This window comes from Cyanistes caeruleus, chromosome 2 (genome assembly GCF_971803275.1).
Source record: "Cyanistes caeruleus chromosome 2, bCyaCae1.hap1.1, whole genome shotgun sequence".
Lineage (NCBI taxonomy): Eukaryota > Metazoa > Chordata > Aves > Passeriformes > Paridae > Cyanistes > Cyanistes caeruleus.
The window spans coordinates 84,000,992-84,145,170 of record NC_141702.1 but is presented as its reverse complement, the minus strand read 5'-3'; the positions used below and the strand labels follow the sequence as shown (position 1 = coordinate 84,145,170).

General features: G+C 42.1%; 2 protein-coding genes across 3 annotated transcripts; one reads left to right on the top strand and one right to left on the bottom strand.

The window, feature by feature from the left end:
- The first annotated feature begins 32,915 nt into the window (after positions 1-32,915).
- SAYSD1 (SAYSVFN motif domain containing 1) lies at positions 32,916-37,314 on the top strand. Of its 2 annotated transcripts, XM_086878369.1 has the most exons (3): positions 32,916-34,278; positions 34,887-35,212; positions 35,292-37,314. In XM_086878369.1, the coding sequence occupies exons 1-3, from the start codon at positions 34,269-34,271 to the stop codon at positions 35,583-35,585; spliced, it is 630 nt and encodes a 209-aa protein (XP_086734495.1). In that variant the 5' UTR covers positions 32,916-34,268; the 3' UTR covers positions 35,586-37,314. The 2 variants fall into 2 exon arrangements, with proteins under 2 accessions (XP_086734495.1, XP_086734494.1); XM_086878368.1 differs by having other exon boundaries at positions 34,229-34,278; positions 34,887-37,314.
- On the bottom strand, positions 36,965-139,277 carry GLP1R (glucagon like peptide 1 receptor). Its single transcript, XM_023924401.2, has 13 exons — positions 138,950-139,277; positions 95,964-96,060; positions 94,629-94,739; positions 69,873-69,982; positions 67,287-67,393; positions 63,806-63,959; positions 62,177-62,336; positions 53,361-53,421; positions 48,809-48,878; positions 48,006-48,094; positions 45,330-45,468; positions 44,450-44,491; positions 36,965-40,342 (listed from the first exon to the last, which is right to left on the bottom strand). Exons 1-13 carry the CDS (start codon positions 139,262-139,264, stop codon positions 40,175-40,177), a joined length of 1,623 nt encoding a protein of 540 aa, XP_023780169.2. The 5' UTR covers positions 139,265-139,277; the 3' UTR covers positions 36,965-40,174.
- Between the last annotated feature and the right edge of the window lie 4,902 nt (positions 139,278-144,179).

The following is a 144,179-nucleotide window of genomic DNA, read 5'->3' as shown; positions in this document are numbered from 1 at the left end:
CACATGCAGTCTGAAAGTTTCGCGCGCCAGATGCCTGCTAAACACTTTCCTTATTCGCCTGCCCGCAGCGCTCCCGCATTCCATCGCCCGCGCGCTGACCAGCACTCTCCCTCAGACACACATGGTAAGTTGGCCAGTTGCCAAGAGCTCCGGAAAGCAGCTTCTGCCGAAGGAGGCTCGCCTCTGGCCGTTGTCGTCTCCATTCGGGGGTCGGCTGCACCTCACATCGCGGTCACAGGACCTCGGGGGTTGGTTCAACATCACGTCGGGGTCACCAGATGTCCTTCCGAGTGGGAACCGATAGAAAGAACGACATAAACTCTCAAGGGAGTTTCAACACGAGAATTCTCTGATTTATTACTTCAGGCATGCTTTTTATAGCCTGCTACATGGAAGGTACAGAAAGGAAACTCCTATTGGTTAACAAAGTGCTGCATCATCATCATTATTGGTCAGGGGGGCCCATCACCCCCCTGGCCTTGTCCTGCAAGAGAAAAGAAGACTGCAAAACAACACCTGCAAGGCTGTTCAGTGTCCCTGAGAATTGTTTTAATTCTATCTCATATTTTTCCCAGGCTACTTTCTCAGGCAGCTTGAGGAGCCATGCGGCCTGTAATTTGTAGAGGCACTGTGGTTTAGATTTCGCATCCATAGTCTCCAAGCTCCGCAGTCCCGGCTTCTGCCTTTCTTGCTCTTAATGCAAGCGGAAAACATTTGCACTGCGCCGGGCGAGGAGAACGTGTGACTGGACAGCACATGTTTGTGCAGCTTACACTTGCCACTGATGCAAGCACGGATTTGCAGCACCCTATTTAACCCATGGTGTGACAGCTTTCTGTGCTGCGCAGGGCATTTGTCTGCATCTGGGAGTCCAAGGGCAAGCGCAATTGTTGCCACAGAGAGCAGCAACAACGGTAGGGAGCAGCAGAAGGAATTTGTGGCCGTACTTCTTCCTCTCGACATCTAGCTACGTACTGAGCAAGCAGGCGAGCGGCAGCTACATTCCACTTGCAGTCTGAAAGTTTCACGCTCCAGATGCCTGCTAAACACTTTCCTTATTCGCCTGCCCGCAGCGCTCCCGCATTCCACCGCCTGCGCGCTGACCGGCATTCTCCCTCAGACACACATGGTAAGTTGGCTAGTTGCCAAGAGCTCCGGAAAGCAGCTTCTGCCGAAGGAGGCTCGTCTCTTGCCGTTACCTTCTCCAAGCTCCGAAGTCCCGGCTTCTGCCTTTCTTGGTCTTAATGTAAGCGGAAAGCTTTTGCACTACGTGTGGAGAGGAGAACGTGTGACAGGACAGCATGTTTGTGCAGCTTACACTTGACACTGATGCAAGCACGGATTTGCAGCACCCTATTTAACCCATGGTGTGACAGGTTTCTGTGCTGCGCAGGGCATTTGTCTGCATCTGGGAGTCCAAGGGAAAGCGCAATTGTTGCTGCAGAGAGCAGCAACAGTGGTAGGGAGCAGCAGAAGTATGACGTGGCTGTACTTCTTCCACACGACATCTAGCAACTACATAGCAAGCGGGTGAGCGGCAGCTACGTTCCACTTGCAGTCTGAATGTTTCGCGCTCCAGATGCCTGCTGAACACTTTCCTTATTCGCCTGCCCGCAGCGCGCCCGCATTCCACCGCCCGCGCACTGACCGGCACTCTCCCTCAGACACACATGGTAAGTTGGCCGGTTGCCAAGAGCTCCGGAAAGCAGCTTCTGCCGAAGGAGGCTCGCCTCTTCCGTTACCGTCTCCGAGCTCCGAAATCCCGGCTTCTGCCTTTCTTGCTCATAATGCAACCGGAAAGCATTTGCACTGCGTCAGGCGAGAACAACGTGTGACTGGACAGCAAATGTTTGTGCAGCCTACACCTGACACTGATGCAAGCACGGATTTGCCTCACCCTCTTCGTCCCATGGCGTGACTATCTACTGCGCTGCACAGGGCATTTCTCTGCATCTGGGAGTCCAAGGGAAAGCGCAATTCTTGCCGCAGAAAGCACCAACACGGGAGGTAGCAGTACAAGGAAGTCGTGGCCGTACTTCTTCAACACATCTAACAACTACTGAGCAGACGGGCGAGCGGCAGCTGCATTCCTCTTGCAGTCTGAAAGTTTCACGCTCCAGATGCCTGCTAAACACTTTCCTTATTCGCCTGCCCGTAGCGCTCGCGCTTTCCACCGCCCACGCACTGACCGGCACTCTCCCTCAGACACACGTGGTAAGCTGGCCGGCTGCCAAGAGCTCCGGAAAGCAGCTTCTGCCGGAGGAGGCTCGCTTCTTGCTGTTACCTTCTCCGAGCTCCGAAGTCCCGGCTTCTGCCTTTCTTGCTCATAATGCAAGCGGAGAGCATTTGCACTGCGTCTGCCGAGAAGAACGTGCGACAGGGCAGCGCATATTTGTGCAGCTTACACTTGACACTGATGCAAGCACGGATTTGCAGCACCCTATTTAACCCATGGTGTGACAGGTTTCTGTGCTGCGCAGGGCATTTCTCTGCATCTGGGAGTCCAAGGGATAGCGCAATTGTTGCCGCAGAGAGCAGCAACAACGGTAGGGAGCAGCAGAAGGATGTCGTGGCCGTACTTCTTCCACACATCTAGCAACTACTTAGCAAGCGGGCAAGCGGCAGCTACATTCCACTTGCAGTCTGAAAGTTTCACGCTCCAGATGCCTGCTAAACACTTTCCTTAATCACCTGCCCGCAGCGCTCGGGCTTTCCACCGCCCGCGCGCTGACCGGCACTCTCCCTCAGACACACATGGTAAGCTGGCCGGCTGCCAAGAGCTCCGGAAAGCAGCTTCTGCCGAAGGAGGCTCGCCTCTGGCCGTTATCGTCTCCATTCGGGGGTCGGCTACACCTCACGTCGGCGGTCACTGGACCTCGGGGTTCGGTTCAACATCACGTCGGGGTCACCAGATGTCGTTCCGATTGGGAACGGCTAGAAAGAACGACATAAACTCTCAAGGGAGTTTCAACACGAGAATTCGCTGATTTATTACTTCAGGCATGCTTTTTATAGCCTGCTACATGGAAGGTACAGAAAGGAAACTCCTATTGGTTAACAAAGTGCTACATCGCCATCATTGGTCAGGGAGGCCCATCACCTCCCTGGCCTTGTCCTGCAAGAGAAAAGAAGACTGCAAAACAACACCTGCAAGGCTGTTTAGTGTCCCTGAGAATTGTTTTAATTCCTTCTCATATTTTTCCCACGATACTTTCTCAGGCAGCTTGAGGAGCCATGCGGCCTGTAATTTGTACAGGCACTGTGGTTTAGATTTAGCGTCGATAGTCTCCGCGCTCCGAAGTCCCGGCTTCTGCATTTCTTGCTCTCAATGCAAGCAGAAAGCTTTTGCACTGCGTCTGCCGAGGAGAACGTGTGACAGGACAGCACATGTTTGTGCAGCTTACACTTGCCACTGATGCAAGCACGGATTTGCAGCACCCTATTTAACCCATGGTGTGACAGCTTTCTGTGCTGCGCAGGGCATTTCTCTGCATCTGGGAGTCCATGGGAAAACGCAATTGTTGCCGCAGAGAGCAGCAACAGCGGTAGGGAGCAGCAGAAGGAAGTCGTGGCCATACTTCTTCCACACGACATCTAGCAACTACTTAGCAAGCGGCAGCTACATTCCACTTGCAGTCTGAAAGTTTCACGCTCCAGATGCCTGCTAAACACTTTCTTTATTCGCCTGCCTGCAGCGCTCCCGCTTTCCACCGCCCGCGTGCTGACCGGCATTCTCCCTCAGACACACATGGTAAGTTGGCTAGTTGCCAAGAGCTCCGGAAAGCAGCTTCTGCCGAAGGAGGCTCGTCTCTTACCGTTACCTTCTCCAAGCTCCGAAGTCCCGGCTTCTGCCTTTCTTGGTCTTAATGTAAGCGGAAAGCTTTTGCACTACGTGTGGAGAGGAGAACGTGTGACAGGACAGCATGTTTGTGCAGCTTACACTTGACACTGATGCAAGCACGGATTTGCAGCACCCTATTTAACCCATGGTGTGACAGGTTTCTGTGCTGCGCAGGGCATTTGTCTGCATCTGGGAGTCCAAGGGAAAGCGCAATTGTTGCTGCAGAGAGCAGCAACAGCGGTAGGGAGCAGCAGAAGTATGACGTGGCTGTACTTCTTCCACACGACATCTAGCAACTACATAGCAAGCGGGTGAGCGGCAGCTACGTTCCACTTGCAGTCTGAATGTTTCGCGCTCCAGATGCCTGCTGAACACTTTCCTTATTCGCCTGCCCGCAGCGCGCCCGCATTCCACCGCCCGCGCACTGACCGGCACTCTCCCTCAGACACACATGGTAAGTTGGCCGGTTGCCAAGAGCTCCGGAAAGCAGCTTCTGCCGAAGGAGGCTCGCCTCTTCCGTTACCGTCTCGGAGCTCCGAAATCCCGGCTTCTGCCTTTCTTGCTCATAATGCAACCGGAAAGCATTTGCACTGCGTCAGGCGAGAACAACGTGTGACTGGACAGCAAATGTTTGTGCAGCCTACACCTGACACTGATGCAAGCACAGATTTGCCTCACCCTCTTCGTCCCATGGCGTGACTATCTACTGCGCTGCACAGGGCATTTCTCTGCATGTGGGAGTCCAAGGGATAGCGCAATTCTTGCCGCAGAAAGCACCAACATGGGAGGTAGCAGTAGAAGGAAGTCGTGGCCGTACTTCTTCAACACATCTAGCAACTACTTAGCAAGCGGGCGAGCGGCGGCTGCATTCTTCTTGCAGTCTGAAAGTTTCACGCTCCAGATGCCTGCTAAACACTTTCCTTATTCGCCTGCCCGCAGCGCTCGCGCATTCCACCGCCTGCGCGCTGACCGGCACTCTCCCTCAGACACACATAGTAAGTTGGCCGGTTGCCAAGAGTTCTGGGAAGCAGCTTCTGCCGAAGGAGGCTCGGTTCTTGCCGTTACCGTCTCCGAGCTCCGAAGTCCCGGCTTCTGCCTTTCTTGCTCTCAATGCAAGCGGAAAGCTTTTGCACTGCGTCTGGTCAGGAGAATGTGTGACACGAGAAAACACGACGGTGCGGGTCAGCGTCAGAGCACTAGAAAGCGCAAGCGCTGCGGGCAGGCGAATAAGCATGATGCATAGCAGGCAGCTGGCGCTCCAAACTTTCAGACTGCAAGAGGAAGGTAGCTGCCGCTCTCCCGCTTGCTGCGTAGTGTGGAAGAAGCTCTGCCACGACTTCCTTCTGCTGCTCCCTACCGCTGTTGATGCTCTCTGCGGCAACAACTGCGTTTTCCCTTCGTTTCAAGATGCAAAGAAATGCCCTGTGTAGCGCCGAAGGATGTCACACCATGGGTGGAAGAGGGTGCTGCAAATCCGTGCTTGCGTCAGTGGTAAGAGTAAGCTGCACAATCATGTGTTGTGGTGTCACACGTTCAACTCGCCAGACGCAGTGCAAAAGCTTTCCGCTTGCATTAAGAGCGAGAAAGGCAGAAGCTGGGATTTCGGAGCTCGGAGAAGGTAACGGCAAGAGGCGAGCCTCTTTCGGCAGAAGCTGCTTTTCGGAGCTCTTGGCAAGAAGCCAACGAACCATGTGTGTCTGTTGGACGGTGCCGGTTAGATTCGGAGCGCAGGAAAGCGCAAGCGCTGCGGGCCGGCGAATAAGGATGATGCATAGCATGCAGCTGGTGCTCCAAACATTCAGACTGCAAGAGGAACGTAGCTTCCGCTCGCGCGCTTGCTGCGTAGTGTGGAAGAAGTTCGGCCACGACTTCCTTATGCTGCTCCCTACCGCTGTTGCTGCTCTTTGCGGCAACAACTGCGCTTTCCCTTCGTTCCGAGATGCCGAGTAATGCCCTGCGTAGCGCAGAAGCCTGTCACCCCATGGGTGGAAGAGGGTGCTGCAAATCCGTGCTTGCGTCAGTGGCTGGAGACAGCTGCACAAACATGTGCTCTCCTGTCACACGTTCTCCTCGCCAGACGCAGTGCAAAAGCTTTCTGCTTGCATTAAGAGCGAGAAAGGCAGAAGCCGGTTCCGGAGCTCAGAGAAGGTAATGGCAGGAAGCGAGCCTCCTTCGGCAGAAGCTGCTTTTCAAAGCTCTTGGCAACCGGCCAACAAACCATGTATGTCTGTGGGATGGTGCCGGTTAGATTCGGAGTGCAGGAAAGCGCAAGCGCTGCGGGCAGGCGAATAAGGATGATGCATAGCAGGCAGCTGGTGCTCCAAACTTTCAGACTGCAAGAGGAACGTAGCTGCCGCTCGCCCGCTTGCTGCGTAGTGTGGAAGAAGTTCGGCCACGACTTCCTTCTGCTGTTCCCTACCGCTGTTGCTGCTCTCTGCGGCAACAAGTGCGCTTTCCCTTCATCCCGAGATGCAGAGAAATTCCCTGCGTAGCGTAGAAGCCTGTCACCCCATGGGTGGAAGAGGGTGTTGCAAATCCGTGCTTGCGTCAGTGGCTGGAGACAGCTGCACAAACATGTGTTGTGGTGTCACACGTTCTCCTTGCCACATGCACTGCAAAAGCTTTCCGCTTGCATTAAGAGCGAGAAAGGCAGAAGCCGGGACTTCGGAGCACGGAGAAGGTAATGGCAGGAGGCGAGCCTCCTTCGGCAGAAGCTGCTTTCCGGAGCTCTTGGCAACCGGCCAACGAACCATGTGTGTCTGGGGGATGGTGCCGGTCAGCGTCGGAGCGCTGGAAAGCGTGAGCGCTGCGGGCAGGCGAATAAGGATGATGCATAGCAGGCAGCTGGCGCTCCAAACTTTCAGACTGCAAGAGGAACGTAGCTGCCGTGTGCTCGCTTGCTACGTAGTGTGGAAGAAGTTCGGCCACGACTTCCTTCTGCTGTTCCCTACCGCTGTTGCTGCTCTCTGCGGCAACAACTGCGCTTTCCCTTCATCCCGAGATGCAGAGAAATGCCCTTCATAGCGAAGAAGCTTGTCACACCATGGGTGGAAGAGGGTGCTGCAAATCCGTGCTTGCGTCAGTGGCAGGAGTAAGCTGCCCAAACATGTGTTGTCGTGTCACACGTTGTTCTCGCCTGATGCAGTGCAAAATTTTTCCGCTTGCATTAAGAGCGAGAAAGGCAGAAGCCGGTTCCGAAGCTCGGAGAAGGTAACGTGAACAGGCGAGCCTCCTTCGGCAGAAGCGGCTTTTCAGAGCTCTTGGCAATAAGCCAACGAACCATGTGTGTCTGTGGGACGGTGCCGGTCCGCATCGGAGCGCTAGAAAGCGTGAGCGCTGCGGGCAGGCGAATAAGGATGATGCATAGCAGGCAGCTGGTGCTCCAAACTTTCAGACTGCAAGAGGAACGTAGCTGCCGCTCGCCCGCTTGCTGCGTAGTGTGGAAGAAGTTCGGCCACGACTTCCTTCTGCTGCTCCCTACCGCTGTTGCTGCTCTTTGCGGCAATAACTGCGCTTTCCCTTCGTTCCGAGATGCAGAGAAATGCCCTGAGTAGCGCAGAAGCCTGTCACACCATGGGTGGAAGAGGGTTCTGCAAATCCGTGCTTGCGTCAGTGGCAGGAGTAAGCTGCCCAAACATGTGTTGTCGTGTCACACATTGTTCTCGCCTGATGCAGTGCAAAATTTTTCCGCTTGCATTAAGAGCGAGAAAGGCAGAAGCCGGTTCCGGAGCTCGGAGAAGGTAACGTGAACAGGCGAGCCTCCTTCGGCAGAAGCGGCTTTTCGGAGCTCTTGGCAACCGGCCAACGGACCACGTGTGTCTGTGGGGCTGTGCCGGTCAGCGTCGGGGTGCTGGAAAGCGAGTGCGCTGCGGGCAGGCGAATAAGGATGACGCATAGCAGGCAGCTGGTGCTCCAAACTTTCAGACTGCAAGAGGAACGTAACTGCTGCTCGGCCGCTTGCTGCGTAGTGTGGAAGAAATTCAGTCACGACTTCCTTCTGCTGCTCCCTACCACGGTTGCTGCTCTCTGCGGCAACAATTGCGCTTTGCCTTCTTTCCAAGATGCAGAGAAATGCCCTGCGCAGCGCAGAAGCCTGTCACACCATGGGTGGAAGAGGGTGCTGCAAATCCGTGCTTGCATCAGTGGCAGGAGTAAGCTGCACAAACATGTGTTGTCGTGTCACACATTCTCCTCGCCAGATGCAGTGCAAAATTTTTCCGCTTGCATTCGGACGAGGAGACACAGATGGCGAGGCTCCAGAGCTTGGAAAAGATAACCGCAAGAGGCGAGCTTCTTTTGTAATAAAGAGTGCTCTTGAGCACTTGGCAACAGGCACAGCAATCCACGTGTGCAAGAAGACGCCGGTTTGTGTCCGGATGCGGGAATGACCGAGCGCTGTGATCGTGGCGAATAAGGAAAATGCTTAGCATCCGGCTTGTGAGGCAAGCTTTTGAAATGTAAGAGGAAGGTAGCTGCCACTCACCCATAGACCGAATTGACGTTAGCAGTGGTCTGGAAGAAGTTTGGCCGTGGCTTCCTTGTGCTGCTTGCCTGTTGCTGCTCTCTGCAGAAACTCTACGCTACCCCTTAGGCTCCAAGATACAAAGGAATGCCGTGTGGAGCGCAGAAGCCTGCCACAGGATGTGTGGAAGATAGTGCTTCAAATCCGTGTTTGTGCAATTTGCAGGGGTAAGCTGCAGAATTATGTGTCATCCTGGTACACACTTTCCTCTCCAGATGAAGTGGAAAATCCTTCCCCTTGCTTTAAGACCAAGAAATGCAGAAGCAAGGACTCCAGCGCTCGCATATGGTTACTGCAAGAGGCGAGCCTCTTTCGGCAGAAGCAGTGCTCCGCAGCGCTTGGCAGCAGGCACAACAATCCACGTGTGTGATAAGACCCCAGTTTTAGTCCGCATGCGGCAAAGCGCAAACGCTGCGAGCGCGGCGAATAAGGAAGGCATTTAGCAGCTGGCTTGTGAGCAAAGATTTCGGACTGCAAGAGGAACATAGCCACAGCTAGCCGGCTTGGCGAATTGACATTAGCTGTAATCTGGAAGAAGTTCAGCCAAGGCTTTTTTTGTGCTGCTGCCTATTTTTGGGGACAACAAGGGCACATGAAGCAAATGCTTTTTTCTGGCCCATTGTCGTGGTGTTAAATCAGTAAATAAAAAAATTACTACAAAACTTACTTATTTCTTGCTGTGAGATATGGATTAGAACAACAGCAAAACAGGCTTAAAACTTAAAAAATAATAAAGAAATATTATTAACAAAAACTATAAGAATAAGAAAACCAGAATAAAACTTCCAGAAAACTCTTTTCTCCCCCACTACCCAAGCATTCTCTTGTTCACATGACAATATAGAGGCAACAAAACTTTGGTGTTTAAAACAGTCCTAATACTTGCTAGAGTCCTCTCATCAATCTTTGTAGAGAAACAAAAGTCTTCTTCTGCTAATTTATGGAGTTTCTCACAAGAAAATTAATTTTCTTCATAGCTTTTTATTTCTCTGACGCCAGCTTCCCGGAAACCTGTCATCAGTTGTCTCCTCCCATTTCACATCACTCTGAGGTGTGTTATGGGTAAAATGAGTCTAAGGATGTCATTTTTAAGAATGAGTTAACCAGAGGCAAAAGTTCCCTTCATGTCTCTCTGTGAGCCTCTCTGGAAACAGAAGTTTTCTCTTTGCCTCTACAAAATCTTCAACTATAACTTCTCCCCCATCTGTTCCAGCACCTCACTGTATTACAATTACTCCACCTTTTGCGCAAAATCCACACTTTGAACTACTCTATTCCTCCCAATATACTCTGTCATGAATTAAAGGAGTTTTTTCAGAACACTATTGTCCATCTCCATAGCTTTAACAGAAAAATATTTCAGCTTATAAAGCATCTCCTTATTCTCTACCTCTTCTGAAGCTTAATTCCTTTCTTTACTGTCTCTGTTACTTTATAAAGTCTCTTTACATGTTGATTGATCTCTCTCTATCTCTCTCTGGAAAAAAGGATTAATCTGCAAGTCTCATCTGGGTAATGAAAAGGTAAAAATCTTGCCCAGGCTTTGTAGATGGTTCTGTGATCTCTGCCGGAGCAACGGCTGGAGTTGTCTGCGATTCAAGATTCTTCCTGGCTGTTCTGGATAGTGTGGTCACTGTCTCAGCCCGCTGCAGGTCAAGAGCTTTTTTCTTTCTTTGCTCGGCCGTCTCTGGTGAATTCAGACACGGCAAAAACTGGAGCCAAGCCAGGGACCGGCCTGGCCCAGCAAGAGCACGGGAGGAAGGCCCGCAGGCCCCATCGCCTGTCCGGGAGCCGTGGCAGCCCCAGCCCAGCCCCTGCCCGGACACATGGCCTGGACAGGGGAATGGGAGGCCCGCTGGAGCTCTGTTACTTTTAACAGCCAGGAAACAAAGAGACAAAGAAATTCCCAGGCTTAGGTCTTAAGGTAAAGTTCACAGGTTGATCACATTTTCAATGGTCAAACCTGCTGTCAATTACTAGAAATGGCCAGCTGTTGACTGGGACAAAAGCTCCAACCAGCCTGCAGCAGCTTTAACATGTTTAGGTGCTTCTCTTGGTTTTTTTAAATTCCAAACTATCACACCCATTTCGGCGTTTGGAAAGCATGAGCACTGCGGACAAGTGAATAAGGAAGGTGCTTAGCAGGCAGCTGGCGCTCCAAACTTTCAGACTGCAAGAGGAACATAGCTGCCGCTCGCCCGCTTGCTGCGTAGTGTGGAAGAAGTTCGGCCACGACTTCCTTCTGCTGCTCCCTACCGCTGTTGCTGCTCTCTGAGGCAACAATTGCGTTTTCCCTTCGTTCCAAGATGCAGAGAAATGCCCTGCGTAGCACAGAAGCCTGTCACACCATGGGTGGAAGAGGGTGCTGCAAATCCGTGCTTGCGTCAGTGCCAGAGGTAAGCTGCACAAACGTGTTGTGGTGTCACACGTTCTCCTGACCAGACGCAGTGCAAAAGCTTTCCGCTTGCATTAAGAGCGAGAAAGGCAGAAGCCGGGATTCCGGTGCTCAGAGAAGTTAACTGCAAGAGGCAAGCCTCCTTCGGCAGAAGCTCCTTTCCGGAGCTCTTGGCAACCGGCCAACTTACCATGTGTGTATGTGCGTCAGTGCCAGTCAGTGTCCGGGCGCTGGAAAGCGCAATTGCTGCTGGCAGGTGAATAAGGAAGGTGTTTAGCAACTTGCTTTTGAGCTAAGATTTCGAAATGGAAGAGGAACATCGCCACGGCTAGCCCGCTTGTTGGATTGACGTTAGCTGTGTGCTGCTACCTATTCCTGGGCACATCAAGGGCACATGAAGCATGTGCTTTTTCCTGGCCCATTTTGCTGTATCACGCTCTTGTGGGCTCTTTGGTGCTTGCCAAACTTGAATGTGCCTGTTGGTGCTTCATGCTGACAAGGAGCACAACCATCTGACAGTAGATTTGAGCTTTCACAAGAAAGAGCAGTGCCATTGAATGTGATGTTCTTTCGTTTTTGCGCAAGTTGCGGGGGCAAGCTCCTGACCAATGTGTTTTCCTCGCACAGTTTCTCTTTTCCGGTTGCAGTGGAAAGGCTTTTTGCATGGATTTGGTCGAAGAGACGTTGTGGCTTGGAGCTCTAGGAAGATAATTTCATGAGGCTTTGTTCTCAATCCCTGTGGTAAGCAGTTTCGTTTTTCACTTTGTGGCAGCCCTCAACTTTTCTAGCACCTTGACACAAACCTGCATCATCCTGCAAAAATGGTTCATTACACCAGCTGCCAAGCACTCTGTAGCACTGCTTCTCCCAAAAGAGTGTCACTCTTGCAGTTACATTTTCAGAGCTCTGGAGCCCTGGATTCTGAGTCTCTTTGTCTGTATCCAAGTGGAAATATTTTCCTCTGCATGTGGCTAGGAGAAACTGTGCCGTGACACTGGATTTGTCAGGGGCTTGCCCCTGCAACTTGCGCAATCACGGATTTGCAACACATTCAAAGGGTCTTCCTTGCACAAGTCGAAATCTGCTGTCAGTTGGCTCTGTTCCTTGTGAACTCCAAGCACCAGCAAGCACATTCGAGTTTGGCAAGCACTAAAGACCCACAGAAGAGTGTGTACTACAAAATGTGAAATAGCATTTGCTTCATATAGTCATAGTCCAGCTTATGGTTCTGTGTTGAAAGTCTTGGCTACAGAATGTCTAATGCAGTTAAAGGGCTGCTCCTTTGCGTTCTTTTGTTACTCAAGAGCTGCGTGAATGAGTTGTATGGGAAATGGAAAAATGCAAAAAATCTACAGATGTTGATGGGTTCAATCTGCTGCCTTATAAACATCTTGGATTAATCTAATGATTATGGTCCACAAACCTGAATTGGAAAAATTATATATTCATCTTCCTACAGTTTTAAATAAGAATATGCCTCAAGTAAGAAAGTGTTTTAGGTAACATAATGATGTGCTTGAGGTATCTAATAATGTTATTTATAGATTGAACTAGAGATCTGGACTCTATAATCAAGGTGGGTGTATGAGTACGTGACATTTCAACTTAGTGGCTAAAAGACAGTTGCAGTGCAGCAAAAATAGGCAAAGGTGATAGGTCAATAATAGAAATAAGTTTTGTGCCAACTGTGTATTGGACCAGGATGCTATATATTGTTGTGTGAAGAAGAAACCCATGACTACTTTGAGCTATGGCTGACTTGTTGCTCTTCTCTAAATTTCACACCTTTAGATTGATATCTTCTCTGGCTTACTTGAGCAATAAATCATCTCAAAGCATGGTGGTCCTGTTCCTCGTTTTTGGTCTCAACAATGTGGTGCCTTTGTGAGGTCGATTGCTGGGATTCAGGAGTTGAGAAAACCCCAGTGAACGTTATCTGGGGAATTAAGCTCTAGTCTGAAAGGAAGACTTGAATGACCACCAAGAAGAAGTTGAAAAGAAGCCTATGCCGTCTCTCTCGCTCTCAGCAAGGATGGCAGAGGTGCTCATTTGCATTATCTGACCTGGATGAGTCAGGTGAGGACTAGGGAACTTTGGATGGGTGATAAAATTTCAAAGCAATAGAGGTATGTTTATTATAATTTTTTTTTTAAAAAAGGTAATTATCCTTCTGTTGCAGTCTGTTTACTTTGTTCTGATTATTAAGTGAATGGTTTGTTCCTGTTGTTATCCCCCTATGATTCTGTAATGGTTTTGCCCTCCTGTCAGTTTTTTGTAAACCCCTCCCCTTTTTCCTGAACCTTCCTTGTCCATCACCTTTAGCCTGCCCCTGGTCCCTGTCATTCAATGTAAACCCAACCCTTTGTTCCAGCAAGTTCCCTGCCTTTCACCCCCTACTCGAAACCCCATTGGCTTTGTGACTGCCGCCCCTCCCAAATGTTACCCCTATTGGCTCCTAGTATTGTGAACCCTCCTCCTGACTCCTCCCATACTGTATTCCCATTGGTCCTTGGTTTGTACCCTCCCCTCTTTAAATTGGAGAGCACAGAAGTGCTTGGGGCTCAGAGTCCTTGGGTCCTCGTGTGCCTTTCCAGCCCTCGTCCTGTCACCGCTCCTTTCCCTCAATAAATCCTGTTCCTGGAAAGCTGCTTGGACTCTGGGTCTCCTCCATGTCCTCACTGAAGCCCACGACGCCAAGATCCGCAGAGCCTTGAGTGACGGAGAGGCTCTGAAGGTTCGGTCTGGGGAAAACAGCCCCCAGACCGTTCCCCACTCCTGGCGCTGCCAGCGGCCAGTGAGCAGAGCTAGCCCAGGTGTGAAGGGCCGCGGCGGGCAGCGTCATCCTCCTATGCAAAGGATTAAGAAGCTTTCTCATTTGGATGCAGTGGAATTTGCTTGATATGGACCTCGAGACTTCTTTCAAAAAGTTTCTCTGGAATGCTGTAGGAGATCAGCTATCTTTGTTACTTTTTCCATGCTTTTTGTTCATTAAGATCATTAACGAGCAATCTACACAGGCTGTGAACCCTGTAATTCTACTTGTGTCACAGCAGCAGCCATCTTTACCTCCCACTGCTGAGCATTCCTGGCTATTTCACCTTACAGGCAGGGGGAGAGTCAGAGAGAATAAATATCCAATGTTTTTAAATCAAATTGTGGACATACAGGAGCAAGATATTAATTCTACCTTTGAAGAGAAGACAGATTTAGATGGGTTTCTACCCAACCCAGGGGGGCATGGGGAAGCATTGGAGTGTGCACAAAGAGCAGAGGAAGCTCCAAGGACACACTGGACGAAAATCAACAATTACAGAAACAGTGGGGCATAGCCATGGTGACTCAGGCAGCTTCAAAGGGAGACAAAATAGCCAAAAAATCTCTAACTACATGGCATCTAGTTTGAAATTCATTACTGTAATTAAAGATTGATAAGTTGCAAAGGCTGCTGCTGCTACCACCTGACCCATAGAGGCTCTTTGCCTAACATTGCCTGTTTTTGTAAAATTGTTCCTTTTCCCTCTGTCTGTAAATGAGAGAAAAGAGTATATTGAGAGAAAGAACAGCATTTATTAAAGTTAACTTTGTGGGATTTTTTACTCTCTGTCTTTCCCCTCTGCAAGTGTATGTGGGGGATGGTGAAGACGATGCTTGAACCTTCTAGAGATAACAGCAGCAGATTGCGGTATTCAGCCCCCACTACTCCCTTTCCAAGAGGAAGGGCCGGAATAGTATCCAGTTTGTTAAAAATTCATGATTCACTGTTTTGCTAGAATGTCTTTATATACCCCTTTAGAGTTAATTTTGTGTCTTTAATTATGAGTTCCTGCAGTTCTACAGTTTTACTGGAGAAAATACTGTGACCCCTTAGAAAATTCAAAAAAACCCCTCTTTAGAAATGTTTAGAGTAAATGCTAACAGAATTAAAAAGTTACCTTGCAATAATTAGTTTTAAAATCTAATGTCAAAATATTGAGCGATTTACAGCTACTGATAAAATGACCTTCCAATTAATGTTATCTACAGAAGATCTTCATGGTTGAAAAAATAATAAGCTAGGAAAATTTTACTGGACAAGAAGACAAAGTTAAGTTAACCATATATTTCCCTTTTGCTTGTTTTTCCCACAGTTTTAATAAGGTAATTTCATTGTGAATCTTCTTGGTATAAAAAAATACATGTGACAGCATATAAACTTATTTGGACTTTGGATTTGAATGAAAAATTTGACTTGATGTTTCTGCAGTGCTACAAAACCCAAATGGCAATTTGCCAAACCCTGCATTGTTGTGGTTTTTCTCTAGTAAAACTGTATTTTAGAAGTCCTAACAAACTTAAGCCAGTACCAGGCAAATTCCTGCTACAAACGAGTATTTTCAGTAACATCTGTAGTTATTATGAGTTATTCACAAGTCCAAATCACATAAAATCATAATGTATTTGTCACAGGTTTATAATATCTAGAGTAAATCCATGTTCTATTGTGTTTAAAAGTAATTGTATAATAACATATATAACATGATATAGAGAACATTATACACTATATATTACATATATAACATATAATGTAACACAATGTATATTTATATTATATGAAAATTAATAGAAACATTATATAATAATATGTTTAAAAGGTATATACCAAACTTTCAGTTACCTTTTTCATAATAATAGAGTAAGAATGCAGATTAAATGTTAGAATTAAGCAAAGTTAAGTTTGACTAGGTTTAGGTCTGAGTATTCTTAGGTTAGGTTTTATCACTTTGGTATTCCTTTGAGGTTGTTTTATTATTTTCTTCTGTCAAAATTAATTTCTACCGGGTTTGAATATTGTTTAATTTAAATTGTCTCATATTTTGTTAAAAGACACTTGTCTGAACTGCAAAGTTTAGTTATTTTTCTAGAGAGATGAGGATGACAACGACTGAAACAGCTGTGATGGAACCCTGATAAACACTTGCTTGTGGCTAGAAGATACAGTCTGTTGCACCCTTCATTTCAGATAAGGTTTTATTATTTGTTACAATCTTTACTGGTCTTGTTTTCTATAGGTAAGATGGAAAAGTAGTGTCTGTTCTTAATACGAAGAAGTTTAAAAGTTTTTACCTTATTTCACTTTTTGCCATTGAGGCATGAATGTTCTGAAAATATTAACTTCCTCAGACACTTAATGCTGATAAATTCATTGTATAATGTGAATTTACAGATTTTTATGATAAGCATTGTTCATAAGGTATTATTACTATATATATAGCCAGCTTTTCATATGCTTTACAATTTTTGTGTAATTACCTTTAAGACATGTCATTAGAGAGATTTTTGTTTTCTAACTGCAGATGCATCTCCTTAAACAAGTTATACAGCTCTTCCTGTACAGGGTTTTCTTACTCATTAACTCCTTCCCTTGTTTAAGAAGGCTTGCTTTTGCCTCCTTTAGTGTAGTTTTATTGTTTTTCAGTACTTCCAGAATTCCAGAAAAATGTATCGTTGCTGAAAGTCAGCTGTGGATGTGATTTCTGAACGTGAGAGAATTTCAAGCTCTCAAGAACCAACTGTTCCCAAGGGAAAGTCTTGGGAACCTTTTCTTGCTCAAAGATTATTTGTGTAAATAAGGAATTACTTTCCCAAAATAAGACACAGATGTTCTGAGAGTGTTTTCTCTCTTGTCCCACCAATGGGATGAGGGAAGTGTTGTTCCTTCTACCAATCAGAATGACCTGACCCGAACAGCTTATAAATAGGGTTCTAAAACCCCACAATAAAGGGTTTTTTTTGCCTCAAAACAAGTGACTGTGTGTATGACTATCTCAGAACCCTCGAAATATTTTTTGTCCTCTAACAACAGTCAGCTACCATGAGAGAAACTTCAGGTTAATCCAACAATAGATAGTTCTATTGGTCTGTTGCCCAAGACTTCTAATAATTTGCTTTCCACAAATGCACTTCAACAGTTTGCTGTGCTTTAAGCATCTCATAGCTACTATTATTAAGAACCTTGTTTTGAAAATGAGTTAAGAGACATCTTTCCAGTTTAAAGTCCTGGCCAAGCCTTGACTTTACCTGGATAGAATGTTTGCCAACAGATCCAGATGTTTTCTGTAGCAAATCAATATTTGGGTCACTCTTGACTTGGCAATTTGTCCCTATTAATATGACAGCTGGATAAATTTTGGCATGGGCTTGGAGAATCATTTCTGGGAGTGGTTATGCAATCCGTCACTGATTTGAGGTTTATTAGCTGTTTACAGAGTCTGAGGTGCTGGTATACAGGGTTTTAGTGATTAATATAATTCTTTATCAGGTATCTTATTAATAATGTTTATTATTTGACTGATTTCTGACTGCTGTAGGTTCTTCATTCATTATGTGTATAGTTTTGTGTGATATTCATATTAATGATAAAAGAACATCTCCCTTGTAAAAGCAAAAGAAATTGATGCCCTAAGAACATTCAATTAATGTAGTATGTGCATTAGAAATTTAGGCCACAATTCATTTTGAATAATGAAATATCTACATCAAAAGTTTAGAAAAGATCGTAAAATCTGAATTCACAATTAAGTGTACCACAGCTAAGCCTAAATGATTCATTAACTTCAAGGGGAGAAGTGCCTATATTCTGTTGACAGGTTCAAAAGAGTTACCTCTTCATCTGACCAAACACCATCTGCCTCCAAAAACATGAGACCCGCTAAACAGAGAAGTCACCATACAATCTTTGTAGTCAAAACAAGACCAGAAGTGGAACTGCCAGGACACAGTTATGTCTGAAAACTACCAGACAGAAGTTTCATGTTACCATCATAATGTTGTGTCTCTACTATTTTTCTTCAGTTCACTTGTTTCAGGATTTGAAAGAACTTTCAGTGATGTTAAGGATCAACATTTTCAGCTGATAGACTTTTGCCTGATAAAACAGCACATCTGTAGTCTCAACTATTTGGACCTTAAAACAATAGTAATGTTTTTAATTTCCCTGGAGGACATTGGACATTCTTTTTGTTCCTTTTGCAAATGAAGCTGTGAACCTTGGGTTTTATATCAATGTAAAGGGTGTAAAAAAACCAGGAGTTTTTTCTCTTTTGGCAAAAGTGTGGTATGAGCTCTTGTCTTCCTATTGTCTTCTTATTCTTGAAGAAGAATATAAGAAGGAATTTTCTAAAGAATCCGAGGATTTCCAAATTAAAAAAAAAATTTAAAAAAATTTGAATGTGCACAGAATGACTTTCCCTCTTATCTTTGGATAATCCATGAACAAAATAATATGCTGAAAAATTTGAAAGAAAAAAACCCAAAACCTTTTGCCAAAAGATAATCTTAGAGAAATATGGAGTTCAATCAAATGTTAAGTTTGAATTTTGCTTTGTTTGCCCTGAGTAGAGTAGCTTTGCCAGTTAGTTAGCCTAGAAGCAATGTTTGGGTGACTTTAGCTAATGCTTCAGGTAAATATAGATACCATATGCTTATCCACTACCACTCCAGAAAATCCATTTTCAACTTGTTTAGTGTACCAGTAGAAATTTGGCCAATTCCAGAAGAAACTGATAGGGCTATATGAGGTGCCTTTGATGGGACAAATGTGTGGAAATTTTGGACTCCAGTAAATACACGGGAATGATGGACTTCCTATCTTCCTGAAGCATCCATTGAACCCCAAGAATTAAAACTCCTTGGGTCTATAAAGGTAAAGTTTTGTGTTAAGTTCAATTATACAGGGAAAAATCAATCATGTGGTGAAATTCAATGTGGTGAAAAATGTTTCTCCACATCACCCTGTCTGTATATAAGTGCTGCAGTCCGCAACCTCAGGATCTCGTCCAGGGAAGCAGCAGGATTCTGGGGACCAGCATGAAACACCAATGAGACAGGCTCCTGTTCATGAAACCATTTATTCAGCATGGGAACAAAGTCAGGTCCAGAACAGAGAGCCCTGAACAGAGGCACAGCAGGGGTTTTTGAGGGACAGAACCCCCGAGGGTCTCCACCTTTGAGGGTGGAGTTCAGGGTCAGGGACCAGTAGAAACACACCAAGGGAGAACCACCCCCAGGGACTCAAACCCAATCAGAACAATCGGGCGGCCCTTCACAAGGGTTTTGGGGTGGGACAATGTAACTCTTTGTCTCCCCTGAGGCCTCTGCCACATATAAGAATCAGACTTTTTGGTGTAAAGACACTTCAGTAGTTCCATCTGCAGTCAGCTCTGTTCCTCTTCAATTGCTGAGTGGAGACAGACCTTTTTGTTTTATTCCATCTAACAGCAAGGGTGGTCCTTGTAGTTTAAGAAAGCTTACATTGTTAACTCAAAGTATGAAAACAATTGAGACACAGAGGAAAAAGGTCATTAGTTCATCAGTCTAGACCAGCATGTAAGGATGATTTTGATCCTTAGGTTTTGGGAAAAGGCTCATAACATCTCTACTTTTGCCACCACTTGCATCAACAAAAGTACTGAAGCAATTAGACAGATTGGAGTGTTGCCTGAGTAAACAATATAATGCTATGTCCCTTGCATAAAGAGGCTTCTTAGCAGGTGTCAAAGATGTTAGGCATGCAACAGAGGCTGCCCTTGGAATGCCAAACACCTCTGACAAATTGACATCAGGAACTTGGGGGTGTGAGTTTCATTTCCCATGGAAAAGAGCCACGGTGTGTGTCCAGGGGCCATGGCCTAAAGCAGACTTCTGCCTCTGAAAATTATGAACCAAACAAGATTCCTCCGAGACTTGAGCTGTCCCCAGCTAGAACTTGGGCTGCCCTTGGAGTGAAAATGCCTCTGATAAGGTGACATCAGGCACCTGTGGGGTGAGGTTTTTTCCCCTTGAAAAGGGTTGCCATTCGTGTCCAGGGGCTAGTGGTTGCGGGTGTGCTTCTGCCTCTGGACATTAAGAATGGAGAAGGATTCCTTCCAGACCTAAGTCGTCCCCTGTTGTAGTATATGGAGAATTATGGTATATTCCTGAGATATACCTACCCTTGAATTTGTAACATGTTAGTCCCTTCCAAACCTCCCCTTCCCCTTCATTCGATCCTACTGGCTGTAAATTCTTCCCCCCTTATCTTCTTCCCTCCGGTTTAAGAGAGAGCACGAAAGACCTTTCTATCTCTTTCTTGCCCCGAGTGTCTGTGAACAATAAACCCGAGACCACATCCTGACAAGACCGAGCCTCCTTGTCTAAATATCCTAGTTCGTGCTATATATTATAAACCCTGCCCTGGGAACAGGCGGACGCTCTTCACGGGGGAAAAGCAAGTAAGGGTTTTTTAATAATTATAGTAGTTGCCATCAAGAACTCGGGATGACCTTGGAGTGACAAACGCCTCTGAAAAACTGACACCAGGAACCTGGGGTGGTGATTTTTTTTAACATGAAAAAGGGTTGCCTGTGTGTCCAGAGGCCTGAGGCCGCAATCGTGTTTTGGCTTCTGAAAATTACGAACTGAGCAGGATTCCTCCTTGACCCAAACTGTCCCCACCTAGAATTCGGGCTGCCCTTGGAGTGCAAAATGCCTCAAACAAAGTGACATCAGGAACCTGGGGGTATGAATTTTCTTTCCAATGGAAAAAGTTTGCCTTTCATGTCCAGGGGCCCGTGGTTGTGAGCATGCTTTGACCTCCAAAAATTATGGATGTGGCAGTATTCTTCCCCCTACCCAAGCCATCCCCACCTTGAATTTGGGCTGTCCCTGGAGTGCCAAATGCCTCTGAGAACTGGACATCAGGAACCTGGGGGGCTGATATTTGTTTCAGATGGAAAACGGCTGCCATTTGTGTCCAGGGGCACAGAGGAGGTTACTGACTCCGGAAATTATGCACGGAGAAGGATTCTTCCCTGACCCAAGCCATCCCCACCTAGAGCTCAAGTTGCCCATAACTAGCCTTGTCGTCCCATCAGACATTACTGCTTCTCTTAGAGGTGCTTGTATGACCTCTCTGGCTTGTTTAGGACTTACAGGACTTGGTAAGGGAAGCTTGGGAGGTTTGGGACCTAATGAGGAAGGTCTAGGTTCATCCCACTAACTGTCACTGCTAGGTTGTGGTGAGTGTAGCCTTGTTGGCCCTCCTAGTTCTGGAGTTGGTGGGGAAAATCCTACCGTAATTGCTGTCCTTTTGAAGAAGGATGAGGGCCTAGATGAAGTGGGGGAAGTTGGTGTGGAGGAGGTCAGAGTTGATGATGGTTCTGATCTTCTTCTTCTTCTTCTTCTTCCACCCTCCCTCTTTCTTGCCTTCTAGGGGATGGTCTAAGTAAGTCTGCTGTTTATTGTTCCAAAATTTCCATTTGGTATACCTTGTCAATGTGTGTGCATCTGTGATTTAATGAGCATGCACTACAACACCTCTTAGCTTTATTCTCTTTCTCAAGGGCCAATAGCAAGGAATCAGATGGTGGTCTAATCCCACAGTCTCTCTGCCACTCAGGGTGACCCCAAAGAGAAAAAAAAAACATATCAGCACAAGTCACTTCCAACCACTTCTTTTCATGCTGGAGAAAAAGCATTAACTACAGTAATGTTTCATAGCCCAGTGTACCATTTGCTTGCCACCTCACACCTCTGTCAAGCCTATAAAGTGGCCACCATTATGTACTAAACTTAACAAGCTCCCTCATGGTTTCTGTACAAACCAACCAACTCTTTCCAATGTGTTAAAATGCATCCTAAGGGGCTACTCTTCAGACTCTCTTTACTCTCACTTGCTTTCATGCTGGAAGTTCTTTTTCTTCCAATGTCTCTTTACTTTGTCCCAACTTTGAAGCTTCACTTTGTTATATTCTGGTACCAGAGTGTACTGGGCACACTCAACCCTAAGGATTTCAATTGGTTTTTGTAGGGTCCCTGAGACTCTGTTCTCAAATATTGTACCGCTGCCGTGTGCACCACAGCACACAGTTATCAACAAGACCTTTATTGCTATCTGTGTGGCTTTATTTTCCTCTGAACAACAAAGAAAACAGAGTCCTCTCTTACGGGTTCTCCACTTTAACAGCCTGTGTTGGACCCAAGGTTCCTGACAAACAACACAATGAAACACAACCCACGGGCTACAATCACAGCCTTTCCTTAAACAGAAAAATTCTTTCACACCGGCTTCCCAGCCCCCCTTATTCCTAGGCATAGAACCTGAGTTAAGAAAAGGTTAGCAGTATGCAGTTATAGCTTTTGTCACTAGATGGCAGCGTTCCCTCGAAAATGTTTACCACACCACAAGAAAACCCTGTGGTGAGGGGGGGCGAACTTTTTTATTCAAGGGGTTCATGCAACCAAACATATTCCCCAAAACACTTCATCCTTCTCTAGCCACTCATGGTTGCCCATAGTGGAAGCGTAGATTTGGACTACCACAATCACCCTGTGCTAATAGCATATCTCAAACACACACTTTTGCTCAAACACAGAAGTGTTTGTCTCAAACTCACATTTTCGCTCACCTTTCAGGACGGACACACAATAACAAAATAATTTATTTCTTAACCTATGCCAATTGCCGCCACCGGGCTGAAATTGCGTGGAGTACTGTGTGGACTACATTTCTCACGCTTCCCAGAGCCACGGGTTAGATCCTTCCGCCGGTGCTGGACTTAGGTCTCAGAAACGCTGGCTCCCTCTGTGTGGGAAGGGGCGACCTCCCTTTTTCACCAAAAGCACGCCTCAAAATTCTCTTCCACAACACAAACACACACAGACCAAAACACACTCGGTCAATCACCAGCACGCTCCAAAAGCACGCAGTCCAAAATACACACAAAACGACACGAATCCACACAGCCTAAGCACACGTACCCAGCCCGAGTGCACACAGACAGCACAGCCACCGCCGCTGCTGTTGGCCACTCATCCTCCACCACTCCGGATGCAGCCTAAACCCTGAACAAAGTCCACAGCTGCCGCACAGCCAAAAAACACACAAAGCCCTCAGATGCCGGCTGTGCCGCTCGAACCCGTTTCGGCTCAGTGTGGACAGACCACTGGCTGCTACGAATCACCCTGCTGAGCCTCTCTCGGCTCGTTACACAGATCATTCCACTCGAACCTTTCTCGGCTTGTAACAGAAACCACCGGCGGCTAACACCTCTTTCTGCCACCTCTGCTGCTCCCCGCTTAGAGTGTAAATTCCTGTGGCCCAAAGATCAGCCTCATTTACAATTCTCAAAGGGGTCTCTCTTGTCCCAAAACCTGTGGCTGATACCCAAACTGTGACCCACCCAGTCGCTTCTCTGCCACAAACCAAACAAAATGGGAGCCACCACTGCTCCCAAAACACAATAAACTGTCCATCCTGCTGTCACCACCACCCCACCTGAAAACACAAGCTGCCAACAGTCGGTGCCGCTACTGGCACCACTTAGAACACGGACCACTGATAGCTTACGCTGCTCCTGTCACTCTCAACTTAGAGCACAGACTTCTGGAACCAATTTTCCTTGGAAACTCACAAACAAAACCACACAGGCATCTGCTGCACGTAAGACGTCTCTTACAACTTATCAAACGCCTTCTGATCCTGCATACACTTAACACTACTTCAGAGGTACCTGTTTCAATTTAAATATACATTTTGTTCATAGTCCTGGCAGTTCCTGGTCTTTCTCTGGGGTGTCAGTGGGGACCACAGGAGTCCCTCTCTCCCAGAAAATTCTGAGTGGGCGCCCGAGAGGGTCCCGGACTCCTGATGGCCACTTGGCTAGAGAGAGCAGAGTCCTGCAGTAGTCACAAAATGATTTATTAAAATATAGATATGATCGAATATCAGTATCTAACTATGACGGACAAAGACTCTCTAACCATTTAAAGTTACTGAGTTACATCAGTATGTTTATTAGCAGCGGTGGGCCAGTGCTGGGTCACCCCTTCATATGCACGGCCCTGAAATCAGATAATTACAGGCTTTTTATTTACAGAAGTATTGAACACAAATACATATTCATAACCCAGTTACCACCCACTCTCTGCTTCATATGCTAACCAATAAAAAAGTAATTAAGCATGTGTAGTTTGTTCTTTGAAATGGGTCGGTGGTCTTTATATGAGCAGGGGTCATGGAAGGGAGGAAAGAATACATCTCTTCCTCGTTCTGACCTTTTTACCTTTTCAATGCAAAGTGACAAATGAACCCCTGGCTGGGCTCCTAGTTTCTGATTTGCAATTGTCTTATGTTCTCGAAGTTCCTTATCAGATACACTGTTTCTCATCCCAAGCCCAGGTGGGCAAACGTAAGGTTGACAATTAGTTATTCAGATCTGGGATAGCTAACAATTAACTTCTAATTTTAATAAGGCCTCTCTATCTGCCTTTAATTTTATCAAGGCCCATCTATTTATTTTAATTAGTTTCAGCAAAGCTTATTCTTATTAAAATCTAAACCACTCTAAAATCCTAAATTCTTGAATGTTTCTGTCTCAGTCCCCACTTAGAAATCGGGCTGCCCTTGGAGGGCCAAATGCCTCTGACAAACTGCCATCCGGAACCTGGGCAGGTGAGTTTTGTTTAAGACTGAAAAGGGCCATGGTTCATGTCCAGGGCCACGTGGCCTAGAGCAGGCTTCTGCCTCTGGAAATTATGTATGGAGTCAGATTCCTCCTGGACCTAAGCCATCCCCACCTAGAACTTGGGCTGCCCTTGGAGAATCAAATGCCTCTGACAAATTGACATCAGGAACCTGGGGGGGGAAGTTTTGTTTCCCCTGGAAAAGAACCAGCATGCGTGTCCAGGGGAACATGAATGTGAAGGCTCTCCTACATGTATTTTTATTGTACAAAACTGTGGACATTTTTTGCTGCTGTCTGTTAATATTTAATTTAGAAACATAAATATTAGACCTTTTAATATGTAAATATTTCTCTCTCATTAATTTATGCTTTATCTGCTGCATAATGTTGTCATTACTGGACTGCTCAAAAAGAAATTATAGGATAATGTTAAATATTTGCAATGTCCTGCCTATGCAAGCCACTTAGTCATCCTTTGGAAGAGCTGACAAAAGAATGTACTACATCCTTTCCTGCTCTCTGAGATAAATTAACTAGAAATGGTCCTCAGTATTTTCTGCCATCTGAAATTTCCACTTAGCTACTACAGACAAAGCATGGTTTTCTTGGGCTTTTTTCCCCTTCTTTTCTTGGAAGCTATCTCGGTTGCTCCAATCATGGCTGATGAGGTCACAGTCAAGAGAAATACTGAAACTCTGGTCAAGTTTGACTACAGAGAAAACCCAGGCAGGAGGTTACATGCTGAACTTGCTGCAATGCTGAGTGTCCCTCAGGGTCCGCACAAAAATGCCAAAACACAGTTTATGGTTTCTAAACCTACCAGAGGCAAGAAAACACTCCACATTTCTTACTGTGCTAGAACAACCAGACCCCGTTCTGAGCTGTACTTGCCATAAATTCAGAGACAGAGTCATTCCAGGTTGTCATTACAATCTAATATATAAGAAGCTAATTTTGCTTAGGTATTAATTTTCCTCATGCAATTTATGTTATTTTAGAGTGCACTAGGTACAAAATTTATGAGGCATGCTTACAGTATAATAAATAGTGTAAGCATGAATTGGCTAGGCTTGTCATGGTTAAAAAAAAAATCTTGCAAACTTTTCATTGTTGTGTCAGTTTATTTTTAAGGGAAGTAAAAGTAAAGATCTTTTGTATGACGCCCATAGGTATCATCAAGCAGATAGCAAGGTATGAGCTCAGTTTGGTCCATCAGGAATGCAGTCTCAACCCCAGTATGGTCTTGGCAAAGTCCTCACTGACTTCAGTTCTGTCAGGTTTTAACCCCACAGGGTCATATCATTTCAGGAAAACTGAGAATCTGGTTTGGTTTCTCTGTTTCCTTCAGACCCACCGGACTGTCTCCAGCATCATCTCTGCTACTCTCACATGAGTTCCCTTGTTCTTATCTCCTCCCTGTATTTCTCTAGCCCCTCACACTGGGCTTTACACACACAATATTGTATTTTGGTCTCTAAGAGCAAGGAGGCTGTTGCTGAGTCTCTGCTTGATGTGGTGCTTGATACCAGTTTTTTCAGACCTCACACTCAGACCCAAGCCAGGAAAGTAAGTTCAAGACAAAGTGGCAACTAGTGGAAGACTAAGGATTTTCCACTTTCTGAGGATGAAGGCATTATGTATTGCATTCTGGACTACTGACCTGTGGGAAACAGTGACAGAAAGAAGAGTTTCAGAAGTTGTGAAAATAAACCTTAGAGAAGAAAAAACAGATAACTTAGAGCTACCTGCAGCCACAAGGCCTGAAAGTAAAGAAGATACAATAATACAATGTAAGGACATGAAACAATAGTTGAGTTTTTAGGCTTGGCCAAGATTGACCTTAAGACTGCAGAAAAATATGCTTACCAAGATTGTAGAAATTTTAAAGCTTAATAACAGAGTATTGTGCATTGTTAATAGAAAGCAAACAAGCAAACATTGTTTAAAGGTGTACATGTGTTTCTAGTGATTGGATAGAACAATTGTCTGTAAGCTTTAGGAATATGATATTGGCTGAAAAACTTATAAAATATTCTGTAACAAAGAGATTTTGAGCTGCTCATGGTAGAGATGAGCTTCTGCCATTTCCTCTATCTGTACCTGAGACTGGTGCCTGAAATAAAAGCTCATGACATGTCACCTGGCTGCCTTGTCCTGTCTGTGAAAAATTAACCTCCAACATCGAATTTGTAATTTTTTTACTTCAGAGCTGGCAGTGTCTTTAAATCAAAGATTTATTAATCTGTTCTAATATGTCAAGTTACCTTTTAATAGCTTTCAGCAGGTAGCAAAGGCTGTATTTCTGCAAGTCCTTTGCGGATTCAAGACTTCCTTACATCTTTCTTCTCTTTGCATTTTGTTTTATGTAAGTTTTTCTTCCAGATCTTTATTCATTTTATTAGAACAAATACTGGCACGAAAAATACTCTCTCTGTGAATTATAACCTACTTAATTTAACTTAAAAAGCAAGGAATTCTGATTACAAAAAAGTTCTGAGCTACTATTGCCCTTTTTACACTGGTTGTATCCATTTGGGTTCCTTTCTGGTTTTGTTTTCTTTACAATCATGAAGATTGTTGGTATTTTCTTAATAAATTAAAAGTCATCATTTGGGGATAAGATCTAAAATAGCATGTAATCATATAGGGCAGAGATGAAATTTAATTAGACCCTTACACACAGATCTAGATTGCAGTCTAGATTCTGACCTCATTCAAAATTACAGTTATTAGATGCAACATAAATATAGCAGGTACAGTCATCTAAACAGGGGTGAGGGACTGGGACAGAATTTAGATTTCATGACTGCAATCCAAGACAGGCACACACAAAATCTTTGCTCTAGGAATTAGACACTTTTTTTTGTGGGTGCTTCTGTGTGTCTGCAGAAGTGCTGTCATACTAACTGAGCAGAACATTCTCATGTCCTATTTTCTACGAAATGAATTAGGAATTCTCAAACCGTTAATCCCTTGGGGTGGTAAATTGCTCTGGTATATGGTCAAGATATCTGATAGCTTTGGATTCAGCACAAAGCATTAAAAAATAATCACCAGTTCCATTAGAAAATGAATGGGAGCTTGGGGAACTTTGTACATAGGACCATTTCCTTCATGAGCACCAGGTTTTTCACAGGTGATTGTGATGATGCCCCAGACTTGACCTATTACAAGGTCAGGGTATAAAGCGTAGTGCTCCTACCTTTCTCTCAGGATACTCAAACCCATAAAATTTTTTTTCATTACTGGAAGATGAATTTAGGGATTGTTATAAATGCAACGGCAGATTAAAGATAAAAAAGATAAATTTATTATAAATGAACAAAACAGCAAAACAGCGAGGAAAAACCACAATAAATGGACAGCGCAGCGCTGGGTGGACAGGGTCTATACGCAAGGTATAGGTGTTCCCAAATCCACGTCTGAGGGTTCTTTGGCCTGGGTTTTTATAGGGATTTTATGTCCCCAGGCTAGAATTCCAACCAGTTTCCATTCACCAAGTGTCCCTGATTGTCGGGTGAATGGATTTCCTGGCCTAGAACATTGAGTCAGTAAGTGTCCGGGCAGAGTCTCCTCAAATGCAAAGTGAGTCTGTATGTATTTTAACATATTTCATCACAGCAGAGTCGAGGGATCCGGGCTAGTGCCGATGGATATCTCGGAGGAGTAGTCTCTTCTTTGTCCTTCTTGATTGAGTTTCTTTAGCATAGGTTTGGCGGGTGTGGTGTTCAATTCTGGCAACGACCATTTTCCTGAGGCTCGTCCCTTTTGTCTTGCTTGATGGTCTCCGGCCGAAATCGGCCGGGCGTTGCCTTGGTCCGGAGGTAGACTTTCAGGCTGGTTCTTTTGTTTCTATGATGGTCTTTGTCCTGTCCTTTCCTCCGAGTTGATGAGCCTGCTGAGGTTTGTTATCTGGGGGGGTTCTTTTGCAATCCGTGACTTTGGAAAAGGAATTCTACCTCGACCTGGAGGAGAATTCCTTTTCCATATTTTCATTAGTTATAATTACACATACTTTATTTAAACCTTTTCTTCCGAATTTTTATTCACCCAATTCTTTATTACAGGGATTAAGTTCATTACCTTTTATTTTTGTGTGCCATCCACTAATTTTCACAGATGAGTCCCACAACAACCTTTGTGTGTTACTGAAGCGAGCTTGGAGCTTGAAACTTCTGTTACACATGACAATCAGTTATTTTAAATATTCTGTTTATATTATATACTGTATATATTATATTCTGTTTATATATTATATATCAGTTAGGAAAGAAGCACTTGGTATATCATATCTTCAAATATCAATTTGGAAAAACATTTTCCCCAGTCATGCTGAAAGGCTCATTCTCTTGGTGGACAGTCCAGTTTATTGCTGTTGTTGAAAGCATTAAGGAAGGCCTTATCCCTAAAGTTTGTCATCTAGCAAACAAATCCTGGTGGCAAACATCATAAAAATTCCAAAATCCAGTGTAGGTGTTGGGAAGAAAAGGAGATAATGAAGAGGAGAAATTGCCAAAAAGAGTAAACTGATAATATTTCCATACAATCTAACAGCTTGCCAGAAGTAATAGTTTGGACTTTTGTTCTGTAGATTATGTGGAGAGATACATAAGCTCATTTCTTCCATTTAGAGCTCCGGAGGAAGAGGAATGCCATGATATCTCCCTCCTTCTTCTTGTAAGTCTGATGAATAATCAGTGATAATTCAAAAATAGCTCCAATCCCTTTACACCTTGTATACCTATTGCAGGGGCGCACTTGAAATCTCACCTCTACTTGAAGAATTTATAGGGAAATTATATTTATCAGCAAGAGTCTGAGGTTCCAACCAGCTGGCTGGAATGCATTCTGACAACTGCAATGATAGAGCAGCTCTTCTGCATGACGATTTGTCCTATACAGGGCAGAGGCTTTGAAGGCATGAGAAAAGGTTGCTGCAACACCATTCTGGGCATTTGGCTTTCAGAGGAAAATGAAACCTGTCAGTGTTCTTCTGCCCCCTGTTTTTTTGCAGATGTGGATGTGTAAAACTGGCAGCCAATGTGAGCATTAAAGTCTACAGTGCTCTCTCAGTAAAAGGCTTCTGAAGACTTGAGTGTCTTCACTCAGTGTAAGGGGGAGTGTGTAAGGGGGTAATGTAGCCCACAGTTGTCTTCTCACTCTTTTTTCACCTTCTAGCATCCAGAATTTTCTGTATTTCAAATGGCAATGGATTAAAGGAAATAGACGTGGAACCAGAACTCAGATCTTAGTTTTAAGATCTTGTCTGACATTCTTTTCACTTCATTTTTCCTGTCAGGGGAAATGCTATTACAACATCTAGGTACATTTAAGTGCTGTTGTGTTGAAGTGCTCTACAAACCTAGTATAAAAATATTCACGCAAAGTCCAAAGAGAGGTATTTCCAACTTCACAAAAGTACTTTGATAATAAAGTTGCAATTTTTCTTTCTTTTTTTTTTTTCAAAAAAGGTTTGAGAAGAGGAGACTGATTAAACCCATCATTATGTTGGCAGACAGGAGAGACAAAACTGCTTTCTTTTCACTTATGAAGAACATCAAATGGAAAATGTCTTTTTTCCCACCCTAGATATATGAAAAAAAACCCCAAATAGACAGTATTCTGAATTTTTTAAGTTTTAAAACAGTTTTCAAAATTTTCACTTTAGAATCAGATCAAAGTTATGAACATGGCAAAACAATCCCACCTATAGTGCTGTTGGGGGCTAGGTGTCTTTCCTTTTGTTCCTTCTCATCTATAGAATTTTCCCCATTAGTTGCAGGCAAAACCTGACTGCTGGTACTTGTTGGGTCTTTGAGAAGACAAAGAGTTTTGCTGGGCCCAGGGGAAGAGGGAGGCAGGTAAAAGGGAGGGTGGGAGGCAGCTACTGGCTGGCTCCCTTCTTCAGCTGTAGTTTCTTGGGGAAAGGAATTCACCATAACCCAGACTCCTCTTCCTCATTCCGGCCGGGACGTCCTGCAGTGCCAGCCACTGCCACGAAGCTGCTGATACAGCTCATCCACCAGCCTGGGATCTCTGCTCATTCTTGCTGTTCCAGCTGGCTGTTTGTTCCTCAGAGCCCTGCAGAGCACCGGGACTGACAGCCCGAGGGGGTTTGTGAAGCAAAGCCTCTCCACCATCCTTTCCTGTCCAGACCAAGAAGGTTGTCACGGGGTCCCTGGTTCTGTTTGGTTATTAATCCCATAGTTATTGTTGTTTGTTTGGGTCGTTATACATACTAGTAAAGAACTGTTATTCGTATTCCCAGATCTCAGCCTGAGAGCTCCTTAATTCCAAACTTACAGTTATTCAGAGGGAGGGGGTTTACATTTTTCATTCCAAGAGAGGCTCCTGCCTTCCATAGCAGACACCTGTCTTTCAAACCAAGACCAGTGCTCACTGGGTGTTATCTTCCAAAAGCAGTAAAATAGCTCATTTCCCTTTTCTGTTACAGTGACTTCACTAGATATCTGACACTGCTGACATTGAATAAGTAAGGGATTTTCTTCTCAGTTTTCCCTCAACTGGAAGTTTCTTGTTAAATGATGAGGAACATTTCAGAGATGTGAGAGAAATATTAATAACTCTGCTTTGTCCAATTTTAAATGTGTTTGAATATAGAGCACTTCAGCATATAAAGCAGGAACATCAGTGCTAGTGTCTCAGAACTCTTTAGCATGCACTGTTGAATATAGAAATATACACATTTTGAAACCACACAGACATGAAAAGTTGCAATTGTGAAGCTAAATGAATTAAAGAAAAAGACAGAAAAAATCTTTATGTCTAATGGCAAAATATTCTGATGCTGCTATTTTAAGAAGGAAAATTAAGGACCATTTTTTACAAAGGAAGCAGTTCTTCTCTGTAGCTTAGAACTGATTAGTAAATGGATATGCAGAAAGCTCCCTATGAATTAGACAAATATGAATCTGTGCACTTCAATCTGTTTTATACATGTTCTGCAAGATTTCAACAACTAAAGTTAATGTTCCCTCAGCTCCATCGAACTAATTAAGCTAGGTCATTATATTAATAATGGGTTGCCCTTTGGTCTGCATTTATGGCACTTAGCAAGTCAGTGTGAGTGTGAACTCTTATCTCATGAAAGAGAGAGCACCTGACTGACTCGATCTTCTCGAGTGTGGCCCGGCTAGCTCAGTGATGAGGTTTCTCCTCACTCGAGTTTCGAGCCAGTATATGTTTGCGAGGTTCACTGATTTTCTTCAAGAATTCAAGTCTATAGAGTGAGTAAAGAAATCAGGGGGGGACTCTCTCTCTCTGGTTTGCATTCCACAGTTTATTTCTGTGAAGGGGAATCCAAAGGATGAGAGAACAAGGATTTTGGGTCTGGGTGGTCTCTTTTAACAGGGTTTCTCGGAGGGAGGGAACATCAGAGAAAGAACCAATTATTTTTCTCAGTTAGTACATCTTACAGACTTTCTACAAATCAAGGTTACACACACCAAGATAAGAAATAACAGACACCAACTTCTTCAAATGCCCACAAAGGTGTAGGAGTATTCTCCACAGAGGGGCAGAGGGGGAGAGAGGGGGGGCTTGGTTTCCTGGCAACACAGGGGGGAAACAAAGGGAAGGTAAGCATGCCCTCTCAGCTTCCATAGCTCAGAGGCATTCTGGGACAGGAAAAACAGTTACAAACTTCCGTGTTGGAAAGAAGGGTCTCCTGGGCTAAAGAAACTTCAAGCAGCTGGAAATGCCAGCAGGGTCCTCTCTTTACTCTATCCAGCCTCTCACCGTGGAGCTGAGGAGAGAAACTTCAGTAACCATGGTAACTTGACGCCAGGTAAACAATTAGGGGAAAGAGAAGCTGGGGGGGAAATCACAACTAAAAGATGGGAAAAGATACATTTCAAGCTATCACCTACAACACCTGACAACGAATTAGATTAATTCATCAAGAGAATTAATGTGACTTGATTACTGTTGATATCAGAAGAAACTGGCATACATGAACAGGCAGCTGTAGGAAGCAAGCAACAACATTTCAAACAACTGGGTAAGATCCCAAGCCTATACTATTGAGCAAGGAGGTGGCTGACACCAAGACCTGGAGACAGGCTGCTAATGTGCAAAGGGTGCCACAGGATCTGAATGTTGTTATCAATGCTTAGGATAACTCAGCTGGGTTGGTATTTTGTCTCAAATAGTTCCAATACTGTCTGTCATGAAAAAATTCTTAATCTAATTAGTTTTCACTTCCTTTCTTAAGGGGCATGAAAGAGTGAACACATTTGAAAATCAATTAGGAAAAACTTTGCAGTCACCACCCCAAAAGTATAAAATCAACTGCACTTTGGGCATGGCTTTGACAGCTTTTTTGTTCTGTCAATTCTTTTACCTCCTTCAGTCCACTTGCTGATAGAGTGTCACAGACAAAGTTCCTAATAGCTTGGAACCTTATTTCCTTAAGCTGATGATACATGGCTGAGAAAAGAACGCAATGATTCTTCTCTATCATAAATGTTAAAATACAACAAAAAGTTGACTGCTGGGATAGAGGTTTCAAAATGGCTAAAATGGAAATTTATACCGAACAAAGGTTTTCTTCTTGGCAGAGAGAAATATGCATGTGAACTCCTTTGTATTATGATTTAGTATGAAACAGATTTAAAAAAGTTAAATTTTTAAAGTGATCTTAATGTTGCCTCCTAGAAGTTGATGGGCAGTTCCAGAACTTCCTTTATAAAGAATGAGCTTTAGAGAGCTATCAATACCCAAGAGAACATTTTTGATTCATCATTGGCTGTGGCACAAGGTGAGAAATACTTGATTCATAGTCTCACACTTACAAACTCACTATATTCAGTTTATTTTTCTCATATAGAGGAAGGCATGAAGTGATTCAAGTCCTACGGAAGTATTCTTCAGCCTCTCCATGTCCCCTCTGCCCTCCTAGCCGCAGGCTGAGGATCCAAAGATTAAGCTTGGTGAACTGCCAAGAACTTCTGTAGGCACTGGAGTAGGGAACAAATTGTTCATATGGTTTGTTAAACAAACAAACAAAATTAAATGTCTATACAATTAAGCTTTTGTTTAAAACAGTATATATTTAAGTAATTCAAGACTTTATGGATACAAATTTGTTTATTTATCCACAGTGTAACACTCATTTAGAGATGAAGTTACTGGAGTGTTCTTAAGCTTCAAAGGCATGATTCATGGCACTCTTTTTTATTCCCTAACACATGACAATATAGGTAGCCCTATAAAATGGGCATAAATAGCTATTTGGATGCATAATAGCAAATACATAGTAAACCCGGTGAATCGAGTAAAATCTGACGACATAGGAATCACTGGGTGCAGCTTGCAAAGGTGATATTTTATATACTATTCACATAAAACTATTAGCTTGACTAATGAAATCTACAGAACAAGGAGGTGTTTCCATGAACAGCAGAACAAGTGGAAGAAAAAAACCACAAGATATTGTCATGTGCAGGCAATCTTAAAACATTTTTAACTGTTATTTCAAAATCAAATTCCCACAAATAAGGAGAAAAATTTTATTCATTGTGGCACGAAGTTGGAAGGTTAAAATAAACTAATTTTGTAACCAAGCATAAAATAGTCACTTGAAAAATTATTTAGCTGGGAATAAACACTATTATTTTCCACATTAAGATAACTTAAGAACACCCAAATTGATTTTTACTAGACTTCTCGTATTCACTTCTGAGCTGACACATGCATGAGATTCAGCCCCAAAGGTCACTTCTGAGAAGGCTATGAGTAACTGGAAAGAAGCACTGCAGGATGTAATGACGGCTCATTGCTGACTATTACTGCTGGAGAGTGATAGATACTTTATTCCTGAGGCTAAGAGACAGATTCTGTAAATAAATTTTTATATCTTCACAGTGTCGATAGCTGAAACATGATATGATGGACTTCCCAATAGTATTGTTACTTGATTTAAAGAGAGTGTGGGATGGATGCTGACAAGACCTGTGGACCTGTGTTGGAGGGAGCCCACCGCAGACTTTTCTCCAGGGCCAGCAGAGGATGGCACAGGGTGAGCCCTGGCTCCTGGCACTGCATGGAAATGGCCAAACCCAGTGTGGTGTTCTCCTCCTCCTGCTCACTGCCCTGCCCTAGCCGCTCAGCACTCTGCTAAAACCTCTGCTTGAATGCCCAACGCAAATGGTGCTGGTCAGCCTAGCTGTGAACACCTCATTCCCCCTGCCCATGCTTTACTCTCTCCGTCCCCTCTTCTTTTTGGTGCCAGCACTAGTTACAACACTAGAGGTTGTATAAACCCAGAGAAGAGGTGGCTTGGGGGAAGTTGTAACCAGGTATGGGGCAGCCTCTTCTCCCAGGCAGCCAGGACAGGACAAGAGGACACAGCCTCAGGCTGCGCCACAGGAGGTTTAGGTTGGACGATAGGAGGAATTTCTTCATAAAAGATCTGATTAGACACTGGAATTGCCTGCCCAGAGAAATGGTGGAGTCACCATCTCTAGGGATGCTCAAGAAATGACTGGACATGGACATTTAATGTCACAATTTATTTGATTTGGTGTTGGGTCAGTGGTGGACTACAATTCAGACGCCTATTCCAATACAGTAATTGTGTGAAAACAAAACACGACAGGCCTCCGGTGAATTACAGTTTTTCTCCAGAGCGAATCGCCGGCTCTGCTGTCCATCCCGGCCAGCGAGGAGGGGCTAACCAGCTGCCTGCGGCTGCCTACGCTGAGACAGCGCCCTCCCTCCCAGCCCCTTTCACAGCTCCCCGTGCCACAGCCCCACCTCCTCCCTGCGCCTTCACGCGCAGGCGCGGCTCGGCTATGGCGGCGGCTGTGGAAGGGCGTCTCGCTCAGTTCCGCGCTGCCCGCAGCGGCGTTGTCGCCATTCCGCGCCCCGCCGACCCACCGGGAAAGGCCGCGGCTCCGGAGGCCGTCGAGGAACCGCAGGCAGCCGCAGGGTGCCCGGGCAGCGGCGTTCAGGTGACCCCCGAGGCGGGTGGAGCGGGGGCTGCGGCAGCCGGCCGGTGCCTGACGCCGTGTCTCCCCACCGCCTCTGCAGGTCCGTCCCGGCGCGACGGCGGCTGCTCCGGTGTGGGCGCGCCCGCTGTTGCTGAAGGTGTTGCTGTGGACCGTGTTGCTGGCGCTATTCGCGGAGCTGGAACTCGGGCTGCCCTACTTCGTCCTCTCCCTGCTCTACTGGATATACGCTGGCACCCGCGGCCCCGCCGAGCGGCGTCCCGGCGAGCTCAGCGCCTACTCCGTCTTCAACCCCGGCTGCGCCGCCATCGCCGGGACGCTGACGGCCGAGCAGCTGGAGCGGGAGCTGCACTACCGCCCCGCCGCGGGCAGGTAGCACCCGGCCCGGCGGGGACTGCGCTGTGCTGCGCCGGCCTCGCAGCCGCCGCCCCGGAGAAGGGCCGGGCCTTTGGGGAATGAAATGGGGTTTGTTCCTGTGCAAAAATCCGCCTGAGCCATACTGCTGGACCCGGGTCTTCAGGCGCCGGACCGTCCCGAATAAAGCCGTAGCAAAGCCTGCGCTCTGGTCTCGTTTCCTGGGGCCGGGCAGCTGTTTCGGCCGCTATGGAGCGGCCCCGAAAGGCACGGCCTTGTCATAGCTGCGTCTGCCAGCGTGTCAGCTGGAGGGCTTCAGGTCCCAGGAGCTTTGCCACGAGTAACAGAAAGGCTGGCGTTTGACGACGCCTGCAGTAGAAGGGCCCGCTGCTGCTCTCCCCTGCACCGGATGGAAACCACATTCTGAAGAAACGACATGACGCAATAACCATACACATAAAATAGGCTGCTGCTTTGGTTTGCAGTGGTGTCTTTCATCTAACACAAACATCAGATAATAATTTCCTTTTTGCTTCATATTCCAGGTTTCATAATTGTAAGCCACAAAATACTTTTTTCTGGCCAGGTGTATTTGCATGATCCACTGCTGGTTTATATGTATTGAATTGAGGCAGACCTTCTTAGCAAAGTGGTACTCACCACTGCTCAAAGCATGTAAAAAACACATGGATGTGACATTTGAGAACATGTTTCAGTGTTGAACATGGTGGTGATGCTAAGTTGGACTTGATTATCTTAAAGGTCTTTTCCAACCATAACCATTTAATGATTCATTGAGTCATCATTTTGAAGAGCAGCTGCTAGAACTTGTGTCTCTGAGAACAGAGTTGAGAGGAAGAGTCACAAATTGGTCTTCCAAACCCTATTCCATTATGTCTTTTCTGATTTAACAGTTAAACTCATTGTTAAGGCAACACAAGTTCTATCACTGATTGTAGAAACAGAAGTGGAGCTTTGAATTTAATGGGACTAGTAAGAGAGTAATAGATTAAAGCATATATAATATGGTAACACAGCTAAGCATCTTTCAGTAGCTCTCCACAGCACTCTCACGGTTTCTGTCTTGGGCTGTTGTATAAATTCCAAGTCCGGCTACTTAAAGGCAAAAAATTTTGTCATTTGCACATATTCTGTCATCCTCCAGTAAACCCCCCAGAGTTTTCGTTATTCTTACTGATTCCTTTTGACTCTGTAACATGCTGCATTTTGGATTTGATTAACGTAGGCTCAGCAGGGCCTCGTGGTAGTGGACACATGGTTGCACATATAAAGCGTTGTTTCCTTGGAAGAACCACAGATTGTGAATCTTTCTTAAAAAGTATTCTAATTGCAGGGTAAGAAATAGCTGAATGATACTCAAAACACTTGTAAGCAATGGAATTTTGTGAATTGAAACTTTATTCACAACAATAAATATCAGCAAAGTGTTTATGGGGAGTTGATAATCTGATATCTCGTCACAGTTCAGTTCTGTGGGTATTTTTAAAACAAGGAAATACATGCAAATAAATATTAAATATAAGGTAAGATCCACGAAATTATAAAAATTCTTAGCAGCAATGCTGGAAATAAAGTTTTCACTTGCTATAAACTCTAGCTGCATTATGTCCAGGTGGATTTATAGACTCTTGCATTTAATGCTTTATGAAACAAGTATGAAACAACCACAATAAGTGAGCATGAAGTCAAAAGGCACAAAAAATAAAAATTGACACAGTTCATCTGTTCCAGTGGTTTGTATCGGTTTACTTATTTCATGCTACTCAAATAAATGTACATTACACATTGTAAAATAGAGATGGCATGAATAACAAGGGCTTGCAAAAAGGTTTTATTGAAGTAGATAAAGTATGATGGAGAAATTGGCATTGAGGCCTTTCTAAATCTCTAAATACACAAATACTGTGATTCTGCTTGGTGGTAATTACTTCCACTGAGTTGTTTTGAGAGGGCATTTAAAAAGGTCTGAACAAGTGAGAGCTTAATTAGAGGGGGGGGAAAAAAATTTCTCTGCAGCCTTCTGCTTGGCTAAGACCTCACTTTGTTGCCTTACTTTTCTCTTGCATTCTAACAAAGCAGAAGTCACCAGGATAAGTTAACTGGAGTTACTCCTGTGGGACCAAAACCCTCAGTTCACAAATGAGCAGGAGGGACAAGAACTTACTAATTCAAAAGCACGTCAAGCTGTTGAATCTTACGACAGTAACTAAGTACAATGGAAATGCTCTCTATTCCCATGTCTGTTCTCCTTCATTTGTTACACACACTTGTTTGTCCAGCACAGCAGTGAGTTAAAACAATTCTGTAACTTCTATTGTAAAAGCAAAACTATTATCTTGCCAACAGCTGCACAAGCAGCTGAAACGTTTTTTCCCAGGTTTGCACAAACTAAGCAGGACCAGCATCCACTCTTGAATATTAATTGAGTGAAATTATTCCCACGAGTGTGCATTAAGCCACAGCTGTAAATTGCATCTGTCACCATGCTGCCCTTTCACCTGCCAGTAACAATCTTTAGTACTTTTTTCCTATTCTTAGCACTTCAGGGTGGACATTAGATAGAAACATCAAGCATATTCTGTATGTACAGGAAGATAATTAACTTGTAGGACAGCAGTTAACACCTGCATTTATTAGACAAGTATTGTATTGATGGCCACACAACACAGAAGCTAGTTTTTAAATACAGGGAAGAACCTGAAGTGCTTCATTCCAAAGTCAGCTTTGCAACTGATGTTGGGGAGGGAAGGCGTGGAAGCAGCCTGCAGAGAAGCTAGCGTGCTGCACATAAGCCAGCCTGAGAACTGGGGTGGACTTCTGCAAACACGCCTTTCTCCTTGGAGATCAATTACAAGCATTAGAGCAGAAGAAGGTAACACATCCTCTTTAATTCAATTCTAACCGTATGATTGCAAAACTAATCCATACTGTTGGCAATTAGAATTCTAATACAATAAATGCAATAAATAATCCCATGCAAAGCAATCTAGCTTCAGGCAGGAAAGATGCTGAGTTACATCCCAGAATATCCAGTTCACTTTCTTGGCAATAGGGGCTGTGAATGCCAGTGCAAAAAGACTTTAAAATAGGGAGGGTTATTTCTGCTGAACAGTTTTAACTGTTTTGCCATGGAAGTTACTTATTTATTACAATAAATCTGTGAGCAGGGAGATTCTCAGAGCTAGTCTTTGGCACTTTGCCTCTTTGTTGCAAAGGGAACCCAAGTAAGAGCAGAATAAAGATGTGCAAAGGTTGTTATTAAGTGATGCAACACATCACACCTGCTTCTAAAGGTACTTTGGCTTGTCCTCAGCAACTCTTGTCAACATCAGGCAGGGAACACACACTACACAGTGCAGATGTAGTCACTGCACGAGCCCTTGTGATTTTAAGCAGATGGAAAAAGCTCATGGATTTCAGGAATTTTTGTTTGGAGTTGTTGGTTTTGTTTGGGTTTTTTTGGAACGCTGCTGATGGGAAGCTGGGAGGCTCTGGAGAATGGCAGCCCGCCCCGGGCAGGGGGGCAGAAGCTGTCCTTGGTCCTGAACCCGTGCCCTGCACAAGGGCCACCTTCCCATCCGCGAGTGTGGGTACCTTGTGTCACAGGAGAAAAGGACCAAGGCCGGGGGGGGGGGGCAAAACCGAATCTTTGCAAAAAGCAAAGGTCTGCTGAGACCAGCAGCGGCTGTAAGCTGACTGCTTTCTGTGTTTGCACCCACAAGAAGCAGAATAAAGCTCAGACAGGAAACATTCTCTTGAAAAACAAGCCATCACCCCATCCCTGTGAATGCCTGTGTGCCCACAAGGTGGGCATACTAGCACTGACAATGGAAGGGCTGTTCATGCAGGGGACATTTCCATCCATGTCAACAGAGATAATGTGCACCTATTCCTTGCAGAGGAGGTTACTAACAGACACTGCATTTTTGTTTTATTTGGGTTTTTATATTTTTTTTAAGTGAAGCTTAAAGGTAGCATTTAGAAGTGCTCACTAACATTACCTGCTGTATATTGATACACCTTCAGGGTGCTGTTTTTCACCTACCCAGAAAATAGATTAGTGTATTTTCAATTGTAACTTTGGGAAACCCCTGCTACAAAACTGATTCTTCCCTGAAATGTAAGTTGTGTCCCACTAAATTATTTTTTTCTAGAAATGGTGATGGCACCTTACCCTATCCCCAGGAAAGTCTAAATTTATTTTTCAGCAATAATCATATACTATATCCCTGTAATTTAATCAGTCAATCATTCAGCTCACCCACTCAACAGTAATAAGCCATTGACCCTGTGGTTTCAGACTGGATCAATGCTACGCTTAAGTTCTGGACCCCCGGAGGCCTTGCGTGCAAATAGGAAGAAACTCTTTTAACTTACTTTAGATGTGACCAATTTTTCCTCTGATCTGTTGATTACATTAGCAGATTGCTTTCCCTAGGAACTCTGGTCAACAGCCTGCAGGTGATGAGCAGCATATGCTTAAGTTTCTTTCTGGAGATAGCAAACTTAAGCCACAAGCTTAAGGTATTTAAGGGTTTTCAGGTATATTAAACAGTTCATTGTTCTTAGTCTGATTCATTTGCAGAAATCTCAGCTGAACGTGGCCTGACAAGTGGCAGCATAGACACTGCTGCCTACTGTGCCCCCACTACTGATGCTGTTGGCTGGACATTTCAGAGGTTTCATACTGCTGTTTCTCTGGACATAAAAGTGTTCCAATCTCCAGCGCTCCCAGCTTTTCCGAAACTCCATCTGAACCTAACAGAAGCAAAGATGGAAACAAAAGGAATGAATGTAGAACTAATCAGCTCTTTAAATTACTCCATCAGAAAAAAGCAAGGATACCACACTACTGAAAAAAGCTGGAAGTGCTTTAAACCTGCAATATTATCACTTCCAATTATCTAATTATCTCATTAATCCATTGTAGGCCATTCCACATTTACAATAATGATGACATTCATTTTTACTTGTAGAAAAAAAGCTCTTTTATGCACCAGAAAATCTTACCTTCATTATTTTGCTCTAAATTGTATTCACCTGCAATACTGATTGCACTCTATGCCCTACCAGTACTAACAATTAAGCTGACTTTGCTTATCAGCCATGAAGCAGATGAGAAGACTAGCTTTCTGCTCAATATTGCACCACAAGTATTCTTAAGAGTTCTGACTTCTGGTTTGATTTAAACATTATTTTTGTTCTCTGAATATTTATGTGGGTTCTTTATATTTCCTACAAAACCAAATGTTTATTCAGAACTGAAAACAACAATTAAGCAAGTTAGAGACTGTGCTTGTCCCACCTTAAACAGCAATTACAGTATCTCATTCCAGATACCAGCTTTTCTTAAAGCTACAAAGTATGCTCATCTAGTCACAGGTTCTGAGTTAAGACTCTGTAATCTCTACACTGGTTTGGAACTTTATCCAGGATTTCGTAACTGCTAAACAAGAACAGAATTAGATCTTCCTGCTCCATAAGCAAAGTTCTTTCCACTTGATTGAATTAAGAACCTCCATTAGCTTTTAACACATAAGGCAGAGGGCATAAAATTCAACACTTGTTACTCTACATAAAGGCAGAAGTGCAACCACAGTAATAAATTCATTATGGTGTGTACTTCAGCCTGGAAATAAGTTCACTGTAGATGGGTCACTTAAGGGAGCCTTCTCTGGAGAGATGCTTTTTCTTTTATTTTAAGTTCTCATACTGGCTACCAAAAGACTAAGTAGGTTGATGGCACAGTTTCAGCACAGGTTTGTCATCGTGTCCAGGCTGTTGAAACCTTCATATTCTGAGGGAAACTTCCTAGGGAACCAGCTGCTGTATGTCTGCTTTCTTCGCTTGTTCACTGTGAAATACTGAATTTGAGAGGCTGTCCTAAAAAAGGTGCAAAACCTTACAAAACTAATTGTCTTCCCCTGGTGCTTGTCAGTCCTTGTCAGCTCTGGGCTACAGCCCTTGTACTGAATATCCTGGTGGAACCAGCTGCATCTCTGTGTTTCTGACAATCTGTCAGAATCCAGAGTCTGACCTCCACTGTCACAACCAAATCAGTCAGAAGATGCTGAAACAGATGCTTGTATTTTACCATGGTAGGGGGATTGGTTGTGTCAAAAGGTGCACAAAGACACTGGAGAAAGACAGTGTGTCTGGGATAGCTTGGCATAGAAGAATGAGGGAGAATGGTCAGATAACGGCAGAAATCCAGGAACCATAGTGTCTGCAGGAAAAGAATTTACCGTATGAGCACTCCAGTACTTGGCACCTTTTGTGGGCATGGAAAACAATAAGGCAGCACTGGGAAAAAGCTGTTGTAGGCATTTACTGGCAAATCATGAATGAAAGTATGACCGTAGTGACTGAGAGTAAGTCAATGAGTGATAGAAATAGGTACTTTAGGTCAGCCAAGGGGAGAAAATAAATCTTTACTCCAGCTGGACATGACAGGCTTGAGCTACGATACAAATAGCCTGCAAAACTGAGATAAAGTGAATGGAAGACCTGAACAAAAGACTGTGGGAATGCATCTATCTTAGGAATGGATATGACTGGCATAATATCAGTTTTTCTCTCCAGGAGTTAGGAAGAGGGTAGGAAGCAGCTCTGCTGCCTGTGTTGAATTGACCTTTCACCCAGACAGCTTTGAATGTATAAGCAAGGGAATTGGTTAAGATTTATTTTGCAGAGGCAAATGTTCCTGAGCACAGAAGTAGATCTACAGATCCTTCAGCAAAGTAATTATCCTAGTAGCTTCCCTGGGTTGATAAGATTCCTCAGAAATTAGCTATACAGGAAAAAGGAACAAAGCTTCCATTTTTTGCTAATTTTGAATGGGGTGGAGTTAATTTTCTTCATAGCAGCTAGTATGGTGTTGTGTTTTTTACTATTTGTGCTGGAATTGTGTTGGTAATACAGAGATGCTTTTGTTATTGCTGAACACGGCTGGCACAGTGCCAAGGCCTTTTCAGCTTCTCATACCACCCTGACAGCAGGCAGGTTGGAGGTGTGCAAGAAGTTGGGAGACACCTGCCTGCCAGTGGGAAGTAGTAAATTAATTCCCTATTTTGCTTTGCTTTGCTTTACCTATTTAACCCAATTTACTTATTTAATTGTCTTTATCTCAACCCAAGAGTTTTCTCACTTTTATTCCTTCAATTCTCTTCTCCAGCCCACCAAAGCGGAGTGACCAAATGGCTGTGCAGTGTGTAGTTGCTGTCTGAGGTTAAACCATGACATGTGAGAAAGGGGAAGGAAAAATTTTTATGCAGAGTATTTTAAAAGAGAAAAAAAAGAAAGAAATGGGAGAACTTGAAAAAGATGGTCATGGAGGTTAAAGAAGAGAGAAGATCTCTCACAGAGAGCTCTTGATTGAGCTTTATGCAGCTGATGGGGAAGGAAGTTTACAGTGTGGCAATGAATCTGGAATCTAATTATGAAAAGTGCTAAATTTTGGCAAAAAAAACCTCAGCAAGTGATAGTGAAAGGAAAGTAAGTCTAAAGTGAGATGGAATTAAGGTGATGGAAGAGTTTAATCAATGGTCTGTATAGAGAATGAAAAGAAATTAAAAGCAAAAGGGAGGATTGGGTAGTATTTCAAGAACTCAGGAGTCCTGGCATCAGGACAGATTCTTTGAAGCAGAAGAGACTGAATCATATTTCCATTGTGACAACAGTGCAAAAAGGAAAACCAAGGCTACAGACAATGAAATCTGAACCATCTTCAGCTAAGTGGTGGAAAAAAGCAGCATCTCTGTGGTTTAAAATATTTCTTATAGAAAGCAGCACTAACAGAAGAAAAACTGGTCATATTAAGCCTAGCTCATTTTGCAAAGAACATTGGTGGTAACAGGGAATCTCATGAGATCCTACTGTTGGCTTCAGAGCAAGTTCGGAGAAAATCCAGAATCTTTCAGGCAAAATAAGACTGAAATATGAACAAATTCTATTTTTTTTTTCAGAAGTAGATATTAAAAAATTAATTAAAAAATTAATATAATTTCTATCTTAACTTCGACTATTGATCTGGGCACCAGGACTTGCAAAGAACTTTCATTCTGTATGGTTAAGGAAAAAGAAAAAGAAGTCAATGAGTCACAGACAAAAATAAAATGTAGACCACATTGCAAACAAGGATAGTCTTTGGATATATACAGTGTGTCAGAAGACACACTGTATGTATCCATTTAGCTTAGAAAAAGAATTCTTGTATAGTTTAGAACAGACTTCACTTAAATTCTTTGCAAAGATTTTTTTTATGGAACCCCAACAGGTTTGGGATTCAGCTGAAGTCACAGAAGATGGTGCTTGCAATCAATTAACTCAAAGCCAAAGGTACATTTCTTCTGGGTGTGTGAGTTTTACCACTCTGTGAAGTTCAGTTTTAATGAGAGAGTGATTATGCTTTTAAGCAGCTGAGCCACAGGGAAACCAGATGAAACCAAACTGTACAGCAATAGCCATGAGGACTCTCCAGCTTCACCAGCAAGCTGAGCTGAGTTCATAGACTAAAATGGGCTTCACTCCCACATTCACAAAAAAAGGCAAATAATTTGAAGCACTATAAAACAGATTAAGAAGAGCAGCTGTAATTCTTAAAAGAATCCACCAGTGCAAACTACACAATTGTAAGCAAGACTATTTGTGAGATTCCACATCTACAAATAGTGACTGTAAATTATACTACCTGAATTCCTTCCAGCCACATTTGTCTGATGAGTTATCCCACAGACCTGTGCAGAGGTCTGTAAAAAAAAAAAAGTCCTGAACGAGGACAATTTAGCAGTTCAAGACCATTTTCAATTTCCTTTTCCTATAGTGTATGCTGATAAGGCAAATTGGAACAAATAGTTTCTCTCTTACCTCATTATTAATGAAACAGTAAAGAATCGCAACCATCAGCCCCTGAAATCAAAAACCAGAACAGTGAGCAGAACAGTTTCCTCACTTTGCCAAACTCAGTTGCAAAGGGCTAGAGGATCCACACTGACATGTCTGATAAGACTGACAGGTGGAAAATCCTTGCTGCCTGTCAATTCTGACGGCAGAGCAGAGGTTTGACCAAACTATGTCTCAAAGCATGTGATCTTAGGAAAAAGGAGTTGTTGTTTTCCTCAATCTGTTATTTTTGTCTAGTGATTTCTTTCCCCTTCTTCCTTACAAAGAAAAGGTCTTAAGTCCTAAATACTTCGTAAGTGAGTAATTCACAGTGGTCTTAAATATAGCTCTGTGACTGATAAACAGGGAACGATTGAGTGTGCAGGGAAACAATAATGATTTCCTTACAAGGAGACTCATTTGAAATGCCTTTACCTAAGGCAACAGTTAGACAAAAATCACAGTAAGTCTACACCCTCTTCACACGCAGTTACAGCTAGAGACAGCTACCTCTCCCAGCCCAGATCTTCCAAGGAGTCTAAGAAACACTGGAGAAAGTACAAAATGTGCTTTCAGCAATGCCATTGTACAATTACAGGAAATCACAATGTTGTTATTGCCCTGAGGTGAACCATGGGAAATAAATATTAATATGTGGACAGGAATATCAGTTTATTGTAGTAAAGTTGGCTGTTAAATATTAATCCTTACACTTTTTTCCCTTTCACTGTCATGATCCTGTAACATCCAGAGCTAAACTAAGAAATATAAGGAACAAGGAGCATGCAATGAATGAAAGAGAAAGCAGGACCCCAAATAGCATTTAAAAAATATCTTATGCCCATGGGCACACTGTGAGTGCTACCTGGAATGAAGCAAAGGAGAGCTCAGTAAAAAGCTTCACAAAGCGCAGCATCCCTCTGGCATGCTCATCAGTAATAAAGGCAAAGATGACCTCATGAGTCCCCAACAGTGGGATCAGAGTCAGCGTAGACTTGGCCAACCTAAGATCACAAGGAATTTTTAAAACACAATGCACTGAATAGACCATTTTTGATCCAAATGATCACTGGGAGTCACCATTTCTGCATTCTGTTTCTGACACAGGTTCAACTTTGGTAAGTTGCTGCATCACTTTGTGATACAGGGTCTTCCTCCGGAGGCTGCAGGTTAAAAACTTCCTCAAAATAACCTGAGTAAGTTCCTACAAGTTTTAACCTCCCCTATCACTTCACTTGGAGACCATTTACTGGTGAGAGCAAAGCTCTGTATCTGGCTACTGGCTGTATTTCATCTGGAAAATCTTTCAAACTCATTAAGAAGCCATGTGCTTTCTTGTACCTGTGATGTCATTCCTCTGTGTTCTTTTCTCCACCTGTAATTGGGAAAGAGAACCAAAACCTACCTTCTTGATATCCTGAAAGACATAATCTATCAATAACTGGAATCTTTTAAAAATATCTTGGCAAAGGGAGGAGCACTTGGTATTCCTTCCCACCTCTGTGCTGTGTTAAATCTTCTAAAAATTTTAACTGTCTAACCGCAGAACACTTTGTCAAAGCAATCAAACTTTCTTGAAATGAGGATGGCAAGTTCAAAGACACAGCTAGCAAAGGATGAAAAACAAACCAATCTGAAATAAATTATTATTCACCTGTGAGAGAGCTGAAGGTACACTACTACAGGAAAAAAAAATCACAAGAACGATCCTTAATTCCCTTTTGATAGACATACATACCAGCCACCCAACAGATTAGTGAAAGATGACTGGGGATCACGTGAGAGCTTCCTGGGCCACAGAACTTACCAACATCTCACAACAATCTGTCTTGAGAAAAGTCACAAGTCACTTTGATGCAAAATCACGCAATTAGAAGGGCTGTCACACCTTTGTAGATCTTGTGTGCCTGAGAGCGATCAGCTGCTATTCTGAGTCATGTAACCATTCAGGTTGGAAGGCACCTCTGGAAGTCTCTAACTCAGGTCCAGCTCACAGCAAGTTATTCAAGGCTGTCTCCAGCCAAGTTTTGAGTATCTCCAAATTCATCCAAAGCTCCTCTGGGCCTCTCTTCCAGCATCAGACCACTATGACTGTGAACTAATTCTCACCTTACATGCAAGGGGAATTTCTCTTGCTATAAGCTGTGACTTCTACCCTTGTCCTTTCACTGTGATGCTTTGAAAATACTACGTTTTCTGTACACGTGGGCTTGGAATCGAAGCCTCCAGCTCAGACAAGTCCTCATCTTTGCTTTGAACTTTCAAAAAACATTAGTATTTCCAAAATTTCATGTGAGGTAAAGAAGGTAGGTAACATACATGGCAACTCTACAGTGATAAGAATGCACCAAAATACATGCTGTGTCTAGTTTAGAAGGCTGCAGCATTGAAATACCCAATGGCAAAGTAGTTAAATCCAGTGCCAGCAGCAGTACCACAGCATGTAGCTCCACACTTCAAGAGCTAACTTGTTATTCTTACATTGTTTTTCAGACTGTGATACAAAAGTGAAGATTCAGAAATGAAGGATGCAACCATGAATCTTAGCATGGTGATTAAATAACAGAAATAATATAAACATGGATAGACAGAAGCCTGCAAACCAAAAATTGCACATTTCTGTAACAGCCCTGACACCTCTCTGGAAATACCTCGTGCATTCAAGACTGAAAGTTTGTCCCAATAACAGCTATTAAGAAGAACAAGGAGCAAAACTCAAAATTATCCTATCTTGTCTTCCTTGAAGTAAAAGCTTTTATTTCTATCAACTCGAATTATTTTGTTCAAATTAAAATGAGATAGGTTACTTCAGCTGGGAGGAACCTACAACAACCACCTGTTCAAAACTTAAAGCACATTCTTAATGGCACCATGCAAATGCCTCTTAAACACTGAGAGTCTTGGGGCATTGATCACCTCTCTAGGAAGGCCTGTTACAGGGTTTTCCCATCCTCCCAGTAAAGAAATGCTTCCTAACATCCAATCCAAACCTCCCCTAGTGCAGCTTTGAACTATTCTCACATATCCTATCCCTGGATACCAGGGAGAAGAGCTCATCACCTCCCTCTCCACTTCTGCTCCTCAGGGGACTGTAGAAGGCAATGAGGTCATCTCTCAGAGCCCTTTACTCTAAACTAAACTAGTCAGAAGCCCTCACAGGATGCTCCTTCCAGCCCTTACACCAGCTTTGCTGCCTTTCTTTGGGTGATTTCAAGGACTCTAACATTCAGTACTTACATATGCTGCAAGTATTTTTAAAAAATCTGCTTAATTAATATTCATCCAGTCTAATGGAAGACTGTAAAGTGACAGACATCAAGCCTTCTCTTCATAACACAAGTGAAATGCCTGCCCTGTCTGCACTAGACTTTTCCAGGGACTGACTGTCTATGCAGTTACACCAATGTGTGACACCACACTTGTGCATTACTATGGGGCTTGTGCTCTTTAAACACCTCTGTCAACCCACTCCTTTCATATATGTCATTGTCTACTTTTATTCTGATGAGCATGAAAAGTGTCAGACCACCTTAAAATATACCTGCACTTTATGTCAGTTTTGCACATCAAATTAGCCTGCAGTTTGGAGATGATGATGCATATAACTCTGACGAAGATGAGGAAATTCACCTGGAGAAATGAAAGAAGAATTTATATCACTAACAATAAACACATGTGCATAAGTAATCAAAAACACTGATTCATGTATGCACATGGTGTGCATCCAGATATGCAGCAGCTGCAGAATTTACCATGGAACTCAACTCCTTGCTAAGGAATTGTGGACTAAATGTGAAGGAAATGTGGACTAAATTCAAGCCAGCCTTGAAAACACAGGCACTTCATTACACAAAACAGGGGACCCTACTTACTCTCTGGGGAGTGATACACAGCGAAGGTGTGGGTTGGCCCATTTGCCTTGTAAGGAAGTCTGAGCCTGACACAGTATTGTGTCTGCAGAACATTTCTACACAATGCGACACATGTTGCAGTTTTTTTGTAGCCCAGTACCTGAAATAGTATCTGTGGTCTCCTTGAACTACCTTCCATACCTCCTGCTTGGAGGGGAGTTAATGCAACTGTTGCAGAATGCTGTTCAGTTACCACCTTCTGCCACTACAACATGACAGCTTGTGGCCAAGTTAAAGAAACAAAATGCTAGTCTGGAATTTCAGTGACAGAAACTAACTTGTCTTCATAAAATCACATTTCTGAATGAAAATATAAATAGCCTCAAGGGTTATTAGCCTTCGGACATGCGTAATAGCCATGTGTGCATATTTGTACCATATTGTGCTGTTCTCAGGAAAATCTGCCATCTCACAGCATATGTCTCAGACTCACCCCGATGGCAATAAGAATGGGCAGTCTGATGATCAGCCAGTAGTTCATATTATAGTTTCTGGTCCAGCAACTAATAAGAGGACAAAAAGGAGATGAAGGAAAAGTTTCAGTTCATTACTAACATTTCTTACTTTTTCTGTTCCAGGAATGCAGATGGAAAACAGTATTAAGGGCTAGATACTAGGAAAGCACATCATGCTGACATGGAAACAGATGCAGCTGCTTCTTAGAAATCCTGAATGCTTTGTACTATTGCAGCTATCATAATCCAACTGGATACTACTCACTGGCCTTTCTTGCCCACTAATGGCTAGCTCTACTCCACAATTTGCTGTGAATTATCATCCATTAATTGTGAAGATTTACTCCATTAAAACCAAGGTAAAATTTGTCATTTGGTTGAAAGGAGAAGGGGAGGAACCTGTTTGAGTCTGATCTTTCTGTTGTCATTCCTAGCCTCCTCATCCTGCACTATTTTTTATTTTTCTTTAGTCTCCAATGTCAGATCATCTCATTTAATTGCTTATTAGTTCTTTATCCCATCACTTACTATCATTATTCTCATATCAATATTGAGATCAGTCATCTATTTTATCTCTCCTTCTTTTGAAAAAGGAGTTACTAATTTCAACCAAGGGAAAGCAATTGCAGCTGCAAACTCCAGCTCCTTCAGTTCATATGCTCAAGGTTTCAGGCCTGCTGGAAGTTTTAAAAATTATAAACAAATAAAATCAAGAATGGGAGCAACACTTCCTAACTTTTGCTGACCTGAGCCCTCTGCCAAGTAAGTAGCATGCTGCAGCAATATAATACTTCATTCACCACCAGTCTCATTTTACCTTTTAAAATTCCTGTCTCTTTGAGCAATACGGGAGAAAAATTACAAGTCATGGCAGCCACAGTTTGGGATCACTGGGCTGAAGTGAACCTTAAACTGAGGGTTTGTACATTTAGTTCCTTTCCTCTGGCCACAACCATCCACCACCACTATCTGATGGGCCGTATCTGTGTAGGATGGCCCAGGTGTTAGGGCAGTGCTCATGTGCCACTTCCCTTGTTGCTGTAGTGACAGCATTCTTAATATTTCAATGAAATGACATTTTTAGCCTCTTGCTCAGCATTACTCAAAAGCAACAGTCACCAGTAAAGCCAGCAGCTCCTTGAGCAACACAGGCTAGAAAACAAACTAGGAAACAGCACTACATAAAACATAGGTTCCTTCCCAAAAAAAAGGTTTTTCTTCATCTCCAAATCTGCCAAATCTGTTTTGCCAAAACATACATATACACAATTTTCCCTAAGACTTCTTAACAGACCTATGAAAATCAGCTTGGGTGACACTGGTGAAGCTGAAACCCGCTCCAGCCTTGTAGTGGGACAGTCTGAGGGAAAAGAGCAAGCCATGCAGCACCTGGGAGGGATCCATGCTACAAGCACGCACCCACAAGTGTCACACTATATTAGTAATGGTGAAGCAGTACAACATGACTCTCTTAGCTGCACTGTCCAAGAGAGCAAAGTTTGTTATTCTTAATCTCCTTTTACACACGTTTGAGAAGGTCTGAAAGGTAAAACTCTGGTCATTAAAGGTACACATCACCATAAGTGGAACAACACCCCTTGACTAAACAACACCAGCAGATTGTTGTCCTTTACCAAGGACTGTTTGAATTCTTTCTCATGCTTTCCCAGGCCAGAGTGAGAAGCCTGTGTGACTTACACAGGCTCTCTTCCCTGCTTGCTTTTTGCATTTAATATCTACACACACGCTCATTTACAAGAGAGGAAAGTGTAGCAGCTTGGCTGTAAAAATTCCACATTTCCTTGCATTGACTGCAAGTCTGAGAAGGTCTCAGGATATAGTTTTTCCTTCAATTTCACGTGCACAAAAAGCATATTACTGCCACCAGCAGCTCTACAGCCTCAAATTGCATTTTAGGTGTTGAACCAAAAAGGTGTGCAGACTGTGTGCAGTGTACCTGAGCCAGAATCTGAGCTACAGAACTTCTTAACTGGCACATGTGACTGGGAACCAGCTTTGTGGAGACTTTGAATAATTTTATTTGAACACCTCAAGACTGATGGGGTAATAGGCATAGATGGAAGTGGAGTTCTACTTTTCTCATTAGATACAGTAGGAGCAGATGCAATTTAAAAAATTATAATAACAGAGGCTGAGAAACAATTTTTTACATTAACTCTGCTACATTTCTGTGTTAATTTTCTTCCTGCGACACACATCAATTTTAGCTACCTTTATATTTATACAAATATGTGCTCTAACAAAAAAAATTGCAGGTCAATTAAGGTGTCATGGCTATTAAACTATCCAGAAAATAAAACTGGTATATCTCTGCATGATTTCTTGCCCATCTGTGCTTTCTGTGATTACGACACTGATAAGTCTATACAATATCTATTGTGCTTCGGATCTATCCCTACAGTTTGCTCAGAACCTCTCAGAAGATGCTTGTCAACTAATAGCCTCAGAGCCATGAATGGAGATTTTGTCCAGCGTAAAAAAAATGCTAGTGGGATGTTTCTGTCTTTGTTTATCAATCCAGTATTCTCCTTCTAAAAGAGAAAACAGTGAATTTTTACCTTGAATTGCTACAGGTGGATGGAGAAAAAGGATTGAAGGCTGACTATTTTGTTCCCACACTTAACTGCAGACAGAAGCAAAAATGTGTAAGCATTAGCTTTTTAGGCACAGTCTAATAACTAAGAACAACAGCTTGCCTTTAATTGTATTTGTAATCTAGACAAAATATTTTTGAATAGCTCATTTTTTAAAACACTAATTGCATTCTAAAGGAGTTTATACTTGCGTATGTAAGGAAAGAAGAAGCTGGTGTGCAACCAACCAAGTCTGGCAGGCTTCAGTCCATTACTCAAATGGCGACATTCAGATGTATGCCTCAGATTCCTAGCCCTGACCGCATTTATTTCCAGTTATTCTTCATAGCCAGGGAAGTAGTTAAATCACAAATGAAATTTACAGCCCGCTGCATGGTGACAGAGCTATGGCAAACAGCATGAGAGATATCCCTGGCTGCTCCAGCAAATGCCTGCCCAAGGCACAGAAATCTTGCCTTTCAGACCAGCTGCTGCATGTGGTTATTTATTGCTGTATTTTACAAATATTTAAACAAGATTTAGAAAATTTAATAATGTGCAAAATTGCCCCTTTTAAGGTCTGCTGAAGGTAGTGAATGACAGTTTTCCTTAACAGAAAATATAAATCAGCCCTGAGCACCACATAATGTGGGAGGTACAGCATGAGCACTTTGAATACAATTTCTACATAAATGGGAAGACATGCCCATGGAATGTTGCCTATTCAGAGGCTGCATGGTCTCTACACCTATTCTGATAATTTCAACAAAACCTGCTCTACATCAATACAGACAATCTTGCTACAGAATATCATCAAGTTAACCTTGAAAAGGAAAGTCAAAAAATCCTAGCATTACTTAAGCTAGAAAAGGAAGCTTTGACTGAACTTGTTCAGTACTAGGAACACACATACACACACAAAAAAAAAAAAAAGAAAAAAAAAAAGCAAAGAAAAAAAGCAAAACCGAAAAAGCAAGCTAGTGCTTAATACTCAGAAACACCAGAAAACTATTTGGAGGTGGCTCTGACTAAACTGAATTTTTATATTGCAACATCTCTCCAGCAATTATTGTGTTTGGGGGGACAAAAAAAAAGAAAAAAAAAAGAAAAGGATCCTTTACAAAAGTATTGGTTGGGTAGTTTGGAAACCAAGTAAGAGGAAAACCCATTGAATAATAAATTTAAAATAAAAATTAAAGAGCATAGATTTATTTCTTCTCAAAAAGAAAGCTACCTAAATATTTCTAGTCAGCCACTATATCTATAAAGAAGAAGCCATTTTCTTCCCTTTAAAAAAAAAACAAAACGTAACTAAAACCAAAACCAACAAGCTACAGGGCTATTTGTAAAATAGCTATTTATAAAGCATATACAAATGTAATTTTTTTCAGAACAGCCACCATGGAAAAATGGACAAAAAGTATTTTGTATTTTACAGCAGTCTTGTGCTTCAGCACAAACTAACGTAAGCAAACAGAGAATGTGCCTTTATTTTAGGAAAATCTAAATAATGAGAGCTTAAACAAGAAAAGGCAATCACTTCTCTGCTGCTAGGCATAGGCTAATCACTACAAATTGCAGGCAGAATCCTGTGGGAGGTTGCTGTCTTCTTCTGAAACAATTGTAAACACTACCGCCAAAAGCACAGTATCATGAGTGATCTTGTTTGGGTAGGATGACTGCTATTGTTGGTACTATAAGTACAGAAATACAAAATATACCTTTCCTTGACCTGCAAAAGAACAGATCCATTCAGACATGCAGAAAATTATGCTCCTTTCTGAAATGTTATGCAAGACCTTCAGACAAAACAGAAGCATGTGAGGTTTCAGCACATGGCCAAAGCAAACCACATTAAACAGAAAGCAAACAGGGACCTGCTGGTGCACACATACAGCACAAATGAGATAGCTATAAAAATCAGAACTAAACCAACCCCTCATCTTCATAAAGGTACTTGACAGTTCCCCAGAGTATAACAAACAGCATTGGCACACCTGAAAAGAGAGGAGACAAAGCTGACATTGACATTGAGACTGAGAAAAGCAGAGAGAAGAACAACTTTCTCTGCCCCCACCATAAAGATGAGCAACATAATTAACTGGTGTCAGGGTTGCAGCTCCTATCCAACACAGATTTCCATGAACAGTGGACTCCCACCTAGTTCTCAACAGGCATGAAAAATGAACAACACCAGTACCCCTTAACAGGCATTCACCACTTCTTCTGTGGATATTTTCACAGAGAGGCCAAGGGAGTTAAATTTTTGGAAGCTCTACTAGCCTCTGTATTCATGATAGAGAGGGATGCAATGTGTTCCGACCAAAACCTTTGTGCCTAAATTTCTGCTTGTGGGTCACCTAAACTGTACTAAAGCAGGTCCAAGTTCAGACTGTCCATTGGTGTTGAGGCTGGAGCACGCCCAACCCTACATGCCTTCCATGGCAGAGTGAGTGTAGGCACACTCAGCAAGTGTCCTCCCTCACAGAGAAGTCCCAGTTCAGGCTGTGGAACTGGTGTGGACTTGAGTAGCTGCAGAAAACACAGAAGATGAAACTGGCAGTGAAGAGAGGCTTGGCCCTACCCTCACCTGACAGCACATATGCTATAGCTGGTCAGTTCATCTGGTGTGTAAAGGGCAGTGAGACAAGCCAAGTAAGTTGCCACACACTACCTGCTTTACAGTGAAGTCTCTCTAATTAACTTCTTTCATTTATGAAGAGCCTAGGTTATTAAAAACAATTTAAAGTGCATCTACCAACCAATACTCAGTTACAGAGAATGATAAAAATGCACACAAGGAAGGAAACCAGATTGTGAGTCAAAATGCAAGGTGAGGAATTTCTGCTGAAGGATAGATCAAGACCGTCTAATTCCTCCTTGGATGGTGTCTGATGCTTCATTTGCATTGTACAGAAAGAGCAACATTTAGCTTATTTTGTTACTTCATTCTTAAGAACCAGTAAAATAAGGGACCATAAGAACATCAGGCTGCAGCAGTTAGTTCTGTGCAGGGCAAATCCACAGTTAATGGCAGCAGAAGCCACAAATGGGTGATCTCCCACAGTCTGAATACCTCAAGCAGTATCTTTATTGGGTACTATCAGTCAAAAACCTTCACTGTTGTTGCACTATAGAATTTCTCTGCTATCAGAACAGCTAAATACTACAGACACTGAATAACAATAATATTCTCCTTAATCAGTTAATTAAAATAAAATAAAAGGAGATAAAAAAGAGCAGCAAGGAAATACCAATAATTAGAATAATAGCAAAGATAACGAATTGAATAGAGATTATTTTGGGCAAATAGATACCATGTTCCATGGATTTACTTACTGAGAATACATAGTATTTTGGGAGCAAAGTTACCAAAACCTCTATGCTGCCTTGATAGTTGTATAAGTAGATTAAGAGCAGCCTCACTGTACATTGCTTCCAAACCAAATGAGACTTTGATTCACAGAAACAAATTACAGTTTGAATTATTCCTTTCTTGACTTTGCTGAGCATTAAGACATCTTAGTATGAAACTTACAGGATAAGACACAAACACTGAGAGCACAAAGGCTGTATCTCACTGGATATATCATTTGATACAACAAGTGATAACAATAATAATTTGTGGATATCTCAGTCTTCTGGATTCATGAGAAATCTCTCCATGTTTAATCAAATCACTTGACATTTGAATTGAGAACCTATTATTAATACTGCTATTATTTCTATATCCTCTGCTTCTCTGTAGCCACTGTCCGCCCAGCTGCAGGCAGGGAAACAGGGGAGATCTTATATAGCATCGACCACAGGGCTAAAAATGAGGCTCTTCCCCTTGCTGAGATGGAAGTTCAGCTTTATTCTTGCTCTTGGGACCCATGGAGAAAGAGAGCAGGAGGAAAAGAGGAAGAATATTGATAACGTGTCTTTTTGAAGGTAGCAAAAGAGGGTGGATTACATTCACACAGCCAATAAGGAGAACTGGGGAGAAAGAAATAAGGGGGAAGAAGCTTACATTCTATACTTCGGGGTTACAGCTTGGGTTATACCATTTTTCTAAATGCATTACAACATAATACTATATTTAAAAAGAGCCTAGGGATAATAGAATTGTATCAGCTATGCAAGTATTATACAAATTAATAGGCAGCATATATATTTGTTCAACATTCACTGCCCACTCCCACTTGTGATACATGCAGCTGGTGTCTCGGTATTGCAGCACCATCAGTCACACTGTTTTCCATGCTGGCAATGCACATTTTAGTCTGAGACACCAAGACTTAACAGTGCAATACACACATGAATATGCATTCATGTTCAAACCTTACTGCATGGATACCTGACCAAATTCACAAAGCTTTGTCCTGAGAAATGGTTTGCTTTGGAAACTAACTGGTATACAGTCTCAGCAGATGGGAATACATGCAGTTTTCCAAAGCCCTGGTAAAGATCTAAAGAGGAGACTGCCTCAAGAACATTCCCTAATTCACTTTAAGCCTGTAGAAGTCATTCTTTCACAGCAGAAGAGCAAATCTGAAGCATCTCTGCAATAGCCGTTAGCTTGCAAAGATCTCCAAAGACTAATTAACAATCTTGATATCAAATTTACCTGTATTAACCAGCAAAAAACCATACATTATTATGGTTACCTTACTCACTCAAGAGAATTCTCTGGTTTGAGCAGGGAGTGGAAGTAGACTGAATACAACTCACTAACACCACAGATGACCATGTTTCATTAACAGAATCAGTGGTGTATTCCATTCCCAGGCTACCAGCATAATACTTTTGATGCATTTGAGTTTCAGTCTCACTTCTTTCTTCTGCTGCTGCTAATCAAAGTATATCAGATAGCCAAGAAAAAAAAACTGCATTCATTTATAGGAGGCATTTATTTAAGGTGTTGGCTGAACTCTTTCTGGTTTTGCTTTTTTGTCATACTTTTTTGTCATGCTCTGAGATGGATCCTTTCTGTAATTAACTGACCAGAGGAAAGTCTCTGAATTCTGGAAATGGTAAAAGTGTACTTTTCCTTCTGTACTGCATCACTTCTGAAGATGTCAGAAACCGCAACAGCCTGATCATGATTAACTCTGTAATCCTAATTCTTGCAGGCTGACAGCTGACCCAAGATCTTTGAACACTACATGGTGATTATGAAATCTGTCAAGTGTATTAAAAAATAAGCCTGCTGACAGTTCCACTAATAAAGTTCAACTTCAAATGACTGGGTATCTGAATTATAGGTTGCAATAATAATATATATTATGGATGATGAGAAAGTAATGGAACTGCCAAATCAACATCTCAACACCCCACTGCATAAGTAAGCAGTACAACATACTTAGTTTTACTCTAGCTCACATATTCTACACCTGATCAGGTGTTTGCATAGTAAGGGAAAAAAAAAAAAAGTTGGAAAACCAGTCATTTTTCAGAATGACAGAAGGATGGGGTAGATAAAAGAACAAAATGTTGAGAAAATCTTCACAGGGTGACATTTTCAGAATGCTCCACTATCCCTAACAAGAGAAGCAAGAATTCCTGCAGCTGCTAATGGAAGTTACCATGTCCTGATAGGAGCATGCAAAAATCAGTCTTTTCATTTAATATGTCTGAGATATTTTGGTAACAGAACAGAAAAGCTTGGGTTTGTTCTGGAACCCACAGTGTCCCCACTACCAAGAGAGATGTCACCGGATGGTGATATTCTATGCCATCATCTTTCCCTTACCTCCACATGCAAGCAGGTTTCCATTCTTACAAACACACCACTGTAGCTTTGACACTACTACAGACACTATGATTTGTAGCTTTGTAATGTACCTCACTTTACGTGGAGGCAATTTCAGGAAAGACTGAATGAAGAGCAAGAGAAGCTCCCCTCATCCTCATGTGTGATTAGAGATTCTTTCTGAAGATTTCTCTCTGAAGGACCAGAGCACTGCCATCCTGCTGAAACCCTTAAAGAAGGGTTTATGTGTGATAAGTTCAACCCCCAAGAAAATTAGGCACATAAACCAGAAGGACACTACTGCTGTCAGACCAAGTTCATTCTTCTTTCTCTCAGAAAGCATCCAAGATGGTCTGAATTGGTCAACTGATTGATGAAGGAATGCAAGAATGATGTCCTGACAAACTGAAAGAAATTATAAATAAATAAGAATACATATAAAAAGAGTAAAAGTACTGTAAAAGATGAAACATTTTTGTTCTTCCTGAAAAAACGAAAATCATGGAAGTTTCATTTAGTGAGCAAAGAGGATTAAGAGGAACTCCTGACATGCATTTCTTACTAAGATCAGTCTGGACACAAAATCTATTTTTACATCCTTGTCTGAAGCAGAGCTTTCATTTGAGAATAGAAAAGAAGTGGTCAGTGCAATGAATGCATCCTGTTGCTACAGTGAATTCATATAGGATTTCTGAAGGAAGGTTTCTTACTGGCTCTGCTCCAGTCAGATCCTCCTTGCAATCAGGATGTAGATTTTGATGCCCTAGCCAGGCTTCTTGCTTTAAATAGCTTCATTCTTCAAAGTATTCTTCCTCAGAGCAAGTTTGGATTGCCAAGGCTTGGAAGGAAGCAGATTATTTATTTTTTTATGGTGATTTTTCTGCGGCAGGTGCAACTGGGTGTAAAATTACCACAGAAGCTCAGAGAATATTTAGCTGTTTATTAACATTTTCTTCTTAGCCTTTAGTGCTGAAAATGGTCTCCTGGTCTGGACGCTCAGAGTCACTGTGGGATCTTTCTGTTGTTTCCCCATTCTTCCCTCCTCTCTACTCCTATATGTGAATAGGTCCCTTTTCCACTAAAATCTGCTGATACTGCAGCTTTACAGTATAAACTGCTCTTCTCCAGAGACTACTCAGTACAGTACTGATAACTGAAAGTCAATGTCAGGCTCAGTAGCTCCTGCCTTGGGTTCAGACATGATTGGTTGGCATCCTGGACATTGCTTCAGACCAGTCTGGACATAATGAGAAACAAAAAAACCAAAGAAGTAATGACCTTGATCATTAAGTTAACTACTTAAGTTGGAGGGTTTTTTCACCCCTTTCTTATAAATGTTTTTTCTTCTCTCTAGAAAGTGAGATCCATGGGCAAGGATTTCTCAAGGAAGCACCAGGTACCAGCAATGTATAACAACAGATTTTCTTTTCTGCAAGTGCAAATGGCTATGTGAATCAACAGCTGTTGCAGCTGCTGTTCTGCTGACACACATGTTGAAGAAAACCTCTCATATACCTGCCCTTCCATTAACCTATTAAAAATTTTGCAGTTTTGATGCTGCTAAGTGTTTTTGCCTTGTTTTTCTCCATCAGCATTGAAAATGGAATATACCATTGTTTTTGCAGTAAGATACGTAGAACTTAAAGCTGATACAAATGTTTGAAAGTCTGCTTTGACAAAGAAATAGAAGACATAAGCATGACATATTGCACATTAAATGAAATAGGAAAAAATTAACACTGCCATCTCAAAGCCTAGTATGGCATGAAATCTCAGCAAGGAATTGGCCATTAGGAATACAGTTACCTCACAAGTAATAGAGAAGGTTCATAGAATCCTATCAATATACATAATGTTAATATAAATGATTCACAATTTATGAAACTATGTTAGTTTTCATAGGTCTATCAAGATTTTATGACTTTTCTAGGTTTTGTAAAGTACAATAATGCAAGACAAACAAACTTTTCCCTTTATAAACACTTCAACAGAAAAGAATAATTAATCATTTGAACTGATAATAAATGGACTACTGTCTAATAACTGACTTTAGAACTGTCCTGATATTATCATATAACAAAAAATACATTTGGAACATCTTGGAACAACTGGTCTATTGTGGGCTGAATCTGAGAGAGAAGGGAAAGGGCATCTTTAGTCATAGGCTTGCCAAGCCTGGGAAGAGGGTTTTAAACTAAAATTACTGGGGAATGGGATCGTTAATCCATCCCACTCCTCCCAGCAGGCTGCCAGTGCCAGTATCTACAAGGCTATGATCTCACTGGCATCACAGAGTCATGGTGGGATGGCTCCTCACTGGAGTGCTGGAACAGAATGCCACAGGCTCTTCAGGAAGGCCAGGCAGAGGAGGAGGGCGTGTCACCACATCAATGGCAGTTGGAGTGCATGGAGTTCCACCTGGGGATGGATGACGAGCTAACTAGGTGCTTATGGGTCAGGATTAAAGGGAAGACAGGGACAAGTGACATTATAGGGGAGTCTGCTGTAGGCTGCCTGACAAGAAAGCCCTTCTGTAGACAGAACAGAGCATCCCTGTAGTCACAACCCCTGGTCTTCCTGGGGGACTTCAACCACTCAGATATCTGCTGGAGGGATACCACAACAGAACATAAGCAATCCAGGAGTTTCCTGGATCACACTAATGATAGATACCTTCTCCAAGTGACAGAGGAGCCAATGAGGAGAGATGCCATGCAGGACGTTGTTCTCACAAGGAGGACCTGGTGGGAACATGAAGCTCAAGGGCAGCCTTGGCTGCAGTGACCATGAAATGGTGGAATTCAAGGACCTTAGGGCAGTGAGGAGGGTGTACATCAAGCTCAGTATCCTAGGCTTCAGGGGAGCAGACTCTAGCATGTTTGAGAGTGATCACAATCTTCAGTTATAATTGTGAAAAATAACAATATGAAGTGACTGTTTTTAAGCAATATGAACATGAAATTTTTAGACATAATTATTCATCAAATGATGATAAATGAACAAGTTAAAAAATTATCCTGTAAGAAGAAAATTCATTAATGGAGCAAAGGGTCAGAGTATCAAATTAGCTCTGGCAATCAAATAAGTATTTATTTTTTGTTCCAGCTTTATTTTTACAGTTGATTAACTATTTCAAAGAGCAGGACAACAGTTCAAACAGGAATATACTGGCTTTCTCTGAAGCCTCAGCATTGAACTGAGGCTATCATGCAGCTCAAAAATCAAATTAAATGGAATTCCTCTGAGCATTACATACAGCAGAAAGTCACCTGGTGAGGGACTTGAGCACCCAAAAGATGGAATCACAAACAAAGAAGCAGAAAGAAAGGGAAAAATCTTTGAATCTTCCCACTGGTTAGAGATGAAACTGTTATCTGGTATAACTAATCTGGGAGCACTGAAATAGCAGATGCTTCTGCATTTGAAGGTGGAGAATCATTGGCAAGGTCTGCATGTGCAGACACAAATGGAAGAGCAAGAAACTGTACAGGTAACAATTGAATGGCACGGACAGAGCTTTTTTAGGAAGTTTGGATGAAACCTATGTATCTAGTGCCAAGTTCTTGCATTGCTGCTTATTTCCACAAACTCATCTAGAAATTCAATATACAATAGCAAAACCATTTTTGTAAATAACATAATCTGTTTCTGCTTTCTGCATTTTCAGGAGACAAACTCAAAATAGAAGTGATTCAGACCAAAAGCAGCCTAACCCTTTCTTATAAAACAACACAATCCCCTCAGGATTTGACTGGATATAATTTTATTCTAATTTCTTTTCCATTTACTTTCATGACCTCAGTCACTGCTTCAGGATAGCTCCCACTCCCCCTTTTTTTAAATTAAATTGAGGGTCCAATTAAAACATATAGTTCAAATGTTAAACAAAGTGCCGTTTTTGCTGCATGCCTTATATGAAAGAATATGGAAGACAGAGAACTTTAATTAAAAATCTCCAGCAGGAAACTGCTATTATTTGCATTTATTTATTTATTACTATCAATTAGCCAGAAAACCTTTTCCCTTTATATATCATGTTTTTGTAGAAATGGGTAATTCACACTAATATGCCATTTATATGAATTTTCCCAGTGAACTAATTTGCTAAAATATTCACAGTTGAAATCCATAGAGAGAGGAGGAGTGTTAAAGCAATTTAAATGTTCAAACTAGCATCTGTGAAAGCACTTGCAGTATTTACTTGGATTTACTTTCATTTTTCCAAAAGTAGCCTGATTTCACCAAAAGGGGAGGGTAGAGAAGAAGAAGGGAGAAAATGCAATAAAAGTGCATGAAAGACCACTCCAAAAATAGAATTAATCCCAACCTGTAATGTATTTTCAGGTGAACTATACAGTGGAAGAATCAAAGCTTTAGCCTTTCTACAGAAGGTGACCCTTGTTCAACCAGCTGATTTCAAGGCATCACAATCCTTGATTTCAAGCACTCATGTGCCCATGGCACATGCAGCCTGACCCTTTTTTCCCAGACAATCCCTATTTGACCTGCTCTGCCACTTAGCCAACTTGACACCTCCCTGCTAGCAGCCCCTTGTTCATCAGCCCCTTGGCATCACTCCCACCTCATGCTGCCACCATTTCTTTACTGTTGTCCTCACCCAGATGCAAAGCATCGTTGCTCTTTTGCACCACAAGTAGTTAACACAACTACTTAATGCAATTTGAAACTTTCAGGAGATGAAATCCACAAAGTCCAGAAAGTCCACACCCAGCTGGAACCACCCACGCATAATTTGTTCTGGGAATCTAATGTTCTGCAGGGAAAGTCCCATGTGCCTGCCACTGGTTTGGTGAGTTTCTGCTGTGTCCCACAGCCTCTGTGCCATGAGCGTCCAGGAGCTGTGACCACATTCTCCAGTCCAAGCAAGGTAAGGGATTTGGAACAAAAAAGGAATGCAGAGTGCAGGACTTCAACTGGACAGCACTAGGACAGACACGCAAGTTTTCCTCTTACACATCTGCCAGTGCAGCCACAGGCAAACAGAAAAATCAACTCACCCCAGCCAATACAGAGATAAAGGCGGAAAATCCTTTGCTCAGAGAAGACCGAAAGTACCAGCAGTGTGTACAGATACATGCCTTCCACCAGCAGCCAGTAGTAGTTTGCAGCCACGCAATATTGCATCATCACGAAGACCAAACGGCAGCTGAGTGATTCCTGTTACAGAAAAACCACAGCCCAAAGTAATGCAACAGAGACTGAGAATAAAAGGATACTAACTCAAAAGATCGGTTCTCTTTCCTTCTTTTGCTCCTCAACAAAAAGAGCTTGCTAAACAAATCACATGTTTTATTGCATAATGGACAGAAGCCAGTAATAGGTGCTATGCACCACAGACAGATGCCTTCAACAACATTACTCCTTAAAAAAAGAAAGGTACGTGTTCTGTATTTTCCCCTCAATAAGCAACGGATTTTATTTTGAAAAGGATGAATAAAGATGAACAGTCAGTGAATCTTTCACTTTCCTGTATGCTTTATTTTGCAGTTGAGGATTTCTCTATTAAAAAGAAAAGAGTGGGTGCTGTAAGGTTGACTATTTGCTAAAGCAAAAGATATTTTCATAGAATAGCAATGTTGGCCAGTGCACCCTATTTAAGTGCAAATTCTCTCACAGATGATAAATTACAGAGATGAGCAGTAGGGCTTTAGATAAGTTTGAAACCTGATTACCTAATTAATATATCCATCAGACCTGATGAAACCACTATTGAGTAAACCATGTGTAAAACCATAAAGTGTATGTTTTTTGGAAAGAGGAATTGACTGACTATTCAATATGAACATTTCCAAACCATTAAGATGTTTAAATTTTACAATGTTATTTTCTGGCAACTGATAAATTGGAAAAAAACCCAACCAAACAAACAAAAAAACCCCAAAAAACACCAACCATCATATGAGATTCACTAAGTTGTTTCAGCACTTCTGCCTTAGGCAGTGTCAGAAAGGGATGGGCACTAAGGATACATCAGGAGAGTTTCCCTTTACCACTCCAACCCTGTACTGCAAATGCTGTACCCATGTTTTAGAGTCACAAGAGCTCTATAAAGATAATAAAGCTACCTTTCTTTGATGTTTCAAGTACATTTTGCATTCCAAATCCAAATGAAGAAGGGCACTCTTCCATCATTATTTACAGAAGAGCTGTATATCCTCTCTCATCAATTAGAAGTATTTAATTAGCCTATTCCTCCAATTTTCTACATGCTTTCAAATTTGCATTTTAATCTGATACTTCCTTTTTTTACTGTCATCAAGAGATTATATAGAAATGACTAAAAACAACCAACTTAGCTGGTGGACAACCAGCTGACCAGATGGACAGTTCTATCACAAAAAGTGCTGGCTTAGGAAAATAAATGCCCTCATATCACTGCTAGAAAGAAACAAAACTGCAGCATAGAAAGAAGATATGGGCATTGGTATATGTATACACATATGTATGCAAAAAGATCAGCCTCTTGTTCCTCTGTCTAGTGGGGGCAAACTTCCCACAGGTACACGTCACTTTCCCACAGAAACACATCATGCCATCAGCTAAAGAATTAAATTACCTGCTGTCATGCAGACACACAACAGTGATGACTCCGATATCCTGAGAACAACCACAGTGTCTGCCCTTACCTGGAAAGCTATAAGTACTTCCCACTGGTACTCCTGTGTGGCTGTGCTGTACATCCACTTCACCACTGAGTCTTTAATGAAAACAGATATAGCTCTCAGGATAAAAGAGGTGAAGAGGTTCAGGTGAATGTAATTCCTCGTGCAATGAAGATGTCTGTAAAAAGAAAAATCTAGTCATGGTCAACTAGCTATAAAAGATGAAACATCACACACAGGACTGAGAAATTGAACAATGAGCCCTGTAAGAAATCATGAGGCACCAGAGGCAATCCCATAACTTGAGAATGGCTGTAGGGATTTCAAACTGTCTTGTCTTTGGGAAGAAAATATTATCAAGAAAAACACATTCAAAACTTAGCCCCTAGAGCCAATGTTTGGGGAAAGGAAGAAGATAGGTGTGTTAAAAAAAAATAAAAAATTCAAAAGCTCATAAAGTGTAAAAATAAAGTCATTTTCAGAAGCCTTATCTGAAAGGACTAAAAAAGTCAAGTTCCAAATAATCCTGAAGCTAATTGCTTTGAATTAACCCCAATGTCACTGCACAAGTTCTGGCGCTTAGCAAAGCTCAGGACTGGTGTGCAGTGCACCTTCTGGCTGTGCTTAAACTCGCAATGAAAAAACATACATCTGTAAATCACCCTTTGACAACAAGAGAAAAATCTGTATTCAAATTGCCTTCTGGGAGAATTGTAAATACTTTCTGTAGAAGTAAAAGGAACAGATTTTTCATCTCTGCATTCAGAACTGGAAGCAAAAAACAAAGGAAAAATCCTCTTGAGTTTCAGCAGCCAGCTGCAAAGACAATAAAATTGCTACTTGTCAAAAAAAACCAAACAACGCACATTAAGGGATAGCAAAAGAAACTGCAGTCATGTAAATGGCATCCAGTTGCAGAGTACTGACAATATTTTACTAGATTTATTCGCAAACATTTTTCTCCCAGCTCTGCAAGAGTACACACTTTACCTCAATGAAAGTTACATTGGGTATGATTTTTAAGATGCTAAAAGACAGACATAACATATGATAATCAGCAATTATTCCAGCAAAATGTTCAATGAACTTATACTTTAAATGCCTGGTTTTTACAGCTTTATAAATTTTGGTAGAAAAATTGTCTCAGTCTGAAAGTTAGAGGTTTGCGCTGAAGAGCAATTTGTCTGTCATAGGTCAGATAGAATTTTTTATATCGCTTTTAAGCCACAATTTATTTCAAGACTTATCTATGTTGGTACCCTTCAGAACTGCTACACATTTTAATCTGATTTAAAAAGTTATGTAAATTAGGCAATTGAAGAAAATAGGTCGCAAGTAGTTACTGAGTATTTTTTTACAGGCAATGCAAGTTATTCAAATTGCTTCAGTCATGAAGCTATGGGCCTAATTCAGCTTCCACCATGGAAATTATAGACTACCTTCCATTTTCTTCGGAGGGTGCAAAATAGGACTCTAGAGCTCTACTGTATCACCCTTAAAGACAAATATAAAGGTTATTCTGTAGTCTAAGAACTCTCTAAGAGGCCCATCAGTATTTGCATGTCATTGAATTAGATTTTGATCCCCATTTGTTGAGGCTGAGCAACTCTGGGGAGACGACCAAAGATTCCAGTCAGAATCCAGAAACTGCAATTCACATTGGGGTAGGTCTCATATTTCATGAGATCAAGGACCAAGTTGTGTCCTGGTAAACAGCTTAGACAGGAGAACACAAAATAGACTGACATAGTTTTAACAAGACTCTTGGTACCTCTGATGTCCCTGGAACCTCACCTTCAAAATGAGATGCACACACTTGTGTACAATTCTTCAGTCTCTGCTTCATAGTTGAATGAAAAAAATGCTAAAGCATTACCCCACAAAAGTCAGGGCATCAAAATTCCCTCTCTCCTGCCAGTCCTTGGTGACAAACTTGCTCTTTGTCCCCTGCCAGAAAACATCCTTTCTTCCTTCAAAAGTATATGGTTGTGCTCTGTAACCTTTACAATTGGGCTGCTAAGATCATTCAAGAATTAATTAAATAAATAATTAATAGGTGAAATGAGGAGAAAACAGTTATCCTGGGGGACATTTGGAGACTTCAAGACCATCTGGTGCTTTTTCAGAAAGGTCCCAAAGTTGCACATGTACAACACATACAAATGATAATTATGATATTATGGCATTCACAGAGGGTGAGCCTGTCTGTGGATTTCTGCAGTAATTTTAAAACTTTCTTGATATTGCCCACCTATGGTACTTCACTGGAAGTAGAAGGGATAATACAGTGCTAAAATGTATGCTTCAATGTAAGAAGGCTTACATCATTTCAATTTTGGAAATTAGAAGCTAAAAGACATGACTGATCTTTTTAAATACATAAGGGAAGAAAGGAAAGGGACTGCCTTGCTAAAAGTGTAGTGCAGACACCAGAGCAAATGACTAATAACTGGCAATGATAATTCTTCAGTCAGGGAAGGAAGTTTATTAAGGATCAGCATACTGAAGGTCCCTGACTGGATTTCAAATAAGGGTACCAGGGAGGCAGTCTCATCAGGACACAAGAGCAATGGGATCCTGCCTGTAGAGATCATCTTCATTGCAGAGAGACTTCCCACAACAGAACAGGATCTCATCTTTGTGTTTTCTAAGTATCATTCTCCTGTGCTCAGCACCCCCGAACTGAAGGAAATTCTGGCTGGAATCAAAACATCTCTTGCATTTACAGAGAGGAAAATAAAAGATCCCTATTAGAATCCAAAGTTATGTTTTGGTCTGGTGGGGGGTTTTGTCTTTTATTTCTTTTTTTGACCAAACACAAAGAGTGTATTTTTCACATACGCAACCAAGAGTTTCTAAATTTTTACATGCTCTGTTGAATTTGTAGGCGCAAACCTGGATGAACTCAGTATGTCACTATGGCCGGCTGTCAGCGATTTATTTCACAAACTTTTCAAGTTTCAAATTCGACTCTCTTCTACATTGCAAAAAAAATAAAAAAATACAAAAATCTGAAAGCTCTCCAAAAATCAAAACTTGGTCAAAAATACATTTCTGCACATCTTGCATGTGAGGGCTGAGATACAGGCCAGACTGAGATTCATGCTCTGGGTAACTCCAAGCAAAGCAAGAAGAAAATTTTTCTCCTAAATGTTATTGCTCATCTCAGATTTGTGCCTCATCTGCAAGGTGAGACCATGAAGGAACACTTGCATCTCTCTCTTTTACCACCTCTTCCAGAAGAACTTCCATTGAAATAAAAACCTGCCTAACAAAATATTCCAATTGATAAAAAGTACCTGTTCCACATGTTCATATGGGTAACTGCATACATTTTGAGAAGGAATAATTTTAGGAAGGAACACAGAAGTGACAAAAGATAGAGAAATAATGATGTGACGGAAGGAGAGCAAACAATAATCAAATGTTTCTGTCAAAGTCTGATACTGTCATATAGAAAAACATAAAACCTTTAGTCCATTCTCTTCAAAGCTTCGCCAGTTACCTGAATCCAAGAAGAATGGCAGTTGCTATTACAAGGGCAGAGAAGGAAAGAGCATATCCAATGGTGTATATGATGGACAAATTCAGGAGCTGTTCTTCTGGTGCATCCTGAGAGCATATAAAGAAGAAAAAAAAAAAAAAAAAGTGGAGGGGAAAAGAGAGAGCTCATGGCCTTCAGTTCTTTTCTCCCAGCTACTTTCTTACTTTCTTAATGATAACCAGAAGTCATTCTCCTACTTTCAAGTTTAAATGCACATGTCAAATCAGTCTTCCATTTTCCATATGCTCTAAAGAAATAAAAAATTAATCTTAATTCCTCAGCTGCTCCCAGGTGTTTGCTCAAATAATTGGGTTGCCTGGCTAGAAAAAATAGATAATGTGACATTATTTCATAATAAAGAGAGACATGAATTACCACACAAGCAAACTGATGGCAGGAAGCACAGGCACAACTCAGACCTGCAGTAAAAATGGAAGACCTAATCTTTTCAGACTTGAGCGCTGCAAGCAAGTCTCCTTACTGTGATAATGAGGGGGATCCTCATCTATACTTCAAAGTGCTACATCTGCACTTTTAAGTGCAACAAGCCAGGTCATAGTTGATGATTTGGAGACAAAGCATGCCTTGTGTTCACATAGATAAACCTCATCTGCCCCCAGATAATCTGTCTTGTGCCTCAGCTATGCAACCTCCTGGTAACAAACCACAGCCCAACAGCATCTCATGTGCTGGGTGTTACTGCACTATTTGAGAGTAAGCAACCTTCTGCAGACCAGAACAGTGGGGACTCCCTTCAGATTCACTGAAAATATGATAATTGAGACCCTTGCTTGAAAACTCTGGCAAAAATCCTTAGAGAAGAGAATTACTTGAAAAGGTATAGGCAGCTCTGAATTTTAACACAGTCTTATTGCTCAGCCTCCAAGACACATTCATATTCACTGTTCTAGTTCATCTCTAAGCACACATCTTTGTCAAAATAGACTCAAAGATTTTCCCTTCTTCAAGCTGCTAACTCTGCAATTGACTCCTGAGACCTGTGCTGTATAAAGGAATACATTCTTTGTACTTCATAGATAGGTGCAGTTATTCAAATGTACTTTGCACAGCCAGGAGGATTTAAGGTAAACATACATGCTGTACCTCAGATTTGCTAGCTTAATGCTTTGAAGGGAATGCTATGAAAGCTGCCTTATGAACAGGAAAAATCTCTTCAGTATCAAAGCTTAAGCAAACAACTGAAACCTGACAATTTAAACCATGTACACAGATGAAAATGATATTGTACACCTAAATTTATAAAGATTCTCCAACACTTTGGAATTTGTTTTAGTTACATTTTTAATATAACACATGACAAACTTATAAAAACAACTTCTTGTTCCTGCATGCCAGATGCATAAACCAGATGCATAAAGTTACTATGGGGCTCTATATACCTTAGCTGGAAAACCAAACATGGTTGTTCACATTTCAGGGAGTGACACCATGTACAAAGGGTTTCAGAATCCGAATCAGTTCATGAAAAATTCAAGTCGGGTGCCAAATGAACAAATGTTACCATTAGGTATCTCAATCATTGGCATGTCCCAACACAGCTCTCAAAGAAATCATAATGGCCAACAAGGAAAAGTCAAATAACACAGCGTTAAGACAATGTGATATGCAGGTATAGCGCAAAACACAAAAGGGATAAGGAATTAAGGTTGCAAGTCAAAAAAAAAGGTTAAAATTCATATATTTGGAGAACAGAAACTCTCTTTTTTCCCATCTTCTCCTAGGCTGTAGCCATTTATTCTTTCTGAAGAATGAGGCACTGAGCAATGGAAACTACAGAGGGCATAGATCCTGCAGCTCTTGGGACTTTCATAAACTTGAACTGTTTTGACTAGGTAATGCACTAGTTCCCAGTACCCCGGGATAGAGAGAGTGCACTCAATTTCTGTGAGGGAAAGCATCACCCTTGGAGGTTCACAGTAGTAGTGGTATCACGTGTCATGGGAATGCACACAGTGTGCTGGCTGACGCCAACACTGTTAAAAATCCTTTGAAAATCCCTGTGCTCTCCATTTAGTGCCAGGCATCTCAGCTCCCTGCAGAGTAAAAAGCATGAGGGCAAGAAAATAACACTGACAAGCCTAATTCCACTGCCCACAGAAAATGAAGTATAAAGACAAAAAAAACATTAAACAAAAAAAAAAGGCAGGGATTGCCCCATGCCCAAAGGTGAAAAGCAAATATTCTTCAGTTCAGTTCATCTTAATCACCTTAATAGCTGCTAACAAGAAAAAGCAAATGGTCACAGTTCAGTTCCTTGCACTGCACCACAGCTGGGATGACCTGAGTCACTTCTCTTGGTTCTTACGTACATTTAAAAGTGCTCTCATCTGCTTTTCATGTTCCTTTTGTTGAAGGGAAGAGATCTGATGTCCCTTACCATTAGGCTCACTGAGTCCAGATTACTTTGACAAAAAGTAATGACAAAAAGGACAAAAAAGGTGTGGGCATCAACAACTATTTTTTTACCTCTCTTCTGCTTTGTCCTAAACAGCAGCAAAAGAGGGGGGAAATGGGAAAAACTCTTACCTGGTCAGAGGGTTCACACTCAGACAGGTTCCTCCAGGGCAGAGTGGAATTCTCCTTCAGCAGCCAGGTCCCATCCAAGGTGCAGAAGCGATACACCTGTCCATGCAGAACTGCCAGGAGCAAAATGGGCCACAGGGTCAGTAGGAAGAGAGCCTGCTTGACCAAGGTACAAGGCTCACAGAGCATCTCCATGCAACCCTCCTTTCTCACCCACCACTCTCCTGTATGGAGGGGGAAGCTGCAGCATGGCAGGGGAAGTGCTCACCCACTCCCTGCCTGCCACCAACACTCTGCTGCTTGTGCTCAGGGCCCCAGAGGAGCTGCCAAGATATCAGATGGCACCAGGACATGTTCCAGGACAGCTGCTGACCATTCCACAGTAACAAGAGACTGAAATAATTGCTGACATCTTTGTGAGGATTTTACAACCTGCATAAATTCCAGCTCACTAAAATATTAGATTTTGAAACATACACATTCTAGGTGTGTTAAAGTTCAGCTACAGATTTTACATGGAAAAGAAGGTGCGCAAAGACTAAATGCACCTTTTATTTTCTGAAAGCATGCACACCCAGAGAAACCTCAGAACAGGTATGCTAACACAAGCTTCCCAAAATGCAAATGCTTATACAAACATCTGTGCTACAAAATGAAACCATTAATCTTTTCCTAAACTACCCACATATTCTTTCTACTCCTTTTGTCTCCATGTTTGAATAACAAAATTAGCAATTAATTAAACCCCTTTCCGGAGCAGTTATCTCCTTGATCTTGTAAAAGCAAGTACATTGAAATAGCTCCTAATAAAATTATGTCAGACCGAAGCACCAAAAGAAAAAGTGCAAAGGGAAAGCAGCACTCAGTCATAGTGTATGAAAATAAACCCCCTCTCTAGTGTCTGGAGTACTGGGGAAATCTAATAACTTAGACAGCTGTACACATAAGCAACCTGGAAGTGTCCTTGTATGAGCTGCTTTGCAAAGAAAGTTTCTTACTAATCACATTTTTGACCCAGTAAATTGACCTATTCTATATAACGAAACTACCCCTCAAAAAGCAATGCTGGGAGATCCTCCACCTCAACCCCCTACCCAGATGATGTCTGGAAAAAAACTCTTACAATATTCTGGGATATAAGAAGTTCAGTTAGGAGATTTAGTTCTCAAGGGCATCAAAATACATCCCAATTACAGCTTTTGCTCAAACCCAGCCTTACCTGCTGCAACCACATCCTGTTGTCAGCTCCCTCATTACTGCAAAATAGAATCATTAGAATTTGGCATTTCTGTTCAAGGGCAAAATTTAAAAAATTACTTGAAATTCTGACAAGCCATGGGACAGGAGGTTATTTGCATGTTAGCTGACAACTGGTAATCTCTTTGATAATTGTCAGCAGCAGACAACTAGTAGGTACTCTAATAAATGTTTTTAAAAAAACAATATAGACATTAAAATTCTAATAAGCCATTTTTAGTGAGTATGCTAAATGATAGCTGATAATGGTTCTGGTAGGCACAACTTCTTTGGTTTTGTAATTACTATACTGAATACACCAGTAAGAGATAATATAAAGATGATATAAAAATGAAGTTGTACTTGTGGAGGTTTTTTCTTACTATTAAGGGTATCTGTTCACATGAAAACAGAAGGAAAGCTTAGGTTGATTATGTTGCAGCATCTGCAACACACACATTCACAGCCATTAACTGCACCTGCTTTCATTATCTACTGCCAGTGACAACCACTTCCTTAAGTCAGGGTATTGCTATGATGTTGCTCAAGGGTACTAAAAATTTTATTTAGGAACATCAGGAGTAAAAGAATAACCAAGAAAAATATGGGTCCCCTCAGGAAGGATAGGGGAGACCTGGCTGCAAAGGACATGGAGAAGGCTGTGAGGTACTCAATGGCTTTTTTGCTTCAGCCTGGAGAAGAAAAGGCTACAGGGAAACCTACAGCAGCCTTCCAGTTCCTGAAAGGAGCTACAAGAAAACTGGAGAGTAGACTTAGATGAGGTATTAGAAAGAAATTCTTTACTGTAAATGTGGTGAGTCACTGCAACAGGTTATGCTGAGAGGCTGAGGATGCCACATCCCAGGAAGAGTTCAAGACCAGGCTGGATGGGACTTTGAGCAACCTGGCCTGTGGAGTGCCCCCACCCAAAGAGGTGGGGATTTGATTTTAGACAGGCAGTGTTAAAGTGAGAGGCATGGCTTTAAAGCCCAGGAAGAGTTGCTCCACCCCCAAAACCCTTGTCGGGTGCCAGCCCGAGGTGTTCTGCCCTTCCTGTGTTGCTATTCGTTGTATTCTGCTGCATTAAGCCCTCCTATTGTACCCCTATTGGTTTATGCTCCTGGGGTTCTCCCTTGCTGTGTCCCTGTTGGACCCAGACCCTAAACTCCACTCTGGCTCGACCCCATAAAACCCACCACCCTGCCTCTGTTCAGGATTCTCTGTCTCATGCTGGGTTAATTCCTGAGTTGGAATCCAATAAATGGATTCTCGAGTTTAACGAAATTGAGACCCATCTTGTTGATTTCCCATGCTGGGCACTGGTGGCTGCACCTCCCTGGACATGATAGTGTTGCAACACGTGATACAACATTGGCCTAGTGGAAGACATCCCAGTCCAGGGCATGGTGGTTGGAACTAGATGATCTTTCAGGTCCCTCCCAACCCAACCATTCTATTGATTTTGTCCATTTATTAAGGATTTCACACATCATTCCCACTCCCACTTAGGATTAGTGGTCAGCAATTTGAAGTAAGCCATTCAAAAGCAGCCCTAGGAATCTGTAAATGTTGTGTATTTGGAGCCAATGAATGTGAATTCCAGGAGGTTTAAGTCCAGAGGGTCATAGGACTAGGAAATTTTGTCTGACTACCATTAGATGAGCTATAACCAAGTACTATAAGAAAAAAATTATTATGAGGAATAATCTCAGAAAACAAGAAATTTAATTATATTCTTGAAAAAAAAGAAAAGAAGAAAACAAATAAAACCACAAGACCCACACTTCAAAAGGAGAATTAATTAAAAAACAGGCAAGCAAAAAAAAAACCCCAAACCCCAACATTATTTCACATTTCCTGAAACACTTTGTGAATTACCTCTCCCCACCAGTACTTCTTAATGGTGAGGTTTAATTGGGATGAATGCCTAGCTTCAATATATTTATTTTTTCTCCCAATCATCATGACACACATTAATTTTCTTTTTATTAATAACACTTCTTTTTAAATAATGACAAGGAAAACCTGAAGCCTAGCATACATTACAGAATAGAAAGATTTACTGTAAATGAAACATGGAATTTGCTATCAGACAGAAAGACAAGGCAATTAATTTAGCTGTGAAGAAAAAATTATGTAATGCTATTACACTGGACAGGAACATTCCTGCCACATCTAGGAGTCACAAACACTCAAAGTGGATGGCTCTTACAGACTTCTAGGTAGACACATACCAGCTGTGTCAGGTTGTCATAGACTCACTGATTGCCGAAACAGTGGTGATCAGTGCAAGACTCAGAGGCAGCTGAAGAACAGCTGGGCTATCTGTAACCAGGAAAAGCCTTAAAATGTGAAAGAATAAATCAAACAAATTCCAAATAGATAAAACTGCACATCACAATGTGAGAGCCTAAACACCTGGTCTATGGAATAATTTATTAACCAAGATGTTTATGAGACAGGAAATGTTAAAAAAGAGAAAACTTCCACTTTGAGGCACCACTGAGATTCTAATTGATACATGGGACAATGCTCATGAAAGACCTGACAGAGTGCAGCTCTTGAAATAACAAGCCTGATGCACTTCAGGCAGCCAGTTGCTCACAGAAATGTGAAAACAAATCTCACTGTTGTGGAAATGGAATACTTTCAGTAATGTGTCAGACTCCCCATTACCCACACAGCACCATTATGTGGAGCTGTAAAGGGCTCAGAAATGGATAAACACCACACATGAGACCCTTCACACCCTGCAGCTTGGCCCATCCAACACTAGCACCATGCAGGGTCTCCCAGGTAAACCCAGCCTAGGGGTGCAGACACCTTCAAGCACTGTGTGATCTGTTTAAGAAGCTGCTTAGAGGAGATTCCCGGAGCAACGGTGCCAAGAGCCTGGACTTCACACAGTATAGCCACAGAAAGGTCTGCCTTTGAAACAGACCCCTCCCAAACTGCATCAGCCCATAGTCATTCCTACTTGCTCCATTTCCCAGAAGCAGAAGGCGAACAGTCTCCATCTACTCCTCCAGGCAACAACCTCAGTCACAGGCAGCTTCCTGCTACTGCCCTAACACAAAAAAGGCTGTAAATGACTGATAGAAGAGATTCACCTGATCTGAATGCTCTTCCCCAGTCTTGCCTCAGTGAAGTGAGGGACAGAGTAAAGCTTCTACACCAGAAACTCTGCTCTGTTGTTCTCCAAAATAACTGATAAAACCCTGGAGACTTTACATCTTCTCATATACAAAATTTCTATCTTTGCTTACTGAAAGCAGTTCCAACTAAGTTCAAGGAATCCACTAGCTTTTAGACAGCAATGTTTTGACTCAAAAATTTTAAGTGTCTTACCACTCTTACTGCTCAGAGGAAAGCATGTGATTTGCAATAAAGCTACCTAAAAATGTTTTAAATACAATTTTTTCACATGTACTTTTTATGACTCTCTCTCTGCACAGGTGGTCATGGCTTAAGATGGCAGAAAGCTTCAACCTTCTAAAACAGATAAAGAGATAGTATATGTACACATTCTGTCTTTGCTGAGGGCCTGGTCCAAAGCTCACTTGGAACTTCATTTCCTGCAACTTTCATGTGATGCCATTGCTGAAAAGAAGATCAGTTATTAAAAGACACTGAGGCAAACTAACAGTGACATGCCCAGAGGTGGCCTGTATGCCATGAAAGAAAGAAGGCACCCACACAGCTTCCCTGACAACTGCTGAGCAATTTCAGCTGTTTGCTTGCTTGTCTTACTCAGAGGCAATTCACATTTGTCCATGGCTGAATTCTGCAGAGCAGGCCCTCTTACCTATAATGCAGTCAAAACACCAAGCATAAAATGATCAGTTATAACAGACCAGAATGACAAACAACATTTTTTTAAAGGTTTGAGGTGGTTGCTTCTTTGATATCCTGCAATACCTTTTCCCTGTCCTGTTATGTTTTCTGTTACCATATAGTCAATGTTTTAAATCATTCCACTATATTCTAGAATTGGCTATCATCTTCTGCAAATAAACAAACATACTCACAGCCAGTGCAAAGGGAATCTGATTTTATTTAAAGAGCAAAAAGCTGCAAAACCTTTGGAACAGCAGCTTAATGGTACAGGTCTATTTGAACAGTGTCAATCACACCTCATTAGAATTACATATTAAAACATGGACTTATGCCCAAAACTCAGTCTCTGTAAGCTGATAAAAGGTAGATCACTGAAGGTAATAACATCTATCTAGTGAACCTGTATATGTTTAAACAGCCAACCTCATCTGCATTTTACAACATCAGGGTGTCAAGGTCAGTGTGACATTAGTCACCCAACTGTCCCTGAGGATAATCTGGAACATTATTGATTGTAATAATAAATTATATCATGTCCTAGCTAATCTATTCTATTCAGGCGTGAGAAGAACAAGAGACTGCAGTTTTGTCTGTCTGCTCTGTGTCAAGTATTATAGACCTGTCCTCTATTAACATCCATTCTCTGCTTCCAGCTGGGGAATTGTTTTGGAAAAAGTTAAATTTTCTCCATAAAGCAGGGACTCAGCAGTATGAGAGCATCACCCCAGTCTTCAAGACAGACTGGCTTGTTCCTGAAATGAGCAACCTGTCCCTTGATGGGGACAACAACTTATCAGAATTTAGGATGTTGTGCCCCCATCAGCAGCTCTGTTCAGCTATCACTTGCTGTGACTTGGGCAATGCTCTCCAGGAATCATTCCTGGCCATAAAAGCTGCTGCTAAGTGTCACTCAGCCCCAACCTTGGTGCTGCTTTCTGCAAAGGCATCCTAAACCCAGGACTCATGCCTAGGAGCATGCAGCTAAAAACATGACATAAGGGAACAGCCTGATCCTGAAACCTCCAGGGAGCTGGAAGAGCCCTAGCCTGCACCACTGTCCGAGAATCACATTTATTAAAGTGCTCCTTTGGGCTGGGCTTACCACCCTGTCATCTGAAATTATATTACCTCAACAGACAGTTTAACTACAGGTACTTCCTACTATTCTTCTTCCCTCATAACGTATTAGTCATCTCAACTCCTTTGCTTTTGTAATAAAACCAAGCCTGTGCTTGTTTACTTGGATCTTCCCTAGCACCATGTAAAGGTGGTGGTTAGGTGGGTGCAAGCTCATGTCTGTCTCTTGGTAGGAGTGTGAATGCATCTACTTTTCTTTTTCCTCTTGTTACTCTTCCTCCTTGCAGTGTTTTGGGTTTGTTTTTTTTTTGATTGGAAAAGGCTGGAGAACATCTTGGATCTTTCAAACTAAGAGCTAGTGGTAAGAAACATTTACAATAGGGATGTTTGAGTCTGTTTCCCCGCCTCTCACCCAAAAACCATACGCACTACTGAAAATTATTCTCTTGCAGCAAGAATTTGAAGTGATCACCTGACACAACCTTATACAGACCTAACAGACACCTTTACCTGATGAAAGGGAAGATCCAACCAAGCACAGGTCATGCCACAGGCTACACAGACACCCCTGTATGTCCTGGAAATTCTCAGTGCCAGAATCCTCTGCTGTGCTATCAAAAGCACAAAGTCACAGACACTGCAGATGGAGATGATGCTCTTTGGCATCACCCGAGGAATACTGCCTGCATATAAATTCTTATTTAAAAGCATTTCCTTTGAAATTACATTAACAGAACAGCACTAAAGATTCAAGAATTAGGAAGTGTTAAGCTAAGGCTGCTTATATGAGTTCTAGTTCCATCCAGTAACATTGTTCTACATACACAATCATACATTTTTTTCTCCCCATCAGAATCCACGGTTTTATTCAGGATATGAAACAGAGGGAGATAATTTGATGTGAAATTATTCATTCTTACTACTGTGAGATACAAGCCATATTTAAGCAATCAAATCTATACCAAATACAGCATTTTCTTATTTGAATGATCCATTCAAAGACCACCAACAATTCAGCTCCCCAATGAACACTAAAGGCTATTAGCTCATATGCATAAAGACATGACCTAAAAATAAGGACCATATTTTGGTAACATAATAAAGTCACATTTATACAAAAAGAAAATTATGCAGGCACAAAATTTGTTCTGCATGGGCATATTCAGTTCTCCTAGTGCAGAGGTCTTCCTTGCCAGCTCTGCAATATCTTGCCTCAACACAAAATTCCTCAGTTAATGAGGCAATGATCCTGCAGAGAAGAGCCCTCTTTACTACATCTCACATGCAAATCTATTCTTCATACTGAAAGAATAAGACCTGTGAAAAAGAAAATAATCATAAAATATAGCTTCATAATTAAAAACTACTTGAATAATGGTGACCAATAAAGGTTATGGAAGCCAAGAAGCCCATATTAAATCACAAAGTATTCCTTAAGTCACAAATTTATACAATACTGGGAATGAGTATCTCAACGATTGAAATATCTTTCTGGAAAAGACCATTTTTTTTAACAGAGCTTTACCCTAAAAGGAGCTATACCCTCCAAGCATTTAATTTGAGGAACTTGTATTAAGAAAAGGCTGCACATGTAGTGGTTTAGATTCACCAATTTGAGTTTCCCGGCCAATGCACCAAATAAGGTGGATCTCAGCGCTGGCTAAAATCAGCAGTGCACTTACTCATTTCTTGTTGTGAGATATGGATCGTGAGAAGGGTAAAACAGGATCAAAACTTAAAAGGTATAAATAAACTTTATTAACAGGACTGCAAGAATAAGAAGTGTCAGAATAAAACCTCCAGAACACCTTTCCTCCCCCTGCCCAGCTACTTTCCTTTCCCAACTGACAACATCAAGACAAAACCTGGGATGTTAAATCAGTTACCAACCATACCATAGTCTTTCATCAGTTCTTGTAGGGAGCAGAGTTTTCTCTTGCCATGCCATGGAGACTTCTCCACAAGAAAGTTACCTCGTGGCTTTTCATTTCCACGAATAGCAGCTGCCCGGGAAAAGTTCTCCCACTGTGAAATTCCTCCCATTTTCACAGCCCTACTATGGGTGTGTCCATGGGCCATGAACTCATAGGGTATTATTTTAAGGATGAGTTATTCAAAGGAAAAGGTTCTCTTCATCTGTCTCTGTGATCACCTCTGGGAACAGAGGTTTTCTCTTCTCCATGGCCTTATTAAAAGAATATTTCAGCCCCATTAGGCATCTCTTCTTTCTTCTTCCATCTGAGGCTTGACTCCTTTACTCATCTTGGTGTTTTCATGTTGTCTTTCTACACGTCATCACTCTTTTTTTCTTTTTTTTCTTTTTTTTTTGGCTCAGCCTGGAGCAGGCCAAAAAGGGGGGCTTAGTGTCAGCAAGATGTCAGCAGCTGTGGCCCAGCCCAGCCTGGGGCCGGAGCCCTGCAACCTCCATCCCCTGCCCAGAAGCTGCTGGGGTCCGGCCCAGCCACCCCCAGGCCACACAGGCTGCAGGGGAGCAGGGCCAGTCTCATCAGAGCTCCATTACCTTCTGAGGCTGGAAGCCAAGAGAGAGATTTGTGGGTTTGTGGTTTTTAAAATGTGGAATTCACAGAGGTGGATCTAATTTCCAAATGGTTCAAAATGTTGTCAGCTGTCAGAACTAGCCAGCTACTGGCCTTTTCTAGACATAGAGGAAGACCTAGCAGCTTCTCTCAGAGACATCAGTTCAGTGGGTGGTTTCTTCTTCCCCAAATGTCAGTCAATACAAAACCAGCACACTAGCTAGAGAACACCAACACCTAACAACTTTTTAAAATAAACTTTAAAAAAATCATAAAAGTGCACCCATGTATGTGGGCATCAGGTTTAATAAGAGTGTTTATGAACTATAAAAGGTAAGCAAATTAATGCAATTAAAGAAGGCAGCTTATGAAAAACAAGTATGTATGACACTTTGTCAACATTTGGTAAGATACCAAGAAGCACCACTAAAGGTTTTGTTCAGAATAAATAAAAGTGGGTTGGAATACATTTATTGCAACAACAAACATGATTGGAAGTTTAATGCAAAATAGACTTGTAAAAATGCTGTTAAGAGGTTTTGTATTTTTAAGTTATTGGATCTGTTATTGCAATTAATAGAAGCCATCCTATTAGAGGATATTAAAATAATGCAAAAAAATTCAAAAATTCTGCAGTAAAAAGTTCTCTTAAAAGGCTGCAAACCATACAACTAAAGTCTTCTCAGGGCAGAGGAAGGGATCTATTTTACTATGCTCGTATTCTGAGGCCTTATAAAAATAAGCAAAAAACCCTCAAAACAAGCTAAAAGGAAAGGAAAAAACTAGAATAATCACTAGCATAATGCCTGCTGAGATAAAGCAGGCAAAAAAAGAACTTTGAGAAAACACAAAAGATAACTAGTATGTTAAATATGAACAGTCAGGAGGAGAGGGATATACACATGCAAATAAACACTGGTTGGTTGCATGCAGCTTCTGTGCAAAACAAAAAGCTCCAGAACATGGAGGCTAAAACAAATGCCAGGTGATGTAAGCAAACTGCCAGTCTCTGGCAACATGGAAATTAGTGGTATTTGGTTATCTGCAAAAACAATGGCATAAAGAACCACTGATTAAATAATCCTAAATTTATCATCTCTCGCAAGACAGTTATAAAGATCATCCAAAAAATCTTAAACAATAGGAAGCTTTCAGCAGACACCTGCAAAATAGATCATAAAATTTATCTCAAACTATCAAACTCCATTTAGAGCTAGCTGTAATTCCACAAGAATTAGCAACTATCTACACAAAATAAAGAATGTGGATACTTCTAAGCAGAACAATTAAAATAAAGCATGTCATCCATTTTAAAGACTGTAGACATGCCATTCTTCTCTCCCCTAACTGCATTCCTCTCCTTGGTTTTTCTCTTCAGGTTCATCCTTTCAATACTTCCTGTTGCTGCAATACTTAGTTCTATGCTGCCGCTCTACCTTTGCACTGTTGCTCCCTTTCCCCCCACACTTTCATATTTCTGTCTCAGCTCCTACTTGTGGTTGCCATTTTCCAAAACCATTGTAATTAAAATTGCAACTTAACTCCAGCCTCTCACATCTCCTTTCTCTATTCCTCAGCCTTCCTCATCATACTCCAAGCTCCTCTTGCTCCAGCCAAGCAGAGAAGAAGGCAGAATTAATGAACAACATCTGCTCTCAGATCTGGACCTACTGCAGCCAACAAGGCCACAAGTAGCTCTGATCAGCCTGTGCACCAAAAGCACATCTGGCCTCGACAGTCACACATTTCAGGAGAAAGGAATACTACTTCACACAGATATGGCCTCTGGAGACTGTAGGTGCAAACAAGCACACATAAGGAAGTCATTCCCACAAGCAGCAAGAGACATATCACCAGTATCACAGAAGCCATGCTCTTTCTTATCCACATGCTGAAATATAGAATAAGATTTTGACAAAAAGTTATTGGAAAACATCAGCTTTAAAACAGAGTTCTAATTTGTTGAATCTCATCATGCCAAGGCCTACAAATCTGTAAGACACTAAATACAAGCTCTTCCAAATAATGGAAAAAAACAAAAAAAGGACCAATCAATTTCATTATGAAAATCACCATCTTTTCTGTCAAGAGGCCACTAAAGCTACAGTTATGTCTGGATTTACCTTTCCATCACAAAGTCAATCTTTACACCAGTCTCAATGATTCTTACCCTCCAACACAAAGCTGGGACCCATCCCTAATCTAAGAACCAAGATAATTACCCTTATATGGGTAATTTTCCCCAAGTTCTTGATTCCATTTTCATTTCTATTCCATTTTCATTGCTTGAGAGGTAGTTGGATGGACATAAAATCCCTTTGACTTAAGCTTTTCTTTTCCTGCCAAGGAGCAATCCCTTCCCTTGAATATTCACTGCCAATGATATCTCACATTTAAAAAAACTTAGAGAGGCCCACTGTCATTCATCAGTCACACCAACACAATGTTTTCCACATTTTAAGCATCCTTTCATTCTGTTTAAAGGAATTGTCAGTGCCCTGCTTCATTAAGCTCCAGGACCATTATCTGGCAGTTTTTGCACGTGCAAGTCAGTTTTTTGTTTTCAGGGGAAATATGCCAGTGAGCACTTGATTCTTTTCTTGCCTAATTCATTTCTGCTCATTCCAATTGTCAGAAAGCAAATTAGAACCAGAAAGTCATATGAGTCTGGATCAGGCATCAACCAGCATTATTTTTGTCATCAAACAAGTCATGTACCCAAGTTCTCTCATAAACATTGCCCAGAAAAACTTCATTCTTATCTAAAGAATAATTAAAATTATGTATGAGAATCCTAACAGCTAACATTTGGAGCATGTTTGAAGAGGATTAAACACTTTCAAAATTCATAGCAGGAGCCTGGGTCTCTCAGGGAAAAGCTAGTCTATTACAGAAAATTCTCAAGGGGAAAGTCACCAATAAAACATGTAAGTAGAAAAGAATAATACTGTTAAACAAAACCATGTGTATAATTGAGAAGTGTAAACTTCACAAAGATTAGCATATTTTCAAGTTAAAGTTGCATATATGAAATGGCATGAAAGGGAGAATATTCTATAATTAGACTCACATTCAAACACCTTTCAAGTCAGTCCACATTTTTTTGCCGGACTACTCTGTCAAATGAAAATATTATTAAAAAATCCAACCACAGAGCTACTCACTTCAAGAAGCAAAGACTCAGCTGCCTTTACATAAAGCATTTACATACTTATATATATACGCATGGATTGAATTGTATCTTCACCAAAATTAACTGAGAATATTGGAAAAATAAATAATCTTTAAGATCACTATTATAACAGAAGCATATCTATTATATGAGAGGACACATGTAGGTTGGATGTGAGAGGAGTCTTTCCCATCACCCAAGAAGAAGTGGAAGGAATTCCTGAAAAGGGGAGGAAGAAGTGAGCCATATGGGCAAGTTGCTCTCCACCTACACTGCTTAAGATCAGGCATTCATGTCTTATCACATCTTCAGGGACTTGGCAGGGGAAAACCCCAAAACAATCAATATTTAACTAATTAGCAACATTTAAGTAAGCTGAAAGTTAATAATGCATTTTCAGCAAGGCATTTAATTACGTAGCACATACAAACATTATTGTTCATTCAGACCATTAACTAGTTCAGTTTACTCCTTGTCCACAGCAATTACAAACTGCAAGTTCGTGAGTGTAAGTAACCTGTAGAAAAGTTTGAGGTCCCCCTCTGTTTAAGAGTGCAGTGGTACAGAAAACAAATAAAAGCAAGTAGATAATAACTTCAGTTATGCAATTATGTAATAAGAGCACAGATGAAGTTAAGATAATTGTTAAGCTCAAACATATCTAGCTACCTGCTAGACTAGCATGGACAAGGCACAGAGGCAGTCCAGCTCTTCCTTGCAGCTGGGTCTAATGGTGTTCATTTCTCACTGAAAGGCATTATTCATGGCCAGATCAGCTGTAGGAAATGTCTCAAGCACTCACAAATGAAGCTCAGCTGTCTTTTCTGAGGTGTGCCTTGACATCCTTGACAGTGGATTTCAAGGAATTACTTTAAACAAAAACATGATACAGTTATAACAAAAAAAGTTCTGGAAAACATACCGTCCTGCCAACTGCTCCAACTCCCACAGACATAGCAAGCTGATATCCTACAGCAGGCTTGTCCAGTAGTGCAAAAACAGTAATTCTTCCTAGAAGGTCTCAGGTAACCAGATCTATACCTGACATATGAACATCATGCTTTCATCACACATATGTGCATTTTGTCATCTGGCCATATGCAAGGTTTCCTGTTCTATAACACATTCAACATATTTTGGTAGCAGCAGGAGAAGAATCAAAGCAGAGAGCTTTTCATTGTCCCTACAGAAAGTCACACCTCAGCCCAGCTAGAAGGTCATAAACTACTGCATTATTATATGTACCTCAATCTGAAGCAGCAGTTTATTTATAAAGCTGTTTCTTTTGCTTAACAAAATGGATAAAACAGAGAATGGCATTGCCATGTGGCCTAAAAAAACTGTATGTTAGTAACATCTATCTGTTATTGATTTTAATAATTATTCCTACCATCCACCCTTGAGATGGGTAACATATGTTTGAGAATTCTCTGGTATACTACTGTTATAAATCTGTATTGTGATATTGGCTTTCACAAGTATTAGGATGAATATTATATGTTAAATACTTTTTGGCTATGTATGTATTTTTTTTCTTGCTAACAAGTTGTAAGCTTAAAGGAATCTCCCAGTACAAAGCAAGGAAACTCCAGAGGGCAAAGACAGTGGGGCCCAAGCTGTTATCAGCGGAAGAATAATAGAGGCCAAGCTGTTATCAGCTGCCAGGACCAGGCCAGTGGCAGCAGTGGAAGGATGTGCTGTGAAGCCCAGCTGTCACCACGGCAGGACGAGGGGCCCAGACTGCTATCAACACTGACCATTTGCAGAAGAAAAGAAACCAAACTCAAAATAATGCTCATCAGCAAGAATAATGGTGACCAGCAAAAATAGTGCTGAACAGCAGAAATAAAAACCATACAAAGCATGTTCTAAATAGGCGGAACCAGAGAGGGGACATGCTAAATACTTCTTGAAAAAGTTTGAATATGCATTAAACCCTCACAGCAGGAGGGGATAAAAAGAGTTTGGGTGTTCCTGGCAATCCGCCAGGGCACCCAGCCGTTTTAACCCTTTGCTTTATTTCCTTTGTCTCCTAATTGTCTTTTTGTTTATATTAAACTTTTTAAAATTTATTAAGTGAATCTCGTTTTTCACACTACCAGATGGAGACTGACAGAGGCAGAGGTGAACTTGAAAGATTTTTTTTATTATTACTTTAAGCAACTGAAATTTCCAATTAGCTTGAGATAGCTTCTGGTGCAAGGAAATATAAATTCTGAATTGCTTACAGGTTAGCAGATGCAAAGAAACATTTTTCACTGAAGAAAGGTCACACCCCTTTTCAACATTACGGAGAACTTTCTGCAAGCTCAGTTTTATTAAAGCAAAGAAGGGAAGAAATTGAATAAATGTCTAATCATCTTCAGAGTATCCAATATTTGAAGTGAAAGTTGTTTTCTTTCACACAAAAAGACAAGCAGGCACTTTAACCATGCGCTCACAAAGACATCTGCTGTCTTGCTTTTAAAAGACCATCTCAAACTGCAATGCTAGATGATTAAACAAAAAATGAGAAAGATGAAACCAGACAAGGTTTAACTTGGTCCCTTGAACCAAATGTTCCTGCCATGCATATAACTTCTAAAAATTGTCCAAAGGAAAACTCTCACACAAATGCCTGCTTCCTCAGCTGTAGGGTTTTCCTCAGAGCCCTCTAGAAAGCAACGTAATTTCTTTTGCTCTGCTTTGCGCAGACAACATTAGAGCTTCACTCTGGCAGTGCTGCTATCCATAGGAGGTTTCACAAACAAAATCAAACATATTTTTTTATGTTTTTGCCTCTTGCTGGCACTATGGCACTCTGTCCCCAAACTCCCTCACCCTCTGAGTTTGAATAGTGTGCAAACACAGGCAAGTCAGGGAAAGGGAATAGGACCAGGACATTGGATTTAATTCTGCAGCACAGCAGATGCCTCAGGAGCGCAGATGCTTGAACACCAGCCCTGAATGACCACGTTTGATGGCAAGGGACTGTGGGGGTTACTAAATCACATTTAAGAAAATATTATCTGCAGAAGCTTTTCCAATGGTCCAGGCACCCAAGAAGCAATGACACAAAATCCTGCTAAGGCAGAAGTCTACATGTGATTCTCACCTGGGTCACAGTACGGCATGCCACAGATCCAAAGCACTCATGGCAGCACCTTGACATACATAACAAGGTTCTGTTTCCTTTCTCAGCCCTTCTCCTTGGTGGGCACAACAATCAGTGATGGATTTATTTTGGGATCGAATGGATTAATTTTAACACTTTTGGTTTTCCTGGTGGGTATCAGGGAATAAAATCTGCAATATTGCTGTACATGATATCATTAAAATTGTGTAACTGTGTAAATACAGTTACAGCTCTTGGGAAAAGAAAAGCACCACACAAGAAGGAAGGTATTAATTCATGACTCAAGCAATAGGACTAACTTAGACACTAATGCTGGGTGGGAACTGTGCAAACCATTTCCATGATCTCTGCTGCACCACAGTAAGGTTTGTCTATATCTCATAACCCTAGGGAAATTTCGTTAAACAAGCATAAAATCCTCGTGGTAAAACTGCTAACCTCTGATATTTGGGAGTTCCAAGGTAATACCTTACTTCCACCCAAAGCCTCATGCAGAGCCCTTACCTAAAGACACATCAGGAAAAGAAGTTCTGCCACCAGAGAGAAAATGGGTAATGCTGGAAGAGGGTCTCAAACATAGGTTACAGCAGGGGGAAATGAGAAAGATCTGACCTCAATGTATCCCTGCAACTGATGGTACTCTGGAGGAGCAACCCAGTCTGATCTCTGCATTTCCACACCCACACATGAAGCTCAGCACATACAATCTCTGTGACTGGGCAAAATTATTGTGTGAAGTACAGCTGTGGTGCCAGATATCTCCAAGATTTAATCAGGCTGATTCCATCTCTAGTAGCTAGAGGCAGTCACAAGGTTACTGCCTGAGGTCATCTGGTATTACTGTTGGTTTAGTCTGCCACCAGAGAGATTTTCAGGTCTCTCACATCACAGGCTGGAAAACAATATTGTTTCTAGGGGTCCCCAGGATATACTTTACCTGATGATCTGGGAGAACAAAGAAGCAGGTGTCACCATTGCAACACCTAATGTAGTAAAGAGAGGATAATACAGATAATAAAGTGAATTCTAGGAGACAAGTGATTCAAACAAAGGCGAATGACAATAGAAGTTATTAGGTAAACAAAGAAAATAATTTCAAACCAGGAGAAAGGTAGATTGAGAGAGCATAGGGAACTACAAAACCCTGAGGCCTCATGGACAGTATCAATTACGGCATACAAGCCATCTGGCCCTTTACCTGGCACAAGAAACATTAGAATTTAATGTGATCTTGGTAGTGCAAAAATCCTCCAAAGGCCCGTGTATGGTTGTTCTGGAAGACTTCATAGTAATACAGCCTAATTTATAGGTCTTATGCCTCCCTCCAGGACTGAACAGAATCCAATGCACTCCTGGAGCACAGCTTCTGACTTAAGTTTCCTTCAAAGAAACAGACACCAAAGCTGCTCAAACTAAGTAAGTCTCGGCAAGCAGCACAATCAGGGATTGCTTCACATATGGCACATTACTGTGCCATATGATGTGCCATATGATGCCAACACAGATAGAGACTGGCTTAAAACTAATTCAGGTGTCAGACTCCCCAAAACTAGAGACTGGTTCTAAGCTGAAATAAAAACTTTTAAAGATTTCAGATTTTGAGTGGAGATCTGAGCAACAGTCACATCCATGTTGATGCAAGATGCTGCAGCCAGCCTTGATGCAGTCCAGTGCATATAGGAGCAAATGGTGCGGCTACTGTTCACATAACTCTTGTCAGAAACTAGTACCTCTGGAAGGTTTTTTTAATTAAAAAGGATTTAGTGCTATTAAACAATAAAATATCAGAACCCCCAGAGGAGGTGTAAGCACAAGATGAATTGTGCAGCTCCACAGTTTCCAAATCCACATGGTGTTACTGGCAGCCAGCCCTCAATTACGAGACAGTAACAAGAAAAAAAGCACACAGCCAGTGACAGAGAGGCAAGGTGCCCATTGTCCCTCAAAGGAGCCCCTACTGCTCCCCTCTGAGCTTCTGTACTGATTGTGCTTTGAGACAGTTATGGCCCCAGAACCTGTCATAATCTCTCCAACTACAATGTGGATAGCAAGGTGTGCAAAATTTACCTGGTGTAACTTCAGTGCTATCATAACCCGAGTGGGCTTCACATACAGAGGCAAAAGCTTCAACTCTGCCAGCCAGAAGTATAGAAAACTTGCCATCAACAAGCTCTGGCTGTGGGCCAAGATCCGTACTGGCAATTTGCAGAACAAATTCATTTAACAATAAGCTCCCTCCTGCTACTTCAGTATCTCCCTACAAAGACCTGCCCTCAGTGGGAATTGCATAAGAACAAATAAAAGCCAAGCACAGCTAGAGTGAAATAGCTTGCACAGATTTGAGAAACTTCTGTAGTTTGCTCTTTCAAAGATGTATAAGCAGGCCAAAAAACACCTTTACCTTGGTTTGGGTTTTTTTTGGGGCGGTAGGGAAGTAAGGCAAGCAAAAGTTAAGCATGTGCTTGTTTTGATAGTCTATACATTTCACTTCATATTTTCAAAGCATTTCAAAATAACACTTGAGAGCCAAGAAATCTTCCCAAAGAGAAAATTTAAGAATTTCCCTACAGATCCCTTAACAGAATACTTTGACCAAAATTAGATTCCCTTCCACATTACATTTGCCTCAATGATCCTGCTTCCTTCTGTCAAGAAGCAAGAAAGTGCTCCCTCACTACATGCACAAAGCTATTTTATACGGCTCTCAAGGGATACAGATGACTTTATGAACTCCTGCCATGTAGTTGTAGCCCAGCAGCTTCTGGGCTCCTCATTTGCTAGGATACCAACCCCTGTACTGTGAGACACATCAGCTGCCTATTTCTCATTCCAGTGAAATAATTTAACCTGTGTTGAAGCAGAGGCTACCCTAAACCTCAGCTACTTTGGTTTTGGTGGGATATTGGTTACCCAGATACCCATAATATTCTTATTTCACAATTTTCTTATAAGAAAATAACAATAACCAATATACTTGAAGCAGATGAATGCTAATACAGCTGCAATCACATCAAGCAGGAAACTGATCTTCATGAGAGAATAAAAAAAAACCAAATGAAATCCAACCAAACAACAACAACAAAACCCCAAAAACCCTCAACACCAAAAAACCAACCAACCAGAAAAAAAACCCCACATCTCAGTTGGGTGAAATTTCCAATCCAAGTTTTCTGCATAACTACAGATGGAAAAATTACAGCAGTGCAGTGAATACTCACTATCTCAGTGCAACCTATAATAAAAAAATTCCTTTAAAAAATCAGGTTTAATTTACTTGCTTAACACAAAAAAAGTCTGTAGCAGTGCAGACATACATGGTTTCAAGCATAAAATCTTGGTCTAATGTTGTGATCTTTCTTCTGTTCAATTATCGTGAACATATTCCCAACCCTCAGGGTCCATCCTTGTACACAACATACCAATACTGACTCTTTCAGGAATGCCGACACACCGGCTAGGTAACACAACAAAAAGAAGTCTCAGCCTCAGCATTTCTAAAGAGATATGACAGGAGTGGGACAGTATTGATTGTCTCTGCTTTATTTTATAGGCTGCCTTTGCAGGCAGCATTTTCAAAAAGGGCTGAAGATCAACGTTGCAATCGCAAGGGAAGTGATCTTGTAAGGAAAAATCTTGCAAATGCACATATTCCTTAGCACAAAAGATCTGTAAGCCCATTCTGCATGGATTTGTCTGGCAAAAGGCTGGTCTTGAGTCTCTGCATGCACACAAGTCTGAATAGGCACACTAGCACTGAACACCAGATTAACTCTCAAGTTCCTCAGTGAACAGATCCCCATCTCTCTAAAGTTGCTCTTGTACCCTGAGATAAATGAGCAATCCAAAGAACTGGAGAAGCACTACTGCTGAGCCATGTCCAAAATGCAGACAGGCATTCAGAAGCCACCACATTAATTGAGCAAGAAGAATGTCACACCTCAGTGAGCAACTCTGTGGCATCACGCAGGGACAAGAACTGACTGACATCATCTGCAGTTGGACTAGTGACACAGCACATAACTGCTGAGCACATAAAAAGTTCTTCATACCATTTCCAGCTTGCCACTCTTCTAGGCAACCTGCTGGGCCACATATGCTGTTCAGGTTTGCAGAAGAGAAGGCTTAAGACTGACAGACACTAGGATAAGAGTGGTACACAAACAGCAAAAGCTATTAAAGCATAGTTTGCAAAACCTGTAATTCCCCAAGGAATGCTCCTGCATTCTAAACATTTACCATACAAATTCGTCTCCCAAACTCATAATCTGGCTGACACCAACAGAAATTTGTAACACCTGACAATAATTGGTTATCAAGATTTATCTTATAAAAAAGAAATAAACAGAAGAGAATCACAAAACAGTCAACATTGCATTGAGATTCTGGGTATTTCCTAATACAGCAAGTAACTAGGGCAACTTGCTCAGGCTCATGTCTAGTCAGGCTATGATCATCTTCAGTGACAGAGACACCACAACCTTTCTGTGTTACCCATGCTAAGTATTTGACCAACCTCACTGTGAAATAATTACATTTAAAGGAAATTTTCTGTATTTCAATATGTGAGCATACACATCGATAAGATTTCCCCTGAGGTCTTCTCTTCTCCAGGCTGAAGAATACCAGTTTTCTCAGTCTCACCTCATAAGAGAGACACTCCCACTCCTCAGTAAACTTCACAGTCATTTGCTAGACCTGCTGAACCAAGTCCATGTCTCTCATACTGGGGAGCCCAGAACTGGACAAAGCACACCAGGTATGTCACCCCCCAGAGCAGAGAGGAAGGATCATCCTTCTTGAGCTGCCACTAATGCTTTCCTAATACAACCCAGGAAGCCTTTGGTGTCCTTTGCCTCATGGGCACATTGCTGTTCATGCTGAGTTTGGTGTCCACCAGTACCTCCAAGACCTTTTCTGCAAAGTTGCTTTCCAGCCAGTCAGCACTGATACACACAACTATTCCTTCCCAGGGGTAGAATTCACAGAATTCCTGTCAGTCCATTTTTTCAGCCTTCTGTCTAATCCACACTTCATCAATTTGCTATCAGTGTTATAGGAGCCTGTGTCAAAAGCCTTACAAAAGTCAAGATAAACACCTCCATTGCTCTTCCATTAGCCACCAGGCTAGTCCTCTTACCAGGTTCATCATGCATAATTTTACCTTCATAAATCCATGCTGACTACTCCTAATCACCTTGTCCTTTAAGTGCTTGGAAACCATTCCCAGGATTATTTGTTTTGTTACTTGCCTGGAGACTGACAGGCCAATCATCTGTAATTCCCCAGATTTGCGTCCTTGCTCTTCTTGAAGATAAGTGGTGGCAATTGCAGGAATCTCCCTCAAGTACCATGACCTATCAAAGATACTCAAAAGTGACCTCACATTGGTATTAACCAGTTCAATCAGCATTTGTCAGTACATCCTACCAATTGCTGTGGACTTGGGTATACTACATGAAAATGTTCCCTATTCTGATCCTCATCCAGTTAGAGTAAGTCTTCATTGATCCCAACTTTACCACTGATCATAGTGGTCTCAGATTGCTTAAGGTGAGTTTTACCAGTAAAGGCCATGGTGAAGGCAGTGAGTGCTTCAGTCATTTGCCCATCCTTCACCAAAGATTCTCCCGCTGCACTCTGCAGTGGATCCAAATTTTTTTCTCATATCTGTTTAGAAGCCTTTTTTGTTGCTCTTCATCTCGCTTAATTCTGGGTGGGCTATGGCTTTCCTTTAATGACCAGTATATGCTTCCTGCTTCCAGCTCTACATTTTTATATAGAAGTGGTTAAGTCATGAAGAGACACAGACTCAATGCTTTCTCCATTTGAGCACCTCATCGTAAGCAACACTTGGTTTCAAGTGACTCAATTCAGTTCCCAGGGATTTCTCGGGGTATACCCCAGGAAGATTTCTACAAACTTGAAAACCTGACTCCTAGTCAAGGGAGCAGCAGTCTTAAATATTTGAGTACGCTTGGCTGAAGTACTTCATACTTGATGATGACCTGTTGGGATTATTGAGACACACATGACTGAGAGACATTGTAAAAGGTGTTTTATTTCATAATCAGTCTCATGGAAGGGTGAGACATTAAAGATGTTTCATTTAACACCATCACATCAGAAGCTGTATTAATTCTAGTTACAATGCCTTTTATAAATTTCTTAGCCAATTCCACAAAGCTCACTAATAACTTTTTACACCAGTCATTGACTATTTTGCATTACATGACTCTGTCGCAATGCATCTCTTCTTATCCAATCATATAATGCAACACAAACCTACATTGATACATCTTAAGCTTCCTACTAACTCAATAGCAGGTTCTATTGTTAAACTTTAAAATTTTTCACTATCTTGCTCAACATATTTTTTTGTTTACATAAAGCATATTTCTACTTGCATAAAACATATTTCTGTTTAAACCATAAACCCACATTCTTGCTTCATGTCTGTGTAACTTTATTGTTCCAAATCTTCAAGCCTTTTCCAAGGTCTTAGGTCAAACTTTGTATCCATATCTATCTCTATCTCTGTACACACAAGGCTCTGGGAGCTTTCTGCGACTCCTTTTCCCACAATGACCTTCCCTGAATATGTTTTGAAGGTACTTCCCAAACAGTGTCTCATCTTTTCCTCCTCTCCATTTCCAGTGGGTGATGAGATGGAAGCCCTGCAGTGCTAGAACCTATTTCAAGTTCCAAGTAGGGGGCTAAGCATGAACAAGTAATAAACATGCTTTAGTGACCACTCTAAATCACAGGGTGTTCAATTTCTACAGCTCTAGATCTTCTATTATAAAGACATTACCTCTTCATCACAGCAGCTCATTAACATTCACTTTGAACATGACTCCAGAAGATGTCATGGAATTCTATCAGGTCACAGTAATTTAGGCTCCTAAAGTGCATACCTGGCACTGATACAAACTTCTTATTTTATACTGGACAGTGAAAGGCCTCCTTGTTCCATTTTTATTCCTCACTGATAAAACAGAGTTTGAGGTATATGCACAATTTACTCAACAAGGGTTACAAAGGTTTAAAGATTTTCTGAAGTGTTTTGCAATTCTCCCTAGCAAGGCGTTTACAGAATGCGGCACTTCTCTCTGAAAAAAAGACCATTTTCAGGATAATTAATTTTTAAAAAAACTTATTTCCAAAAGTATGAAAGATATTGCACATTCAAGTAATTTAGTTATCTGCAGTATTGCATTAAACCATGGCTTTTTCCAGCAGTGGTTTCAAGAGCAGTTGGAAGTCCATGGTCCTAAAGACTGAAAGCAAACAGGTTTAGAGGAAAGAAGTTGAAGTCTGTGAAGAGTTTCAGGTATCCAGCTGGAAAAGCATCATTGGAAAAAAATCTGCAGTATCCAATAATTTTTTGTCAAATATGAGGTAAATATTAATTTCATACATTTGAAAAAGCTTGTTTATCCATTCCAAAAGCATAACATCTTTAATAACTTGAGAAAGATTAGCAAACAGCATTTTAACTTCTGAAGTCACTTAGGAAAGCAGGCAAAGTTGAAGAGGTAGCCAAAGGTGTCCTCTGCAAGGAGAGCCTGGAGCTGTCCCATGCTGGGCATGACTGGTTCCAAAGATCCACCAGAGCACAGCTGAGCCCCTCAGCCAAGATCACAGAATCAACTAGGTTGGTAAAGACCTTTGAGATCATTGAGTCCAACCTGTGACCTAACACCACCTTACCAACTAGGCCATTGCACCTCAGGGAAAACATATGCAAGAAAGAACCAAAAACTGCCTGGCAGTGAGGGGTGAGAAAAGGAGTGTGAGAAACAGCCCTGTGCAGAGCACTAAGGTCAGAGAAGATGGAGATGGGGAGATGCTGCAGGCACTAGGGCAGAGACTTCTTCACAGCCCCTGGGCTTCTATGGTGGATGAGTAAACTGACTGATGGGCTGCCAAACACACCCTGGCTGCTTTCGCTCCTCAACAGGATGGGGGAAAAACAAAGATGTAATATCTTGTTGGTCAAGATAAACAAGTAACCAGGAAAAGTAATGGGAAAAACTGTGACTGGATGTTGCCACAGAGGGGAACGACTCCAAGGAATCCTTTGTGGTTGTAAAGTGGTGAAGGGCCAAGGGGTGTAGTAGTGTTGTGTGTGTAAATTTTTAACCTCTGTCAGTGTTGTGGTGACATTTTGATTTAAGTGTTTGAATTTACACATACACACACCACCAGCCCTTCAAGATAATGACAGTTTAATAACTAAAGCAAAATAAGGAATTTATTCACTGCCTCCCATTAGCAGGCAGACATCCAGCCACTTCTTGGAAAGCAGGGCCTCAGCATGTATAACTTACATGGGAAGACAAGCACCATCATGAATGCCTTTACTGATTTCTCCCACTTCTTCCCCCTTTCCCTGAGCTTTACTGCCAACCACATCATAGAGCAGGAATACCCATCTAGTCAGATCAGATCAGCTGTCCCAATTACGTCACCTCCCAAACTTATGCAGACCCCCAGGCTTGCTGGCCTCAGGCACGGCTTTGAGTGAATGCTTTCATGCTGAGAAAGGGCTGTTGTGAAGAAAGTCACCTCCAGGCCAGCCAGACCCGATATCATCTCCACCCCTTATTTCATGCTACTTGTATTATGCCCAGGTCCCACACTACGCAATACATTTAAGTAATCTGACTATCCCATCCCTTCTCCTTGTCATTCCTGATATCTCTTCATACCAACATAACATGTTCTCCATGTTACACCATACATGTTGCACCCATCAATCATAATTATATATCCTCATTAAACAATATCCTCGATCCTTTAACAGAGGCCAAAGCCAATTCTCCGCATCTGTGAGAACTGAATTAGCTGGGATATATCACCTTACACCAGGCTCCTGTCATGGAGGAAATAAATCTGAGGCCATGGGAGGCGGGCTGCTGGGGGGATGCTAAGGTGATGCTATACATTGTGAAGTTAACCACACCCCCAGGTCTTTAGAAGCAGCCCCTCAGACAATGCGGTCACTGTGAACATTAAAAGGTATCTTTGGGCACTCCATCGTACCCATTCTGATTTATTCCACCACGCTCGAGCTAACCAAACTGGGGAGAGGGGTCCCAGAACCCCACCGTGACACACACCACCAGAGCTGGCTAATAAACTGTTTCATTTAGACTTCAAAGCATAGAAAGGGCTTCACAAAGAACAAACTGTACAAATCCTTGGTTTGAAAGACAGAATGCTAGACAAAGTGATCTAGTATACCTTGCCTTCAAGCATACATGCACATAAATGTGTAAAATCTAGAGGTGGCATCCAGTCCTTCATAGAAGAAGTCTTTGCAACCACTGAAAATGCCTTCATCTCATACCATTCTGAGAAATAAGTTTATTTCAGGAAGCAGCACAAAACATTTTCACTTTAGACTTTTCAGTCTGTATCTTCTACAGGATGATGTACCAGTTACCTTTGTTTATGTCAGTTTTCCAACTAAGCCATTATCATTGTTAGATAGCCTTCAGCAAGCACACAGAGCTAAGCTATAGTCACCACTATCCAAGCAGTAAAACCAGATGAGAGCAAAAAATACCCAAACTAAATGCAGCCTTTAATAAGTCTGTTCTCTCATTTTCATCTTCTGCTAAACAGAGATAAAGAATGCATCATACTAATATCCTCCCCTACTTTTGTGTTACAGATAACTGACCACACCCACAGATATTTAAGCCAATCTTGTCCTTGCTAAGACTGGGCAAGGAAAAAAGGATTGGTTTAAAGCTGTGCCTATAAGGAAAGGCTCTTACCTGCATTAGCCCAGGGAAGATACCAGGGGCAGCTGACATTCACATAGGTGCCAGGCAGTCCATCTGGCCAGCAGGCATAATCGTCAAATGTTCTGTTGCAGAATTTGCCTTCTGCACAGAGAGAGAGAGAAGGGAGGGTCATGCCACTGCCTTGTACTAATTCAGCAAGAAGGAAAAAAGAACAGAATATAAAAGGAAATACAGACACATGCATTTAAGATCTGATGTGGAATTATATGGCATTTATTGTCATAAAGAATGAGTTTATCTTCGCACAAGAAACTGTTGTTTCAGGAAGGAACTAAAAAACAGATTAGGGTCTTACACTGAATCAATAGACAAGAAAGTAATGGATTTGTATTAATTTATCTATTTTTTTACACCCTTACTTGTCACAGTTTAAAATAATTTTTGCTATGAATACTAAAGATAATAATTCCTCAGAATGGTTCAAATTCATGCAGTTGGAAAGTCTACCCTAATATATTGGGTCGCAAATGAAATACCCACACACAACCATAACTTTGCATTACAGCTTAATCAACATGAGAATACTTCAGATTCATTAAACTGTCATTCTTAGAGGGCAGCATTCAATTGCTCAACAGAATAATGTAGTAGAGGGAGATGAATGTGTCCCTGCCATTGTCATGACCTACTGCTCTCACTCTGATATAATAATGTAGTTAAGACAAGGAATATTAACAGTTTTGAAATAATTCTTCAAAGGCACAACTTTCGACATCTTCATTGTGTCCCAAAAGCACTTGAAGCAGAGGAAAGGCAGCACGGTGTCCAATGGGAAGCATTATTGACAAGTCACCACTTGTCCTCTAAACACAACAACACTGGCATGTCACAGATGCTCTCAGCATATTACAGCAGCTCAAACACTAAAACAAGCTACATTCTCCTTAAGTCACTATTTTTTCCAAAGCCATCTCAGCATTTTACAAGGCTCATAATAATTTATATCAGCTTTACAGCCTACAGACTCCTAGTTCAATGTGAACAGCATGGTCCCAGACTTCCTAACACTTTGACCCCTAAAGAAGTTCCAGGTCTATTACATTAGTGGCTGTTTGATATGGTTACAGCTACCACTTGCCACTGCATAACACTCTGGACCTAAGGACAAACATCTCTACAATTAGATTGTCCCATAAAATGCTTCCCCCAGCAGAGGGAAGAGTCCCACAGACAGCAGATAGGAGCAAATGGGATGAAGAAGCAATGGACCAGAAAGAAGTATTTTCAAGTTCATAATCACTCCCTTGCTACTGTTATCATGCATTTTAAAAATGAATACAGCCAATCCTTACCAAATTAGCTTACCTGGAACAATGGGGGGTGTCTCATATAAGTATTTCTGGCACTGGAGCTGATATTCCTTCCATTTCTGCACAACCTCAGAGAGGGATCCATCTGAACTCTGAAAGAGAAATCATGACTCTCAGACATTGCAAGGATTTAAACCACACGGTTTTTCATCCAGAATGAGTAGGTGAGTGTGAAAATTACTACCAAAAGCTAGAACAGCACTGCTTATCACAAAGGGTACAAGATGATGCTATGTATTTGCCTAATTTCCAAAAATAACCAAAATAACAACAACAACAAAATCCCTTCTATTTGCACCACAAGGAAGCAAAAACCCCACAAACTCTACTGTTTCCTCACTGAAACCCACACTGAGATACCCTTGCTGTCTTGAACACTCTTCAGCTGTGTGATTTATTATCTCATGAAAAGACAGGGACAGCAGTAAGTCCTTTATTAGTAGTTTTCTTTCCAACAGCAGCATTTCTGCTTTCCCATAAAAGAAAACAAGTTAATCACTGTATTCAGCAGATATTCTCCAAGCATTCTTCTAAAATGTGGATGAAAGCTCTTCCAGCCATTTTTTTTTCTCTGATGAACAGCTTTTTCCTGCATCCTCCATATTTTTCCTGCAACTGCAGAAAGATCTGGAGCCTTCTTTTTGCAGATTTTGATAGCCTGCAGGCCCCACCATCAGCTATCCCAAGTAGTGAGGAGGCAGGGGAAAAATATGTACAAACGTGATCTGAGGACAAAGGAAATTAGCTGTTATTAGAGTGAGCAGCTAACTCAGGGCTGGCTGCTCATTCAGCCAGCAGACCTCCTACGTGGCTCACAGAAATCCAGCTTTACTCACTGCATTTGAGACACTACTCCTTATCCCCCCTCTTTGTATTTGTATAAACAAAATTTAAATATCAGATCAGGAGGCTGTAAGTGATCAACAATGCAGGTAAGACAGCCTTTTTCCAGAGAAAGCCCCATGGATGTCTCAGACACACAATCAACAACACAAACATGGTATAACACACTAATGCTGCTGAGGGAAAGGAAGTTCATTTAATCCCAGATGTCAGTCGGTTTATTTAGTGAAGCATGAAGGTAAATAATCCTTGCAGTTGTACCCTCCCAGCTTTAACTGCTGATTTTTATTTTCCACTTTTGATTCTGAATCTTTTCCAGGTGGTTAGAATAAAACCAGAGTATGGGAAGAATTATTTTAAAACTAAGGAATAATTGTTGTGAGGTGCCTCAGGGAGGAAAAGATTTAGTTTCAGATAAGCACTGTTAACGTGAGAGGCATGACTGTAAGCCAAGCTAGTGTGAATTTTGACCTCCTGCTTTGGAGGATGGGCAATGTGAGCCCTGGATGAAGTCCCATCCCAGACCTCTTGGGAGGAGTGGCCCAGGAGTTCTGATTGGGTTTGAGTCCCTGGGGTTTCTGCCTTGTTGTGTTTCTAGTGGTCCCTAACCCTAAACTCCACCCTGAAAGATGGAGACCCTCAAGGGTTCTGTCCCTCAAAACCCCTCACCCTGCCTTTGTTTGGGGCTCTGTGTCTCTGAATGACAGTTTGTTCCCACGCTGAATAAATGGTTTCATGAACAGAGGCCTGTCTCGTTGGTATTACATGCTGGTTCCCAGAAACTGTAGCTTCCCTGGACATGATCCTGCAGTTATGGACTGCAACAATAATTTTAAAACTCTACTGCATTTCAGGAAAGTCAAACTGAATCTTGTCCACTACAACCAATATGACTAAAATTTAGACACCAATGCAATCACCTTGGTATAAAAGAACAGAAAAGACCTCTCAAATCCTCTTCTTTTATATATTTCCAATTAAAAACCCCTTTGAAAAGAAATAAACCAAGCACCATATGCATAATGATTCTGCCTGGATTAACCCACTACATTTAATTACAAATATGGTCTTGCACATATGATGAAAAGTACAACATCTAGTAAATACCTATGTTGCATTTCAAGATTAAGTACCTATAACTTGTAGCAAGAGCCTCACAGCCATAATTCTAGAAGAATGTAGTCGGCTCCCCCTGAAATAAAAAAAATCACAAGGTTGTGGATCTTGGAAATTCTGACCCTGTTAGCCTGATTTAAATATTATCTATGCCAATAAATGCTGCAAAGTCTGTATATTGTAAAACAAATGGATTCTACTGAATGGAAAAACAAACCTGTAGCATATATTCAACATAACTCAAGAGGAAAGAAAACATGACCTAAATTATATCTCCAGGTGTGTGTAGAGAAACAGATCAGTAACTAAAATGCCATTTACATATCCATGTAGGCTGAATAAAGAGAGATGACCTGAATACAGGGAAAGAATCAGTTTTCAAACTTAAGTTCCTCTCAGGCTGTCTTTATGAAGTGACTTTTAGGTCATATATCTTTTAGATTATAATGTCTTGGGTTGCAATGCAAGATGTAATGAATAGTATGTATTCTATTACCATTCGTTAAAACCAGGTGGGACAGTTTTCTTTATCTCTTCCATGACTTATCCCTCATAACTGGGGGATATCTTCTGTTAATGGGCCAGCTGTTAAAACCAAGTGTGGCAGTTTTCTTTATCTCTTCCAGGACCCATGCTCTCTCCAGGGAGGTATCTTCTGTTATTGGGCCATTGAGTCAGTCACTGCATGACTGATAAAATTGAATCATCCTATTGTGAGATGCTTCACCCAGGGGGAGGAGCCATTCCTACCTGAATATAATCAGAGACTTGGAACACCACAGTCAGCCTTTCTCCACTGGATTCCCAGAGAAAGACTGGACCCATCTACACCACCACTGGACCTTCAGAGGAAAACTACACCCTTCTGCAAGTTCATTGCTTCAACAGAACCTATCTGTTCTGTTGAACCTGTATCTGTTGAACCTATCTATCACTCCAGGAAGACTGCAGCCATGATTTAATCGGAGTGCTACCAACACCCTGACTAACAGGGTGTCAGGTTGTACTCTGACTCTGCTAGTAGGTTTTTTTGTACTGCATTTTTATTTAAATTTTCCTAGTAAAGAACTGTTATTTCTATTCCCATATCTTTGCCTGAGAGCCCCTTGATTTCAAGATTATAATAATTTGGAGGGGGGTGGTTTACATTTTTCCATTTCAAGGGAGGTTTCTGCCTTCCTTAGAAGACACCCATCTTTTCAAACCAGGTGAAATCATAGAATTATTTAAAGGTCTTCGTTTTACAACAGTGGTTAATTGAAGTTAAACAAGACTGTTTCACTATCCTCGTATCACCAGGTTAACACTCTAATAAAGGAATTAAAAGGAACATTTTCAGGATGTGTTCTTAAATTATAATTCAGTATAATTTCAGAAGTTACTAAGCATTACACATCTGCCCAAAAAGTAACTGTTGATCAAGCATGTTGATGACTACATCAAGTTAATCCAAATTTAACTTTTAAAATCATTACAAGATATGGATGCATACAGAGTTTCATTTAGAAACAATACCTTTTAAAACATCTTGACAATATCCTAAAACTGCTTACACTAAGAAAAGTAGCTCTTTTGAAGTCAAGAAGCTTTAAAGCAGTTTTTCTAAATCAAGCTTTCATCTGTTGCCTTCATGAATGCAGGAACCCAGCTTTAGCTACAGCTTAAAAGCCAGCCTCTATCCCATAATTAAATGAAAAATTAAAAGCATTCTACTTATACTGGTTTTTCATAATGTGAGAAGGCAACTCTAAGGAGATTAGCAAACTGTAAGAGTGAAATAATTAGACATGCCTTTCTGCGGAGATGACCTATTTGGTAGACAGTTTTCTATAATCTATAGTTTGTTGCAATGTGGAGGGAGGCCAGTCCTCCAAAAAGCTTCCACCTTGAAGGTCTGTTCCCTAGGATAAAACAAAACTACTTAGTCATGGTGACTGAGCTATAGACGACTTCCTGCCTCAGGACCCCATGTTATCTCCGTGTAAACTACTGATCATTTTACTCCAGTATTAAACCATTGGTCCTTTTCCCAATTCTCCCCGTCACTGTAAAACCTCAGCTTTTGCCCAGTTCAGGGGATGCAGCCATCCATAGCCCCCTTTGTTGAAGCCTGCTAATAAAGGACTCCTTGGAATGCTACATGGTCCCCCATCTCTCATCCATGCGTCGGCTGGGGTAACCCATGAGCTGAGCTGATGACTATAAGAGCTGGAATCACATCTAAAAGAGCTGATAACTTGAACACTCAGGCTGAACTAGTATGGATTATCCCTGGCCGGAAACCGCCTGAGACCCCTGGACGGCTGTTCCTCATGGGACCGCTATCCAGGAAGTCTGAAGCAGCTGGGGGTCAGACAAACCTCTGCACCGGCCACAACATTGCAATAAGACAATGAAACATAAATTCTAAGCCTACATAATTTATTCTCTCTGACCAACAGTACACTGTAATACAGCTAAATACTTTTGTTTGTTATCAGCCAAATTGAGTTCAACTTGATTTTAATATATGCTACTTTCTACTTCTCAAAGCTTATGGCCCCCATGAACAAGAATCACAAGTTACACAGTCACGGATGAGTTTACCATGTGAGTAGTTATTCAAATATGAGACTGTGTATTTTCTTGAGAAGTTATTTAAGTCCTTCTGCAACAAAGTACTAAATGAAAGTATACATGGCCAAGGTTCCTGGGTCAGTACCTAAAATTTGGAGCAAATGGAAAATCTATAGCTTTGTTAAACTCAGAATATGTTTTCATTGCTGAAAACATGTAGTTGTGGGTTTACTTGGATTTTTTTTCCTGTTATATTCAACCATGGGTGGAAAACAGCAGTAGTTTTGCTGTGGTGAAAATATATCACAGAAGGATAGCAGAGGAGAAGATGGAAACACAGCTGAATGGTTAAGGTGGAGAAGTAATGAATGGTGGAAAGAGCATGAATGGATGAAAGACATAAAGGAGGTGAGTGATGGTGCAGCTTAATGAGCATGAAACAAATGAAGAAAAATTAGGAGAGTCAAGAGGACAGACTGGGAGTCGCTCAGTGTATGTATACAATTAAGTGTGATTAATCTCCAGTGAGCACACTCTAAATTAGCACATTTAACAATCTGAAGACAGAATTCCTTACAAATCCTTAACATCTTCATAGGAAAGCCCCTTTATATAGCCATAATTTGTCTTCATAGGCCAGTAAGCATTTTAACCACTTTTCAACATCTTTGAAACTATTCCTGCTGAAACAAAAAACAGCATCCACACAGATCCAAGGTGATCAATGACACAAAAGCAACACTCTAATACAGTGAAATCAGAGCACACAGGGTATAAAGCCTCCAGACAAAATGTACCATGAAATGGAATTAAAGTGGAGAGTTCTCAGAGCTTCAGAGGCAACTGGTGACCCCTGGGATTATCTTCTCTCTTCTTCCACCACCACATACAAGGTCTTACATGCAACAGAATGAGAAACTCCTTCTTACATTTGCATTTCTTTTGTCTTTTCTTGCCTGTTTTTAAACGGGACCACTTTTGCTAAACTTTTTCATGTTGTTAATGTTTCAGGATAACAAGCAAGACTTTGCCTTGCTATTAAAGGCTCACACATAACACTACAATCACTGGGACCTCTAAATTGCTAGTCCTAACCTTCAAAAGAAAACGATAAGGAACTTGACATTAAAGAACAGTTTGGCACGTATGGATGCTGAATGCAAGAAAGCAGGCAGGGAGCACAGAGCTTGTGTGAAACTAAGTCACACAAGGTTCTCACTTTGGCCTGAGAAATCATAAGGAGGAATCCAAACAGTCCTTGGGGAAAGACCACAACCTTTGCAGGTGTTGTTTAGATCCTTGTTGTTTACTTGCAAGAAACAGTCAAGGGATGTAGTACCCAATTGACCAATGATGGTGATGTGTTGGTTTAATGACCAACGAAAGTCTTACCTCTCGGACCTTCTCAGACCTGTCTATAAATGAAGATTGGGAATAATAAAACTTGCTCTCCTGGGCAACCCACCTAAGAGAGTCTGTGTTGTACTTCACCATTCCTAATATAGTGCAACAGGCACGGCCTTGATATTCTTCCCTTGGATAGTAATGCTGGCATATCTGTCTTGTGAGAGGAAAATTCAGATTATATGCCTTGTAGCTCAGAAGGGCACTAGTGAGTTACTCTTAAACTTCACTGCCATTTTTGAAAAGCCCAATGGAACACATTATTTCAAGGCTATTCTGCTCAGGATCAGCACATCAAGTCCAAGACAGGTGAAGATTACACATTACAAGCCTTACGCTCATTCTGACTTGTAACATTCTTTCTGGTATAATACAGATCTTATTATATCATCACTTAGCCAACATAAGCTATAGGTTTGCATCAATACACCAGCACAGAGCAGAGCAGGACAATCCCCACCCTTGCCTGGCTGGTGATGCTGTGCCTGATGCATGGACATGCTTGGCCCTCTTGACTGCCAGAGCACTGATGACTCACGTTCAACTTTTCATCAACCAGTGTCTTTCTGTGCCACTGCTTTCCAGTCTGTCTGTACATCCAGGGTTGCCCCATTCCAGGTGCAGAATCCAGCACTTTCCCTTGCTGAACTACATATGGTTGGTTGTAAGAGCGACAGAGAGATGGGGACTTCAGATGGCTTATCTTGATAATACTGTTTATTCCAGATTGGGTTACAGCAGGGGGTTGTGGGTTGGCCTACAGCTGCTGGCTATATGCAAGCCATGTGTCCTGAAGCCCCTTTGGTTCTGGTTACAATGCATTATATCTCTTTCTTTTGCTGTGCATATTATTACATAACAGCCAATCAGCATCATACACAATACACATTTACATCTATCCTATCCAAACTAGAATTACCATACTATGTTAGTGACTAATCATCTGAGCTAGTAATTACATGTTAAAACTTTGAAACTTGTTTTGCAGTGGAAAATTTGTTTTGCTTTGGTAAAAAACATCTTTCTGTCTATGCATTTTTACTTGGTAGCAAACATGCTTTGTTTGAAGACCACTTAACCTGTTGGACTTTAGCCATAAAACTTCCTTCTAACTGACTAAACCTTTGCTCTAAACCTTCCGACTTGACTAAACCTTTGTTCTTTCAGCTGTTTCAGCAACAACTATCCCTAAAAACATCTTTTTATGTATCAAAGCTTGCTTTCATTTCTAGAGAACCTTCTGCTAAGCATTCCATAAAACTTTTCTGTTAAATTCTCATCCTTCCCAACAGTTGGTGATTGCCCACCACTCTGATTTGTCTATGTCTCCCTGCAGGGCCTCTCTCAAGAGAATCAACAGCTCGTCCCAGTTTTGTACTGTCTCCAAACTTGCTTAGTATCCTTTCCAGTCCTATGTCCAAGTTGTTTATGAAGATGCTGAAGAACAACAGGCCATGGACGGGGCCCTGCAGAACCCCACTAGTGCCAGGTCTCCAGTCAGATGCCAGCCCATTCCCTGTAACCCTTCGTGCCTGACCCATGAGCCAGTAGCTCACCCATCACATGATGTGTTTATTCATTTGGGTGCTGGACATTCTGTCCAGAAGGATCCCATGAGAGACAGTATCCAAAACTTTACTGAAATGTACTGTACTGAACTTGGTATTAACAGAGTCCTTTGGCTCACTGTTCACCCCCTGATAAAACAGTCCTGTTGAGGATAAGTCCTTCAACTACAGCACTTCTTAAGACCCAAAGACATTCTGGAAGTTTCATTCTCTGGAAGGGAGAAGGCTTTATTGCTCAACCGTCACTCTCCCAAAGAGATGATATCCAACCCAATTTTATAACTATTTAGTTCAACTTCTGTGTAGTAAGTTAATCTAAATCCATTATGTGCAACATCTCACAGTCCAGTTACTCTCCTTTGGGAACTGAAGCTATGCCAAAGGAGGAGAAGGTACATCAAAAAATAATGTCTCTACTATAGATAGTTCAAAAGAAGTATCATTTAAAGGCATCCTTTTACAGAGATCATAAATTAGATCATACTTCAGGACTGACATTAGCTAGATTTATGTATTTATCAAATTGTTTTCCCACATTACGTTGCCCAGTATCAAGTTTAATGTAGTCATTTGACATTATGCTACACTAAGTGACCCACTGAGATAAAGTCATTACTCTCAGTCCCTTTTATAAGACTGCTTGACTGATCAGACGATATAATATTAATTATGCTTCCAACTCATATTTCACAAGATACTTCATCCAGTGGTTGGATCATTCTGTACAAATTCCTCACCCCTCAGAAAAAACAAACAGGATCAAAACAACTTATCTTTCAGAGGGAAGCCAGCTTCTAGTTTCTCCTGTAAATTTTTCTCTTCCTTAGTTACTAATGAACCAATTATTTCAGAAGCACCAGAAAAATTCACCTTTCAGCATCCTCCCTGCTATTGAAAAGCAAAAAATTATCTCCCTCAAAAGGAGCTATTGAATTCAGGAAGAAACTCCCAGGTGAAACCTGCCAGCTGTTCTTCTCCTTAGGCTGCAGCAGCTTAGTACTTTTAAGTCCTTCAAGAAAAACAAAAAGTCTCAGGACTTCAGTAAAGGCAGTGAACAGTGTTTCACCATCTGTCCAAACATGGAAAGCCCTCTCTTCTGTCACTGACTTTGAGTTTCATGACATTAAGCTTTTGAACTCAAAGCTGTGAGAGGAAGCTCTCATCAGACAATTATATATGATCAACACAAAGAAAATACATCCCTCTGCCTGCCTCTTCAGAGCTGCTCAGCCCAGATTTTTTTTTCTTTTGGTGGTATTTGTTGTTGTTATTCTTTTTGTTTGTTTTAGACCAGTGGCTGAATCTCAGCATTCCTCTCTCTCTGTCTCAGCTGAAAATGACACTGCACCTCACAGTCCCTCATCCTGGCCTTTCTGCCTTTTTCTTTTCTCTTTTACACACCTGTACAGCTTCATAAAGAAGGTTTGGCTGGGCTCAGTCCCACAGCAGCCTTTAATAGCATCTATAAGGGCACTTATGACCACCACCCCATTCCCCTCTCCCACCCCCTCCATTCTTAAGACCTGTTCTTTCTAGATTAAGGAAAAAAGAATAAGCACAGGCATCTCCTAAAGGTCTAGAAATGCAGAAGGCTTCTGCACAGAATCTGAGATAAGGCATTTTAAAAAACAAAACCAAAACTGATTGAGGCCTACTTCTGTTTCTTGGTATTTCTGCAAAGGAAGCTCCCAGTTCAGCTGTCTGTTCCACAAATCATTCCAAATACATGAACTGTCTGAGCAGGCAGAAGAGTTTCACCCTAACCACAAGGTTTTCATTTCAGGACCAAACACTACAGGTCTGTCCTGGGATCTTTCATCTGTGCTTTGAAAATAACCAGTTTTCCCAACCCTGAAAATTTTGTTTTTACAAGGTGCATCTCAATGAGAAAAATATCTCTTCGTCTTGTAATTTTCTGGATCAAGACAAAGTATTTGGCATTCAGAGACACAGATGTCAAAGAAAACTTTTAAAGACCTAAATCAACTTGTAAAGTATACAGTTGATGTGGTTTTAAAGCAGTAACTAAAAAATTACTAGAAAACTTACTTATTTTCTTGCTGTGAGATATGGATTAGAACAACAGCAAAACAGGCTTAAAACTTAAAAGGAATAAAGAAAGTTTATTAACAAAAACTGTAAGAATAAGAAAACCAGAATAAAACTTCCAGAAAACCCTTTTCTCCTCCCACTATTTAACTATTCCCTTGTTCACATGACAACATAGAGACAACAAAACTTTGGTGTTTAAAAGTCTCAATTCTTGCTAGAGTCTTCTTATCAGTCTATGTAGAGAAACAAAAGTCATCTTCTGCTAATCTATGGAGTTTCTCACAAGAAAACTAATTTTCTTCATAGCTTTCTCTTTCTCTGATGCCAGCTGCCCGGAAATCTGTCGTCAGTTGTCTCCTCCCATTTTACATCACTCTGAGGTGTGTTATGGGTCAATGAGTCTAGGGATGTTATTTCTAAGGATGAGTTATTCAAAGGCAAAAGTTCTCTTCATCTGTCTCTGTGAGCCTCCCTGGAAACAGAAGTTTTCTCTTTGCCTCTACAAAGCTACAAATCTTCAACTATTACTTCTCTCCCTCTGTTCCAGCACCTCACTGTATCACAATTACTCCACTTTTTGCTCAAAATCTACACTTTGAACTACTCTATTCCTCCCAATATACTCTGTCATGAATTAAAGGAGTTTTTTCAGAACACTATTGTCCATCTCCATAGCTTTAACAGAAAAATATTTCAGCTTATTAAAGCATCTCCTTATTCTTTACTTCTGAAGCTTAATTCTTTTCTTTACTGTCTCTGATAGTTTATAAAGTCTCTTTACATGTTGATTATTCTCTCTTTCGTTCTCTTGAAAAAAAATGATTTATCTGCAAGTCTCATCTGGGTAATGAAAGGGTTAAAATCTTGCCCAGGCTTTGTAGATGGTTCTGTGATTTCTGCCGGAGCAGTGGCTGGAGCTGTCTGCGATGGAAGATTCTTCCTGGCTGTTCTGGAGAGTGTGGTCACTGCTTCAGCCCACCGCAGGTCAAGAGCTTTTTTTTTCTTTTTCTTACTCGACAGTCTGTGGTGAATTCAGTCACAGCAAAAACTGCAGCCGAGCCAGAGACCGGCCTGGCCCGGCCAGAGCCCGGGGGGGAGCCCCACAGGCCCCATCTCCCGGCTGGGATCTGCAGCAGGCTCCCATGGCCTGGACAGGGGAATGGGAGCCAGCTAGAGCTCTGTTACTTTTCACAGCCAGGAAACAAAGAGACAAAGAAATTCCCAGGCTTAGGTCTTAAGGTGGTGTTCACAGGTTGATCTCACTTTTCAATGGTCCAAACTGCTGTCAATTCTTAGAAATGGCCAGTTGTTGGCCAGGAGAGAAACTCCCACCAGCCTCCAGCAGTTTTAACTTCTTTAGATGTTTCTCTTTGTTTTCTTAAATGCCAATCTACCACAACAGCTTCAAAATAAAGGGAATAAAGTCTAACATTTCAGCATGCTACAAAATTTAGCATCACCTTCTAGAGAACTAAATAAATTAAATCAAACTCCTGTAGGTCAATTAAGTTAGTTTGAAAATGTGGTGCAAACCTGTGTTCATAGTTTCTAATGTTTCTGTCTCCAGTGATGGACAGACCTGGGACAAGAAGTTACCTGCAGAGCTTTTTTTGTCCCATGAAGAACTTTCCAAGGATGGAAAGATATTTGGACTTGGTGACTGTAAGACCCATGGATCCAGATGCTCATTGTTGAGGAAGGTACACATTTAGATTGGCAGCTGCTGTTACCTGAAAATGTTATTTTCATTACAATGTCTTTCATCTGTTCTGGTAAGTGCTCCTGTCAAGGATGTATTACACGAGCCACTCAAAAATGCCATAAGAAAACTACTGAGTAACTATGCAGAAATAAAATTCAAAATTCAAAAGCAACTGTAACTCACAAACTCTTGGACAGAAGAAACCAATCCAACAATTTTAGTAGGAGACAGTATACAGCACTCATGAGAATTACATTCTCATACAAGGAAATTATACTGTGCATTACAAATCTAGACATGCTTTTTGAAGTGATCTTTTGCAGAGGACTTTTACTGATGCAAACACAACAGAGCAAGCAAAACATAATAGTTTAACATGTATTTTTAGACAGATACACAAGGTATAGCTCTAGAAACATCATAGAATGAACAAAGGCAGAGTTGAAGAACACTGCAGGAGGAACAGAAGCTACAAAGCTGAAAATGAGAGCAGAACTTCTTATCTACACTCACAAATTCATGAACAAAATTCAGCCTAGGCTACTGGAAGAACAACTCAGCATTTAATTAAGAATTGTGCAGTAACACAGAATCATAGAATGATTTGGGTTGAAAGACATTTAAAGATCATCTAGTTCTAATATTCCTGCTGTGGTCAGAGATATCTTTCATATAGATCAGGTTGCTCAGAGCTCAGTCTAACCTGGCCTTGAACACTTCCAGGGGTGGGACACACACAACTTTGAGCAAGCTGTTCCAGTGGTTAACCACACAAATTCTCATACAAAGTAATTTCTTCTTTCTATCTAAAATCATTCTACCCTTCTTTAGTTTAAAACCTTGTCCTATGACACTACAAGCCCTGGTAAAAAAATCTCTCTCCACCTTTCTTATAAGCACCATTTAAGTATTGAAAGGCCACAATAAGGTCTCCTCAGAGCCTTCTTTCCTCTGGAATGAAGTATCTCTGTGTTCTCAGCCTTTAGTGGTGCCGAAACCCAGGACCGCTCCCCGATACACGGGTACAAGCGGCCAGATTTCGGGAGTCTCGACGGATGCTGAGGGATGGCTGGAGCAGCGGGACCAACTTCAGCAGGGAGGACGCTCCCGTACCGCCGGGATGCAGTTGCTCGGCAAGGTAGTTTCACAGCTGCATAAGCAGTGGGGTATTGACTGCGAATCAAGGGACTTCGAATGCGCGGTTGCCAGATTACTAGAATTATGTGCTATTGATTATCCCGTACATATACTTCACCCAGATTGCTGGGACAGGTGTACTAAGGCGCTCACGGATGACGTGTTGTCAGCAGTTGTCAGTGAAGTCCAGCAAGTGTCTTAAAAGCTGGGCGCGAGTTATCCAAGCGCTGCAAAAAGTGCTCCAAGAGCAGGAAATTTGGAAGGCAGCCCAAAGCTGTTTAAAGGTTACACCATGGGTGGGGGTTGGAGCTGCTACTCAGACCATGTTTATTGATTGCCCCACTGATTCTAACTGGCCATCCAATGATGACGGGAAACCCGAGTCGCCATCCCGCCTGCCTGGTCCTAACACGGGTTTGGCTGAAGAACATAATCTTCTGCCGGGGGGTACCGATGCTGCGGAGCCGCGGGGCACGCCCGACACCGCAGGCCCTGGAGATGTCGGGGAAAGGCCCCTGCCATACACGCCGCGAAATAGCGCCGGGGAGAGGAGCAAGGGGCGGAGCAAAGGGTGCCTAACGCGCGTGGACATACGCGATTGGGAGTCTAAGGGGAGGCGGGAGGATAGTGCCGATGGTAAAGGAGAGGAGAGCTCACAGTCCAATCAGGGAGCATGCCCTAGAGTATCTCCTTGTAAGGAAAAGAACCCGCTGGAAGGAAGGCGGAGAAAGGGAGGAGAGAAACCCGTCCCTGGGAAAGGGAGAGGGCGAAGTCCTACCAAAAGGCATCATAGCCCCGAAACCCACTGCCACTCAATAAGACCGAGTCCTGGGTAGTTCCAGCAACCTCGGGAATCCGGGCCTGTAGCTCCACAGGTATTACCCCGTGTATTTCCATCAAACACTTTGATGAAGCTAACGATTTTTGTGTCCAAGTGGTTGTTATTCCTAGGATCCTGTATTTCCCGGGAAATGAATTTCCTTACCACCAGGAAAGAGGTTTCCCACGCCAAAAGTGAGAACTCATTACTGCCGTCAGCCTCGCAGTACTTTTGGGCCTAGGAGCGACAGGCGCAGAGACAGGTGTCTCAGCACTAGTGACTCAAAACCAATGTCTAGCCCAACTGCAAACAACAGTTGATGAGGACTTTCACAGAATCCAAGAGTCTATCTCCAACTTGGAGCAATCCCTCAACTCCCTTGCTGAGGTCATGCTGCAGAACAGACGCGGACTGGACATCTTACTCATGCACCAAGGAGGTCTGTGTGCTGCCTTGGACGAGAAGTGTTGCTTCTACGCCAATTATTCAGGGCCAATCAAGCAGTCCATGGCAGAGCTACAACAGAGACTTGAACAGCATAGCCGACAACGTTCTCAACAGAACTGGTTTAACTCAATGTTCAGCCAGTCCCCCTGGATTGTTACCCTCATATCCACGTTAGCAGGACCGGTTATAGTTGTTGTGTTTGCACTTATCTTTGGTCCTTGTCTTCTTAATAAGTTAGCCCAGTTTATAAAAACCCGTTTGGATAAGATTGACATTTTATATTTTGATATTTATATTTAGAACAGAGACAGTTAACCTGAGTTTGCATGATAGTTTGTACTAACACACCACGGTTACGCTTAATGTTCATTACTAACAAGTTCACGGTTTGTTGTTAATTACATATTTAGTTATAAAGTTCTGTTCATGGAGAGGGGGAAGATGATGTGGTTAGACAGGGAAAGCTGATCGGAAGATCTCACAATGTACAGGAAGATAGGGCCCCTTTTCTCCAAAGTTCTCTAACCCATAATGATATGGTGATGACGTAAGCATAACTCGATCATATAAAGCCGTGCTTACCGGAAATAAACGCTCTTCACCGTCCACCACATTGGTGTTCACGTGTGAACAGCCTGACAGGCCTGTAAGTTAGCTGTCGTGTCACTCACAAGCCGGGTCACTACGCCTCAATCTGAGGCAACAGCCTTTCTTTGTAGAAGTCTCAGATCATTTCAACAGCCCTCTTCCAGAGCCAGACTAACAAGTGTATTTCTTTCATTTATTGGGGACCTCAGAGCTGGATGTAGTGTTCCAGGTGGGTTTTCACAAGAACAGCAGGGAAAGAACCCCTTCCCTCTCCCTGCTGGCCACGCTGCTGTGAAAAACAAGGTTCACTCAATGAAAGGTTTAATATAAACAAAAAGACAATTAGGAGACAAAGATAATAAAGCAAAGGGTTAAAACAGCTGGCTGCCTTGGCTAGTATCTTTGGAACACTTTTTTTTATTTCATCTTGCTGTGAGGGTTTATTGCATATTCAAACTTTTCTAAGAAGTATTTTGCATGGCCACTCCCTGGTTCCACCTTTTTAGCTCATGCTCTATAAAAGTTTGATTTCTTCTGATCATCATTTTATTTGGGTTGGGGTTCTTTTCTTTGCAAGCGGTCAGTGCTGATAACAGTCTGGACCTCCTTGTCCTGCTGCTTATAACAGCCTGGGCTTCACTGTCTTGCCCTCTGGGTTTATCTTGCTTTGTACAGAGGGACAGAGCTCTAACATTCAAAATTCTTCTATGCTTAAAACTTGTTAGCAAGAGAAAAAGGACAGACATAGCAAAAGCATATAACTTTCATCTTAATACTTGTTACTTGTGAAAGCTAATATCACAATACAGATTTATAACACTGCTTTGCATGCAGCCCAGGATACAATCTGGTTTCTGGGCTCTGAGTGCACACTGCCAGCTCATGTCCAGCCTCTCATCCACCAGCACCCTCAAGTCCTTATCTTCAAGGCTGCTCTCAATTCAAGTGTTGTGGTGGGCTTTTTCGTTTGCCAGCTCGGTTGGAAGATTTTGTGTGGGTTTTTTCCCTTCGGCCGTCGCTGAAGTGTTCCCCCTGCTCCTCCCCCTTCCCTGCCGCCCGCAGGCGGCTGTGGCGACTGGCACCGCAGCCCCCAGTTCTACGCTGGCTGCACCAGGCAGCCCCCACCGCTGCCTTACCCCGCATCGGGTTCACTCACGCGGGCCCCGGCCCGCAGGACCCTGGGTTCTGGTTTCAGCTCGTGTTTCTCCCCGTGCTGTGTCCATCTCCATTTTCCCGCCAGGCGGCCCGCGCAGCCACTGAGAATCTGTTCCTTTGCTGCCCGGCCCTGCGTTGGCCCCGGCAGGCGGCCGCTGCCGCCACTGGGGATCCACTCTTTTGTTACCCCAGCCGGGTGTGTGTGCCGCTTTTGCCCGTGTGTTTCCGGTTCCCTGCGTCCGAGCAGCAGGGGCCCGGGCGGCTCAGTTTCTCCCCCTCTCCTCCCTCCACGACTCCACCCCACTGTCTCCTGCCTGTGAAAAAAAACCCTAATCCTCAGAAATTAGAGAATTCCCTTGTCTGTTACTGCTTATCTTTACCTGTCGGTATCTTATTTGTAGAAAGTTTGTATGCCTGCTGTCTGTAATTTTTAACCGGTTCTTCTCACAATTCCCAATTCCCCGAGGCGTTAACCATTTAAAAGGAGACGGTCAGACCCGCCCGTCCTTCGTCTTTTCTCCTGTATTTCTCCTTACAGAATAAATCTGTGAATTGCAAACCAGAAGAAAGTCCTCCCCTCATTCCTTCGCCTGACCTCAGAAATGTGTGTTCAAAGAAGGGCTGAAAAGCTCAAACCTGAACTGGGGCTAAAACACTGACCTTGGTTCAGGCCCCTCCTGGCCTGAGCCAGAGAGAAAAAGAAAACCTATCTGTGCTAGTTTCATCTATCAGCAGACCCGCAGCTTGATTGTAAAGATAAATCTGTCATTGCTCTCACTTCCCTTACTCTCCCCAAGGTACATGCAATTAAAAAGGATTGTGGTTTAAGCTACAGAAGTGAACTGCAATTGTGTTGATGTTAAAGCTGATGGGACTTCCATTCCTTGCCACTTTTCCTTGGGGACACCTTCAAAATAAAGGGGAAAGTGAGCAGCAGAGAAAGATTGCTGTTCAAGCAAGTAAGGATACTGGTTTTCAGAAAGCAAGAGACAGAATAAAGCCCAAGGGAGAAGTAGCTTGGTAAGGCAAGAAAAGAAAAACATGCAGAGAGCTTCAAGTAAGCTGTCCAGCCTGGACAAATGGAAACACAGAAGAGAGCAGCCCCTCCAGTCAAGACTCCAAATTATTCATTTTGAGGAAGGTGAAGTTGTGCACAAAGCTCCCCCTCCACCGAGCTCCAATTTTAAAAGCAGTGAGGGAAGCAGTGACCATGCAGTAAAGCTGAAAATTGATAGTTCCCTTAAAGGAATTAAATTCATTCCATGTTAGTAGCTTCACAGCTGCAGGTTTCCTCATCTGACACTAACCTTAAAATAAGCAGCACTTGTAGGAATAGAATACATTCACAGAGAAGATGCTAGAGAAAAATTCTTAGGGATTTAAATAGCAGAGGCTTGGCTTGATGTGGAGGCCAGCAAAGAGTTGTGGCACTCCTCTGGAGAGCCTATCCTTAAGCAGGATACTTTTCCTCATAGTGAGAAAGTATCCTACCCAGAGACCTTATTTTGCAAATTATATATTGTTCTATTGTATCCCATTGTTTTTACTCCCTGTCACTTCACCTAGTTTTCTACCCGCCCCTCTCTTTCCCTTACATAAAGCCCAGGCTTTTTTCCCTTGCTGGAGGAGCTGCTGTTCCTGGCTCCTTTCACAGAGGGCCCTGCTTTTAATAAAGGCTTGTGCTCTGTGGAATGCCAAACAGTGCTTCAGTCCCTCTCTGTGTCACCTGAGAGCTGCTGCTGGGCTGAGCTGACAATCATTCACCAGGCTAGGGACATGCCTGTGCTCCTGGGCTTTTTAAAGATGCTTCTTCAGGGAGGTTGCAGCACCCCTACCATCTATCCTGCCGTGGCAATTGGCCCCAACGTAAGGCATCCAAAGAGCCCCTGAAGAAGCATCCACTTGCAGTTTTAACTGCAGTGTGTGCCGCTGTTGGAGCCACCACCCCTCGAGGAGAACCCCTTACATTCTAGCAAGAGGCAATCTGAAGGGCAACAACCAGGACCCTCACCGACCATCTGGGGCAAAGGAGAAAGAAGAGCCCCTGAGGACTGGCTGTCGGGTGACCACCTGCCCACCAGCTTTTCATTGGCCCCGCCAGCATCAGCTGAAGAAAAATCATGGGTTTTCTACATTTTCAAGTTTTTCAACTTTCTTGGGCCTTTCTCATTTTTATTAACATTTTTCCGCTGGGTGGGGAACGAGATATTCAGATGGGAAATTGTCTTAGCAGACCCAAGCTTACCCCTCCTGAAAGAGACTTCTATATCTAAGTTGTGGGCACCCTTGTCACGGGAGATTTTAAGTTTTCTAAAGGGGAGTTAAAGAGATTTATTCATTGGGTTTTCAAACACTTTAAAATTAATTCCGATTCTGTTTATCTGGGGGAATTTTGGGATAATGTGGGAAGAAATTTGTATACAGTTCAAGCCAATGGGGATCTTTCTGTTGCAAAGTTTTTTCCTTTGTTTTAAACCATTATTCAATCACTTGAGAAAGAGGGAAAAAGTTTTGAGATTGTTTCAGGACCCCAGTTAAAACCCCTATTCCCTTCAACCTCCCCATGTGCTCCCAACCCCTCTTCCCCATCTGAGGGGCAGTCAGCAGGTGGATGTAGCCATCAGGCACGGGGTTGCTGCTGTTTCCCTGACACCCCCCACACCACCTCTCTACCCTTACCAGGATGGCACTGGCCATGCCGCCCTGGACCTTTCCTCTACCCTCCTCCCTATGCCCACATACCAGCTGCATTCCCCCCAGTTAATGTTAATACACAAGATAGCACCAGCAACGTGGCCAGGCCCGCCATCTTGTCTCCTTCGCACCCAAGTCTTCCTGCCTTTGCACCCCAAAATGGCCACTTTCCGCCTCTACCCCTCTTTTCTGGTTGCATCCTGCTTCTCCTCCCTCCCCACCGCATCGCTGGGTGTAACTGCGTTGGGCCCCTCCCATTCCACCAGGAAACCCATCCCAATCATGGACCCCATCCAAGCCCATTCCAACTTGAGCTGCTCTCTCGATGGCACTCCCAGTTCCGGTCCTCATAATACCAGGACCAGAAGTCAGAATTAGAGCAACTGGAAGGAAGCCATCTTGGATTCCACAAACTCGCAGAAACAAGCAAGCTCCAGTTGCCCGAAACGGCCAAGCACTGTTATTAAGCACCCTCCACCCCCGCCAGAGAATGTGAGCAGCGTGGCTTCGTACTCAGATTTAGATTATGAGTATGAGGACCACTGGGCTGAAATTCAAAGGGAGGCGACTTGGGCCAGGGACTCAGCCCTGTCCAAGAAGATTCTAGCCTTTCCTGTAGTACATAGGCATGACAGGGCAGGGGTAGTCGCCAGCGTGTGGGAATCCCTACATTACAGGATCTATGCAAAGCAGCCAAGGAGCATGGTAGAGGCTCCCATTTTTTCAAAAACTTGTTTGAAGCCACCTTCACCACCCAAGTCATGGTGCCCCATGATATCAAGAGCATTATGAACTGCCTCCTCTCCCCAGCAGAATACATGCTGTGGGAGAGACAGTGGAAAAAACATCTTAAACAATTGGCAGACTCATACACAAAAGATGCTAACAAGCGAAATTTAACATTAGAATGAACAATTGGCGAGTGAAGGTGACTTCCAAAAGTCTCGGGACCAAGCCTGAGACCTACCTGGATGAGGCAACCTTACAGGACATTGCTAGTGCTGCAAAGATATCTCTTTCTACTACCCTGATGACAAAATGCCAACACAGTGCTTCACAAATATCAAGCAAGGGGCAAGCAAATCTTTCATTAAATACATAGATAAGTTAAAATTTGCCATTGAAAAACAAATAGAGTGCCTGCAGGCAAAAAAGGAACTGCTGGTAAAAATAGCTATGGCTAAATGCTAACACAGAATGTACAGCAGTTTTAAGGGCCCTTCCGCTTGACCCTGAACCAACAATTGACCAAATGGCAGAAGCCTGCACCAAGCATGTCTCCACTTCCGCTGAGAACACTGTGGCCCTTGTGGTCGCTAAAGGGGTAGCAGAAGGACTATCTGGTGCATATACAGCAGAAGTGAACAAAGATAACAGCCACTGTTTCAATTGTGGCAAACCTGGGCATTTCTTTAAAGACTGTCTGAGACACATTTTTTACAAAACCAATACCAACCACCCAACCACCAATGGTTACCGAGACAGAGCTGGCATTTGGGAAACTTCAAGCAGAGTGCAGGACAGCCCTGCGCTCCGACAGCAAATCAAATGCTGCATCGTTCCATCCCAGCAGCAAGGCCTACCATCCTGCCTCCACAAGGACCCTTGTCACAAATCCCCGACCACATCCAGAAGACATGACATAGGGAGCGATTCAGGTGGGAACCCGGTGCCAGCTGGTGACCAGATTTCTATACATCTAAGAAGTGACTGTGTTTATAAAATCCCCACAGGGAAACATGGGCCACCAGATGGTCCCTCCAATATTCTAATCCTTGGGGTTCCTTCTAATTCACCAGGACAAATCTACATTATTCCGGAAGTCCTGTATACCCAGGAGACAAGATTTTTGTCTCCTTGGCATACACAGACCCACCTTACTATTTACATAGTCAGACTCCTGTGGCACAAGCTTTTTTATTACCATCAAACTGTCCAGAACAGGTTCCCCTCAATCCTACCACAATATGGGCTCAGGTTGTGGGCTTCAAGAAACCTATTATAGAGTGTAGCCACTTTTGCAAGGGGAAAAAGATCCATCGCCCAGGCATGCTTGACACCAGAGTGGATGTCACCATCATTGCCCGTTCCGAGTGGCCAGCAATTGGGAATTACAGCCTGTGGCAGGGATGATTTTGAAGATTGGAGGAGTTGTGGTCTCTATGAGGAGCAAGCAAAATGTCATCATAGAAGGGCCCAAGGGAAAAATGGCAACCATCCGGCCATTGTTGTGAGGGCACCAATCACCCTCTGGGGGAGGGATCTCTTATCCCAATGGCAGGCCTCTTTGCGCATTCCCAGCAGGGATTTTTAGTAGGGGTTACTGAAAAGCGTGCCAAGCTAACCATCCCTCAGCTCACCTGGAAACACTATCTAGTGTGGGTTGATCAGTTGTCCCTATGTGACACCAAACTGCATGTATTGGAAGCCCTTGTGGAGGAACATCTCACCAAGGGACGCATCACAGAAACTAACAGCCCTTGGAATTCCCCTGTTTTTGTTTTGCAAAAACCAGGCAAAGACATGTGGAGGCTCCTCCACAATCTTAGAAAAATAAATGATGTCATCAAATATATGGGCCCCCTCCAGCCCAGCATGCCCTCACCTTCCATGCTTCCTCAGGACTGGAAGCTTGCAATTATAGACATGAAGGACTGCTTTTTTAACATCCCCCTCTATCCCCAAGATGCCCCAAGATTTGCATTTTCTGATCCCTCCCCGAACAGACAGGCACCCCTAAAAAGGTACCACTGGCTTGTTCTCCCGCAAGGAATGAAAAATTCTTCCACCATTTGCCAGTGGTAGGTAGCCCACATCCTGTCCCCAGTGAGGGTGTCGCTGTGCCACTGATGAAAACTATTTAAAACAAACTCTATATAAGACAATAAAGACAATTGAAGATGCTGGGTTCGAAATCCGCAAAGACAAAATCCAGCACACCTGCCCATGGACCTACCTGGGACTTCGGATTTGTAAGCAGATCTTTGTACCCCAGCAGCTGACCATCCAGGATGAGCCAAAGACCCTGCAAGATATACACCAGCTCTGCGGGTCCATCAGTTTGGTACATCCCCTGCTTGGGATCATGACAGAGGACCTCGTGCCACTCTTCAACCTGCTCCGCAGCAGCGAGGACCTTGACTCACCACGCACCCTCACGCTGGAGGCCCAAGAATCCATTGTCAAGCTCCAGGAGGCACTGTCTTCATGGCAAGCCCACCATTATGAGCCCAGCCTGCCCTTTCAATTGATCGTCCTGGGTAAGGCCCCATGCTTGCACGCACTCATATTTCAATGGGACATTCAATGGGACATTCACAAATAACCAACCAACCAAGACTGTCACTACTCTGCAGGAAATCATGGCTGAACTCATTAAAAAGGCTAGAGCCTATCTCTGCGCTGTTGCAGGGTGTGAATTCACATTCCTTACATTCGCATTTTCCTTACATTGACAACTGGAGATTTGGAGCCTTTGCTCCAGACCAACGAGAGCCTTCAATTCGCTCTCGATAGCTACTCAGGCCAGATTTCTATACACTCACCTGGCCACAAATTATACAAATCCACATTCCATTTGGTCCCTGAATTATTACTTAGCAAAATACTGCTCAAGGCTCTGACTGTTTTTACTGATGGCTCAGGGAAATCCCACAAGTCAGTCATGACTTGGAGGGACCCCAGGACACAGAAGTGGAAGTCTGATGTCCAAGTGGTTGAAGGATCACCACAGATTGCAAAACTGGCAGCCAATGTCAGGGCTTTTGAAAAGTTTCAAGAACATTTTAACTTAGTAACTGATCTAACCCAAATTTGTATAAATTGCTTTCTAAATTAATATACCTCATCTCCCACAGAAAGCAACCATATTATATCATGCATGTGAGGTCACACACCAACCTCCCAGGCACCATCGCGGAAGGATATAGGAGAGCGGATGCATTAGCCGTGCCTGCTGGAGCGGCCATTGTCCCTGACATTTTCATTCAAGTGAAATTGTCACACTCATTTTATCATCAAAATGTCCCTGCATTAATAAGGATGTTCAAATTACCCAGAGATCAAGCAATGACAATTGTTGCCATCTGTCCCAATTGCCAGTCCTTTCAAATCCCAGCTATGAGTTATGGAGTAAACCCCCAAGGCCTTAACAGCTGCCAGTTATGGTAAACTGATGTTACACATATTCCCTCTTTCAGGAGAGTCAAGTATCTCCATGTTTCAGTGGACACATTTTCTGGTGCAGTGTTTGCCTCAGCCAACACAGGAGAAAATGCCAAACATACCATCCAGCATTTTCTCCTTGCGTTTGCTACCCTGGGAGTCCCACAACAAATAAAAACTGACAATGGGCCTGCTTACACCTCTCACAGATTGAGAGACTTTTTCAATCAGTGTGGGGTGAAGCACACCACAGGCATACCTCACTCTCCCACAGGGCAATCAGTTGTGGAAAGGACACATCAGAACCTCAAGAGAGTCCTTGATCAGCAGCAGGGAGGAACAGAGATCATGCCTCCCATTGAGAGGCTCTGTAAGGCTTTGTTTGTTATGAATTTTCTAAATTGTTCATGTACAGAGCCTGACCCCCCTGTAATACAGCACTTCTCCAATTCAACCCAAGCTAAATTCACAGAGAAGCCGCTGGTGCTGATCAAGGACTCTGAATCACAACAAACATCAGGACCTTTCCCATTGATTACCTGGGGGAGAGGGTATGCTTACGTGTCCACACCATCTGGTCTTAAATGGCTCCCAGGAAAAAATATAAAACCATACTTAGGCCCTGCAAAACCTGCACCAGAACCAAATCAATCACAGCCTTCTGAGATTCACACAGGTCCATCGACAAAACAAGCCACCACTGCCTGGAGACAGAGACATCACTGGAGTCCACCAAATCATCCTGCCACCAGAGCTCAAACAAGATCCAAGCCAACACCCAGCTGAAAACCATGAAGCTGCAATTTTTCAAACAAAGCTCCTCTAACTCCCTTCTCCTTTCCCTTCCTTTTCCATATCCTACTCCTTCCACTAAACCTTTACCCATATGTTATCCCCCCTTCTTAATTGCACTGAAATGCACCTCAATGCTGCTGCTGGTGACTGGTCATGCATCCCCTCTGCACAGAATGACCCCACCAGCAAAGAACTACCTCAACCCCAATACCTGCTCCTTTTATATAGTTTTTTAAAGAAAAAGCAGGGAGAGAAGAGAAGAAAGGGGAAAAAATTAACCCCCCTTCAAAATCAGAGTTAATCTTTTTATATTCTGCTATAGCATATGGGAAGCAAAGCCATCCTTGATTTCTTGACCTTCTGGATGCTCCTGAAAATATTTGTCCTGGATGCCTGGCTGGTAGCACAGTCCAAAGAAAACATATGGCTTACCCTTGCAAAGACTCTTAAGCAAGATCGTATGTGCTTGTCCATGGGCAGTGCCACCAACCCTCTATCATCATGCCTGGTAGGAGCTCCTTTGAAGCCCCACGAATACCCATTCATGGGGAAAGTACCCAACCCGGTAGATACTTGGGACGAGTGGACAAGAATCTTGCCTCATGTACCAGAGGAACCCCAGGAACTGGAGCTTTTGGGGTCCTCCAAGGCCACCTATTGTGTAAACTTTGACTATCGCCCAGTAGGCAAGGCATGGCTTGCCTCCAAATATCATAGGGTAATCCAGACAAAGAAAAATGTTTCGCCAAACAGTAAAATTCATAATCAATTTAAGTGGTGCAGCAGCACACAGTTTGCCTCCTCTCACCGTCCCAAAATGCTATCCCAGGGAGTGTTCTTGATCTGTGGGGATAGAGTGTCGGCAGGAATATCCCACTGACTCCAGGGAGGTTGCTTCACACTTGGCCAGCTTACCATTCTCACTCCAAATTCAACCCTGATTTACGATGGGAAAAGAAATGAATTGGCCCACCAAAAAAGAGAACTCACTCAATTACATGAAAACCACGATAGCCAAATTGAGGATTAGTCCTATACAAAGAGGTTAGTGATGTCAGCTTTTTTTACCTTGGGGAGCCACTGCTAAAGGCTTCGGTGAGCTTTCTCACCTGGACTGCTTGCTTGGTAAGCAGGTCAACTTAACCTCCTCTGTACTGAGTGACCTTCTGGCTGATGAAGAGATGGTCAGGCATGCAACGCTCCAAAACTGAGCTGCGATAGACTTCTTGCTCCTTGCCCATGGACACAGCTGTGAGGAGTTTGATGGACTGTGCTGCTTCAACTTAACCAGCCACAGTGAAGGCATCCACACACACATCCAAACTATGCATATCCACAATATGGTTCAGGAACTCAGAATGGAGAAAGAGCCCAAATGGTTTGAAGGCCTTTCTGAAAGTTGGAGACTCAAAGGATGGGTTGCCTCCCCCCGAAAAATATTTTTTGGATCCTTTTAATTATCATTATTTTCTTATGCGTGTTTAGCTGTTGCAAAAGGTTAATTGCAAAGTCTCTGGTAGAAGCTTTTTTTATTAAATAAAGGAGGGGGAGTTGTGGGGCAAAAAAATTGGCCAGCAAAGGAGTTGCGGCACTCCTCTGGAGAGCCTATCCTTAAGCAGGATACTTTTCCTCATAGTGAGAAAGTATCCTACCCAGAGACCTTTGCAAGTTATATATTGATCTATTGTATCCCATTGTTTTTACTCCCTGTCACTTCACCAAGTTACTTGTATCCCATTTGTTACTAGCTTCTTTCCACCCCTCTCTTTCCCTTACATAAACCCCAGGCTTTTTTCCTCTTGCTGGAGGAGCTGCTGCTCCTGGCTCCTTTCACAGAGGGCCCTGCTTTTAATAAAGGCTTGTGCTCTGTGGAATGCCAAACAGTGCTTCAGTCCCTCTCTGTGTCACCTGAGAGCTGCTGCTGGGCTGAGCTGACAATCACTCGCCAGGCTAGGGACATGCCTGTGCTCCTGGGCTTTTTAAAGATGCTTCTTCAGGGAGGTCACAGCACCCCTACCATCTATCCTGCTGCAGTACCTTGACATGTATTTTCAGAGGAAAAGTTTTCTCTCTGAATGAACCTGCTCTGCAAAAGACTTATGTTTTCACCTCAGTTCATCCTTAAAATCTACTTTTGAAAGATTGGCTCATCTTACAGCATAATAATCATCAGCATTTAAAGCAGCATAAACCAGCACCACTGTTTAAAGGCAGTGGTTTCCCTGTGCCCAAAGAATGGTGGTGATTTCCTCAACCAGACCTCACTCTCCTTGTCTCTTTATGATTTATAATGCACTCATACTATCAGCACTGCAAGCCAAACAGCCTTACTCTCAGATGCAAAATCAAACAGGAAAAATGCGTGACAGGCTAAGTTGCTGTGAAGCAGACACAAATGCAGCACAGCTCTCAGTACGACGTAAGAATAATCCGAGTTTTCCACCATCTTAGAAGTGAGTAGTAATAAAATCTTATACACTGTATAAAATTAATTACCAGTATCAAAATGTTAAGCTAGGAGTCAAATATGTTACTCAAAAGAAGCAAAGACATGAGTACTTCAACAACTGGAGAAATAGCCCCTCAATTTTCCGCATCTATGGTCCCTCCCATACAGCTCATGATTTTTCACCTTTTGCAACCACAGTGACCTTGAGGCCAAAGGATTCATGTGATAAACTCATCAATTTCCCACATAGTACATTCTAAAGCCTTACACCAACTGCTGCATCCATTTCACACATGCCAACTTGACCAGAAAATACCCTTCAGAAACAGATCTAATCTTGACTTGAAGACTCTAAGTGACCAAGAATCCACTGCACTCATGCTAGCTGCTACTGTGGTTTATCACCCTTGGTACTGAATTCTTCATTTATTTCTTGTCCAAGTTAAATTAGCCATACAAACGACTTTGTTTAAAAGTAACTACCTTGCAAAACATGAAGTATGTCACAATAGTTTTAATTAATAAGATGGATCTGAAGTAACTAAAATTTTATCTGTCTTAGTTTTCCCAAGATAACAGGTTTGTTAATATTTGTGAGGTTAGACAACTTTTCAGTCTTTCCACAAAACTGGTGGATGCATATCAGATTAAACAGATATGAAAAAGTGAAACCAGTGAAAGCAAACAGAAGTTGAATTTTTCATAGATTGCTATCATTACATACCACGACACTGTTGTGGAGCCATGCAAAGGAGAGTCTAGCTCCTCCACCCCATGGCCATTAAGTGGGTTTCTGATAAAGAAGCCAGTTGTCCTTTAGCCTCAGATTATGCAGACGTGTTAGACAGTTTTATCTTCATTTGCATTTCCGAAACCCTTGGTTTGTACTTGTTGCTATCAGCTTCCTTACCTTTTCATTATACATAACCATTGCAGTTATTTTAGCCACCACTTCCATTTCTTACCAGAACAGTTTAAGTTCTGAGAAGATATCTGCAGAGCTGGAGGTAGTCATGCTTATAGTATCCCCCAATATCTCCTCAAAGTTAAAAGTAGTTGTTCTTTTTATATGATGTTTTCCTTTCACACAATTTTTACTCTTTCAGCTTTGCAGCTTGCAGATGGTAGTTTACATTCTGTTTTCTGTTTTTCCAGTTGGAAGGCATGAACTAGGTAAACAAATCAGAATCTGTAGATGGAAGTGCTGTAGTATCAGGGCTGTGGATCACACCTGCTTTTAGAGATTGGTAAAAATTTTCATGCCTGAACACATTGCCCAAAAAAATTTGTCTGCAGACAACAGTCCCTTTTTCACCTCAGGCCTCTTCTTTGCTTTAGCATTGTAGATTATGAACGCAGAAAGTTCACTGAAGCACTTAGATTTAAAACAGGTAAATAAGACACTGTATGTGAAAGTCCTGCTCAAACATCACTCCATAGATATAAGTAAAAACACTTATTACCCAGTTAGAATTAAAAGTACTAAGGGGAAAAGAAAGTAAAGGCCAGCTCCAAAAACAGGCTGGAAATGGCAGAAACATAAAAACCTTTGTGTTCTAACAACCTGCAGGAACAGCTTCTGTTCAGGTCACTAAGATGCATCCTGTAGGGCAACCAAAATTTATTCAGATGCAGTAAGTCCTTCTGCATACAAACCTCCTGCAACATCCTTTATACAACAATCTCAAATTGTTGAAATAAACAAGTCAGAAAATAATGAAGTTAAATGCTTTACAATTCTTGTATCCAAAATAATAGGTCGTTCAGCTATATACAGTGTTTAATAAAAGGAGGGGAAAAAATAGACAAAAAGACATTTTTATTGGCTTTTCAAAACAAACAAAAAAAAAAAAAAAAATCACTAATGCTCATCACTACAGTATAGTGAAGCTCCAGGTGAGCCCAGAATCTCTAAAGGCTAATCACTGTATAAAAAAGGCAGTGGGGGGAGGCAGGGGGAAGGGAGGAGGGCCAGGATCATTCTAAAAACCTTCATTTTAACTGGAGTTGTTCCAAAGTATCCATTTTATGGAATTCAAGGGAGGAAACAACACAGCCAGAAAAGGCAGTAACTGACTACATGGAGGACAGGAAGACAACACTGTCCAGAACTCGGACATGCTCCCTAGAGGAGCCCACTAGATGAGCAGCTTGGGCAAGCAGACAAACACATATCAGACAGGCGCTTTGTTTCTACCAGAATTTTTAATGGAAAGGACACTAACTCACAGAACATTTCTCTTGTCAGATTCCTTGGACCAGAAATGGTCAAAAACTTAAGAAGGCGCCAGGGTAGAGGAAAAGACAGATGACAGGGAAAGGCAGCTAAAGAGAAAATTATTTAGACAAGACCAAATAGGCTGACACTCTCCATTCCCAACTGTTCAAATACTTTATTTTCCAGTTTGGATCATAAAACTAGATAAAAGCAAAGCATTGCAAAATAAGCATGAAGCATTTAGATCTCAGTGGTAGTGGAAATTGAATATTTCCAGGCCAGCTGCCTGTCATCCCACACTTGAGTGTTCCAAACTTGTTGTTTACAACTGTAAATCTTTCCATGCAAGATAGTAAAAGAAAAAAGGAAACACTATCCCAAGGTCCAAATCTGGACATTTCTCATCAGCTACAAGATGTTCCACCAGACTTGATGAGAGGCTACAAAGACATTTAACACAGATCTTGGGACGCCTGTGCTTCTTTTCTCATCTGACTATTCCATTCTCTAGCTCTGGAAGAAAGCTTTTATTTGAAAGTACAAACACCACATCAGCAAAAAAGAAAACTTATTAGTGAGCCACAAGCTACAGTTAGATTCCTCATCATCAATAACCACTGTCTTGGATGGCACCTCTCCCTTGACTGCTCAGACTAACCATGACTACTGCAGCAACAAGATGGACAGCTTGCTTGCTCCGCACATTCTCCTCTAACCACGTAAAGAAGTTCGAGTACTATCCCCAAAGAGGACCCCCAGTACTTTCTGCAGCTGAAAGCACATACTTTCCACCCATCCTGACACAGGAATTAATCTTCTGTTAAAAAACAGAAATTCAAATTAAAAACAGATTCTGACTAGATTTTCCAAGAGCTTCCTTACAATACACCATACACACCCCTCAAGACAAAAAAAAAAAAAAAAATTAAAAAAAAAATACCCCACCCCAGAAACCCCCATCTATCATCCTTCTAGGAAGATGAAGAGCATGCTGGAAGATCACAGTAAAGGTCCAAAGACAAGACTGCTGTTCACATTTGGAAAGTCTGTGATGCCCTTTTGCAAAAACCAAGCAGTAGTCAAAGCTTCAATAACACAAGACATTACAAAATGTTAACATTACAGAAAATTAAGTCTACTAATATAAGAGCTTCCTCTAGAATTAATATGTCGGGGAAGAGATTAATCCATGTACTCATTAGCCTATTTCCTTACTCAATGTTTAATTGCTGGTGTGGTCATGTAAAGGTCTATCTGAGTCCAATCCAAAGTGATTTTAAGTCTACTGGACAGAGATTTATTAGACCTTTTCACCTCAAAAAAAAAGTCTGGATCAGTGAAATGCTACAGTAAATTGAGTTTATAACTAATTAAGATGGATGAATGGTGGCAGAGTGCAAAGAAGGCAGGAGGAAGGAGTAAGAAAAAAAGCTTCATTCAACCATTACAGGATGTCCCACCACTCATTTAGTATAAGCAACAAGTAGAAAACAGAGGAGGAAATAGAGAGCTCTGACAGCTCAATGACCCACTGGCATTGAGGTTACCTTACACAAATAAATAACTAAGTGGCCCTGCTTGAGCAAGAAGGTTGAACCAGATTATATCCAGAGGTTCCTTCCCATCTCAGCCATTCTCTGGTTCCAATGTCATTTAGGTATCAAAACAAGTGAGACATCAAGAAATGCAGTTTCCAGCTCCAGCTTTGTTTCCTGCAATTTAAAACCATCTCTACTATTGCAAGGCTATTAAGTTAAGAGTTCAGACTATCAAGATATCATTCCTTTATCATTACATCTTATTAGTAATAAAATCAATTTTATTTTACGCAGCTTTAATAGCCTTATTCATTACCACCAAGTGTCTTAATCCCCAATGAGCAATGAACAAATACAGAGCATATAACTAAATAGTTATAGAATCATTATTTTACAATTTTTTTCTAGCAGAAATTTCACCTCTAACTAACTATTGTTAATTAAAAGATAAAATTACTGCCCCTTGGAAGCCCATAGGGAGCAAAGATGAGTGCAATGAATGCAGGTTTTTCAAGTTTCCTGTGTCAACTTTTACTCAATTCAACTAATACAAAGGATTGGCAGGGTCTAGGCTCAAAGCACATCTATCACAACAATAAATGCGATGGCATATAATTTTCTGAAATACTATTTGAACAGGATGTTTCTCACTAGCTTTATATCTGAAAGCCATCCATACCATCTGTGATGCTCTGTATTTCATTTAGAGAGGCTATACATATTAAGGATTTAGGTCTTTTTGAAAGAAGTCAACTACAAACACAATTTATTTGCTGTGCAATTTGTAACAGTGCCACTGTAAACAGCACAGAACAGCATCCTGTCTTTCTTTTCCTCCACAGTGTACTCTGCCTGCAGTGTTGCTGAAATAAAAAAGGAATGGGATCTTTTTTGTTATTCTTATAGAGTGATGCATTTCAAATGGTACTTGATGAACTTGTCTTCATTAAAAAACAATAATGAAAAGGGCAGTATATTAGAGAATATCACAGCATCTAACAAAAGCAAAGACCAATTGCTATTTCAAATAATTTAGACCAAATAGTACACCTTTCACTTTCCCATCATAAAGGAAAATTCATTCTGCATATAAAGCTTTATACAACAGAACAATTGCATTTGCAAGGAATAGGATGATGATGGAGATTGACCTAAGTGGTTATCACTGATCTAGTGACATATAGCTGTATATATTATTTGTAACCCATCCACAGCTCTACCAACATCCTTTTAGAGGTGATTTAGGAAGAAGGTAAAGCGCTGTTGTAATCCTCCTCCTGGTAGGACCCCTCTGTCCCACCCCCCGTGGTGAGAGCCTGCTTGTCTCAGGGCACAGGCAGCAGAGGGGGTCCTGGAGTGGATACAACACGGATTCAAAGTATCTAGACACAGGAGGCTCAAACTTGCTGGAATAATCCCGGGTTTATTGTCTGTCGTCCATCCGGGGCAAGAGACTGAAATGCCGTGGGTCTTATCTCTTATACCAGGGGGCAGGGGTAATCAGGGGATGCAGGGAGGTCACAGCCAATGGGAAGGGGGAAGGGAAAGAAGGTTTTCAGGTAGGAACTAACATTACACAACCAGAGGTGAGTTTTACCCTTGGGATATACCAAGATTTTTAGATGCACTACAACAAAGTGCTTCACAGGATCTAATTCCTTCCACAACAGCAGTAGCACCTCTGATGATTTTGGGGTATAGGAGAGGAATTGTTAACCTCCTAGGTATTGGTGTTCCCCTCATACTTCATACTTTCTACTCAATTTCACATACTCAAGCAGAGTGAAAAATTCAAGCACTGATGCTTATGTTCTCCCTCTCTCTGAAAGGTACAAAATGTGGATTTTTGTGTGCAGATCTCTTCAGCACAATACAGAGAAGCTTCTGTAGAGAAGTGACAGCCATAAAGACAACATATTTCTGGACTTTGCAAATATGACAGGTACTTTGCTCTGACACCCTATTCCAGCTCTCAGGGTACTATTTTGAGCCTGAACAACCCAAAGATTACATTGGGATGAGTAAATTAATAGTTTCATAAAGTAGTCATTGAATAGAACATTCTGTAACCTATAAACCAGGCCTTTTGAGTTTCCTGTTTTCCCCCTTCCAATTAGACAAAGTAAGACATCTGATATTTCACAAGGCTTTTTACACCCAACCCTTTCTGCATATCAAAATGACTTGCAGCAAGCCCTATGTTTATTTGATATAGTTTATTTCACACAGAAGAAAATATAGTTTCACAGTAGCTTCTGTACAACATTCTATACATGTCAGAGGAGAAACAAAGTTACCAATTTCCATCCTGAAGAAGATCCATGAATAGGCTACTGCATCGCCAGGAGCCTTTGCATGTCAGGAAATGAATCTTGTGAAACAGGACTGCAGGTATCAGGCACCTCAGTCTCTCCAAGAAGATTTGAAATATAACAAGAACTACATTTTCACACCACAGCTTAGTAGTTACATTAAGCCTATACTTCAGAATTTCCACCAGGCACCTGCACAAACTAGCAGAAGCAACAAACAGCCAAAGGGAGTAAGTCTTCTGCCTTTATTTTACCTGCAATAGTTCAGAGACAGTCTCCTTTACAGGCAAGAGCAAAAACAACTGCTGAGTTGCTGACAATACGCATGGCACACTGTGCCTAGGATTTATCATCTGCTCAATGAAAAGCTAGGAGAGAGACAAATATCACAGGAGGATGTTAGACAGAAGAGATAGTTATTCTAATGTCTCCAACCCTTCCCCAGCGTTGGGGCTTTAGAGATGGACTGCAGCACAGAACGCAGTATTAAGCCAATCCACCAAGGCTCCTCCTAAGATGAACATCAAATGTTTTCCTGTATGCTTTGTGTATACATGACCTCAAATGTAACAAGTGACATAAAAACAGTCTCCCCATCTGACTGAGCCCAAACCCTTTGTCCTTTGCTTTCCATTAAAAGCTGACTATGTCATCTTGAAAAACATTAAAGACTTGGTGATAAGATCTTTGCAATTACAGGGATATATCATACCCCCTCACCTACTATCCTCCTAATGCCTTATATAGAGCAAATTTCAAATAAAAAAAAGAGATGTTCTAGAATGCCTGAGAAGTTCAGTTCTCTTTTTAGAGTGATTTTCAAGCTTGCTTTGGTTTGATTGGGTTTTTTTGAAGGTGGTCAGTGGTTTTGACAGCCATGAAAAGTAATAAAGTAATCCTCTGATTTATCTGCTCTATAAGGTTCTTGGAGAACTGTGGGCCTATTGCTGCAGTTGAGAAGTCATCTGTAACAGCTACAGCTGGTCTGTAAGCTGCACAGATAAACCTGCTATAACAGACACCAATTCAACCAGCCTAAGTTTGTTAGAGAATATTAGTAAACAAGTCTCCAACTATCATAATGATAGGCCAGATTCAAATTCAAACAGGACCCCAGCCAATCCCATTCAATCACTGAATGCAGACATATTATTAGCCAACAAGATGGGTGGTGTTAAGAATCCAGCCAATCAGGTGTGTAAGCATGGGAAATTTGAAGCCACTGTAAAAAAAGGCACCCAACAATAAACTGTGGCTGTTGTTGCATGAACTTTGGTGTGTTCAGTTGCATGCAGTCTCAAAAACTGCAATAGTTGCCTATTTGTCATCTATCCTTTATGTCTCCCAGTCACACTCTATATAGTCATAAAGTCCAATTACACTCATAAGGGTTTCTTTCAGATGTCAAGAAAGATTTAATTGCTAGAAGAGATGAGCATATGCAAAATTTGACTCTGTCTGGTTACATGAGAAATAAACTCTCTGCAAGTCAGTTGTAAAAAAAGCAGAGCTGCAACTGAACAACTGGAATATGCTTGAAGAAAAAAAAAAAAGTGTTCACAATTAAATACATAAGGATGAATGTAGCATCCAGGAGATGTTGCTCACAACATGATATCTATGGAGCAGAACACAAGTAGGAATATTAGCAAAAGAAAGAATACCATAGTTGTTTCCTGTAATATATAAAAGTTTAGTGTTAGCAGAACTCAGAGGAAAAGGAAGATTAATGCCACATATCATGAAATAACCTGGTTTTAAGAGGTGCTATCCACCCATTTTGTTGGAATGACTTTTGTACATCTCTTGAGTGCTTAGTAGACATTAGGGTAAAGCTTGACATCCATTCCTCAACTTGCTTCAGCACACACATCGTGCTCACAGGTAGCTGGACTGCCTTTCAAAGCGCCAGAGAAATACCCACCCAAAGCAAAGCCAAAGCAGCTGGGAGGGCTCTTCTGAAGCTGATCTCATCTGCTTTTGGCTTGTCCACACATAACAGCAACTCTCAGCCATCCATGCTGCCATAAACATATGCTCTGCAGTATAAGAGGACCATTCTGTCACTAGTGGACATGAAGTAGAAAGCAAGGGTTCAATATCGCAAGCAGCCAACGTTTTATTTCCAGGAGGCAGAAGCCTTTATTTCAGCGTTTTCAACCCTTTTAATTAGGTGTTCCAATACAGATTAACGTGATTGGTACAAGGAACAATACCTCCCTCATCCCACTGGTGGCACAAGAGGAAAAAACATCTCAGAACATCTGTGTCATTGTTTTGAGAATTAAAATCTTACACAACAGTCCTTGAGAGAGAAAAGTTTCCCTAAAGACTTTCCCTAGGGAGACAGATCAGCCACTGAGAGCCTGAAACTCTCTCAAGTTCAGAAAATCATGTCCACACTGTTCTATACGCTTCTGCCCTGCACCAGAGACATGTGCAGTGCAAAAGTCTCAGTGGTCACCATTCTTCCCATTTCAATAAGGATTTATAGGACAGCACTGCTCTCCCTCAGGCTGCTCACACAAGTGTTTTGGTTTTCCTGATGCCAGGCCTTTCAGTGTGATTCAGCTTCCAGACTGATGTACTGTGCAGCACCAGAACTCCAGATGTCAGAAGAGTTACCAAAGAACCCTAGTCAGAAATGAAAGTCTTAAGAAGAGTAAAACTTCAGAGATTGTCCTGTGCAGGTGTGCTCATATACACACCCCACATCCCCCTTCCTATTTGCCCTAAACTCATTAAATCTGACAAAGAAACTGCTTCATGGGGAGAAGAGGCAGCTGGGGAGGTGGGGGAGAAGTGCAGTTCTACAGAAGGGACAGGGAAAAATGAGCCTGAACAGTAAGCGGTAAGCAGATATGCTCTACTTACAACAAAATTTAGATGACAGGCTAACTCACGCTCAACTTGTTCTCTAAAGAAACAGAGAACCAGAAGGTAGTGGAAAAAGGCAGGATTCCAAAAGAGTCACAAGCTTCTAAGTGTGCTCATACAATTCATAGTTTCACACACACAAAAAAGTTCTTCAACAAAGGTCCCAACCCTTTAGCTGCTTCCAAGGCACAAACGAGAAAGCAGGTTCCTTTTCCTGAACTTGTCCTAGAGTGCAGCAGACAGCACATAGGTAAAACAGTATCTATCAATAATAGAATGCAAGTTTCAAAAATTGTCCTGAAATTATCAGAGAAGGCACTGGGAGAGTGGCAGGGCATGTGCACAGTGTGACAAGGCAAGAACAGAACAGGTCAGTGCAGATGAGCTCAATGAACAGACAAGCACAAGACAAAAATATGGAAATTCTAAAAGCCAGCATAAAACAATTGAGGAAAAAGATGGTGAGAAGGCAAACTAACAATAAAATGCAACTAATTGAAAGAAAAATAGCAGTCAATACCAGACTACACTAAGACAGCAATCTATTAACAATCAATTATGGTGAAACAGCAATAAAACACTCAGTAAAATGACCAGCTGAAGGAAGTATTTTTTTTTCACATGTCTAAACTACTTCCTCTACACAGTTACCATATTTTTGATTGTTCTTTCTATTAAATTAAACCTCTGTTTTCACTATACAGTAACTGCAGTATTTACAAGACTATTAAGAAACCATATTTGACCTTGGGGCACAGGCTGCTCGCAAGGTTTCATGTAAACATTTGGGAAAGAGTTGTTCATGTTATTATAGCCACACTTAAGCAACCCATATCAATTCATTCACATGTGGCAGTTGTTTATTTCTATGGGAAGACCTTAAAAATTAAGGTGAGGACAACTGGTAGAAATCTAATCAGGTTCTCCTCCACAAAGATGTGCAGTATCCCTGGAACACTGTCTTTAAGGCTTACTGAAGTCCCAATAAAACTGCAGGGAGTTTCCTCTTGCATGGGTCCATATTCCTGGCTATGAGTAGACTCATCCACATTCCTTCAGCAGTGGAAGCAGTGGGCTTTTCATGTTTATGCTTATAAACCACAGATCATGATGCTGCTGCAACTTTTTCTGGAGATTGTCCTCCTGCCTATGAAGACTGATGCGTATTTTCTAAGCTCCTCCACTTTCATACTAAGGCAAGAGATCACTGGAATGCAGAAAGCATAGCCCAGTATGGTTGAAATTCATAAATACCGCTTTCCAAAACTGATAAAAACAGAGCATCGAAGAACACTATTCAGCCACCACCACCAAACGTTTTTTCACCCTTCATAAATTCAAATTTGTTGCATATGAAACTATAACATCTGAAGGGGTTACCTTCTACTTGGCAAGCTAAAGATCCCTAGATACGCTTACCATATCCCTCTTCTAATGCAAAGCATTGGATGCAAACAAATTCAGTCTTTATTCAGTAGCTAGGGTAAGAAGTTTTATTTAATGAAATGAGTTCCTGCTTGATGTTTTAATTTAGGCTCACAAGAAAACAACATTGTAGAGTGTTATGAATTAATATTGTAAATATTGGCTTTTCACAATTATTCTGATAAATATATTATATGCTTTCACTATATTCTTTTCTCTCTTAGCAAGTTATAGGCTTAGATAGGAATTCTGAATGCTAAGGATATGTCTCATCTGGAGAAGGCAAGATAACTCCAACAGGCAAGACAATGGGAGGATCAAGCTGTGGAAAACAGGCTATTATCAGCAGCAGAAAATGGAGAGCAAACTGTTACCAAAAAGCCGGTACCAGGACGTTGGCAAGGGGGAAAGATATGAAGCCCATCTGCTCTCTGAGGACGTATAAGGGGCCTGGACCCTTATCAACAAGTGACCATCTGCAGCAGAAAGGAAACCAAAAACTCCAAAATAATACTGACCAGCTAGAATAACGATAATCAGCAAAAATTATGCTGACCAGCAGAAAATAACATGATCCAAGAAGGTGGAATCAGGGAGGGGACGTGCTTGAATATGCATTAACCTCTCACAGCAAAGATGGGATAAAAAGGACACTCCTGAGATACCAGGTGTGTTCCTGATAACCCACCAGGGCACCCGGCCGTTTTAACCCTTTGCTTTATTTCTTTTGTCTCCTAATTGTCTTTTGTTTATATTAAATTCTTTTTATAATTTATTAAGTGAATCTCATTTTTAAGATAGAGCTTAAATAAAAGGTCTCATATTTGGCTGAATTTTTTTTTTCCAAAACAGAGACATACCTGCTATTGTGTACACTTTTGTTCAGACACAAACTAATACAACTGATGTATTCCACAAAGATACTTGAGGAGGCAGCCTTGATGGCAGTACATACACTGGTTTATCACAGAAATGCAAAAGCTGTTCATGAAAGAAGATGGTAAAAGCTTTCATTTCCCTACAGCATTGGAGAAAGAAACAATCTGTTTTGAAAAGGACTATTTCCAAGTTAAAAACTAGTGCAGGCCCTGTGATTTCACAGATAACAGCTCCTCCTGGTATGTCCTCTCAAGTAACTGGTAATCAATCAATGCAGCAAATTAAAGCCCTATTTACACAGGCTTTATAATACTATACCTTTAAAAATCTGACAGAAGGCAAACAACTGTTTATGTTCTGTAAATCAGGCCCAGTTTCACTGAAGTTTATCTCAGCTAGAGTCACAACTTGCAGAGTGCAGAAGGATTAATTTTGCAAACCTCCATCACTTCCATCTTACTTTGACAATATTCTTTTTTTTTAAGTTCTTCTCACAAAGGAGAGCTACATATCCTTGCACAGCCATAGTATCTGTCCTTCCATGCCCAGCTGTATCTTTCTAGACTTTCCCTTAAATACTTTTGTCCAAACTCTCAGATTGTTTCCTAGTTTGGGGGGGTGGGGAAGTAGTGATGCTGAAGTCACAGCTACAGAAATAGGGGGAAGGATTTAAGAGCTGTTTCACCAACTTAAACTTTCCTGGAACAGACATCAGAGCTTTTAAACAATGCCAAGGACCAAGTCATTGTTCTGTTGTGTGAAATACAGTCCTTTCCTCTGGTTCTTGGAGATCACAGAACCATGGAATAGCCTGAATTAGAAGAGATTTTAAGACTACCTAGTTCCAACCCCTCTGCCATGGGCAGGGACACCTTCTACTAGACCAGGTAGCTCAAGGCTCCGTCCAGCTTGGCCTTAAGCACTGACAGGGCTGGGGCATCCACAACGTCTCTGAGCCTGTTCCAGTGCCTCAATAACCTCACAGTAAACAATTTCTTCCTATCATCTAACCTAAAACTAGTCTCTTTTAGTTTGAAGCCATTCCCCCTTGTCCTGTCACTACGTATCTTTGTCCTAGGCACCTTAAGCCTGAAATGCCATGTGTCATCCCCTCCCCTTCTCAATATAGTTATGTTTGGGATATTGTAACAAGTATCATTTCAATTTTTATAATCAGATTTGCTATGTTAGGCCATCTGGCTTTTTAGCACACACACTGCCACTATCTTAAAAAAGTTTCCAGAAAATTAGGGTTTTTCTAAACAAAACAAAAATTGCCACATTATTTTATGAATACATAAAGATTTTAAACACTTCAGATAGCAATTTAATCCACATTGATTTATATATAATACAATCATCTAATTTATGTTTTACACCATAATAATATAATAATGAACTTAAATAGCCTACAAATATTAAGGTTTTAAGAACCTGGACATATTCCTGGGAAAGCAGCCCATTACCTAGAAGCCAGACAAGTATCCTTGAATGTTAACTACAGCAAGATGATCCAGTGATTCACCCTTTCCTCCACTGCTTTCTATACCTCTGCCAGTATATGCTGCTGATGCTGGTCTAGCATATTTTGATTTGCAGAGTGTGGGCAACAAAAAAAGACCAAAATACAGTTCAGAGAAGCTTTTGGGAGCAGAAAATGGAGGGAAGGAATAACAGAACCTCCAGCCAACCTGCTACTGGAGGGATTTTTACCCAGGTGAAGATCTAGCTTGTTGTAATGAGGGTTGTTACAATATTACTAAGTTAGAGATTGTTAGCTTATGTTTGTAGCTGTTAGCCTGGAATGCACACTCCCTCCAAGACAAAGCTCCTCCCCGCTCCCCCACCCCGTCTCCCTGCCAGGGGCTAGGTTTACCGTGGTTACCGGAGTTTTTCTTCTCAGACCCCTCTGTTTGAGTCCTTGCCGTCGCAGGGGGCCTGCCATTACCCCCCTCCCCCTCTGCCCCGCAGCAGGGAAACAGCGGTGAGCCCGATAGAGTGGAGAGAATGCGCCGCTGTCATTTCCAGCGGTCAGAGCCGCTCTGTGTTATGGATGCTAACTATGAAGCAGGGAGCACAGTGCCTGTGGAATAGCAGGCGCATAACTTTCTCAGTCTTGACTGAGAAAGTGGCCTGGGAAATCATAAGGAGGAATTAAAACAATCCTCAGAGATAGAAAACAACCTTGCAGGTGTTGTTTTAGTTTCTTGTTTTCTTGCAAGAGAAGGTCGAGGGATGGTGACCCCACTGACCAATGATGGTGATGTGTTAGTTCACTAACCAATAAGAGTTTTACTTTTCTGTCCTTTCACGTATCGGTCTATAAAAAATATCGGAGGTAACAAACCAAAGAGAAATTCTCCTGTTCGATTCTCATGAGAGTCTGTGTCATTCTTCTCGCCGTTCCCAATAGAGCAACACCGTGTTTCTCTGGCCCCGGCACGGGAAGGCGTGGGAGTAGTCCCGACAGGTGAGCTAGCTCCCAGTGCGCGCGGGAACTCCAGCCTTTGTTCTCCCGGTCCCTGTTTGAAGTTACTGCCTCTGGTTTCCATGCATTTTCTGGTTCCTGTGTCCCATCTAAGGGAGACCGGTTGTGTACCTTTACCCCCTTCTCCCCCCTGCACTTCCAGGTGTACTCTGTACATCCCACGCATGATAAGATGTTTCTCATTCAGAGGAATGTACGTCTGTTATTACCTTAGCGTGTTTAACCTTGATTTGTAGAAAGTTTGTAAATTTCCTTTCTGTGGAAAATAATTGTTTCTCTCTGAAATCCCCACCCTCCAAAGAAGCTCTGTTAGAAGAAGCACCCCAGACCCCAAACCTTTGTCTCATTCTCTGGAGTTCCCTTCACAGTAATAAATTGTGGAACATAACCCAGCAGAAGGATCCCCCCGTTTCTTTACTTGTTTGAGAGACTTGAGTTCCAAAAGTAAATTGGTGAGCTCAAATCCTAAGCTAAAACCAAATAAAAGGTTTAGCTAAAACTCCTCCTGTGCTCGAGCTGGAGTGAAGAAAAAACCCATCTCTGAGCTAGCTGAGAAACTCTGGGCTCAGGTCACAGCTAACCAAGATGCAGTCCAACTCACCATCCTCACTTCTGCAAGGAGTGTTTACAGGAGTTTACAGGTTCACTTTTTTTTTTCAGATAAGCTCTACAGTCATTTTACCACCCCAATGACTCCTAAAGAACACTGATCTACAGGACAGTGGTAATCAGGAGCCATAGTTCAGTTTTCTCAGCATTCGGGGACATAACAAAAGACAAGAAGTCAAATTAGGCATGATCCTACAAGCCTGGGCTGGGGCATGCAAACACTTTGGGCACCTCCATGCCCTCAAGGGCAGAGTACAGCAGACTAACAAGGCACTTAAAACCACCCCCCTCACATTGCATCTTTTCTTCACAACTTATCAGGATTTAAAACTAGCCCTCCTAGACACAAATACTCAATCCTACACACCCATGGTTAAAGAAGCAGATGCTGCATGCAGAACTAGAAAGCAGCCATGGCAGGCTTTGGAAGGGTGAGCAAGTAGCAGTAATTAATTATACATGCCTCTAATACCTGCAACCGAACAAAGTCATGCTGGTGATGGGGAGAACAGCTGGCTGCTGTATCTAAATAAGCCTCATTAACACAACAGTAACTGACAGCAGCAGTAGTAACATACATACACCCACACTCAATGTTGATATTTACATGTGTGTTTTTCTATTCATATACCAGTACACTTCAGAAACAAGAGGTGAGGAGAGCAAAATATCTATAGCCTTGCCACTGAATTAATCTGTTTCTACTTCTACCCAGACCACCTCTATTATTCCCATTTCACCTTAGAAACAAAAGCATGGGTTGTTTGAAGAACAGAAGCCCCCAAATCAAAAGTGTGGCATAACTCTTTTCTGCACTTCACTGACATTTAAACTACTTTTTTGAGATTATCTTATCAAACCTTTGAGCAAAAGTACTACATAGAAAAGCAGGATCTGAAATCCAAATCCAAGAGAGAGCTGGATGGCAGTGAACCAGGGGCCAGCTGCCTGTCAGCTCTCTCAGCAGCAGGGCATCACTGCTCAAGGCCAAATAGGAAAAGGACACAAGTTTGTCATTAGTAATGAGATTCTGCAGTGGAACCTTGTGCTGCCAACTCTTGGCAATTTTACTACCCTCAATGCTGTAAGGAAGATCTAGACCTAGGAATTACCTGTCACCTTGCATTTAAGATTACAGCATGTAAGCAACACCTCCTCAGAAAGCTACAGACTAGAATTTTTCTTCCTTCTACATACAGTCTCAGGTTTCTCTTCTTCCTCATCCTCACTTTTTTGAGGGGCTGAGGGGAGAAAGTCAAGATAAAACATTAGTTGGAGCACCAATGAAATTCTTCTTCCCTCAACTCTGTATCACATCATTCTGCCTTCCTCTCACACCTGTTTTTCACAGATTTTACTACCCACTATTGCCTGCACAGTGATATTTTAAGTTTCCTTTAAAACTATTCTAAACTGAACCTGAGAAAATAACTCAGACAGCCAGTCTTATACTTTTGTACACTTATGACTGAGCAGAGTACTTCATTCTGTTTCTCAGCATACAACAAGCACAATCACAGCTCTAGAGACATTGTCAGGTAAGACCCTCTGGTGTTACTTGTTCTACTGCATGACTAAAGTTACCGTGTATAACTATATAGTGTTGAGGCCATGGAAGCCTCTTTCTTCTCACAGTTCTTCATCCAGGTAGAAAAGGCGTCTTGGCTTAGACACGCACTTCACCTTGATTATCTCCTGCTGGCAGCTCCACTTATAGTTTGCTCTGTGGTCAAAGCTGCAATAGCTCAGGGATTTAAGCTGTCAAATATCAAACACCTGCACAGACGGAAGCTGCCCAGCCTCTATGGGCCCATGCTACAGTATGTGATCATCTTAACTGTTGTAGTTAGGGCCTAGCGCTGTGGAAGAATTTGGGATGTAACAGAAAGTTAGCAGACCCCCTCTCTGCTAAGACAGTAAGTTCTCTTGCAATTAGCCAATAGCACCCAGGTGTGATGTATGTAGATGGGAGTAACACAGTGAACCTAGGCTATAAAATGCTAAGCTTCCCTGCAATAAATCACCATTTTCGCCATCCATCACATTGATGCTGTGGGAGATGGACCGCGCGGTTGGGATAGCCGCCTGTGCTGGAGCCGATCGGGGTGTTTATCTTGCTTTAAACCCAATACTTAACAATGAAGCGATTTTCCTAATTTTGGAATTTTCCCTAGGGCAAATTGTGCCTGTTGCACCCTTAAGGGCCTGAGGTGGATCACAAGTAAAACAAACTCACCAAGAAAACCCAACCTGTCAGACAACCGTACAGGCTTAGACCCATAATTTGGTATTAAACAGATCCTCTTAGTGCTATATTGTAGAAACCTGTAACCTCAAAAGCTTTTAGCAATTGCAAAGAAACTAGACAGTGTATTAGGTCCGTCATCAGACACACTGCTCTTTCCTTGACCTCTGCAGCCCACAATGCCAGCTTTGAACCTTGCTCTCCCTACAGCAGTAGCCTCCTGCTGCCACCCCAAGACTGTAACCTCCATCTCTCTCCATAAGTTTCTCTTGCACCTCTGTCCCCAGGTCACCAAACCAATCAGCCTTCTCTGTCCATCATCCCTTCCCTAGCCCTGCCCCTTTTCCCCATTGCCTCCCCTTGCTCTTCACTCAGATTATATTTTGCTTTCCTACGCTCAACACTGTGTCATAGCCAACGCTACAATTCCCCGCTAGCGCGCTGCTCTGGTTTTCCCACGGCATTGCGTTTGTTTGCCATTACAGACACGCGTGTGGGTGCCGGGGGGAGCATTACCTCGAGGACAATACACTCGCAGTAGCAGCGTCTCCGCTTCTTCCCACCACTCCGTTCGCTCTAAGCCCACGCCCGCCCGTCGAGACCCCCGGCGGGGCCGCACGCCTCCTAAGGCGGGACCCACGCCCAGAGAATTCCCCACGCTTCAGTCCCGCCGTTCCCGGCGGCCGCCGCTTGTGCTGCAAGTGTTGGCGAGGGTGCTCAAAAAGTGACGGGTTTGAAATTTCTGTCTTCTCTTCGAGGCGCGTCCGAAGCCGCGGCTACGGCAGCAGCGCGGGGGAGCGCAGCCCCCACAGGACGCCCTGAGGGCGCCGGCCGGCCCGGGGCAGCCCCACGGGGTAGGGGAGGCTCCGCAAGGCCCCCGCGCCCAGCGCAGGCACTCACCCTCCTCACCGGGAGCGACCTTCCCACGGTCGCCAGCAGCAGGACAGAGAAGCCGAGCGGCGAGAAGGGCATGTCCGGGAGCGATCCCCCATGCGCGGGGGTCCGGCAAAGCTTCAGCTCCCACTCCCCACAGAGGCTCCGCAACTGGCACAGCGGAGCAGCGGCAGACAGGCAGGGGGCTCCAGCGGCCGCTTTTGTAGCGGCGGCGGAGGCGGGGAGGGGCCGGCCCAGGTACAGCCCGGCCCGGCCCAGCCTAGCCGGACCTGGCCCCGCCCGGCAGACATGAGGAGCCGTCGCGGGTGGCGGACGCTCCATGGGTGGACGGGCGGGTGTCGGGAGACTGCAGCGCCAAGGATTGTGTCGGGGAGGGGAAGGGAAAGAAAAAAGTGGAGGCAGAGCCTCTACGATCCTGTTCCCCGCCTTTCCAACTCCTGATTTTCTTTTATTTTACTCCGAATCTGTTCAGGCTTGGGCATTTTGGTGACCTTCGTGTCGTTCGTGATGTCCAAGTTTTATTAGGTTTAATAACAGTGAATGCAATTATTCATTTATAATCTGAATTTGCAGAGCTGCACGCAGAGCAGATCAGATCTTGGTTGAAGGTCTTGAAGACGGGTCGCAGGTTAGTTCTGGCACTACCATGATGTGCAAATCTGGAGGATTTAGAATACTTATTTTCCTAGCAAAAGAAGGCTCTGAATCTGCTTTGTACTAGATTCATATTACTGTTCTTACTTACTTTGCACTGACCAATTGAACCAGGAAGTGGGCAAAATATTTCACGTCGGTCAGTTAGATGCAGCTATAGAATATAAACAAGTTAATAGCTTAAATATTAATGATGTGTAGTAGTTTTAAATACAACACAGCATCAGTTTAATGCTTTAAACATGTAACTAGTTTGAGCATTGATGCTGTAAGATCATGAAATCGTGAAATTCCTCAGTGTGAATTGCCAGGGCAGCACTTACACCTCACCAGCTAACTCAGAAGTAATCTGCCATGGTGGTTTGGTTGACTGAAGGCTGAAAAGATATTTCCTTTAACTTTTCTGAAATAAGAAAAAATAAAGATTAAAAATAAATGAATAAAATTACTACCTTCAGGCCAGGCAAAAGCAACCTTTAAATAAAGAGCAGTAAACCTCTTCCACTTGGATAGCACTGCCAGCCTTAGCATAGTGTACCTTTTTTACATGCTGATTTTTACTGCTCTCTATTGTTTCTGCACTAGGCTTATTAATGAAATTCTCCAGTTAAGACTTCTGCTTTCTGAGATGATTCCCAGCACCTGTGTGCAGTAGAGGCCAGCTGCTTTTGCCAGACCTTAGTAGACTCATGCTTCCATTGAAATGCTGCATGAGGGCAGTGACGTATATCCTGTTGGAAGCAGGAATTTTACTTTGGAGAATAACTCTGATTTCCAGAAATAGTCCAAGGTAGCTCTTCAGGCATGATGACCTCATACCAGGGGATGATGACCAAACAGCCAGGCAAAGACTAAAGCTTAACTATCACAGCCTACACTGTGTACCCTCTACCTTATCCTTGATGATAGAGATGTGCATGCCTGATGGCAAGGAAAGATGAGTTGGCTGAAGGAGGAGGTGCTGTGGAGATTGAATGGTTATGTTCAGGCTCCAAATAACACAGAGAACAGAAAAAAAAAGTTATATAACCAGAACTCTGAAGGACACCATGGCCAAAAAACCCATTCTTGCCTTTATTAAAGGACATTTACATATAAACAGGCAAATTCTGCATATGGTATAAGCTCAATAAAGTACATGCTGCTGCATACGTGACTATATTACTCAATTCCCACCTTAGATCATGATATACAGAAGGAGGAGAAGGGGTATAAGATTGGACTGTGTACAAGCAGGGTAGAAATATCGCCTGGTTAGGAAGAAGGCCCTCAAGAGCCTTGGAAACCAATGACAGGCTACTCTATTCTCCTCTCTTCTCCTTCCTCCCAAGCAAGGATGCCTTTTTTGGTAAGCTTCTGCACACAATTATTATTACTATTATATCTCTATTGCATCAAGTGAATTTATCAACCTCAGTTTTGAATCTGTATTTCTATTGCTTCATTAAACCACACTATTCATAGATCTGTGATTGCACAAGTTCCTATTCAACACAGCCAGACCTACAGGGTTGAAACTGCGATATCTGTGAATCTGTGCTTGTGGAAGTTCCTATTGAACATGACCAGACTTAGGGCAAAGTTGGTTATAATCAGAAATCAACCCCAGCTGCACTCAGACCCTCTGATCCCCGAGGACTTGCTGGAACACAAAGAGTTTAATTTCTTGCCGAATTTCTATACACTTAACAAAACACAGACTAATGTTATCTATATGAATAAAGGAAAAAACCAAAGTAGATCAGAGTAAACTCTGAACAGATGCATTTTCACCATACCCATTAAGAAGCTATTATGAAAGATTAAACAAATCCTCTTGACTGAAATAACTGTATTAAAAGACAGGTAATTTTCCTAGAGTTGGAAAAAGTATTCAATAAATTCAGATCTTTTCTGTGGGAAAATATTGTTGAAAATTGTCTCTCAAACCTGGGTCCGTTGGATTTTTGTTATATTTATTCATGTTTTTAATGCTATTAATATTTAGCTTGATCTTTTATCGATGATTATGTAAGAAAAGAACAGTTTGAAAATAAATCAATCAGTAAAATGACTCTGTCTAAATTTGAAAGGAGCTGTGATCCAAAATACAATGCAGTGAATTGATGAAGCTTGTTCAACTTCAGAATTTTGTTTGTTGAGGCAAGCACTTCTTTTTCTGTAGCTGAAAGACTGGAGATACTATTTAAAATGCAGGACTTTGTAACTCCTCTCTTGTTCCCTTACCTTCCAGCTGGACCAGACCTCTCATGTATTAATGAGGAGCTGCCTTGCAGTTACAGTGCAACACAGGGATTACCATCCTTTTATGACCATTAAAGCATTCTTAATGCAATTGATTATGTTTTGAAGACAAAACTGCATTTTGAAAAAGTCCAGTCCAGTCTTTTTCAATAATCTCCACTGATAATCCCATTCTGTGGAGGTGGCATAAACATAACTGCATAAATACACAAAGCCTTCTCAAGGGTTTGGGCTCTCTGCTATCTGAAAATTATCACCACTGGACTTGTATATGCAGAAAGTAACATACCTGTCCCATGAGACTGAATGCTTTGTCTCTGAAACTTTCTGAAAGGAAAAGTCTGTGTCACAGAGAAATTGTGTATTTCTGCTGTGACATTTGCTGAGTAGCAGACATTTTCCTAAGCTGCCATTAGGCAGTATCCTAAAGAATGTTATCAGTTTTAACTGCAAGTTATGCACTTCATGCTTCTCCATGACCATTAACTACTAGCTTTTATAAACATTATCTTTCATAATAACATTGTTTGGGATAGAGATATACTCTTGGATCTCAGTGCAAATAGATCTGAACTCTTAGTAGAATTTTATTGCTTTCAACCTTGTACATGTGTATTTAAAGTTGAAGGGTACAGGCTTGCTGACATTTGGAGAATTGAGTGTTTTCCGATACTCAGGATTTAAAAACTGGAGGGAGTGGCTGCCCTGTACAATGGCTGTACAAATGTTGTCCAAGTGCCTGAAAGGCAAGAGCCATTTGCTGTTGTATTTTATACCTGTAGTGTGCTGCAGCAGTGAATATTCTTTGGCTCATTTTTTTCTCTACAAAGCTAGGAGGAACTGTCAGTAACGATCCTTCCAAGGTCAATAAAAGCTAAAGTGTTGAAATCAACCAGCTTTCCATAATTTTAGATGCAGACTCAGAATTAATGAACATAATCTGTTGCTCACTTGTTTTTCCAGACACATAAGGGTGTAGTTGTAAGTAATAGACAGCTCCATTTCTCAGCTGTCAGACAGTATGGCTTGTATACTTTGGGCTATACATTTCTTAATGACGACAAAGAAATGAGTGCAAATATTTATTTTTTTTAACTAAAGTTTTGTAAACTACATAATGAACTGAAATAATTGAATTTACTTTTGGAGTCTAGCTGCTTTGTGGAATTTATTCTGTGTAATGCTGGTATGGAGGGCACGATTTAGATAGGTATTTAATATCAAAACAATACAGTTCTCTGTCTTATAAAAAAGAAACTGATTTAAATATTTTCCTAAAAATGTTGTTGAAGAATTCATATGACTGTGTCAATTTGTGAATATGATCTGTTGGGGAAGGTGAAACAGGGAAACCTTATGAATGTGATTGTTTGGCACTAGATTGTGAAAATATGAAGGCTAGAATCAAAGTAGAAATGAAAGCCTGCTTTGAGTTATAGGATTCTGAGTACTGGTTAACCAAAGAACAATAGCCTAGCCAGCTAGAGGAGAATCCCTGTTGATAAAACAATGTCCTTCTGCTGATAAGAAGAGTCCGAAAGTAAAGAAGCAAGGAAAGAACTTGTAAAGCTCTGTAGAGTATAAAATGCAACACTGTATGTTAATATAGGGAAGCCCATAGGTTGTATGTAAATTCTTTAGTGGGTGTGTCTCATGGTGATTGGTTTCTGGTAATTAGAATATTCACGATAGAAAAAGATATATTGGATTGTAACAAGAACTTTGCTCTCTTTACTCTTTACTCTTACTTCTTGCCTCTTTACTCTTCTCTCTTCCCTCCTCCCTTTACCCCTCTCCCCTCTCCCCCCTCTTAACTCACAGCCCCCTTCTCCCTGTTCCTACCCCTCTCGCCTTCCCTGCTCTTTCCCTCTGTTGCTCTCTTACTCCCTCCCTCTCCCTTCCAACCTCACCTTCCCTGCTCTTCCTGGTCTCTCTCCCCTCCCCCGGACCACGTGGACGCCAAGGCTGGTGGCGGACACGGGTCTCCCCTCCTTTTACTCTTATAATAAATCGCTTATACTTGAACAGCTTGACCCTGGAGAAGTCTCTCACTGCGAGCGAGTGTTTTTGCATCTCCAATAATGATCCAGTCATTCATATATTTAAAAATCTTAGAATTATATAATTAGAATTGTCAAAGCTAGTTGCAGTCTTGTAATATAATAGAAAATAACTTTTTTATTACAGATTGAATTTCTTACCAAAATCCCTGACTCCTATTTAAAATTTCCATATTAAAAAACCCGTTCAAAAAGTTTGTTAAGAATTGTGTTTTGGACTACAGAAGGCTGCTAGGATGAACTAATGATGGTAAGAAATTCGCAAAGAATTCAATTTC

Coding starts and splice junctions, on each gene's coding strand:
- GLP1R (XM_023924401.2), bottom strand. CDS start 139,264: ATGGAGCGTCCGCCACCCGCGACGGCTCCTCATGTCTGCCGGGCGGGG. Junction 53,422..62,176: donor TTATCTCTGTATTGGCTGGG/GTGAGTTGATTT, acceptor CTCTCTTTTCAG/GTGTGCCAATGCTGTTTGTT. Junction 45,469..48,005: donor AAAACTGACATAAAGTGCAG/GTATATTTTAAG, acceptor TTGTGATCTTAG/GTTGGCCAAGTCTACGCTGA.